At 39.3% G+C, this 131,093-nt stretch overlaps 1 protein-coding gene across 1 annotated transcript; it reads left to right on the forward strand.

Moving 5' to 3' along the window:
• Positions 1-1,044: 1,044 nt before the first annotated feature.
• Positions 1,045-92,956, forward strand: ipo11 (importin 11). The gene is made up of 30 exons (XM_029510332.1): positions 1,045-1,159; positions 3,859-4,008; positions 5,728-5,828; positions 7,473-7,545; positions 10,561-10,764; positions 16,119-16,251; positions 16,576-16,634; positions 19,626-19,674; positions 22,000-22,070; positions 22,226-22,418; positions 23,477-23,629; positions 24,061-24,104; positions 25,439-25,529; positions 26,591-26,638; positions 28,327-28,432; positions 34,843-34,969; positions 42,236-42,269; positions 42,584-42,624; positions 42,761-42,877; positions 46,583-46,696; positions 50,295-50,410; positions 52,217-52,293; positions 60,953-61,032; positions 61,318-61,398; positions 63,419-63,514; positions 63,961-64,074; positions 64,512-64,633; positions 69,520-69,615; positions 70,826-70,910; positions 90,783-92,956. Exons 2-30 carry the CDS (start codon positions 3,871-3,873, stop codon positions 90,945-90,947), a joined length of 2,928 nt encoding a protein of 975 aa, XP_029366192.1. The 5' UTR covers positions 1,045-1,159; positions 3,859-3,870; the 3' UTR covers positions 90,948-92,956.
• The last annotated feature ends 38,137 nt before the right edge of the window (positions 92,957-131,093 follow it).

Consider the following 131,093-nt stretch of genomic DNA (forward strand, 5'->3'; position numbering starts at 1 on the left):
TTGGACACAGTCCAGTTCATGGGCCTGCCATCACCTTTCTCTCCACTCATTCTGGGGTACCCTGGGCTGTGTTAGCACAATCCCCATATTGACTGAATCACTGGCACCATCCTTGGCTGGAGCTGCATCTCATCAGGTCTGCCTCTTCCGGCCTCCTGTCTGGCCTGTTCTTGCTCCTGCCCGTGTAACACCTGACATGAAAGAAGTTCCTGAAAGAATACAGTGACTTCAAGGAAGTTTTCAGCATGGCTAATATCATCTCTCTGCCTTCCATTGCCCTTATCTCCACCTATACAGGGCCCGCACATTCTCTTGGCTCTCTCGCTCTGAGAGAAAGGAGATGGAGGACAAATCAGAGACTCCAACTGTTTTCCAAGCATGAGTGAACAATTTGTAATGGAGCATGCTGTGTTTTGTTACTAGCACAACAGCTTCCCTTATCACAAGTCTGATTATAGGCTGTGATAGGTAAAGTTGAAAAGCAATGAACAAAAATTAATTGTCTCAATATCTGAGCGTTATGACAAGTGTCTTGACTTGTCAGGTATTTCATTTGCCAAATTCACCAAAAACGATAACTCCAGTGTGGTAATTTTAATACTTGTATTTATTTTATTATTATTTATTTTATTTATTTATTAAACAATTCACCCCTCATGTTCAGACAATTAATCTGAAACTTGACAAAGGATTATTGATTTATTTCTTCTTCCGAAAAATCCTTTCTTTCCAGGATCTTAACAACAGATCAACAATGAAACTATGTACAGTTCAATCAATATTTATTGAAACTGTAGGTGATGGCTCTGGTCTCTAATGCAGTTTTAAGAAATGAGGAGTTTTAAGAGGCATAGAATTTATAACAACAAGAAAATAGTTGAGGTCCTATTAATCGTAAAAGCCAAACATACTTTCTTTGTGGTGTAAAAACATGTTGTTTCATTAAATGAATGAGGATGGAGGAGGATCCGCTCACGGTGACCTGCAGCCTCCTCATGGCCCCAACACGCAGCGCATACGTCATCAGCACGCGCCTGCCGTGTTGCTCGCGCCATTCCTACAAGCGTGTATTTCCATCTCTCATTACATTGACACTGGCAGAGCTTTAGTAGCCACCGTTTCAGGCATAGATTCCGCTTTTCTGCCCTCATTCCTGCCGGTGAGTCCAGCATGTTGTTGACCTTTTTGCCCGGTTTCGGGAGAAACGCCGCTGCGGACCTTGTCGAGTCCCGGTGTCGCGTTGAATAAGTTTAGCTTTGCTAGCTATACCCGAAGTTAGCTTTCGATGTTTTGGATGTGCAAGATTGTGTTTTTTTGTTTGGGGACGGGGAGGACTCGATGTCGCCCGTTTACACGAGTGAACCGACCGTCTTTATGTTTTTAATAACAGATGACATTACTTGAAACGAGCTGCCGGCCGGATGGAGCATCTCGGAGCTAATGAAACCCAACTTGATCCAAAATGACTTGGAAGTAATGGAGCTGAGGTTGTTCACCCTGACCCCCTTTATCCCTCAGTCAGTTTCCAAAACAAACCAAACCCCTATACGAATAGATGATTTGAATGATTTGAAACCACCATGTGAAGGTTTCTGTCCTGTGCTGGATGCACCCGGATTGGTGTGTTATCTCGGGGCCAAGCAGAGCAACCTGCCTTTAAACACGTGTGACTCAGCCGCATCGTCGATGTGCTGTTCTGAAGCTGTCATCTGATCGGCCAGTTTCCCGGAGAATATAAAGTTATGCTGCCGCTAGCTTACTTCTTCACAACTAGCTAGTGTTAACAGCAGAGGCCACAAACCACTGGAGCAGCTGAGATAGGACATCAGCACTGATATTGCCCGTTATCCACCAGCGAGCTGCTTGTTGCACATTTTCTCTGCCATAACACACCATGGACAGTCATGTGGTGGGTTTTTTGTGCTCAGTTTTCAGCTAGGTGGAGAATAACACGTGCGTTTTGCTTGTATTGCAAACAGGTCATTTAAAGCCATTTTCTTTTCTGTGTGTAAGCAGAAAAATCATGGGTGGAAGTGGAATTATTGATAGCTTGTATCAGGCTTGCTGCCTCATTGTTACGGTGACACTTATGAAGAGCAAATATTGTCAATCTCAGTCAAAACAAGTCAGTTGTATTTATACAGCACCAATTCAGCACACAAAGCTTCTATCAAGGCTCTTTATAAATAGAGCAGGTGATGTGGCGAGCCAAAAAAGTTCGTCTCTGACCATGACAAGTCAAAACACACAGAATGTTACAGTTTTTGTCTCCAGTTGGAGAAGTGACATGTTTCTACTTAGTATCGAGGGTTTTTACCTCGATGGTCTGCCACAGTTTTAGCAGTTACTTCCCGTCTCTGTTGAGATTTGCTCCTTTTGAGCGTAGAAGCTGAAAAGCCAAAGTCATCCTCTCCACCATTTCAGTTCATGTGAGAGTTACATATGAATTTGAAGCTTATGGCTCATTAAATGAGAAAGGCCCCTTTATTCAGATTTTTTTGCATTGTATGTGGCATAAGAAGCATCCTTTGTCTTTTTGGCATTTCTGTACCAACTGAAGGAAATGATGGGGGGTTATAGTGCTTCTGAAACTGAGACTTAAAGCATGTTAACAATCTCCCAGTACAGGAACCGGCTTAAAAAAAAATGACCACAAGAGACAAACATTTCCTTCATGGAAATTTCTCATTAAGAATCCAGAAAAGAACATTCAGCAATCTTAATATTATTAATAGCTGAGTAATTCAGGTGGTCATTTATCAAAGGAGACTGTCTCATTTATTTGACAACGTGTGTCCATGGCACCACTGTTATGTTCTTGGTTGGACGTGGCTATAATGCAAACACAATTACAGAAGGACTTGATGGATAATGGTGCTGAATATTTGTTTCTGGGCTGTAGATGGCAGTGTTGCTCAATATTTCTACCCCCCGAAGAAGTAATGGCACTTTTTCATCAGACTACCTCTTTTGGTCTCATAGCTGACTGTTTATCCAGTCTGCCAATAAATTGTTGACTAAAATAATCAGCCGGGTTTGGGGAAAAATTTGTTTTTGTATTTGGAATTTATTGCTTTCTTGACTGCAGCGTCTGAACATAATCAGATCACACAAGTGTTTTTTTTATTTTATTTTTTTTATTTTAGCAGTTCTTTTAAGTTTTAAGTTTTTCATTTCATGCTTGTCATCTAATTCTTTGAGACTGTTGGGAATGTACTTGGAGCTCAAGAATAGGAGCCTTTAACTGGGGATAAAGATTCACTTGATTTTATTTGAATACATCTCTGGAAATGTTGAGATACAACTTCATAAAAAAGATATGTGGTCCCATAGTAGGATTGACAAGGTAGATTTTTTTTTTTTTTTTTTTTGGTCGCTCTTCCAGATATTGCATTTCTATGAAGGTACTGACTTAGGAACTACCTGAAACTGAAAAACACTTTTGTACCTTTGAGACTGGGGTGCTTATGGTATCTGGGGCAAAACATTTTACAACTGTTTTGCATGGTAGAGATGACTTGCAGTGTTTCTTTCAGGTGTGCTTTTTCTTTTTTCAGAAGGATTTGTTTCTTTTTCAAGCTGGATAACAGTGATATCAGTGCTGGGTGATCTATAATAAAATATGGAGCAAGTTGACAGAACCTACCAAAAAGAAGATTTAATTCTTTGGGTCGGGGGATGAGGGGTTCAGTTTGTGCTTTTGCTATGATGTGTTTCCCTTTTGTGAAAGTATTTTAAAGTTTTTTGTTTTTTTTTTTTCAATTTTTTTCCTCACAGCTGAACATGTCACAAGAGCAAATAAATTCAGATTTTGTCAGTGTTTTCTCATACTCATTCCTGTCTCATGTTCACCTGCAGATATATCCAGCTATGGATATGGACAGTGCCAGTTCGGTGGTGCTGCAAGCCTTAACCCAAGCCACCAGTCAGGACACAGCTGTTCTGAAGCCTGCAGAGGAGCAGCTACGACAGTGGGAGACGCAGCCAGGCTTCTACTCGGTCCTGCTGGTGAGGGATGAGCACAAGATCTTTGATGTATTCTCACCGCAAAGCCACTTTTGATTGATTTAAAAACTCAAACATTTCAGGAATCATTTGCGTTTGCTTTCTCACTGAAGCGTAAGCGATGAGATTGAATGATAAGATTTTAGCACCATCTCTATGCATTCAGTAGCAGAATTGGCTCAGGATGTGTTTTGCCCAGCTCAACACAAAGACCTGGTGTATTGAGAGGAAATTGTAATGTTTTCAAATACCCAGCCCACTGACATGAGATTGAGTCAAACTAATTATGGCCTGTGGAGCCTTTCAGTTGTCCTGAAATCCTGCTAATTGTATAATTTTATAAGCAATTTAAAATATAGAATAAAAAGCAAAGTGTGTAAATCAGCTGTTTCATAAGTTATTTATTACTGAAAAATGCTTGAACCTAGAGTAACACAGCAGGTGACTATGTCTAACTCTTCTTAAGGTAGATAGCAGTTAAATGCATGAGGTGAAAAGAATGTTCATGAAAAGAAACGTAGGAAGTTACAGCTGAGTCAAATCAGCATGCATACACATAACACATGTATTTTTGAATCCCGACAGATTCATGCTTACTTGAGGATTGCATCACTGTCAATTTCCATAAAGCCACACAGAAATAATAGAAAAACACCGTATAAATTTAGAACCTAATGCATCATGGTCATCGCATCTGAAGTTTCCTTCAGTACGTTAGTGCTGTAGGTACACTGCAAACGGGAACTGTGAGTAAAATTGTCATTAAATGGTTTTGCAGAAAAGTAAACAAATGCATACTAAAATTACGCTCAACTTGTAACCTATCCAGCTCATTGACTTCATGGTAATACAGAGAATGATGAAAGCAAATAAGTTAAAGCAAGCCCAGAACGTAATAACAGAGTTAAAAAAAATAACTAATTCATGTTCATCATTGTGTAACAACTGTCTTCGACCGTCTTCACCTCCTGGTCTTGTCTGTGGAGTCACATATGTGTTTAAATTTCAGAAAATGTTCTTGATAAATTTGGGTTTATTCCCTATTTTGTGGAACTGCCAGTGAGGCTCTTGTCCAAAGCAATTACAGCAAGGTGCCCCTTGTCATTTAGTGCAGAAAATAATTTCCCTGCACATCACCACAGAGGATGGCACAGGAGGGACAGCATCAGTAAATCAAATTCTAGCCAGCCTAAGATAGATTCCGGTCGCTCTTCTGCATCTAATACACGTTTAGCAAGCTTTTTTTTTGCTCTTTTGTGAATAGTGACATTGCAGCTCTGCTAATGTTCCTCTATCCCTTCATATGACAGAGCGATCTTATCTTTTAATAAAGCAAAAATAAAACATGAGGCCCTTTTTCATTTCACTCACACTCTTTAGGAACACAGTGAGAATGGTCAGCTTAATTTTCCAGGGTATGTTAGTGTTTTGCTGAAAATTTTAGCATCAATAAACTATATTAGTATCTACAAATTCAATCTCAGCATGGCCTCTAATTTAATGGAGCACCCCAGTAAAGTGTGAGTTAATGCCATCTGGTCTGCGTCATCATTCTCCAGTTTTGTACTTATTACTCATTCTTTGTTTTCTGCACTGTCAAACATTATGAAACTCAGTTAGTCCTTCACTTCCGCTGTATTAGCCATTGAAAGTATCAAAACAATTTTAGCAAAGAGTATAGTCATCTGTTTTGTTGTTGTTGTTTTTTTTTTAATCCCGCAGAATATCTTCAATAACCACATGCTGGATGTGAATGTCAGATGGCTGGCAGTGCTGTACTTCAAAAATGGGATTGACAGATACTGGAGGAGAGTAGCGCCTCAGTAAGTAATTTCTTTCTTTTCTCTCAGATTTCCACCCTTTCTCTTTGTCTCAGGTGTTCCAGCTCATCTCTCCTTTCATTGCTTTTCTCATTCACTCGTACTCAGTTCCTTTTCATCAGCCTTAATCTCTCTGCTTGTTTTTCAGGCTTTGTCACTCTCTTTGGATCTCTTTTTCTTGGCAGAGATTAGTAATTTTATTTTTCTGTTTTGTCTCTACTCACTGTGTCCGTTTGTCTCTTTAATTTTCCAGCAACAGCTTACGTCTGCAGTTCTGTCTCCACTTTTCACAGATTTCTTGTCTCTCTCTCTCTCTCTCTCTCTCTCTGACACCCATCTTCATATTATTGTCCTATGGTTCCATAATAAGTTTCTGATTTTGTTTCTCTTTTGTAGTGTAGCAGATGGACTTTGAATATTGAAATTGACTATCACATTATTATTTTCTTCTTTCTCTCCAAAAGCTTTCTCCTTTTCACCAAAGTTGTTTTACTCTTGTCAGTAGTTTAGTAAACTGAATTTCATTTGCCAGTGTGCTGTGCAAGGGGTTTATGTCCTTTTACTTATTGATGTGATTACCTTTGGATTGCTGCTATTAATCGAGCAGTTGTATAGCACAGCGAATGCTGTGCCATTTTATCACTGTACCAAGCAAAGGCCACACAAATGAATAAGCACAAGGGCAGAAGATATTGAAAAACAACCCACATTAGCATCACTGCTTAAGTTTCCTTCTCATCTATATGCATTCTTGAGCATTTTAGCTCATTGAATGGGCAACTAAACAAAATTTTGCCAGGATCAGTGGACTGCTAATATCAGTTTGCATGGTGGAATGGTAATTTGCTGCTCTGCAGGAGCCCATTCAACAGCATGTAGAAGTATCTACTAGTGTCACCTTACTTTGTTGAGATGATTGTGTATTCCTTACTTTTATAAATCACTGAGACACTGTCATGAGGGCTCAAGTGGATGTTCCAACGCATGCCAAACTGGCAGTCTGCCAGATGCTGTCAGTCAAAAATCAAAACAGCTGAGCTTGTGGTTGCGATGAATTAAATTTCTGATATTTCCCCCAAAGATGTTTTATGTGCCTCAACACATCACTCGCCAATGTATAACTTCAGTAGGTGCTAGTTGAAATGCATAGTAAAACATACATTTTGCAAAGCATTTTATTTACTGTCACTCTTTTGCACCCTGTTCTGTTTGTGACAAACCTATTTTGCAGGATGTGAGTTGGAGAGAAGTGGGTTGTTAATCTGAAGCTTACTGATTAAATCAGGCAGCTGGCGCGTCTTACACCATAGTGTTAACACAAGGATTTAATTGATCCTGTAACAACTCGGCAAATTGATGTCATATTCATACCATCATTATATTCAAGTTTGTGCCATGACTGTCTAGAATTTGAAATGAAACTTTAAGGAGTCATTTCTGGCACCTGGTGTCGTATTATGACGCATACTTTGCCCTCAGAAGTTGAAAAGGTGCCCTTTTTCCCAGTTTGTGTAAATGCAGTTACATTTCTTGATACAGTTATGGTCTTAACATATTTGTCTCGTGTTTCTATGTGGAATGTATAAAGTTGGCCTTTCACCTTTCCTCATGTCATTTAAAAATTTTTTTTGGTTGGTTTATTCACAGTGCTTTATCAGAAGAAGAGAAGACGTCATTGCGTGCTGGTCTCATTACAAACTTCAATGAGCCTGTCAATCAGGTTAGTGCAGATATGATATAAAAAATGTAAAAGAAATTGGTTGAAAGCATCATCACTTTGATTGTTTTGAGCCATTCAACATGTGATGAACTGTTTCCTGCCAAAGTTTACTGTAATACAGTACAGGATGCTCACAGAGGGTATGATTATGTACTTGAAAAAGGTATGTAATCATTTATTTATAAATTCATTCATCTTCTACTGCTTATCCGTTTCTTGGTTGCGGGGGTGCTGGAACCAATCCCAGCTCACATTGAGAGAGGGCGAGGTACACCCTGGAGAGGCACTGCCACTGTCCATCACAAGGTCAACACACAGAGACAGACAGAGACCAACAACCACTCACACTCAAACTCAGCGCTATGGACAATTAAGAGTCACTAATCAACCTAAACATACAGTACATGCCTTTGGACGGTGGGAGGAAACCCACACAGGCACTGAGAGAACAGGCAGACTCCACACAGAAAGGCTGGCCTGGGAACTTTAGCTGGGACAGTGTTGGCACTATGCCGCTGTGCTGCCCAAGTATATAATTATAGTGTATAAATCAAAATGAGAAGTCAGCACTGTATTGCCATGTAATGTAAGATTTGGCTTTGGGAAGTTTAAAGCCTCTGCTGTTGCTTGGCATCCTTAAGTTTACTTGAAAAGGAGAGGGGATGCACAAAATCCAATTTTTTTTTTTTTTTTTTTTTTTTGCTGCACTGGAAGAATGATGAGAGAGGAGGGGACCAAACCACTTGTTTTCATTAAGGTAGTGGGTTTTAGGCAGGCGCTGTGATGTACATTGGCAGTTTTTTTTGTTTTTCATCCATCTGTCGATATATTGGAAACAGTTTGGAGGTTTCTCATTTCAAAGGAAAAAAGTTAGATGAGCCCAGCATTTCAGACAAACTAATCTGATCACAGTGGGTGAAGTGAAAATATAAGATTTTTTTTTTTGTGTGTAGGAGATTAAAAAGCAATAATGTAGACAAAATCACTGTACTCCAGTCAGTCCCAGAGGAAGAAATTCATGGATGGATGCACTACTGAGAACCTCAGACAAAATATTTGCATAGGAAAGGAGATTTTCTCCTATTTCTTGTGATCAAGGTTTGGCACCCAACCATGTTGTTAAGGAGACCACATTGTATATCACATTAGAATCCCAGTTACGGGCATACGAGTGGGATGATGTGATGTGATGTGGTGTGTGTGTGTTTGTGTGTATATATAGTTGCATCACATATCATCTGCATTTAGACACCCAGCTGTCTTGTGGGGTTTTGTCCTCTGCAGGTATTTCAGTAATAGAAGTGGTATTCATACGATGTGGTACCTTTTACATTTTCACTCAACTGAAATTTAAGAATTAAATGTATTGTCATTATTTTGTAATTTTTTTTTTATGAATGGCAGGTCCCCTAATGATCTTTATAACATTAAGGACTAGAATGTAATATAACATTATATAATGCAAATATGAATTTCAAATCATCAGCAATAAACGAAGGCAGGTAGAAAATATAAAATCTGACATTGATAAAAGATAATTAAGAATAGTGATGACTTATCAAGTATTTTTTTTTATAGCTTCAACAAATAAATAATTCCAGTATCAAGTGGAGTATATTTCATCCATCTCAGCATACATGGAAAGTGGCCCTGGAAATTGGCAAGCGATCCTGGTTTCTACAGTCTGTTTGTCCCAGAGGGGCAGCCATCCAACATTAGGAATGATAGCAGCCATATGGCAAACAGTGTATGGCATTGAAACTCCATTGTCTGTGATCTGTGATGCCAGAAGCACTCCTTGTTGAATGGAAGCTCAAGAAGGGCTTTTGCATGTTTGAGCATTTGTGTGTGGGTTTACCTGTGTGGACCTTTTTTTTTTTTTTTTTTTTTTTTTTTTAAAGTTTACCTGATTCTTTTAAAAAATCATGGTGATCTATTGATATTTGCAAATTAAATTTCAATCCTAATAGATTTTTATTGCTGAAATGAAATTGTTCTTTAATGTTGTAGTGTCTGCTCAGCGTTCAATCTGTGGACAGTGAAATAAATTTTCGTTATTTTGTTTCTAAGTGATCGTGACTACAGGTGAAATGAAAACCTCATTGGGGAGGTAAACATGAGCACATTGCTATTGCTTTTCTAATCTTTGCTATATCCTAATAAAAATTGGCCAATAAATGGATTTAGTGTCAGATAAAACACCATATATACACCATTGTTTACAATGTCATTTTCTGTGTTCATTTGTTGACTATGATCATCACTTTACATTTAATGTCCAGTTTTACTGACAGATATTGGGTTGACAAAACATCAGAAATGCTTCCCAGTCTTGCACAATACAAGTCGTAAGCAACACAAACTAAAGCAAAATTACCATAATTTTAAATCCATATCTTAATTTAATTTCAGTAAATGAACATATATGTACAAATGTATTATGTATCTATGAGGATATAAATCATATAACTCTGAATAAGGAGGACTTTTGTAATAGTGTTTTCTGTCTGTAGTGATTTGTGTATCTGCATATAGTGGAAAAAAATTGCTAATTGAAAGGGGTGTTCAAATAAAAAAAAAAAACAGAGGTTTCATTGTACAATCTTCACTATCTGCTTGTTCAGTTTCTCATTCAGTCTAAAATCTTAATCCACTTATCTTAAGCAATGAGGTGTTTCTGCCCCGTCACTGTCAGAGAAATAGGCACTCTTGAATCTTAATGGCTCATCAAGGACACTTAATGTTGTGTCAAGAAATATTGTGACAAGTGAAGCAAAAGGTCACAGGAGTAATATTTCACAAAGCAGATTACTGATGGTGAAATCGATGAACTTGCAATAAATCTGTTTTGCTAAGTACCTTAATTAGGTGAATGACTCAGTCTGTAACATCAGATAAAGTATGCACACTGTATTCATATTTTGTGACAACTTTTTTTTCCACTTCAATTGATCTACAAAGTTTCCTTTGGTATAATCACGTTGTACCATGTTTATGCTTTGGTTTTTCCAACAGATAGCAACCCAGATCGCAGTACTCATAGCCAAGGTGGCCCGTCTGGACTGCCCCAGGCAATGGCCTGAGCTCATCCCCATTCTGCTCGAGTCGGTGAAGGGTCAAGATGGCCTGCAGCAGCACAGAGCGCTGCTCACTTTTTATCACGTCACCAAAACTCTTGCGTCCAAACGCTTGGCGCAAGACAGGCGGCTATTCCAGGATGTAAGTTGAAAGCTTTAACTGTTTGTTGTCGCTCTCATCTTGCTATAACCTTATTTTGTTTTAATCTCACAGTTTGTTGTTCAGGGTCCCTCTCCCCCTGTGTTTCCTGTGCTTTTAATGCAGTAGCCATATTCTCCTGAATACAAGGTGACTTGCTTAACAAGTAAAGAATAATGAAACTGTAACTTCACTGCCTTTGAAGTTTGCCTTCTTTTTTTTTTTTTTATTCTTGTGTTCCAGCCCCATGACTTTGGCATTTTCTCTTTTTGTGTCACCCCCCCACAGAACACTTTGAATATGAATAGATGAATAGTAATATTATCTTGAGAGGATTTTTAGTTTTGGATGTGTCCTGTAGGTGATGCTGTTGAGCTACTGTAAGAGCCAAACTCAAACACGACCTCACTCTCAGCCAGATTCTCTGTGCATGCATGCATCTGTTTTCATGCGTGACTCAAGCATGATTGATGTGTTTGCGGATAGCTTTGACTGTGTTTTGGCTTGTGTAAGTAAAAGAGATTATGTTAGAGGGAAGCTTGTTTTGTGCGAGTTAATATTTCTTTCAAAGAGACAGTGAATCAGAGCAAGGGCCTTTTTGTTTAGCCATCTGCGCTTTTAAAGAACGTAAGACTTGAGCAGAAAGACAGATGTGAAGAGAAAGGGGTTTAGTCCAAAAGATGATCAAACAAACCAACAGAGGGAGAGACTTGCAGAGATGGCCAGTGGACATCATAGACGGTGACTGAGACCAAGCAGTTTGGTGTCGTGCAGAGGCTTCTGTGCCAAAATATGTGCCCTTAGGCAATATGAGGAACAAGGGCAGACTGAGTCCCATTAAACAGTGCAGTTTTTAAATGATGGGCTGATGACTTTTATGATAAGTGGCGCATACAGTGTTTTCTGTCCCTCCCCCACTGCACACATGTGCAGAGAAGAGGTGACACCACAAAGGACAATGCAACACTGACACATCCTTACACATTCTTTGACAGAACTGACTGAACTCCACTCATAACTCTGCATTGGTTTTTAAGGTGAATTCTATAGCTAAACTGATATTGAGCCTTAAATGAACATTTTATCTCTGTGTCAGGTTATTATTTTTTTTATGTTGGTGGCACCTGTGAATGCCGTCTCATGTAGTTGGATCTGCTCATTATACCAAATAACACACCAAATTGTTCAATTTTGAGCTGCAGAGCAGCAGGTAATATTCATTGTAACCTGATTCATTAGACTTTGTGTCTCTTTCGATAAGTCAATGTCACATTTGCTATTTACTCACTGAAATGTGTTTAGAAACAAAGAAAACAACTGAGCCTGCATTTGACAACTAAGTATGTCTTAATATCTGAGATTGCTCTTTTACCCTTTATAGTCACACTATGGTTTTGTTTTGTTTCTGAACCAATGTGCACATAAGCACTGTTGTGTGTGGGTGTTTGAGCGTTTTGCACTTCTCTCAGTCCTTTACAACAACAGTCGCTGGAGCATGTTGACTGCATGACAGCAGCACATTAACTAGCTCTTTGTTTCCCTTGACTGCTTGCTGAGGCTTGGGCTGTGAGCTCTTCGGTTCACCAGTGGCAGTGCTAAACAGATAGTGGAGTAAAAAGGGAAAGAGTGGAATGATGACCCAGCGATTGAAGTAACTGAGGGCTGGTGGGGAAAGGAGGAGACATCACATCAAAGGAAATTATGTAGTAATGAAGAAAAGCTGGGGGTGTATTCAAGGACAGGGAAGATGGGATTGAGACACCTTTTAGAAGTGATTTTTGCCTCCTAGTTTTTAGAAATGGGAATTAGTGAAAGCACCTTTAGAAAGAAATAGAGAACTCAGTGCCTGCTATCTTTCATTATTTGTAGAAATTAAAATATAGTAAAGATAAATCAGACACCACAAATTTGCTAAATTAATTATAGTATGTTCATCCTCTGATGTGTTAAATGGAGACTTAATGTAAGCAAGGAGCAACTAATAATGGGAAGAAACACAGTTGTACAACTTACTGCCACTGAAAAAGGATCATTGTGTAGGCTCAGTCTTATAGTTAAGCTGTGAATCATACTGCCCTGAGCAGTGGCATAGAAGATTACATCAAAATTGATGTAACTCAAGGACATACGTTCAAAATAGATCTAATCACAGGTGTGTCAGCCGCTGCTGTTCATTCAATTCACTACCCGGTGAGTTTACCAGCATCAGAAGACTTTAAATTAGATTTAAAACCACTCAGATGGAGATACAACACAAAAATAGAGTTCATTTTTGAAGACAGTATAGTATAAATATTTGCACAAACTGAGACAAACTCATAAAATCAGCCAAAAAAAATGTGTTTTTGTGGTTGTGGATAGTGATTTAATTTTTGCCACCCAGACCAGTATGCTACTGTCATAATACAGCAGTCGCATTCCTGAATCATTGACCGCAACTTCAGAGTTTTTTCTCTTTCTGCCTTTATTCCCCCATTTAAAATATTATGTTGCACAATGTTTACTCTAAAAAGGGTGATACTTCTTTAATGGACATTACTCATTCTGAAAATATAAAAGTTTTATAGGTCTTAAATTGACTTTTGAGAATAAACACTTTTTCAATAAGTTTTCCAGGAACATTTCAGCTTGAATTCAAAACTTTGAGTCATTGGCATGAAAAGCATAAAATTGGGATGAATGGGAAAGCTCTCAAGACTCTACATTGTTTTGTTTGCTTTTTGCGACTTGCAAAACGCGCAGTAGGTTAATAGACGAATGTGGCAGGTGATAACAGGTGATAATACCTGGCTTTGTATTTCTGAAAAGCAATAGAGGGGTAATATCAGACAGGATGGGCATTCATAAATAGACTCAAATAAAATGAACTTCACTTGGATGGCTTTGGTTGGTGCGTCTGCCTCTCCCTTTGGAACAGGGAATCAGTATCAAGATGGAGGAAATTGTTTGCTTTAATTGAAATGTGCTTTTATTGAAAATCTGTTGTCTCTGTCTACAGCTGTAAAGAGGAGCACATACACAGATACACACAAGTCGTGGAAGTGTGTAGCCTTTCAAACACATCACATGGGTTGGAAATAATAATTGATTCTTAGATGCATCAGGATTCACTCCTGAATGATTCAGTGATAATTTACCAAACTCATTAATTGGAATTTAGATGGATCCCCAGTCAATGGCTTCCAACTGAATAACAAACTGCTTCTCTTTGTCAGGCTGCCACCTTTAATACACTGTACCACAAAAATGACATTGGAGACTTAATTGACACTGGCTTCGTTATCAGGAGTGTGCATTGAAGCTGTCAGACCAATGCTTTGAAGCTCTGATGCTATGGTGATGGGATGTATTACCAGGGGACTCTAATGGTTTGTGGTGAGGACCAGTTTTTCAGTTTTCTTCTGTTTCTTGATCATTTTCATTAGCCAGTGCCTTTTTCAGTGGTATTGTCATTTGCACTAAATTGCATCAAGCCTTGAAAAGCCCCACTGTCAGCCACACCATTCAGGTTGTTTTCATTAATCTGAAAAGAACACTCTATTGTGTAACTGTTCTGTTTGATAACAATAAGGGTATGGTTGGTTCTTTCACCAGAAGTTTGGGTCTTGTCAAAGCTCTGATTGTGGCTTGTTAGTTCATAGCTCCTATCAGTTCTCTAAAGGATGTAAATTATTTGATTGATGCGTTCCAGGAGAAAAGATTACAGTTCAGATCACAGGCTGCAATCATATCAAAATGTTCTACATGGACTAGTTTAAACATTTTTTTTTTAACAATAGAACAAAGTAATTATACAGACTATTTAAAGAGACTTCTGTTAAGCTATTATTCCAGTCTCTGTTTGGATGATGATTGTCATTGTTCATGACACCTTTATTTAATCACTACCATTTATCACTGTGGCTTGACAATTATGTAATGTGTTTATTCTATTATGCGTGTGTGTGCGTGCATGCGTGCATGTTTTTAAGAGTGAAAAACAATATCTGCATTGTGTAAAAGAAGCATTAGGTTGGGTATCAGTTGAGTTAGACATTAGTTTGATGACAGACAAGATCATACATGCTTAGTTCTTTTTCCAAAGTGATGAACACTTGGTTCATCATGTGCATAGCTAGCATTATACTTTTTTTTTTTTTTATTAGTGTGGATGAGTGCTAATGCTGCTTTACCAAAATTATCATGTGTTTGTTACAGCAGCGTAGACTGCTCTGTGTTTTTTGGCTGGCAGTCTCTGGTTTTGATATATTTGCCGCCTGGTCAATGTGGACAGAAGGAGGTCTGTTTAACAGAAGAGAACAGTAAGTCTGTTAACTACGCTATTATTTAAGATGACTCTGCATTAGTCATCGTAGTTGTCATTTTTGCAATTACAAAATGTACAAATTTTTCTCACAGTACAGTCACCAGAATACTTATGATCATGATTTGGCGCTATATAAATAAATCTGATTTTGATTTGATTTTGATTTGAGAATACAGGAAATGAAATTTTTAAATGAAATTTTAAATATTCCCCGCCCCTCAAGATATTTCCATCCACATTTTGAATGTTTCCTCTGCACCTCGGGCCTATGCAGTGGATTATTCCGAGGAAAGCAAAGTGGCAAGCGCCAGAGAAATCTCTCCAAAGAGGGGACTCGGCACAGACATAGCGACTGGTTCTTTCTCCACACATCTGTGTTATCCACAGCACAGAGCAGAGTCATTGGGTCCCTGACTTTGAAAAGTAATTTTCATGTGTTTTCCACAATATGAGTGTATTTGCCGTCATGGATCACCACACTGAAAAGCTTGAATATTGAACCATCATGTTTCAGTAGCTACTGGGGTGAAATGTTTACTTCTCTTCTGTTTATTCTTTCTATGAAAATGAAGCTCGCTGCTCTGCCCCGGCAGATTTATTGTATTTTCTGAACCAGACTCTGTATGACACAATTGATGGGGCTGAGAGGTTTTTTTTTTGGTCTACCTTTGATTGCCATGTTTTGTCTCGACAAGGGAATGTCCTCATAAAAAAAAAAATGGGCCCAGATAATGTTGTTGTAGTGAGTGTAACTTGAGTTCATTCAGAGCTAAATTAAACCTGTGCCTAACAGATCCTTCTTTGTTTCCAAATGTGTTTATTGTGTGCGAATGTGTTTAGTGTAAGTCATTTTGTATTTGGATTGCTGTAGCTGGCTACAAGTTTTTGTTGTTATAGGTGCAGTTTGTATTTGCATCTCGTCTTAAAATATATTTGTGATCAGTGTCATGTTCACCGGAGCAACCGCAGACGTCTGTTTCTGAATATGAACACTGATAGAGAATAATAGCATCTGTGTGACTGACTGCGCCGTTCATTTGTGTGCTGGCAGCTGGCGTCAGGCATCTACAGCTTCGCCTGCTCCCTGTGGAGCCATCATACCGACTGCTTCCTCCAACAGATCTATGCCAGAGATGAGGCCACGGCGCTCAGCTCTCTGGAGAGGACACTGCTCTCGCTTAAAGGTAGCCGTGACTTCACACTCACACATGGAGACATCACACACAGCACAACTACATGATGACAAGAGGTGCAATGATCTCTTTGTACAAAATTGTGAGTAAATTGCAGACTTTTTCAACTGGCAGCATATTGCATTGTGTTATTTTTTTAGCATGATTGCACCCTTTAACAAAAACTTTAGACGATTTGTGTACTTTAACAGATACCTGAGTTTGCTAATGCTTTGAGAAACACTTAAATCGATTTTGCTTTGTAGTCAATTTGCAATTAGTCACAATGCTGTAAACAGTGTTTTTATTTTTTTTTCTTAATTGTCCCTGTTTTAGTTCTTCGCAAGTTGACTGTCCATGGATTTCAGGAACCACAACAGAATATGGAAGTGATGGTGAGTTATTCCAGATGTGGCTGCTATGGTAGTACTCATATTTTTCAAAAAGCTGATATTTTACTTTTGGTGCTTTTTGACTCCAGTCACAGTGTGCTGGATGGCTGTGATAATAATAATAATAATAAAAAGCTTTAAGCTTCGTTCTCAGTCCAAAGAGTTTGTATGAGCTCTTCTTTCAGTGTGAAGAAAGTCCAAATTTCTAAAACTGTTAATGCAATTTAGTAAGTCTTTCAGGTAAAAAAACAACAAGATTAAATATGTGTTTGGTTTGGGTATTGGTGCGCAGACTGCCCAGTTCCTTTGAGCTCCAGGGGCAGTTTGATTCCTTCCTGGTGTCAGATGAGGTTTGGTGGAAGAATAGCTGGAGATGACATTAATAGTAGAAATTACATGTCAGTTTCATAACTTGCTTTAGTTCAAGCAATGGAAACATGCACATTGATTGTGTGTTAGAGCCAATTTAAAAAATCCACAGTGCGGATATTGAGAATAGGTAGCACTGTTGTACCTGCGGTGATAAAGTTAGTGTCTAACTTTCAGCAGACATTGTAGCCTCAGGATGCTGCTTACTCTTTCGCTGGTGTTTTAAGTCAGATGTTTGAAGCATGGGCAGTTAAGGCAACCTATGCCACTATTTTGTTATACAAATAGACAAGCACTGCAAGCACTGGCTGCAAAAATCAGTGTTTGTGTAGTATTGTGGCCCACAAAGCAAATTCAATTTCCTGAAGGTTCCCATGCTTAACTAAGATGTTGAGAAATCTTTTTGTCTCTATTTTAGGGTTTTTTCTTTTCATTTATTGGTTTATTTATGCATTTCGTGCTCGATCATTCTGCTAACACGACAGCGTTTTGCTTGCAGACTGAAGGTTGTACGTTTAATGGTTAAAATTCAAATTAAAATGTCATTTGCCCTGAGCTGTGGCTGGTTATTCCAGCTCAGTGAGCAGACGTAATGGTTTGGAGTAAGTATTTCATGCTCACGTGTATATGCTGTCAATTTGTCATACTCACTAGTTCTGTCATTTGCGTGTCGATACCATTTTTCATTCTTTTTATTATTCAGCTGTTCTTAATTTCTTGTGAACCTACTTCATTTCTCAAGTTCAGGTCATGGCAATTTTTCATACAATTTAATAATAATGATGATAATAATTTAAGTTTTTCCTTTGTCTATTTGGCTGGTTTATAGAAATAAATGCTTGAACTTAGTTCATCATATGTGCATCATGTGATTTTTATGACTTACTCTTTTTTCCTTTTTTGTTACTTTTATTTATTTTTGTTTCTGTTCTCTATATAATTCTGACTTCCTCAGGATAAGCAAGTTGTTTTTGTTTGTCCTGAAATATCAGTCTACTTTCTGACTATTGACTGACTTGACAAAAGCTTGTATATAATAAAAACCAGTGTGCGGATCTGTGACCTTGAATAAACAAGATTAAGAATGGTAATTGCTGAGAACAGAGGCAGGTGGGGGGCATCAAACAGGGACGTCAGTGAAATGTATGAATGCAATTATTACTTTTTTTTTTCTTTTTTTTTTTTTCATGAAATTAGTTTTTCTTAAACAGGAAATATTGGTTATTCCAGTTATTCATTACATTCATGGGTAAAGGCTTTTCAATTCTACTGATTGGAATCCCCTTTTGGATTATTTTGGCTCTTATTGACTGCTTTCATGGCTTTCTTCTGAGTTTAAATCTTTTTAACAGATAGAATACCAACTCCCAGAATCCAAAGGCATGGCTGGTTTGCTTAGTTTAATTCTCTTTAATGTTTACTTGAGAACAAGGAGTGCTTATTAAATGTTTCCTCACGCACAGGCTGATAGTTTATTTTTTGTTATTCACATTCTGGACAGAAGAGCTTTATTCTCTAATTACTACAGCAGAAATTGTGATTTGGAACGACAACATTCACTTGGAAAGTGAAGGACATTTCACCCAGGCTGCCAGTGATGAATATTAAGACACTTGTGTTTGAATGACTGCTTATCTTCCTTTGCTGACTGCAAAACAGACAGCACATTGACAGGCAGTAGATTGAAACAAAGCTCACTTGATTCATTTTGTTCTCCAAATGCATGCGTGTGTATTCAGTATTTGGTATTTTTACATTTCAGGAGATGAGAAGCAATATTGTATAGCTCTAAAATAAATCTCTAGAAAATTAAAGGTGCACGCAGTGGGATTGTTTTCCAGTGGTTGCCATGTTGCCATGGCTGATCTGTATATGTGACCAAAATATAGCTTAAACATTCACCAAGTGACGATGCTGCTTAACACAACAACTCAACAACAAACAAATTTTCACTCCCTCAGACATACCTTCAATTCCCATCAGCCTATTTGCATTTTTGTCTTGTTATTTACATCTTAATCATTAAGTTTTCACCTTGCAACTTCACCCCAGCTGCAATATGCGTCCGTTTTTTTTTTCTCTGACTGATTCCGCAGAAGACATTTGCATGAGGCCTTTCTAATTTCCTGTGTGCTCTCTTTAGACATTTTATATTTGTTAAGCTGCCTCCCTTTTCCCCCCAAACTTCTCACCATTAGATTAATATAAGTGAATTCTTTACATCGTTCAACCACCTACTCCTCTGACCATCTCTTTCTCCACTAACTGTGTCACGAGCTATTCTTTCTGGCTTGGACCTGCTGGCTGGATGTTTGATGAATGAGGCCACTTTTGACCTCATGGCTGAAGATTAATGCAGCACGAAACAGATTGCATTTCCATCCATCATCTCATTTCCAATACGAAGCAACAGCAACATCAGGCTACAGGAATATTCTGTAGCTTACGTAGCTAGCATATTTCTTTACATTACTGGAACAAACATACAAAACACACAGAGCCTAAAGTTACTGTCTTTTTCACATATCTGCTTCTGGGCAACACTGATGAAGCAATATGAGTGATTCAACTGCAGAAATGTCATGGAGATAAGTTTCTCACCCTCTCTTCGTCTCTTCCTTTTAGGGTTTCCTGAATGCAGTGTTTGAAAGGTTAAAACAGTTCTTGGAGTGCTGTGAGTACTTGTCTCTTTCTCTGTCCTGATTCTCCCTTTAACAACAAACGTCACCACAGGCTGATGTAATGCTGACACCACCAAAAAAAAAAAAAATAAATAATCCTTTGATACTCATTAGTTCTAATGACAATGCAGGCATCAAACTAAAAGTTCAGCCAATGTTAATGTAAAGGGGCCTTTTTTTGATTAAGGATTTTGTTCAGGAAACAGAAGACCTTATGCTAATCGCACTATTATTAAGGAATGAGAATTGTTATAATTTTAGAGAGCAGGTTAAAGACATGGTAATGATGACCTCATCCTACATTGGCAGGTATGAAAATGAAATGGAAGCAATAAAGGTAAAAAATAATTTTGCCTTCCTGACCCTGAATTAAACAGTCTTTGTCTCCCTTGCTAATATTGCATTGGTTTATGCTGGAGGTGAAAATGAACCCAGCCCAGTATATTGCTTTAGCAGGAATTGCCCATGTAAATAACCACCACGACTTTTTCCAGTGTTATTCTCTGGCCCCAAAGGAACAATTTCAACTGTTCCTGTTTTTTTTATTTTTTTAGTTAAAATAACAAACTCAAAACTTGAAAGCTAAAGAGGCAATTTCTTGGTGTTTTTAATAAGCTCTTTACAGGACTGTTTGTTTTTCGAATATGGATCCCATGTGCCTCTATACTTGTAATGAGAACGAAATGTTTTCTTAATATAAAGAAATGGCAGAAACTTGAATGTAATAGCTACATCATGTTGAGTGGAAACTGAGTGGCGTTTATAGCCCCCCTTAGTGCTTGTAATTCATGATACTAAATAGCTACAGGAGGTAGACTCAGGAGCTAAACTGAGCACTATTTTTTCTTTTTTTATATTTCAACCCATCCAAGGAACTGTGAAGATAAGGTGCATTATTTAAAACAATGAAAAATCCAATGAGCCTGTGCATTTAATAATTTTTATCATTCGGATGTTTGAGTGGATGTAATTATCAAAGATAGGACAATGGGGGGAAAAAAACTACTGAAAACTCTGGAGGCTCTTTATCAAAAGTAGGGTTGTATTGTTATTTAAATCTGGTATTCAACTACAATTTTAAATTTATAAGGCATTGTTTCACCAGTCTGTTCTTCTTTGCTCATCCATTGCCCCTCCCCGTCACTCCAAAAACTAACACTCATGATCATTTTTTAATAATTTTATTACAACACTCCATCATATACACCTAGGCCTATAACGAGCCTATTAGACTCTTGCAAGGTAGCAAGCCAGGATGGGCATTTGACCTTCAAAGAATAAATAGTTTGTTATTGGGGAAAACACCATTAAGCTTGTTAAATTAAATAAATCAGTTTTTACTTGTTAATTTTTGAGAATGGTCTTCTTCTCTCTCTGCTTCTTCCCATAATTTTCCTACTATTTCCATTGACTTCTGCATCTTCAAGAGCTGAACATGACTCTCATTTAAGAAAGTAGACCAGGCATGAGTTTCAGTGTATAGTGTGAGCTTTCCTGGGAATTAATTTTGGACTTGTATAAAGTCATTACAGCCGCTGTCATTGTGAACTTTATATTTTTATGAATATATATATACAACACATGCAGCTGATTTGTCACTCTGTCAGCATTCACCTTTAAATGTAGTTGGCACATTAATCTTCAGACAAATCAGGCTTGATAAATTATGATTTTTTTTATTTATTTATTTTTTTTTAATAAATGGTAAGACAAACACTGTTCCGTTAATGTGTAATGTCTTTATAAAACTACTGAGATTTTTTTTTTATTACTTGTAAAAGCATAGTTTTAAATTTTGGAATTTAAATGATCTCTTTATTGTCCAGATGGGTCGCCCAGACATAGCTCTCTGTTATTTATGAAGCCTGGGCCAGGAGATAAGTTGGTGCTAGCTTGTAGGGCTTTTTGGGAATAACTGTCTGACTCTTTCTAAAGGTACATGGAAAAATCAGCCTTGTCAAGAAAGCAAAAAACCAAATTATGACTTCTGTGAAAATACGTTGCTCATTTTGATGGTGTTGGTCATAAAAAAACACACAACTATGCTTAATCAGGACCCACTTTTAGAAACATTTTTTTTATTTTCTTCCATTAAAGATACAAATTAAGTGTTAAAGATTTTTGTTTATGAAGGTTAGAGCAATTTATCACCTCATTACATTCACAGCCTGTTATATCGCATAAATGCCCAACTCAATTACTTTGATTTAAATGAAATAAATATGAATCTTCTTTGCAAGTGTATGATAAATGTCTCAGCATGTTGTTAAATCTATTGCTGCTCACTAATGATGCTGTGTGGTTGATTTGTGTCTCAGGTCGGCAGGTTGGCCCAGATAGTACATGCAGAGAAAAGCTGGAGAAGACAATCATACTATACACTAAAGTTGTGAGTTGATAGTGATATAAAATATTAAATGTCAAACATCACTCTGATAATAATGAATTTGTTGTACACTTTGGATCAAGGACAGAGCCACTTGTTTCTTTTTCCTTCATTATGTTTGCCCTTCTGTGTAATTTTCCATCCTCTCTTTCATGTAGCTGTTAGACTTCCTGGAGTACCACCCCTGTGCGTTCATACCCCTAATCCAGCGCTCCTTGGAGTTTGCCGTCAGCTATGTGTTCACACCTGCAGGGGAGGGAGTGACCTTTGAGCGCTTCATTGTTCAGTGCATGAACCTCATCAAGATGATTGTAAAGAACGATGCCTACAAACCTGCCAAGAACATTGATGGTAAGGTGCAAGCACATTGGGAAAGAGGGGGTCAGGATGGGAGGAGAATAAAGAGCATGAATGAAGCGATCACAGTAGACAAAAAAGACATTAGAATGCAATTATCGTAGCGGTGGATGAGGAGAAAGTTGTAGTTAAAGCCTGATGAATAAATCAGAATTTTAGTTGTATAATTCAGAGACTAAAAAAACGGCACTAGCTCTTCAAAGCCAATCACTAACATGGTTTTGAAAAGCAGAGCACTGTAATATCATCAGTGTCGCTTTACCTCGCCATGGTTCATGTTTATTTCAAGCTGTCAGAGGCCTCTAGTGCTTCATTAAGTGTGGAGTACAGCACTGGGGCTTTGTTCTGCCGGCTCATACGACCTTTGGTGTGTCTCACTGAAGATCTTTCTCCTCAGCAATGTCTGTTGACAACAAATGGCGGTTCTTCTGTTAATAGTTAATTTCATTTGAATATCTGAATGTTCTCAGCCCAACATAGATTTTATTTTTTTCCTATTTCCTGAAAAACAACATATTTTCAGTAACAAGGTTATTTAGACCTGAGTGACTCAGCTTAGCTCAGGCCAGTTGTCTGATTTATTTATTAAGCTCGTGCTGCCAGTCATACATACAGACAGGAAGACCTATGTGTCCCTGGGAATACTAGAAAAACATCCTTGCGGTTGTTTTAGTAACATGGATATCAAGGGGCAACAGGCCAAGTCGAAAAGCCTAGCAATCTGTTGGGATGGATATTGGTTTGGTTTAGGAAGTATAGTGCATTTTCTTGTTTGCGTTTTGCCAATTCAATATTAACCTCAAACCCCTAACTTAAAGCGTCTTTAAATGTCTACACTGAGGATGATGACAAGTGGGAGAACTCAGATGTTTGCCCACTGCCAACTCCAGTGAGATATACCATTTTAAAATTAGTGTTAGACCATAAACCATTGAGGATTGCTTAAATTTTTCTTGATTTTTCATTCTTAAAGTAAGCTGTATGAGCATGCAAGCTACTCTTAGTTTTTTTTTTACCCTCTTTTCTTACACTGTTACTCCTCCATCCCTTAGACAGTAAACCAGAGAGTCTGGAGGCTCACAAGATCAAGACAGCATTCTTCACACACCCCACACTGACAGAGATTGGACGCCGGCTCGTCTCACACTACTTCCTGCTCACAGAGGAAGAGCTGACAATGTGGGAGGAGGACCCTGAGAGCTTTGGTAATAGCACATCCCCAGATAAACAGGCTGAATCCACATATTTGGGCTTATCTAGACTTGCAGACTGGCCGAGTTAATGGGCATCTCCTCTGGCACTGTCCACAACAGTTGAGAGTTAATCAGTTTTACAACTCTGGAAATCAGCATGAAGTTAAAAATAACTTCTTTTTAATTATATGGTTGTGTTCATATAGTGGGGTTAAGTGTTGAGCTTTCCTAAATCGTGATTTTTACACATCTGAAGAGAAACATGTTCCAACAACAGAAGAGAAGTGTTGAGAGCAGCCAGTGCTGCTCACAAAACTTGATAAAGCAGTGAGCTCAATGGCTGAGTGTGGTAGTTCAGTGTTAAACTGACACAGAATGACAGACAGGTTTGTAAAAATATACTTGTGTTACCTATCAGAAAACAATTTTTCATCTTTTTCCAGCTGTTGAAGAAACGGGTGGTGACTCTTGGAAATACAGTCTGCGGGTAGGTAAAGGCACAATGGTTAACACACACACGCAACCACACACACGCAACCACACACAACCATCTGATTTCGGAAGGAAGTCCCCCATGTCCATGTTCATAATTCATTGTTGCCCAGTGATGATGGTTGTACACACGTTAATAATACATCCAAGAAACACAGACACCAGGCGCTTGAAGACAGCCACTCAAAAGAAACTAAACTTGCCTTGAGACTTTCCTGGCAACACCAAAGAACTAAATTCTACACTTTTTAAGGAAGAAAAAAAAGGAAATGGCAATCCTGAAATCATAAAAATTTAGATCAGACAACAATATCGGAAGATGATTTAATTTCAGTCTAATTACTGTAATATTAATTGTCACAAATATGCTTTTAGTGTGTTCTGCATTTTCAAAATTTCAAAGCTGCTTTTCATGTGGTGGCTCTGAACAGATTGTATCACTACAGCATCATAAAACAGTAAGCGGTCCCTGGGGCTTTACAGCTCGCCTCTGTGCCTGTGTCTAGTTAGAGGCTTATCTTCAGTTGTGTTTTCTGAGTCATGACATCATTTCTTATCTACTGTCTTATGTTTCTTCAGTCTAAGCCTCATTTCTCGTTCCTCCGTGCTCTGCATAGAGCCCTTTCTACTTACTTTCATCACCTCAGATGACGAACTTCCCCCCCGCTTTTGCTTTGAAGTACACTGAAGCACTCTTTCTTTGGACCTCAAGGTCCTGTTGTAAAAGTTCTTTTATTTATTTATTTTTTTAACAGCACAACGCAGCAGGGGGAAAGTGGTATTAAAACCTATAAGAGAAAATGTATAATTTTCAGTCAAAACCACAGAGTTTTTCCTGTTATTTTAGATGCAATTTTTGCTTTTTGATTCGTTCAGACTATAGTCTTTTTCTTTGTCTTTTTCTTTCTTTTTTTGATACATAACTTAGCAACATAAAACACAAACACAATGTCATGGTTGTGATGGTTCAGTGGTCATATGTCACTGTCTGTGTCTTCCTTGGTCACCACTTCTAATGGCTGATTGTAGATGGTGTTGTCATATCACTATTACCATCTGCCCATATCTTCCCATCTGAATAAAGGTTCTTTGTATCCTGAACTTATTAAGCGGGATTGGCTTCCAATCATTTCTTAGCAAGGCAGAATGGTCATATGTGTTGTGATATGTCACAGATAAGACATGTCACTTCTATGAAAGCACACAGCATGTACATTTAGGCCATGTTGGAGATTATATACACTTATACACTGGCAGCATGTATGCACCATATATCCTGCCAACTAAATGCTTTTCTTTTTGTTTCCTCTGCTCTATTCCTCTATTCAGCCTTGCACAGAAGTATTGTTCCTGGATATCTTCCACAACTACAGCCAGACCCTGACACCGGTGTTACTGGATATGGTTCAGAATCTCCAGGGTCAGTAAAATGTTAATTCAAATATTGTTTGCCAAAAGTGCAGTCTGTGTCCTTTTTAGCAAAACGTCTATGATTGTTTTATTGTAAGGAAAAGTCAGTTGCTCCAGGTTTGTTTAAGTTATGGGTCTATAGCGATAATGTTTTTCATAAACAATAGTTTTTTTCTTGAGCTATTTCAACTAAATGTTATGGTCTTTGCAAATTTTATGCAGTTGGATTATACTGACAAATAGAAACACATTTTTAATGTAGCGTTTAATATTTTTGAGTACATTTATACACCTTATGCAAAGGACTTGTGGAAATGAATGTTCTGGATGAAACACACTATACCGATGAATCTCCCTGCCTTGCACACATTGAACTATATATATTGCTTGTAACACAAAGGGTGCCTCAGTTCTCAGACCTACTTCTATCATGAAATGTGATTCAGAGTAGCTAATGCATATTTAATATTCTATAAAACAGCAAAGCATACGGGTTAGTTCGTGTGGCCTTCAGTTGTCGTAGTATCTGTAACATGCAATCTGTATGCTCGACAGCACCTATAAGTTCCCTGGTGACACCCGCCACTATCACGACAGCCCTGTCTTGGCAGTCATTCGTATATGCGCACAAACACAAACACACACACACACTGGCCTCTAGGTGATAGTGGTGTGTAGCTCTCGTTCTGCTGCTGAATTAGCAGCGTCTTTGCTCAAATGGACAGAATATGGAGTCTTCTTCCAGCCTGTCTCCCAGGCTAGATTGATAATGGGTTCTGCTGGAGTAAAGAAAATGTCAGATTGGTTGATTCTATGGTTGAAGGGAGACTTGTGTGAGATATCAGCACAGAAAAAGGACTAGTGGGGGGGGTGGGGGGGGGGACTGTTAAATGTCAACAGTAAAATGACTGATATAGTAGATCTGAGGCTTCTTGATCTGTGTGAGAATTCACTCACATTAAATCCTGCTGTGATCATTGGAAATTGAACATTTTGTCTGATCTTAGCTTTAAACTTAAGTCCACTTTGTCACTGAAATGTCACCCTGTCTAAGTGCATGCCTCTTTGCAGGGCCGACAAATGTGGAAGACCCTGTTCAGCTGCTCATGAAGGATGCAGGTGAGTCAGAGGCTTCACCTACTCTCTCTGTTTAAATGTCACATCTGGACTCAACTGAGCCTGATTTTTGCTGAAGGTACCTTTTTATATTGCCATCAGTGAAGTTGGCAGGTTGTCTTTGCTACTGAAACTATTGCTCCATTCAGAAACAATGCAAAGCGATGGAGAAGGTGAACAGTGTAAATTAAGACATACAATCAAACAAAGGGAGCTACAGTGTGTACAATCATCCTTTCAAAAAATGAAATCTGGATCATTGTATGAGAATTGTTAGTCACTCCTATAAACTCATTTTCTGATGTGATCCATTATATACTGCTCTGTGGCCTAATCTGCTCTTAGATACTTCATTTCACCCGCTGTTTTCTTTTCTTTCTGTCTACCTCCCTGACATGTCCAGCCCACACTCTGGTTTTATGACCCACACAACTAAATCACTAACTGTAGGGATATCCTGCTAAGAGGGCTTCTGTTAAAGCTGGGTGCCTGTAGAGATCCCAGCAGTGTGCTGACAGTGTGAATAAAATGGCACACGTCAGTGAATGATCAAGCTGTGCTGTGGAAGCAGCAGAAATGGCAGATAATTTGTAGCGCAGCTGAATCTGGTTGAAGAGGTTAAAGGGGGGCTTATTAACTGCATGGGCTTCTTTTCTCTTTTTTCCTTCCAAGTTATAAATAATTCCTAAATGAATAACAAAGGCCTTCATTATACTGCTATTGAAGGACGGACAGATGCTTATGAGTCCCTACCCCAAAGCCATCCATGTAACCAATGAGCTAAAGACTTTAACAGGTATATAGGCTTATCCTGTGTACTTGAAAGGCTTTAGGCATATGTAAGAGACAGTGCTACAGAACCACAAACCCAACTTAGGGTCGTCAACACTTTCTGTAGCCCATGTCTCTGTGCCACATTTGTAATTTTATTGTTGCACTGGCAACGGCATTAATGTCTCTTTGTCAGTAAAGAGAGTTTATTTATTCAGCACCTTTCACAAACTCATATCTCAAAGCGCTTTACAAAGCCAAAGACAGTTCAGTCAAAATGCAGAAATATAGGAAACACATAATACAAGAGTACAATAATATACAGAAGAAAGCTCGAAAGTGAGACACATAAATGCTTTTCAGAGACATGGATAATTTAGATCACAGGGCCCTTTTTGCGTGGGGCTTTTTCTGGCTTTATTTCAGTTGGAAGTTGAAGGAGAGATTGACCAGAAACAGGACGTGAGAGAGGGGACTGACCTGCAGTGTAGAAATCGAACCTGGGAAACTGTGATTATATGGCATGTGCTTTAGCCACTCAACCACCAGCACTGCCCAAAATGCTAATTTTAGATGCAATGAAGGGAAACAGTAATATATGCACACTTCATCTGTAATCTGTAAACCTCACAGGTGCAGGCGGAGCAGTCCCCACCTTTATGGACTAATGTAAATATGACAAAAAAACCCAAACTGGTTTCAGTTTTTGGTTCAGAACTCAGATAAAAAACTATACATTTTTAAACATTGATATAAAACCATTGATTCAGTGTAGTTTGATTGATAAGATAAAATTCTAGAAGAGCATACTGGTGTGATGCAAATTCTATCATAACTTGAGCATTTTTTGAAATGCACTTTTTAGGGATATAATATTCTGTATTCTAATATTTTCTTGATTCTACTTCTTTCATCTGCAGTATATAATGCAGTGGGACTGGCGGCCTATGAACTGTTTGACAATGTGGACTTTGACCAGTGGTTCAAGAATCAGCTTCTTGGAGAGCTGCAAGTCAGCCATCACAGGTATTTTTGTCAACAGTGATGCACTTCTGAAATCTTTTTCTGAGCATTTCCTTTTGCCATGATATTTTACTGCTAATGGGCAACGGGAATTACAGAGTAGGTCAAAACAAAAAACACCAGTAGGAGAACATGAAAACTTGACACTCAAATTCGGGTTTGTGTAACCTTATTTTACAATTGTTGCTTTCTTAACAATTTGCAAATTACTGCTCTGTATGACTCATTGAGTGGACAGCATTACAGAAAACATGTTTTCTTTACAGTGTAAGAAATGACCATAGAGTTGATTCGCAGTGGTTATGTAATAGCTGTTAATGCAGGTTTTAATGGCAGGGACATTAATTTGAATTTATGCATACATAAATGTATACATTTATATATATTTATACACCTTATTCAAAGTACCTATGGAAATTAATGTTCTGGATGAAACATGTTATTGTGATAAATCTCCCAGCCTTGCACACATTGCACTATATTTTATGCTTTGTAAAACCAAGGGCAACATTAACTTTTCAACTCCCGTAAAGTTCTCTGATCTGAGCTGCTAAATCAGATTTCAGACGTTACCCCTGTCTTTTGTCGAGGCCGTAGATTCAGCATGGAAAGTAAATCAGGGGCATGTTTTCTGATCTCCTTCAGTGAGAGGAATGTCTTTTTCTAGTTCTCTTGGCAAATGTCCATACTGGCCATTATTCAACCCCCAACATCAGCACTTGGCAGAGCATCCTTTTGCCTTGATAACCCACCAGTAAGAGCTGACAAACTCTCAACATCTCTCTTCTGGAATCTGTCTGTTTTTCTTGTACACAATCTTGTAGCTCATTGAGATTTGTTGGTTTCTTTGACACAATACTTTTTAAAAATCCTACCAAAGACTTTCTGTGATTTTTAAATCAGGATGTTGGGAAGGCAACTCCAGGACATCTCAAGAGCAACAAAGTGCTTCTTTTTGGATAAATTTTTTGATAAATTTAATGAGGCCCTTTATGAAGTTTTGAACTTTATAGTGCTTCCAGTATTTTTTGAAAAGTTTTTTGCCCATTACCCCAATGTCTCCAACATGATTGCAAGACACCTTTAATGCAGAGAGAAGAAAATCTATAGTGGGTATGTGGGTCAGCCACATTTGATCCTTCAGATCATGCAGACTAGCAGTAGGTTTTAAAATAAACAATATTGTATAAACATATGCATAGATCGATATTCGCTCTGCTGCTCTGTGTTAAAAAAATACTGTATTTTCATTTTCGTTTTGTTTTGGGGTTTTTTCCCCAATGGAAGTGTGTGAGAAAGCCCGTGTTGGGAGGATTGAGTTGAATTTAACCCAAGGATTATTTGACCAGTCTGTTTACTTCGTATGAGCAACATTTTCTTGTTCCTGGGGAAATGCGGATTGCTTTGCTGGTATTATTTGTATTATAGTTGCAGTATTGCTGTTCTCCATTGCCAAAGCTTTAGCATACTGACACATCTTTACTATAAGTAAGGAAACAAATGGATATTCAGTAGCAGTGTTTTTATAGCAGCATTTGTTTTACAGTGTAAACATGATGGAAATTAACTTAAATCTTGTTACCCTGTGGGTAAAAATGTGGTGGTGGTTTTTTTTTTTTTGTTTGTTTGTTTTTTTTTAAGGCAGATTTTTTTCCATGAGTAAACCAAGTCTAGGCTTTTTCAAATTTGTTTTCAAACTTTTAGACTCCACTGCATGTTTTCATTCTAGCCCTGTCAGCACTGCTTTAAAGGTGTGTATTTCTCCTTGGTAAAAATAATGCTCTGGTCTCGTTTATTTTTTGCAATGCTGTGAAATAAGTAATGCTGAAATATTTCCCAAGCTTGGCAGCGTCTCTGGAGAAGCAGACTGACAATACATGTATTGGCATCCGCCAGAAGCCACATCCAAAGCAGATTTTCTGGTTGACACACTTGTCGCACTTGGCGCACATTTGTTGTAGTTACCAGAGCATTCCCAGTTTATGCCGTGCTGCCTCTGTTCCTCGGCCCTCTGGGCATTACCCGTTTCATTTAGCTTACTTACTGTAGACCACCATCCGCATTGCAGAGAACAATGAAATGCTAGATATTGGCAATAATATGCCAGCCAAGTGGGGCGGGGGAAAAAAAAAAGGTAAACGTGAAGCTTTTGATGAAGAAATCTGTGTCATTTGAGCGGCTGCATAAAGCTTGTCCTTGACAAAGTCAGATAAAGTCTGCAACCACCTGCTCACACTGGGAGGATTTTCAGCTACCTGGTTGCCTCACAGCATAAGATTTATCTGTGTCAGTTGTGGTGATGTTTTGTTATGGATGGGTATAATTTAGATTTAGATTTGATTTCTTTTGATATTCTTAGATATTATATAGATATATAATATAGATATATTATAGATATAGATATGGTATTATATAGAACCAATACATCTAATGGATCATTATCATCATTATCATCATGGATCCATACCTCCCTGCTGATTGGGGGGAAATAAAGGAAAGCTATCATCTGCTGTGCCTGCTGGCCATCCGTCCCCATACAGAACTCTTTTTCAGAAAACCTGTGAGACGCCAGAGATAGACCAAGGTACTTTATTAAGCAGGTGATGAGTCAAGTGCACTTGAAAAATAGTGCCATATGTAAGTACTTCTTGAAAGGACAGTTTCAGTATCATGTAGCAGATTGCACAGATTTTGTGTCAAATCAAAGGTCAGTCGAAGTTTTCTTGCATCTCAGATGTCAGAACTTCAAAGATTTAAAAATATTCCTGTAAAGCTTGAAGTTTCTTGCTAACACAAATATCAGCACGATGAATGGAAATCTGCTTTGATTTTTAGAACAAATGGCTTTCTGTGAGTAAGTGGGCATTATACATTTGGTAATATCTTCAGTTTCTACAGTTTTTGAATTGTGATAGATGTCGCAAAGAGAAATCCCAAAATTGAATTTTAACCCTGTGAATGTTTGTCCGTTTGTCGTAGAAAACATCTAAAAAGGAGCAATCTGACAATAAGCTGTCAGCAAAACTAATGTGCATGTGACAGACTTGTGGCTGAACTTCTGAAGCTAAAATGCCATTAGGGGAAACAAACAAAACAAAAACAGAGCTGGTTGTTGCGTTTTTATGAGTACATAAACATGTATATGCACTTAAATGTGTACTTAGTGGGAAATGCTAATATTTTGACTTTGACTCAGTCTTTTCCTCTCATGTCTGCGTGCGATGGCAATATGCCATCTTCAAACACACATGCTGTTACAGACACAGAATGAACATGTGACCTACGCTTGGAGACACACCAGTAGTGTCACACACAGTGAAGTCTGGGTTTTAATAGAAGCAACTGTTTCCATCACCTTTCAGATGGAGACACAGCATGTGCTCCATCGTTCCACTGTGAGACTCTGGAAACACTCAACACTCATTTTGGCATTGCCTTTTATTTGGAATGTTCAGTCTCTCTCTTGGGTTACCAGTGGATGCTATAAAACGATCCTGTCCTCTGTTTACTCTGTCTCGTGTTGCTTAAAATGACCACTATGGCTAGATGTTGTCCTAGAGATGGGAATACAGTAATCCCTCGACTATCGCAGATGTCACATTCCAGAATCCACCGTGGGAGGTGAAAATCTGCGAATTAGAAACAGGATTGGCCAAAGTGATTCATCAGGGTATTGTAAGGTATATTTTTTAAATATTATTATATATTAAAGCTTTTATAAAGCCTCCACATACTCTTAGAAACATTTTCTACATACCTAAGCACAAATAAAGATGCTGGGCGATGTAGCGGACATGTGCGTAGGAAACAAACTGAGCGGTGTGGGATGATGAAAGCGAGGCTGTGGTCACTAAGCCAATCAGCGCCCAGGATACTGGACAGCATGCTCTCATTGGTCGTGTCTCCAGTGGGCCAATCGTGTGGCATGTACAACATTATTTGGGAAGACTAAGCCAAATTTCGTTCGGCCGCAGAAACCCGTGATGTACCGATGGAACCGCAATATTAATTTACATTGAATATTTAAAAAAAAATCCGCGATGCACTGAGACCACCAAAGGTGAACTGCGATATAGTGAGGGATTACTGTGTGGCACAAAAGAAACACCATAGTGGGCTTTTCACCCATCTTTGGTTAATGGCCTATTCATGTGTTTCCTGATCGTAAACATTACCCATTTTAGGTCTGCAAAACCTTTCACACCAGGTTTAGTGAAACTTCTCACTTCTCTTATACTTCTCTTGGCTCCCGTTGTCTCACACCGTCTTTCAGCTGGTTTTGCCAATAATCAGGAAACAGATTCCAAGCGTGAATACATTTCATCTGATTTTTGAACCAAAGCAAAATCCACAATGATTAAACATTGCAGTGCTTTATATAAATAGCTTGTTGCCCAGGCATAACGTTAAGTCATAATATCCTACCCCACCCCTGCAGTGTTCAGAGTACCAACTGAAAAATAACCAGTATATGGATTCTATTGTCAGAAATAATGGTTACAATTGTTAGGATGTATTTTGTTAGACTTACGTTTGAAAAGTATTTGCCAATAGTTATGTCTTTAACTTAAAAAAAAAAAAAGTCTCACTATGTTGTCATAGGCAGAAAAACAGCAGTATCCCAGATTTGCCTTGTCTTGAGTGTTAATGTCCCATCAAATAATAACCAGTAATTGAATTATTTACTCTTCTGTGTGAAAGTTAAGTTGACAAGCTGTTGTCTGGAGCTTGATTATTGAACAGTCCAGGGTTAGCGTTAGCACGCCTGTTGCCCGTTGGGATTGCTGTACCTGCTCTTTCACTGCAGAATGTCTCTGCTTCCATAGGAATGTGCAAAAACTTTGATTGGTTTGGTTGTGTGTGTATGTGTGTGTGTGTTTTTTTTTTTTTTTTTTTTTATCGTATTGTATTCCTGTTTATTGTCCTTTGGTGCTCTGCTGGTCAAGTCCAGTTTTGTGCCTTTTTTTTTTTTCCCCCAAGATAAGAAATCAAGTTCAAGTGACATTTAGCTAGTAATGAAGAAGAAGCTTATAATTCTTACAAGTAACTCCCTATTTACACACACCAACATACACACCCATGTACTTGCACTATTGTTTGAGTTTTAGTCCTGAGTCATAGTGTTGTTTAGTGTCTTCTGGCTAGTGGCCCAGACTCTGTTCTGTGGCTCCCTGAGGATATTTGACATGAAGCCAACAGGAGTGTTATACCCATATCCTTTTCCCTCTCGTTTCTCCATCCCTTCATTATTTCCTCTACACCATTATATCAAGGCTGTCAACTTCTGTTGTGGGTAAAAAAAACAAACAAACAAACAAACAAAAAACTGCTCAATACACTTTTTGAGAAAACCAGCAGCTCCAAACATTCAGTGCGTCACATTTGGGGCATGAAATGCAACCCATTATAATTCAAATCACCAACTTCAAGGCACCAGATTTTTTTTTCATCATCCTAGTTTTCCCTTATCTGGTTTTTAAACACTGGCATCAGTGTCCCTGAAGGTTTTTGTCTTTAGCTCGCAGGGATTCGGTCAACCAAACACATAATGATTTTTAATGAATCCTTTCTCTACCAAGTGGTCTTTTATCTCATTTTGTCTATCCAGTTGTGTTTTTCAACCAGTGTTGTGTGTAAAGAATCACTCTGCCATGGTTTCCAGCAGAGGCAGAGATAGCACGCCCCCTTTTCTGGATACATACACATGCACACTGAAATGTGCAGAACCAGAGTATAGGCTAAATTAGACACCGTCCATGGGCATGCATGGCAGAGGGACAGGAATATGGGCTTCTCCTCAGCACAAATTCTATTGGTCTTTGGTCCACGTAAGTCACAGATAAAAGACATTTCAAAATGAGTCATAAATAATGACAGCAAAGATTTCATCATTTGAATAGCTGGCACAGTTATTCCTACTGGATCCAAAAGCACTGTGGGTACACTGTGGAGATAAGATTAGAGAGCCTGCTGGTTCATTTTCCAATTATTGATTTGATGGAAGAAAGCAGTGAAGTATTTTTGTAGAACCACAAACTGACGCTTTTCCTTCCCTCTCCTCTCCATTCCCTCTCCGCTCCTTTCCTTTCCTCTCCTCCCTTCTCCTCCTCTTTCCTCCCCCTCTCCTCCCCTCCCCTCCTCCCCTCCCCTAACCTCTCATCTCCTCTCCGCTCCTCATTTTTTTCCTTCCCTCTCCTTTCCTTTCTTCTCCTCCCTTCTCCTCCTCTCTCCTCCTCTTTCCTCCCCCTCCCCTCCCCTTCTCCCCTCCCCTAACCTCTCCTCTCCTCTCCTCCCTTCTCCTCCTCTCTACTCTTCTTTCCTCCCCCTCCCCCCCTCTCCGCTCCTCCCCTCTCCGTTCCTCACCTTTTCTTTTTCTTTCCTCTCCTCTCCTTTCCTCTCCTTCTCTCCCCCAGGTACAAATTGATTCGCAGAAGAGTCATCTGGCTAATAGGACAGTGGATCTCCGTCAAGTTCAAATCTGACCTTCGACCTTTACTCTATGAGGTCATTCTGAGCCTCATGCAAGATCCTGATTTGGTGGTAAGGCAGTTGTTTTTTGTTTTGTTTTGTTTTTTTCATTGTTATGACAGTTTCCTTTTGAAAACATTGAATTTGTAATGGCTGAATTGGGCTGTTAGTCGAAGTGTGCAGCCAGCTACACTGCATCAACCATCAGCCCCCGGTTTAACAGAATGGAACTACAGCTATTATGCTGCCACCCACAAACAACTATCTAGAAATAAAACCAAACAGATTTCACAAAGCATTGTGACATTTTGTCATCTGAATTCTCAACATACTATTTTGGATTTTCTTTTTTTTTGTTTCTTAAAAAAGCAAATTTGTAAGAGCAACCATCTCAAGCTTTTTTATCCTTTATGTTTTATCCCAGTAATCTGCAAGCATCTCTGTCACATCACCTTTTCCCTGTTGACAAAGGAATCGACCCACCCTACTCGGATTGGCTTATCCTAATATTCTTGAGATTTTCCAAAAACCTTAACTTCTGCAGTGAAACTCTTAGATGCTTCAGGCAGCTGTCCATATACCTGTTGGTGGTTAGATCAACCTGATTGCTATCAGCAGCCAGTGAGGCCCAACTGTGGAGCTGCCTTGGCAGGATTTTGTTGAATGTGCATTTTTGATGTACTGTAGAACAACAGAAAAGCAGAGTTCTGCAACAGCCCAGGACCTCTGTGGGTTACCTCCAAAAACAGCATCTGACAGGCAACACCATCTATATGGTATAAATTCACAGATATGTGTACAGGCAGACCTGCATGAACATGCCAGAGGGGTTGGTTGGTTCTCACCTTTTTCGCTCTTGATGAGTTTGCTCCCCTGAAGTGGCTGTTATTATTCTGCAGTCATTTTCAATTCAATTTACCTTTAGCTATCGTTGGGTTTCTTGCCTTCTGGTCCGTGTCCTTCATTGAGCTTTTGTTTGAACAGAATTGATATGAAGGAATGTGAAAAATACTTTTGCATTATTTATAAATCAATTCAAAATAATCTCACCATTAGCAAAGCACCCTTATTAATAACTGGATTCAGTCTTTTTCCATGTGATTGCCTCTTCGTGTGAGGAATGTATAGCTGTGTGGTTATTTTCATTCCTCTTCCTTATGATACACACTGTGTGATCATAAATTACTTAAGTCTATGACATAATTCAGATGATGATGTAGCAAAGGTAATGCCCATGCCAACCTGCCCTGAAAAGACTTATGTGATGTAATGTGTGCAGCTCTCCAAAATGACCTGTGTGCCAATAGCTGTGACTTACGATGTATCATCCATTTTGAGTACTTTAATTTCACGAGGGGTACAGAAGCAGCCTGTAATATAACATAGGCAGGTCTGCAGCACTATGCTTTATGGTCACAACAGGCAGTATATTGCTAAGCCATCTAATTCCACCTGTTGCTATGATACAGATTAACTGAGGCAGGTCACATCCACATTTCATTATGGCTGCTGTAAAAGTGATTAGGAGGCAGCTACAAGCTGTAATTAAACTTTATTATATACATGCTGCCACTTATCTGCCCATGACTGCACATTTAATAGTTCACCATCAAATTCTGCCCTGAACACACAAGTCATTAAAGTTCCCAGAGTATCATTTTTATTTTGTTTTTGCTTTACCTTATGATTATAGAGCACATTTAAATGTTGTCAATTACCTTCATTTCTGGGTTCTTCCATTTTCCTTTTTTTTTTTTTTTTTTTTTTTTAATAGACGCACAATGTTATTGGCACGTTGTTAGTATCAGCATAGAGTACAGTTTAATTTAATTTATGTTGAATTTCTTTATATTGGTACAATGCATTTTTCACTTGTTGCCTTTCAACAGAAGTTATGTTTCTTTTATAACTTGTGAAAATTGCCAAACTTTCGCTGTTTGTTATGGTTACCCTTGACAAAGAGCTTCATCAAACTCAGTTTTAAGTAGGATTGCATGGATTGGATCTTACCTATTTAGTTTCAAAACAACTATCATTTACCATCATTTAAGTGGAAGTTCTTGTTTTCTTCTGCATAAGCAATGCTTCTGAAACCATTTTAAACTTTGTTTTAATATCTGCATTAGCCAGTCGGCCGCCAAAGGGGAAATATCGGTGTTGGGAATAATTATCGACCAAACTGATGGCCAAAAAACCCAATATCATTAAGAGATGTCAAATTGATATGGCTATTTCTCAGATAAATAGATAAACATTTTGCTCAGGTTTGCAAATTAAAATTGAAAACATTTGATTCAAAAGAAACAAGGTTTTTCTTATAATCTAATGGTTAGTTAGGAGGTTTAGGAGGGGAATAGAGTAGTTTCTGACATCGACCAGTTTTGCTGTTGCTATACTGCCCATTTCGCAAATCATACTGTGGTTTCAGATCAATATTGTGTGAGATAATTAGAGCCTTCTGGGCTGAATAATATACTGATCATAAAGTTTTAATGCACTAATGGCGTAAACCGCCCTCTATCCATCAGTGTAATTGGTTATCAATGTTTTTACTGCTAGTCCTTGCTGTTAAAATGGAATGTAAATCACTAACAATCATAGTTATATTTATAGCTAATATTTTATTTTCTGTTCTTAAATGCAAAGAGATAATGACAAGAGAGGCTTATTCATTTCTTCCTATTAACATTGTTCAGTTGGGCCAAAGACTGGCTTTGTATTTTGTCTTATGAGGTGAGATTTGTGTGTGTGTGTGTGTGTGTTCTTCAATATGTGATGAACAAGGCAGCGTGGTGGTATAGTGGTTAGCAATGTTGACTCGCAACAAAAAGGTTGTGGGTTTGGTCCCCGGGCCTGGGGCCTTTCTGCGCTTGCTTGGGTTTCCTCCCACCGCTCAAGGACATGCAAGTTTAAGTTAATTGGTAATTGGTAATTATCAGCAGGGTCCAGGGTGTACCCCACCCTCATTCTATGTCACCTAGGATTTGCTCCAGCATCCCCTCTGACCCGGAAACAGATAAGGATTAAGGTTAGAAGATGAATGAATGAATGGCTGTGGTAACCAGGAGAGTTCTGCACCTCTTTATTAAGAGGTATCCTTATAGTGTTTTGTTCATTTTGTGCAGACACGTTTTTGACCCAAACGAATGTTTCTGTCATTTCAGAGCTCAGAATCTTAATAACAAAGGCAAAGTTACTTTGCATTGTTAGACTAGATTTAGATCTCTTGCCCACTTGTCTTAAGTCACAAATATGCTTGTAGGGATAGAGAGGGTTCGCAAGTATAATTGCATTTTCTTGGTGCTCTATTTTCAAAGAATTTTTTTTCTTTCTAGTGTAACATGGATTTCTTGTTATGTGGCAAAAATGACATAGTGGTTAGCACTGTCACCCCACAATAAAAAGGCTGCAGGTCCGGTTCCCGGGCCTGAGGCCTTTCTGTGCTGTGTTTGGATGTTCTCCCTGTGTCTGCGTGGGTTTCCTGTGGGTACTCCAGTATCCTCCCACCGTCCAAAGACATCATGTTTGGTTGTTGGCCCTGTGATGAACTGGTGACCCCAACCTCACCCATTATGAGCTGGGATTGGCTCCAGCACCCCCCGTGACCTGGAAATGGATATTCAGTTGAAGATGAATGAATGGTTCACAAATTGTTTTACTGTTTATTTCATTTCAGCTCATTGTTAGCAATGCCAATATATTCTTTATATATCTACAGTGAATATAGATATTTCTTGTTACAAGCTGGAAGCTTGCTGTATGAAATAGACATGCACTGACAACCACACTCAGTCAACAACAACAGTTCACTGGCAGCTCTCTATTAACTGAATGGCAGATCACAGTTGTCTGTTGCTTGCAGCCTACTACAGTGCCAGTTTTTTCTCCTCATTACCTCTGATACTCCAGCTCCGGTCTTCAATGGTGTTTACTCAACGATTCTGAGCTAAGCCTAAAAATAATCTCAGTGGCAAGTTTGAACTCTTTCTGTTTTCAGGCCATTTGCCTTCCCAGAGGAGGGTAATAAAGTTTTCAAGAATCTGCTGTTAAGCCAAGGCCTTTTAAATATGGATATGCGCCTCATAATTATAATTCCATCATGTTTTTGGCTACGGCACCATCCTGACTCACATCAGTTTTGAACCAGAAATTATTACTGAAAAGAGGATTTCAACCTGACAGCAAGGACATAAGAGGACATTTTGTAATGGACATTTCTTGATCACAATTTGTCTCAAACTGTTATTTGTCTTGATTGTAAAACAATCAATCTTTTTTTTTGTCACAGAAGAGCTTATGAGATTGTTCTCGCTTTCAAGGGATTTTAGTGACAAGACAACTTCAGCTACAATTTGTGCAATTATTGTTTATCTGCTCCGATTTTCATTTCCAGATAAAAATTTATTACTTTCTCCTCTACCTCTGTGGTTGGCGTCTGTGAAACCACAAAGAAACATTGACCTATTCCCAGGCTGTTTCAGCTGATGCCATCTATATTAAATGTATCTAAAGTCATTTGGTTCTACCAGGGCGCAGGAAATGAATTATTTTCCTGAGGGAAGAGTCTGTCCTTATAATGGACATGTGGTTGAATTCAGCATAGCTTTATACATTCTGATTTCGTCTTCTCAGTTTTTGGGTTCTCTCATATACTGGAGGTTTTCACTAGGTGGTTGCCAAGCTAATGATAATGTTGAAATATCCATGATAATCAAAACTTGCTTTAGGCTTTCTGGACTATGTAAAATACAAGCTTGTAATCTGCAAACAACACATACAATAATAGAGCATTTGCACCACATGAACAGGAGAAACAATAGTCAACAAATTGGCATTGCAGACAAGATTAAAGGTGTCGCTACAAACACCACATACACAAAGACCAAAAACCAGCAAAACAAACCATTGGTCTGGTTGAACTGCATTGATGTCAAGTTTAATTCTTTCTTTGGGCCATTTACATTCAGTAATTTTCACTGAATCAACCTCCAATTAGCTTTTACTTGTTTTCTTTCTTTTCTTCAAAGATGCTTTGAGGCTGAATAATAATGTGAAGTGAATGTTTTGATTGAATCATTATCTGTGTGTGTGTGTGTGTTTAGCCGACATTACCAAATCCTTAGTGTGTCAAAGGCTGTAAAGATTTAATATTGTAATGAAATGAGGAAAATACAACAAATGTGCATTTAATTATTCAACATGCTTTGTCTCTTAGAAAATTAGCTCTATTTTCCACATGCTACAATTAACTACAAGGCAAGTAGATGTTGTTCATGTAAATGTTATATGTTGATGTCCTCCTTTAACAAAAGTATTTTGAAATGAAGGTTATTGCCGTTTTATAGCTTGTAAGTGTTTTAATTGAAGTACAAATGTCTGTAAGTTTCGGTGGCTTAAAAAGGTTACTGTGTATTCTAACTGGTCTGTTTAATCAGCTAGTTAAGAGTGATCCTACGGTTGTTTGGATGGCTCTTTTGGTGTAGTCAGTGCAATGAAAAGCAAAGAAGGCGGCGGCTCCCATCCTTTTGACTTTTCTTGAGACTTGCAGCAAGCTTAAACAAAACTTTGACACACTCCTTGGAAACACCAGGGAATAGATCATGGGACCTACTGTAGGGACTAGAGGAATAATAAGCCTGCTTTTTTGAAATAAAGAAAAGATTAGACACCAGAGATTACTCACACTAAAGCTTGTAAAGAGCTCCAGCAGAGTGGCTTGGTAATGCCTTTTGTCTTCAGCACTGCTCATACAAATGAATCACCTTTCTCTTTATGCATTTTCTCTCCTTTTTTTTTTTCTTCTTTTTTTGGGGGGTGGGGGGGTGGGTCTACATTTTTCCTCATAGTTTAGCACCACAGGGTATCAACATTATATAAGATTGATGCAGTTACGGTCTAGCAGCTAAATATTTTATTATGTCAGTGCGTGTATATGACCATCACCAGCCCTCCCTGAAAGCTAGTTTGTGGATCTTTATTGAATGGAATGACCTTTGTGAGTCAGAAAGGGCAAGGCCACATCTCAGTGAGTATAGGGGGGAATAATGGACAGAGGAGGAAGCAGGTGGTGCTAGTAGGAACTAGTGGAGTGAAGGATCCTGTGCTTTTCCTGTTACCTCACTCAAAATTAAGAGAGTCCAGAGGGTTTTCAGATAGGTGAAGGTGTCCCAAAAGAGGAGCCGAGTCAAAGATAGGGTACGTAGGGATGGAATAAAAGAGCAGCCCAGCCCATCTTAGGCAGGATTCATCAATTCTTCATGATGTGATCCAACATGAACTGGTGACATCACACATGCATGTGGGAATTCCCTAAGTATGAGTGAGACCATCACCAGGGCCCAGAGTCGGGTCAGAGGCCCCGGCTCCCCATTCTCACTACCCTGTGTATGGACATGAGGCACCAAGCCCAGAGAGCCACCACACGTGGTGGGCCGTAGTCACCAGGGTTAAGTTGGGTTAGGTGACGGCGAGCAAGTGTGTGGGAGCCCCATGCCCCCCAACACCCCCATTCACCGCCCAGCCACCCACATCCGCCACCGATTGGGGGACCGGAGAGGAGGGTGGGGAGACATCAGAGGGTTGCAGCACACCTCTGTCCTGCAGCCTGCCATCACGGAGTGCTCCCTGAACCCACCCTGGTCCGTCCCCCAAGGTGTGGTGCATAAAATCTTGTGTAGGGTGCATGTGGTGCACCTAACTGTGGCTGTGAGAAATAACATAGTGGAAAGTGTGTGTGGTGGGTGAAGCGTGATGTAAGTGCAATTTAGGGGGCAGGCAAGGGAGGACCCGATCCCCTGCTGGGGGGCTCATACAAATGAATGCCCATGGGCACACACAATCTTACAGACGGACTCCTTTATGGCTGCCTTTCGTGCAGGATCAACTGTAATTGAGTTCTCAGTTCTTCACTTTTCTTCTTACTCATTTTCATCCCTGACCTCCTTCCCTTCATCTGATCACTCACTTTCCTGTGAGATTTCCACCTCCATCAGTCTGACACTGCCAGATTGCACTTTTGAGTGTGTAAGAGAGAGGGGGATGGAGGACCGCTTCCTTTTGTAATGAGAGATGACAGTCCGTATTTATCGAACCTGCTTCATTCACACACTGTCACAGGGATCAATGATGAACTTTTGTTACAGTCAAAGCTGCTTGTTGTTGTCTTTCAGAGGCTCCCAAAAAAGGGAAATTATATTTTTTGTGTTTGAGTGTATTAATGGCCATTCAGCTTCACTCACTCTTTTCTTAGCTTAGTTCAGTAAAAACTCAAAAGCATGATGCTTAATTTATGAAATTGTATTTGAAATAAACTATGTTCACGTGTTTCTTTCGTTGTAGGTGCGGATTGAGACAGCTACAACTCTGAAGCTCAATATCCTTCCCACACTGACTATTATTCTCCGGTGGGATCCTTCTTTTATCTTCCTTGCATTGTTACAGCAGCAGAGTGAAGAGTTCAGAAAGGAAATATGAAATGTCAAAATCTAATGCTGAACAGTTTAGATAAATAGATTTAGACCTTTCGGAATAATACTAATAACCATTATATATTAAGTGCAAACAGATATTGAAATATGTTAAAAAGTATAAAATGAAATTTATGGGAAACCAGAAAGTGGATGAATGTGTGCCACTGAACTGCATGCATATCTCTCCAAAGCCACTTCATCCTTAACTCATGATCACCTGTTGATGACTTTGAGTTCCGAACAGAGCAGTTCCTCCCAGTAAGTATAAGCCTCCCTGCTGTTGAAATTATGCTTTCAATGAAGCTTTGAAGATTAAATCTAAGTTCTAGAATTAATGATGGGACAGCTTTGCAGCTCCCAGTTTTCCCCTAACCTCTGCTGTCTTTCCATTTAGTACCTCGAGTCTATCTTTGGGCTGCTCTTCCAGTTGTTGCAACAGGTGACAGAGTGCGACACCAAAATGCAAGTACTACACGTCATCTCTTGTGTCATCGAGAGAGTGAACATCCAGGTGAGATCAGAGATGGCAAACACAGCTGGAATATGGATGAAATGTTATATAAATGTTTGTATCATTACGTTGGCATTACAACCTACAGTATGCAGTGTAAATTTGAGGCAAACTTGGAGTCTATGGAAGGAGCCCCTTGGCTTTGACAGCTGTAGATAAATACAGCACAGCACAAATTGTAGTCATTGACCTGAACTCTGAGGGGGACATGTAGCTGTTAGGAAACATTATAGCTGAGGTGCAGAACATGTCACCCTGTACTAGCCCCAGACCACCAGTTTAAAACAACCATCTGTTGTCAAAGATGGCTAAATATTACTGATTTTTCAGATCCTCAGACACTGGCTTTTGTGAAGTCCAACTCTTTATTCTTTAGAAATCACAAAGCCTCAAGCTGCCCTTATTCTGATGTCTCCTTCCATTAACCATTGTGATACAGCTCCCCTTCTGCCACTGCAGTTCTTTTGTGACCATATAGATTTAATTTCCCCTAATCCACTTAACTGCCAACCCTGAAAAAGAAAACGCTAACCTTCCTCTTGACCTCGTAGGCTTTTTTTTTTTTTTATATATCTGTTTGAAGCACATTCCCCTAAACAATCCCTTTACTTAAATTGGTCACAGCTTTCATCCTTGTGAGCTTTTGGTTAAGTTTTCCCAAGTCAAGTCTCAACTCATAGGGTCAGTGGAAGTCCCATTAATATTCTAACCCATCTCACAAGGGATTTGGAACGCCCGAAGACTGGCAGCTGCTGAGACAACCATTAAAACCATGAGTACAGTGTGAGTTGAAGTGAATATGATGACATATATGATCAGGTTTAGCCCCTTTCTCCTCTGTCAGTCTCACAAATGTCATTATAAAGTGGTTTATGGTCCTGGTTTTCACCCCCCCCCCCCCTTTTTTTTTTTTTTATTGTCTTCCTGAGAGGATGTGTCGTATTTCACGACTGTTCCCGCTACTCCTAGTCAGCTCCTTGTGAAGGTGTAATAGAGCAAAAAAATCCCACTGTGGGTTCTGTAGCTCAGTTAGATAGCTGCTACAGGGAATGTGAACTGTTAACACAAGGGAATGAAAGCTGAACCTTTTGAAGTCCATAATTCAGTAGCAGACTCAGATGTCTGGCAATCGGCTGGCTGCACAGCAACCCCACCTTAATTGCTCAGTGTGCCATCATATCCTCCAATTTCACAGACAAAGGCAAGTGACAGCACCACCACCTCCCTTTTTCTAGTCTTTAGAACAATTGAACTAAGGATTTTTCTGAGGACTGTTTAAGTATGGTGCTCAGGTTCAAATTACAAAAAAAAAACAAAAAAAAACAAACATGAACTGTGATGGGTGTATCAGGTTTTAATAATGTATGTATGTATGTATGTATTTACCCACTGTTTGCATTTTTCACCCCGTCAGAGATTTTTTTTTTTTTTTTTAATTGGTGATTACCAATGGAATTTCCTTCCAATGTGTCTCATCTTACCCTTTTTATATGCCATGTAAAATGGTGTGTGAAATTTGCATGAGATGTGGCCAAAGGTATGGCACATTTTTTAAAAACTACATACATATGACAGTGAAGGAGCAGCAATACAAATGCAGTTCCTATATTTACAGCTTAAGGTGCCCCCTTTCCGATTTCTTCCTTTTGTTGCACCTTTTTCCACTCTTAGCTATTTCAGATCAAGCAAACTTAAGTATTTATAAGTTTATAAGATAACGCACAAGTAAACACAAAATGCCGTTTTAAGTGCCAATTTTAATTTATTAAGGGGAAAAAAAGCAATCTGAACCTACGTGGCCCATGTGAAAAAGTTATTGCCCCCTAAACCTAATAACTGGTTGAACCACCCTTCAGCAACAACTTCAGTCAAGCGTTTGCGATAACTGGCAATGAGTATTTCACATTGTTGTGGAGGAATTTTGGCCCACTTTTCTTTGCAGAATTGTTTTAAAAATCAGCCACATTGGAGGGTTTTTGAGCATGAACCGCATTTTAAAGGTCATGCCACAGCAACTCAATTAGGTTCAGGTCTGGACTTTGACTAGGCCACTCCAAAACCCTAATTTTATATTTTTTTAAGCCATTCAAAAGTGGACTTGCTGGTGAGCTTTGGATCATTGTCCTGCTGCTGAACCCAAGTGCGTTTCATCTTGAGGTCACAAACTGATGGCCGGACATTCTCCTTCAGGATTTGTTGTTTAGAGAGCAGAGTTCATGGTTCCTTCAATCACACCAAAGCAGCCCCAAACCATGACAGTACCACCACCATGTTTCACTGTTGGCATGATGTTCTTTTTATCAAATTCTGTGTTCATTTTACGCCAGATGTAACGGGATGCACTCCTTCCTTCAACTTTTGTTTCATCAGTCCACAGAATATTTTCCCAAAAGCTTTGGGGATCATCAAGATGTTTTTTGGCAAAAGTGAGACGAGCCTTTATGTTCTTTTTTTGTCAGCAGTGGCTTTCGCCTGGGAACTCTGCTATGCATGCCACTTTTGCCTAGTCTCTTTCTTATGGTTTAGTCATGAACACTGACCTTTACTGAGGCAAGTGAGGCCTGCCGTTGTTTAGATGTTCTGGATTCCTTTGTGACCTCTTGGATAAGTCGTCGCTGTGCTCTTGGGGTAATTTTTGTAGGCCAGCCACTCCTGGGAAGGTTCACCACTGTACCATGCTTTCTCCACTTGTGGATAATGGCTCTCACTGTGGTTCGCTGGAGTCCCAAAGATTTAGAAATGGCTTTGTAACCTTTTCTAGACTGAGACATGTCAATTACTTTTCTTCTTATCTGCTCCTGAATTTCTTTGGATCGTGGCATAATGTCTTGGGTTCAGTATGGCCTACTTCACCGTCAGACAGGTTCTATTTAAGTGATCTCGATTTGCATATCTCGAGGTCTGGTAGCAATCAGGCCTGGGTGTGGCTATGAAATTGAACTCAGCTTTCCACAATAATATGATTAATCACAGTTACCGCAACATTTAACAAGAGCAGCAGTTACTTTTTCACACAGGATCATGTAGGTTTGGATAGTATTTTTCTCTTGACAACTAAAATCATCACAGAAAAACTGCATTTTATGTTTACTTGGGTTAGAAATCAGGAAGGGAGAAAATACTTTTTCACAGCACTGTACCTATAAATGGCCTTGTTTAGTATTACTCGCTAAAATTCACTAATGCTTTCTCCCAGAGGAGCCTATGTAGAGGTGGCCTCATTATGTCGGTGCCAACTTACTCGTTTACCAAATAATTGCCAGACTTTCCAGGAGATATTTGGTACCATGTGCAGACCATTTGGTGTCTGCATGCATCATTGACTGCTGCTGGCTTGTATATAGGAGTGATGTGGACAGAAAGTTCTGATTTTGACTCTTGCACGAGAAAGAAAATGTTTTTGTGCTACATTTGCAACTACCACTCTATTGTCTTTACAAGCAGAAGTAGGTTTACAAGCAGATGATCTGCTTTGAGAATAAGATACAAAGCTTTGAAGGCGTTAGACTAATTCCATCAGAGTTTGGCCTTTTTTTTTATCCTAAATAAATAAATTACACAAACAAGTAAGCAGTTGCTTCAGTGATTTTTATGTGTGTTTACGTATGAGAAAAATCTGAGATCACCATTTTTCCTTGTTTGAGGCTTCTGTATTGAACAGTATTTTGTCCTATTTGTCTTACGTTGAATGTCCTTCTGTTTTAGATCCGGCCATATGTAGGCTGCCTGGTTCAGTATCTGCCTCTGCTCTGGAAGCAATCTGAAGAACACAACATGCTCCGATGTGCCATACTCACCACACTCATCCACCTAGTACAGGTATGATGCATCCTCCGCTTCTGGTGTTTTCTAAGTTTGGCCTTTGAAGGCTAGTTTGGTTTCACACTGTTGCCTTTGTTTGATAGCATTATTAGAGATTGGAGATGTGGGGGAAGAAATACCCCTAGCTGTTATTTAGACTTTGGCCATTACAGTGACATGGTGTGCTATCTGAAGCGGCCACTGAACTCCTGCTTTTATGTTAAAGACGGTGCAACACTGCATCTCCATAGACAGCAATAAATATTAGCTAATGAAAAACGGCAACACAGGAAAGGATAGTGAAGCCACAAAGCATTTAGCACAAGCACCCTGTTGAGCAGCTCAATATTAGATGCTTGTCAGTCATCTCTTCATATGTCACTGTCAATAGAAATGAAATGAAATACATGTGTCACTGCAGTGTGACAGTTGGAACCGTTCAGTGGATCTGGCCATAAGTGTGGTTTTATTTGTTTGGCCACATGTTTGTGTGGGGGAGGTGAATGTCTGTTTGGGAGACCTGTGTTCCCTAAAAAGCTTGGGTTTCTGTGTGCTCTGGAATTTTTCTTTTTTGTTTTCTTTTACCTGCCTGAAATTTGCTGGTGAGACGTCTCAGAAAAAATTACAAACCTAAATATAAATGGCTGGAACATTAAATTAAATCAAACTTCACTTTTTTTTTTTTATCTGTGTAAGGAGTCAGAGGCAGTGTCAAATGTTTGTTGTGTTTGAGTGGTAGTTGAAAAAATATTTTATTTACAGTTGTTTGCCTTTATCAATCAGGTTTATCAGTGGGTTTAAGAAAGAAATAGTCAAACACTACCGCTCCCTGGGGCACTGAAACAGCCTGCGGTAGTATTTAGACTTCTGTGTGACTGCCGCTAAATTACTTCACAGTAGGAGATGAAACGCTCAGTAATAGACACAGTCCCTTTGAGAGAGTCATGTAAGTACACATATGAAAAACTGCATGAGGTACCAAGGGTATACAGCTGAAGGGTGTGAATCAGGAAAGTGTGCGTCTGCATACTAAATAAAGCTTGAATATACACTGATAAATGTTTAAAAAAAGAAGGCTAGTTTTTGGTTCAGATGTCTTCAATTGTGCCCTTTGACAGAGGTTGCAAAAACAGATAAAGGACAAACCTAAACTCATCGGAAATCTGTATTTTTGTTGTGCTTTTACTGCAAGCTTGGCTTCACTTAATGTACTGCTGAATGCCTGTTGTCTCAGGTGACAGAATCCAGGACATGTGACAGCTATCAGCCATGCTTGTTAAAAAAGGAGGGCACTGACCTTCTCACTACAGGCTGGAGATGAAAGAGTGCCAAATGTGTGTTTTAACTGGTTTAAGTCTATCTGGAACTGACATACTGTAAACTAGTCACTTGTGACTTGTGACTGATCAGGCAGCATTTTGGTCAGCCTTTTTTCCCCCCTCACTTTTCAATTTAGGAAATAAATGGTATCTACATGACACCAGTTGGCAAATGGGAATGGAGCTGGACTTCCTTTTTTCGTGCCAACATACGGAGCAGGGAGCATATTGAGACCAAAAGAATGCTATGCCGTCATTGAAACAGCATAAACAGTCCTGAAAGACTACTTTGGATTCTCAAGACCTTCAAACAGATAAATTCTCTCAGAACTGCCACACACACAACTAATATCTTATATTTTCTTTGAATGCACAAAAAGGCTGAGGAGAAAACTTGAACTGATTGGGTGCTTTGAAAGGCTCATGATGTCAGACAGCAGTTAAAGTTTCACTGACAGACAGGAGTTTAAGGGAATGTGCAAAGAAAATGGAAATGATGATCCAAGCTGAAAGGATATTTCAGAGCGCATAATTCATAAACCAGTGTTACAAGCCAGTTCAAGCTAGCAACAAAAGAGGGTGTGGGCGTGGGTGTGTGGGTGTGGGTGGACAATGGTGGTGTTCTCTAAGTTTAGCAAACAAAAGGCTAAGTTGAGGAGAGCTACAGGGGCCCCGGCAGCGTCATGGTGGTAGAGAGAGAGTTGGGGTCAGCGGCCATCTTTAAGTGCAGGTGAGCCAGGCTTCACAGGTGTGCCCCCTCCACCTACAGGCACTCAGAAGAAAATACAAACCAAAACACAGAGCAACTTCCCAGGGTCATCACACCAGGCATGACATAATTGTGGTTGATGTGGTTTGGAAATTTAAATGACTCCTTGTGTATGTGTGTCACAAAATTTATGGAATTAAAATATTAGTGACTTAGTGAATTTTATTCAGCTGTGTAAACCACCTGCACCTTTGGTTTCTCTAAAGGGTAGGTTATACTTTTTACACACAACCTGAATCATGGTGGTTGATCCAAAGCACAAGAGTGAAAGATGGATAATAGGCAAGGCTCACTTTAGTTTAAGCTTTTTTGCAGTTTAGTATTGTGTTTTTTTTACTGCGCTAAATTCCATATCTGGCTGACAGCAGATGTAAACACATCCACATGAAATGATTACTGATAGAATAATAATGCTTCATGATAAAACATTTCAACAGGGATCAAAGATCACAGTTATACATACACTGTACATCTCTGTACATAGAAGTCAAACAAGTACTAGGTGATAACAGATTACCGCCCCAGCAACAATACAGCAACACTAATCTGCCTTTGACCTTTAAATGGACTGATTAAATTATTATTATTATTATTATTATTATTATCCTGCTGTGTAACGGTAGACTTTTCTCAGCCAGTCAAAGTAAATAGGACTCATGAACAATATAATGAAGATAAAAAATCCTTTAACAGCTTTTGCACTTTAAGGCAAATATTATTTGCAGTAAAATTAGAGTTATTAAAGTTATCCAATCAAGAAATTCTGGGAACATTTAGACACAGCCTGCATGTATCGTGCTGCCGCTCCTACATGCATCATATTCACTGTATGAACCAAGACATTCTTCAGTCCTTCAGCTGTGGAGCAAAGGTACAGTGTTAAACAACATGAAGTGCGTATTGCTGGGAAGGGGTCAGGGATGGTTTAGCATTTCTTCACCAATACACACTCTGCTCAGGTGTTCACTAAGTTTTCGGATTTGGTCTATTTAGAAATTTGTTTTAAAGTATTTTTACTCTGGAAAAAAATGCAAAGAGCACAAAACAAAGAAACATTACATCTAATGCATAAGTATTTGTTCAACCCACCCAGCAGACCTATGCTACCGAGCAAAAGTTGGTCCTTCTCTATGACAAATGAAGGAGCACAATGTAAATATTGAAGGAATACTTTATTACTCTACCAATATTTTTCTGCGAGAATAAGCAGGAAGTGAGAGTCTTTTTGTCTACACAATCTGAGCGGCCTGGCTAAGAAATGATTGAGGGCTGATGTTGGCAGCTGGAGTATGAATGAATAGATAGAATAGATTTCATCTGGAATTTAATCATTTGTCCTCCTCCCTTTTATTTTATTTACGATACTGAATTGTATAGATGCATATATACACCAATAATCTGATTTAAAAAAAAAAAAAATAAAAAAAAAAAGTTGCAATAGAGTCTAAGTTGATCATTAATTAAAAGCTGTTTGTCTGCATTCTTTGACAGGTTTTCCTAACCTTTCTGCATGTTTGTATTGTCACAGGGCCTGGGGGCAGAAAGTAAGAACCTGTACCCTTTCCTTCTTCCTGTCATCCAACTGAGCACTGATGTTTCCCAGCCACCACATGTGTATTTACTGGAAGATGGACTGGAGCTTTGGTATGGGCAAACTTTGTACCGCATGAGCATTTATGAGCTACAAAAAAAAAAAAAAGATCATAAAACAAACATTGCAGTTAGAGCTCTAATTTCCCCCCTTGCACTTCAGAGCACACTCTCATCACATCAGCACCCCTCCACATGCATACTTTGACTATAGCTGTCTATCTCTTTTCTCTGTCGCTCGCTAGTGTCTGTTTTTGTGATATTAGTCATCAGCGTCATTTACTGAGTCACATTGAGTACATTTATGGGAAACAAATGCAAGCACTTTGTGGATAAGTACTAATGAGTAGGCTGGCCATGCCATCCTGTTTGAATTTGATTTTTCACAAGCAGTCACTCTGAGTGGGTGATCAACCCGCTGATAGTTCATGAGGCTTACAATCTTGTTTTGTGGGGGGTGGGGGACTTGGTGTGTGCATATCAAAGCTATTTCAAGAATCTTCTGCCAAGCAGTCTGCGCATTTTTGTGTAAGCACAGTGCTCATAAAAAGGTTTCCTTCAGTTAAATAGAATTTACTGGGGTTACCTTTTTGTTCCGCTCCAGTCGTCTATTTGCTTTTTAACTCCCCTCCTAGTTTCCCTGTGGAGGCCTGTACAGTTCAGTATGCTGTGTCTGCTTGTAGCAAAAAGCCCCATAGTCTTATGTCTCTGTCCTGCTGCTTATCCTGTCTCATAATCAGGTATGGCCTAAATATTTGTTTGGTTTGTTCACAAAGTCAATGTCATTTCCTTTCCTTTTATCAGTTGGTGTACCGCTCTGTCTCTGTCAGTATCTCTATAGCTTGTCCTTTTTATCCCTGTGACTTTTTGGTATTGCATCAACCTTCTCTTATGAATATTGAATAAAACTTTACAGAAATGTGTTTGTAATACTTGGGAAGAATAGTCCAATAGCATTTCAGATTTAGAACATTTAGATACAAAACATTACTATGGTTGGATTAGGGACACAAACTTCTTGTGCAGTTTTGTTGTATTCAAGGGGAAATTTTTAAAATGGGAGGCAAGCCAAGAAATATAATCAACCACATTCTTTGTTTCAATAGATATATTATCCATTTTGTCTATCTTGTTATATCTGCATCTTTTCTTCATTTCACTGTGAAACTCACAAATCAATGTGATGCTAAGCAAATTATACTGTATATTGTTTGTTGGAGTATTGGTCTAAAACCATTTAGTAAGTGATTGCTCCTTTTGCTGCTTGGGTCAGTAGTTTAATCTTAAAGCATGTCCATAGATTTCAGTGAATACATTACTTGGTCAACTCATTGCCTTATGGCTGGCCTGGTGAAGGCATGTCATGACTATATTTTTTTTACAAATCCAGAGTAAAATATTTTGGACTGATTATTTTGAATGCAAGATGTTCTACAAAATATTAATATTTGCTACTTTTCCATATTTTGGAATGAAATGTGTAAAACTGTTAAGACTTAGTCACCGTCTAATCAAGAAATTTATATAACAGGTTTCTTTTCATCAGATTCCTCTTTACACTGAGCAAATCCCTGACGTTTATTTCCTCTGCCGCCTCCATTTTCTTTTTTCTTTTACACCCACTTCACCATGCGTTATTTTTCCCACCTTCATGATGACCATGTTCTTTTTCTTTGTGTGTCTGTGTGTAATTTTTTCCTGCTGTATTTCTCCCCCACTTTTTTCTTTTGCCAACTCTCATATATGTCTTTAACTTTCACCATTGTCTGTCTTGTTTTGTGCTTTGTGCTCTCTCTCCACTCCTTTCTTTTTACTTCCCCCTCTGCCTGCTGTCCTCCTTCCCTCCCTCACATCATGCAGGTTGGTGACTTTGGAGAACAGCCCAGCCGTCACGCCGGAGCTGCTCAGAATTTTCCAGAACATGTCAGCTTTGTTGGGTGAGCTTGATGAAATTTCTTTGTTTCCTTGTCATCCTGTGCGTGTGTGTGTACTTGTTACATGAAAGTTAGTTGGGAGTTAATATCATATTGTGAAATATAAAAATAAACACAGTGGTAGGAAAGAGATGTAACACCTAAAGAATGATGAAAATATGATGTATTTTGAATAATAATAAGGCTGAAGTAAAATTTTGGTTGCCTCTGTAATAGGAAAATGTGTTTGTTAACGGATACAAATCATTTCACATCAATACAGTAACAAACAGGAAAAAAATCTGAATGAACAAACTGTCGGTATATAAACGAATACACACATAGAAATACCCAAAAACCTGAGGATGAGGAAGGAAAGTTGATGAAAGTTGAATTTCATACCTTATCACACTGGGCTATTGTAGCTCATAAAGATCACTAGCCCCAAGTTATTACAACCACTTGTTTGGTTTCTGCAAGCAGCTGTGCGTGGTGGCAGATTAAATAGAACTAGCTGGATGATTTATCACAGGCCTGGAGCATTGGGACACCTCACTTGCTGCAGTGTGTGGAGACAAATGTGTGTGTGGTCTTCACTGTGATGAGAAACAGTATTGATTTGGTGTTTCTGCAAGTAGTGAGTGTGTCAGACTAGCATGAACCCTAGTGTAGCCTTATGGCTTGCTGAAGTGTCTCATCATTTACAGCATAGATGGGGATCCATGAGACACAGAAATGCTATCGACTCAGTAAGACGGTCACAGATGGAAGAAATGGAGGAAGGAATTAGAAAGATCGGGAAAAGGGAGCAATTATAGCAAAATATAAGAGGTTGTTGATTGACAAAAATGAATGAAAAAGTAGTTGTGACAGAAAAGTTAAGTTAGAAGGAATGAAAAAAAAAAGGTTAGAAATTGTAGATGTGTGCTGAAGAGCTTGGACGTGGATGAATGAAAAGATGAGTCAGGCCCTATTCACCACTTATCTACAGCTGAACAAAAAGGGTGAATTAAGGTGTTGAAGCAAAGGAGCAAAGCGGATGGGTTTTCTACACATTTTCAATTTATGAATTTTATACATATTCACAGACAATGACACAGAATTGCTGTAGCAGTCAAGAAACTGTATGACAAAGGTGTGTAAAATCCAAGAATCTACATACAGAAAAGAAATACTGTGCTTTTTAAATTCGGTTTAAGGGTTAGGGTTAGGGGTATTTGCTGTGGTTTATTTGTGAATAAGAATTTTAAAAAATGCCAGTTAACCAAAAGGAGAAATGATCTCCTCACCTCAGAATGATTGATGAAGATCTGTCAAGTAATTGGTGTCCAACGAGGAGCTGCTGTGTCACTAGTGAGTGCGGCTTCAGTGATGAATTGCAGCAGGGAAGTGAAATTGTCAACATGGTTTAATACTGAAGAAGAGAGAAACAGTGGGCCAGATGGTGGGTTAGAAGGAAACATGGCAATACATGGATAGAAAAAATGATGCAGGGTTAGAGGTTGGCAGATGGAGGTGGAGGCAGAGAATCTAGGAGGAGAGGATATATGGATAAGCTGAGTTCAGCTGAAGGTTGTATGGGTTTATAGAATAATGATAGAAGTTTACACACACTCATTTGTCTGCACCATTCACTCTAGCTCTTACAGATATGGACTCAAATTAGAGCTGTGTTGTTGTACTATGTTGGACCTTATATTCTCCTCATTTCTCTCAGGGAGCCAACAATACATTTCAAATGTCGGACTGGTAGATATCATGTTGTGCCTATCTGGATCAACATCACTGAAATATGCTCATTTTCATGACTTGCATATGCTATTTTTTCTGTATTTATTACAGAGACATTTCACTTTTTTTATTTTTATTTTATTACATTTTTTTCACTCTTTCAATATTTGATTTAGTTGCCGTGAGTGCTGCTTTTCTCTGGTCATGACAGGCTCATTAAAGCAAAGAAAAGGAAAATGCTTTCACACCTCACCAGATACAAACTATTAGTGAAGGACAAAAGGCAAAATGACAGGCAAATGATTGTGGAGGGATTTTGTCCCTTTTCCCAGCCTTAATATGACAGTCACATTTGTACATTCATAAGAAAAATGTGAACTCAGTTTCAAGCTATTTTCAGTGCGGTCCCTTGAATATGTACACAACCTTTGTGCACGCACCGCTACCCTGTTCTTCAAAGTCTGCTTCTACTTCTGCAACTTCTTATTTATTTAAACATTGAGTTTCAAGATTGACAAAATTATCTTTATACATGATCCATGTAATAAATGCTTTGGAACTTCTGTCACCTTTGTTGACCCAAATCCTCATTTTGCTCTTTGTTGTGGCAGAGCTTTACTTTTCAACATCATAGCCTTATTTTCCATTATTTTGCCCCAATTTAACATAATTCATATCCATCAGTAATCTGTGGCATTTAAGTTCCAACATTTGCATGTATGCGGCTGTTTTTATAATGGGCAGTGCTTGAGCTGCTGTACTGATGACTGGAATAATCCAGTCCATAATACTTGAAATTTGCAACCACTTGTCATCACGGGGTACTGTCGCCTCCCTTCTTTCTATTTCTCTTACACCTATTGTGGAAAAAAAATCTCAAGGTTATATTAGTACATTTAGTGCTTAAATCACATTTTATGTAATTAGGTTGTCTGCAAAGGTCACGAAAATAAAATTCAAAGTTGTTATAATGAAAGATGATCGCCTGTGGTCACAGGTCAGAACAAATTAGGACAGTTTTAAGTGCAGTTGTCCTTTTTAACACCAAGAATATGAAAATAAGATGAAAATTTCCATCTGTCTTTTTGTCAAACTTTGGTCATCTTTGGAAGAACATGGAGTGGCTCGTTTATTTGGTCCATGGAGAGCAGTGGAGGATGTGGGCCATTGAGAGAGTTTGGCTCAGCATGGTGTTGTAACTTGCCAGGTATGTGGCCTGGCCTGTCCGATAAAGAGCCTCACTCCATCATTGCTAAACTGGAGCAGCAAATTCCCTAATTAAATTGTCAAGAGCCTTACATTGGCTAAATTGCTAGACTACGTTCTGAATAGCTGTTGCCACTCTGAACTAGGACATGTTTCAGCCATGCAAGGTGCTGTGACTGGTGATGATGGAGAATGAGCAGGGAAGTTTTTGGAGGCATTATACCAACTGGTGTCAGCAAGTGATAGAACTGAAGTATTCCTTGATTTCCATTTTATTTTATTTGATTTTGCTTTTTTTTTTTTTTTTTTTTTTTTTTTTTTTTTTTAAGGATTTCTAGAAACTCAGCACTTACTACTGTTTTATTACCATCAAAGGCATTAAGGGTGCTGAACTGCTAAAAGGCCTGAATCAGAAACAGAATGATGAAGCAATGAGTTTCAAAGAAAATGCCAGCAACAAATGGAGAATATCAGAAAATATGAAGGCCTCTTGGTAAAATGTGCCATTATTGAAGTATTCTTTACATTAACATAATAGCATTCCTCAGAGTGTAGTCTCACTTATTACCAGCTTCTCAGGCTGAAGTCATAAGTAATGGCATGGATTACAGCTCTCACAGACATTTGGCATGTTTGACCTATTTTAATACACCAATTGAAGAAGTTTGTTTTGAGTTGACAGAATATATTTCGCAGTTTTATTTATTGTTTTTTGGTCTTTTGTGTGTATTCTTTTTTTCCTTTAAAATGACATTATAATGATCCATTGCCATTATCTTTTTTATGCAGTTGAAATGCCTTCTGCTTAATTTGCCCTTTTCAACTTTAAGTTAGATGCCTCAGATTTACCCTGCCACACCTCTTGGCGTTTTCTGCTGAGATCATTGCTGCTGTCATCTTATATATGGAGGGGGGGATCTCATAGTAATTAGATTTTTGCTGCTTCATTGAATCCCATGCTGAGCTCCTCTTTCTCTTCTAAAGTGTGATTAAGCATCCAACAGTTACTCATTTGACCACTAAAGGGAGTTAACCAATCATCTTCCAACAATGACTTCTTTTGGCTGTGCTGTTTTTCATGGTTTTCCTGTGTGCTAACTTTGCTCTTGGCAAAGGGAGCCGTCCCTGTAGGGTTGTGGTAGTAACTTTGTTCGAAAGAGAGATGCAGCAAGCACTCGTCAGCATCCAAATTATAAAACGTAGCTCTTAGTTTTCTATGCTTTTAACATCTTCATCAAATTATTATAAAAACATGTCCGTTTTTAATTTCTTTTCATTAGTCAAACATTGTCTGGCTGTCTGGTCTAAATTATGTTAACCCCATCACGTACTGCAAAAAACTGATTTTGGGAATGACCAAAATTTTAGTAGTGTCTCCAGCACCCATTATCGGCACTTTGGGGGCATTATCACCGTCAGATGTGTGGCTCATTTTCCTGTAAATGTTGATAACTAAAGCGGATTTTGCAGTATATGCCTAGAGCCACGAAGGATGTACAGACTAAAGCTTAATCAGTGCTTTAGCAGCTGCTTTTGTGACTATTTGATTATAACAAACTGTGTGTGTGTGTGTGTGTGTGTATGTGTGTGTGTCGAGGAGGTGATTGTGTCCTTTTTTGGTTACAGCTCTGGTTAAAATTTCATTGCTTTCATAGTATTGATTTGGCAAAACAACTTATTTTGTTTTCAACAAATATTCATAAGCACATTCTAATATTTTGTCCGTAATTATTTACATGCATAAAAGAACAAAATATTAGAATATATTTCAGTGTAGTTAAGTTCCAATCAAAAATTTTTGACACAGATTTTAGATCCCAGGGCTGCATTTCTAGAAACGACTGCTTTCTAATTTATTGGAATCAACAGAGTAATAGGATTTACTTTCAATAATCAGCAACAGTGGGTGGTTGCATATTGGTATATGGACACTTTGGTGCATCGAGTTCGTTTATCACAGCACACAATGTGGTGGCTGCAAGAGGGAATGTCTTATCGGGTCCAGAGCTCAGTGCTCTGAGCTGCCTGTCCTCCAGTCCAGAATTCAATCCCCCCCCCCCCCCCCCCCCCCCATTTTATGAATAGTTGCACCGTACTCTCTGCTTGCTCTGCTTGTATTGATATTCATACAAAACTCTCCCCCAGAGGATATTGCTACTGTATGTGCGCAGCTTATCAGCAAAGTAAGCAGCGGCAGAGGTTGTGCTGGTAACACTACGGAGGGCCAGATCAGAAAGCAGTCATAAATAAGTAATTTAGCTAGTTTTTGCCTCTTTAATAACAGCATTATAGCGTTTAAATTTACTTACAGATAGAAGATTAAGTAGCTTTGAGTACAATCACATTTCCTCTGCAGACAACAAGTCAGAGAACAGTGTGCTCATACCACACATACGGCTGGGTGGTAATTCAAAAAGAATCGCTATAGAGAATGTTTTAAACACATTGCCCATATTTGGATTGTTAACAGCGTATATCACTGACTGAGGGTCATTACAGGATGCTGATGTCACATCATTACATTCAAAGCGGGCAAAAAGAGCGGAACCCAACAGGCATCATATATATGTGTCATGTCACCACAGCCTGTAGCAGGCTGGGATCAGAGGTGGCGAGATTTAGCTGCTAAATGTGACCCTCCGATCGCAATACTAATGTGACTAGACAAGCATCCATATCTCACAAATAAAGCAGAGGAAATGGTTGTTAAGATGAATTCAGTGGTGTGGAAGAGGTGCAGCTATCACAGATCAGATAAATGTCATATTTCAATGAGCTACTAAATGTGCCGGAGAGGAGAGGACCAGCAGCGGGAACTGGTCAAATCTGTCCACTGTCTGAAGCAGTTCATCTCCATGAGGCACCATACATGTTTAATCCAGTTTGTCCCTAAACCCCCCACCTCCCCACCCCACATGTGATTTTATTGTAGTTCAACATTTTTTTCTGTATTCTGTAGCAATTTAGAGCACTTTTCATTTTTATGATTGTGGCTGACGCTCTTTGGTTTCTATTCCATTTATGCAGGAATAAGACAGTCAGTCTTTTTTGAGGTTGTCATTTAAAGTCAGCATAAAGATATTAATATTGACAAAGGTGAGGTTTTTTTCTTGTTAGACAGTGATATTTATTCTTTGGATATGAAGACTGAATATGGATAAAAGATGAACATTGGTTTGCTTGAACTGATTTTATATCTATATGTGAAGGTTTTAGAAACATGGCTAACAAATTTTTCTAACTAATTTTTAAACCTTTAACTTGTGGGTGCTTCGGAATATGCACTCTATTTCGTGGCATTTTAGGATTATTTTTATTTTTAATTTTTTTTCATCTTGGTGTATGTATGGAAATTGGAATGTCTTTTTGTATGAGGGTGAGTTCCTTTCTTTTCTTCATGGTCAGCCAAAACAAAATAACTTAACAGTCCCTTTAAATTCAATTATATACATGGCTTGTGGTTGGGCTTTAATTTTTTTGTTGTTCAGCATTGGAGATGCATGTAATAATTATTTTGATCTGGTTCTCATTGTGTTTGAAGTAAAAAGCAATAATAATCATAATTGTCTATCTTCATGAAACACAGTCTACATATCGACCCCTTAGTGTTCATTACTGTAGGAGCCATCTCAGTGCAGACACAGTGCTGCACATGTCCTTATTCACCCACTGTTAAGCAATCTGTTGCCTTCGCTTTTTTCCATTAGAAAAATTTACATCCTCTCCCGACCACAGGAGTGTTTGTTGTAGTGGAGCATTTCCTAATGATGCTCAACATCTCAGTAACCATACTACAGTCAGTGTACAGTAGTGAACCACATGAGCGTTAAAAACACCAGAACACATGCTATGTACACATCTGATAGTTTGTTATTTATTTATTTATGTTTATTTATTTTTTGGCTAGCAGTCTTCATTGTTTCTGCCTATGTTTAGTGAAATGTTGCTGCATACTGTTTGTAGTGTTGAATATAGGTCCCTAGAATACATTATGTACCTGCATTGCTAACAGATGGCAGCGTACATTATCTTCATTGCCCCACTGTCACCGACAGATGGCTAGAGAAAACATCTTGCGTACTGCAACTTGAATTTCACCTGTATCGTGGTGTTAGACTGGAGCTCTTTCATACAATCACTGTGTCCTCATAGCTCCTAATAAAATATTGTAGTGTTTTACATGTGCTTTTATATATACGCACACACTTTCACACTAAAGATTTATTTTATCTCTATCCTTTTGTGCATACACTGACATCAGGACATCATCTTTCTGGTTCACTTTCCTATGTCCTCACCTCTCACCCATTTCTGTTTTTTTTATTAAGAGCTTCTGTCTGTACTTGTTTCCGCAAGTAAATGCTATTCACGTCATTAAGGCCTGTTCAGTCAATGAGTCAGGAAGCTATAGATGCTACAACATTGGCTTCAGATTCCAGTGCACATCTAAGCCAAGAGTCAATCCTTTTTCTGTAAATGGTCCAAAATGTGTTGCTATTGTTATCTTGCAGGCATTTGATATTTCCATATCAACTTTTCCAAAGAGAGTTGTTTCTGGGGTTATACTCACTAAGCTTGTTTGAACAGAGCTCCTCTTTAATGTTGAAATGATCTGGCTTCTTTTGTTGCACTTTTACAGCAACCATTGTCCTTACTGTTATTCATGGGTTGCACTTGTGGAGCTTTTTAAATCCGCTTTTGATTGTAGCCTCGACAGTTTAACATCTTTGCTGCAGTGGGTGTTGAATAGAAATTAATATGCGATTTGAGTGCAGTTTGTAACACACAAAAACATGAAAGAACACAGCACATACAGCAAATCCATGTATTTATCCACACTGATCTGTGAATGTTCACTGGGACTGTGTTAATATGAACTCAGATAGCAAAGGTCGGACAAACACCAAACACAAAGGTTTAATGCTGAGATAATGTTTCACAGACAACAGGATGTGAAATAGTTCAGATTCAGTTCTTGTTCAAGATCCTCACAACCGCTCTCATTAATTGAAAGATAAGTCAGCACTTGATCTTTCTTGTTCTCATACAAGGCTATTGCTACAACGTGCATTTGTTGCATAATGGATATTTTGAACTGAGGTTCAAGAAAATAAAAAAAAAAAAAAAAAAGATTCTGAAGCTCATCTTGCAAATTACCATGTTAAGTCAATTTCTTTGTTTTTTCTGGTTGACTTTCCCACCAACATTTGAGAGCACAAGCAGATGCAATTCAAATGTATATTTTGATAAAACATCAGAAAAAGCTGTTACTGAAAGTTTTTGTTGAATGAGAGTTTATTTCCCTCTATATTATATTACTAGTTGTGACACCAACAAAGTACCTATACTCATTCAATAAGCTGAGTCCAATCTTATCCTTTTTTTTTGTTGACCAAATAGGATCCTGTGCCTTTTTCTGTCATTGAATTCCTTCACTTTTAGGTGCCTCTCTGTCAAGTTTAGTTTCAGCAGCACTAATGGTAAAGCTTAATGGAAATAATGCCCTCTAAAAAATACTCCTTTTCTCTATCCAACTATTACTGTTAGTCTGAGTGAAACGGTTCAGCGACATTCATTGTTATCTGATGCAGCCCTGATGTGTTAAACTCCTCAATTTGTCCAGCTGGATTACCAATCAAGAAGAGCGGTCATTCTCCTCCTTCACCTGTTCCTCGTGTTTGTTCTTGCTTCAATTAAAGCCTTCAGTCCTCCTAAGTAAAATGTAACATTTGATGTTCTGTTTCAGAGTTGAGCTCCGAAAACGTGCGGACCTGCTTTCAGATCGTTAATGCCTACATATACTTGTCTGCCACAGAATTCCTCCAGGTGAGACAGTCAAAGTCAAGTGAAACGCTAAAATGATGATGATCATAAGAAATGGACAGCACCTGAGTTAAACATATGAATGTCACAGCAAAGGGTCTGAATAAGACTTTTGTCAAAATTGAGTTCTGTGTGTACATTAATGAAGACAAAACATCTGCTTAAATGATTTTAGCAAATGGCAATTTAACAAAGAGTGAAAAATTTAAGGGTGTCTGAATACCTTCCGTAAAACACTATAAATCATGTAAAGTTTAAGCTCTCTCTTATTGGATTTGTCTGTTCCAGAGCTACGCTGAATCACTGTGTCGAACTTTCTGTGATTTGCTGAAAGACATCACGAATGAGGGACAGGTCCAAGTGCTCAAGGTACTGTTACTTCTTCCCCACACACACACACACACAAACACACCCACATCCCCTGACACTGACTTGTTTAGTTTCTTCTTTCTCTCTTCTGAGAGTTCAGTTTTCATTCCTCTTTCTTAAATTCCACCACACTGTTTGTTTTGCTGTGTGGCCCAGTCAACAGTAGAAACAATTCTGTAAACCAAATCGCACAGACAAGGGTTCTTGTAAATCAAAACCAAAATCTAATACTTGCGGAGCATTGACATTTTTAAAGCAAAAAATAAAGTGTTTGAGTCATGTGTTGCCTCAAAGAGCCAACTTTTCTACTGCCCATTTTCGCACAAGTTTAATACAACAATAAAAAAAAAATGAAAGCTAGCTTTTGGAGGTTAGCCTGTTATCCCCTAAAAGATGATTGATGGTGATTAGGATTTTGTGCTTGAACAGCCAGGATCCAGTGCTACGTCCCCAAACGCCGTCAGTCATTCAGTTATTTTCACTTTTAGAATAATTGTGCAGTTTTTGTTGCTTAATCTGTTAATGAGCAGGTATTTACATACAGTGCTGCCAGCTTTGCGTCTTCCATTTTTATAAACCTTTGCTGCTTTTCAGACAGTTACCCTTCTGTGCCTCTCCTTCAATTGACTGCACAGCAGCTGATTTGTTTTGGTGTCTGACCTTTTGTCCGAGTGACCATATAGCTGAAATCACATATTTATACTTTGTCAGTCATTTGAGGTGATTTTGTTATAAAGTTGTGATTTTAGCCAAAAGTTAGCATGATGTTTCGAAACGTTTGAGTCACTATACTGTGCTTGTTCAGTTTGCTGCTGTCCGTTTTACATGCACAGAGAGGAGGGCAGAAGAAAACTGCTAAATGCTAAACTGGTTGACACTAGCTGGAAAGAAAATGCAATGATGTCATGATGGTTGTTTACAGTGGTAATTACATCCCAAAGGTTCACACATTGGCCATTCATGATCCCACAGGAACACTGTCTATTAATACAATGTATAAGATCTATATATTATATATTATATATTATATATAGGTGTAATGTAGGATGGAAATGAACAGGATTACACTAAAATGGTGTTTGGATTTGTGTGGTTTTGTGCATGTGTGTGTACACACTGTGTACGCCGAATGGCAGGACCATGAAGCTGAAGCTTAATAAAGCATTAAGGAGCTACTGCACATCTGGCTCCTCCTAATCCTTTGTTGGGAGCATGGAAGAGCCAGAGGACAATAAACCTGTCAGCCTACACAATATGGATACCCAACAGCTCACTGCACATTGGCACATTCAGAACACAGAGATGAGAGCAATCAGGGCATTCTTCTTTGGAAAGTTCATATCCATTCATTCTTATGGAAACAGCACTTTGCTGTCCCTGTGCTTCAGGTTTTGTCAGTAACCTTTCAGTTAAATATTGTCATTGTCATTTATGTTGTTTTCTTAGGGAAAGCTGAAAAATCATTTCACCCTGTCCTTTGAGATAAGTTAATGTGGGGCTAAAAGTATGTATATGTGTTGATGTGACATGGTACAATATTTTTCTTAACATCCGCACTGCTGTGATCTTCAGGAAGGTGGGATTTATTCAGGGGTGTTGTGTTAAAACTGATTAGTTTTAGTCAAGTATAACATATGTAAGACCAGCTGAGTGCGTGTACAGTCTTTTAATTGAAATCTAATCTTAAGTGACAATGTGGTTGTGTTAATGGATTTTGTTAAGCCATTTTAGGTGTTTGTTTTTTCAGTTTTCATTTTTCCTAAGGGGCTTACCTTGTATGCCACATACTGTACTGCAGGTCAGATCCCCAATTAAAAGGAGGATTTTCTGCACTCTTTTGCTGTCTCTCAAAAAGAGGCTCTTACCAAATCCTTTTTGTTTCTGAGTGCCTTCCACACACTGTCTTAATATCACCCTGTGACCCTTTAGTGCACTCTTTCTCTCTTTCTTCCTTTCTACTTGTCCTTACCCCCATCCCTTGAGTTGTGTCCCTCATCCTTCCCCCTCTGTCACCCTGCAGGTGGTAGAGATAGCATTAAAGGTTAGTCCCATACTGGGAGCCCACATGTTCCAGCCCCTGCTGCCAGCTGTCTTCCGAGGTATTGTGGATGGCGAGGTGAGTCGTGCCTTTTACATTTTAGGGAGATCTAATATGGGGTAATATACAAGAAAAGGACAGACTTAGATATATTACCTTTGATGCATTTTTACTCATTGCCCCTCCACATTTACTAAATGTTTTAATATTTACTTGTATTAAACATTAATATACTTCCCTAAAATGAGACTGCATATGTATATTCCAGTTGGTACCTTTTCTGTTCCATAGAATAAATTCATATGGAGGCCTGAGTAGGCCACATCATAGCACTTATTGATTGACTCAGATAAAGGTCCTAATTTGCCTCTTCAGGATGGTGCTCTGTCAGTGACCCTGTCTTTTTTTTGGTCTCTTGTCATGCTTAATGGCCTGTACTTAATGTAAAAGCATTTGTGCGATGGTATGTTCCTGCATCTGTGTCATTGTGTACTCATGATGTATTTGTGTGTGTTTATGTTCAGCGGTATCCCGTGGTGATGTCCACATACCTAGGAATCATGGGCCGTGTCCTCCTCCAGAACTCCAGTTTTTTCTTCTCATTGCTCACTCAAATGGCCTCTGAGAGCAGCCAGGAGGTGAGGCTCCATGTGTCACCTTCACTTCTGTCTCCTCAGCACTGTCTCTTTGAATGTCTATGAGAAACATAAATGCAAAGTGCCTGTTATAAGGGGAATCATTTTGAAGGAGGCTGAAAGCAATGAGCCGAAGAATTGCAAATGGTTACGTTCTCAGGCACTAAATTCTGGAGTCTCCCCTCGACGCTGAAACTCTGGCACTGTTTATGATGTGTGTTTGTTTCCCAGAGAAAAATTAATTTTGCACATTTCGACACTGCTGCCTTGAACTAAATTAATGAAAAGCCCATCATAACAATGTCTTATTACTTATTACAAGGCATGGAGGTCAATGGCCACTTTTGTGACCACATAAAAAGAAAATCTGTAACTATTTATGTTGAATTGTAAAAGTCTGTTTATGCGACAGTCTTCCTTCTCATCTTCCCTCTCATCAGATGGACCAGTTGTTGGGCAGTGTGATAGAGATGTGGGTGGACCGCATGGACAACATCACTCAGCCTGAGAGGAGGAAACTGTCATCGCTCGCTCTCCTTTCCCTTCTACCATCTGACAACAGGTGAGAAAGAATTTATAAGTAATTTATATACAGATGGAGCTTTTAGCTGGTTAAAGGTGGACAGCATCCACTCTTATCTGTCAAGTTATATAATAGCCAATAAGAGGAATGTGAAGAGACATACCTGTGATGATGGACTGGTTGTACAGATGAGAGGCTTTGGCCCTACAGCCAAACTGCGCTCCACAAAATCAGCGTCTTAACCAGTGTTGAGTTAAAACTGTTTGCATCAAATACATCACAGTTGCACAGCATGAACAGCTGCTATATGCAGACTACAATCTTTCATTTGCAGGTTTTTTCATTTTAGACGGCACTTACAGAATGTAAAGTGTGTCGAAAGAGAGTCTAACTGAATCTGGGGGGGAGCTTCTGAATGGGTCTCACAGTCTACAATGAGAAACATACAGTGTGACTTAGAACATGAAGATGGAAATGATGAGGTGGTACCAAGAGCAGCACCTCTCTGTCATCATGTGTCCCTAACTGTGAGTACGCGTTCAATGATGGCGTGCGTATGTGTGTTTATCAGAAAGCAGGAGACCACAATTACGGAGGATTAAGGTGCAGAGGCAAAACCACCTCGGCAAACATCTTTTTTTAAGTTCAATATTAGAAATGTTCAACCCAAAAAGTGCCTATTCTGACTGTATAATGATAATATAGCAGTCAGCAGTACTGTAGGTTAGAAGCTAAGTGAGTTTAACAATCGTTTTATAGTTGAGTGAGTTTGAAAAATTTCATTTACAGGAAATTGCATAAGTCATTTTACATCTCGGGTTTGACTAGCCCTAAATGTGACAGTTGCAAAGGAAGGCAAAGCACCTAATTGTAAAACTAAATTAACAAACTTTGTTTGTCTCAAAGCATTTTCTATGGTGGGTTTCTCTTGGCGTGGTTGAAAGGTGCCACTGTGGGTTTTAACCCTGATAAATTTTCTGACTGATTCTGGGACACCAGTATATTTTATCCTTCAGATATGGTAATCATACTGGAGACACAGACAGGAATGAAATCCTTTGTTACACCCCCATACTTTCTCTGGAATGACAATTGATTATGACAGCCCCAGCTTTGTAAATAATGCATGACAAAGTCAACTTTCTCATATTCAATCATAACTAAAATAAGAGGATGTCCACAACTTGTCCTTCATTGCCTCAGTATTACTTTATTGATTTGGCAAAGCAGTTCAGATCACGAAAGGCAAAATATTGTGCTTAACTGGTATAACGCATTGAACCTTATAACACATCATTTCAAAATAAATGCATAATTGAAAAGTTTAAAAAAAGTGAATTCATTTAGCAACACAAATTAACTTTTGTTTGTATCAAACAGAAGATAAGAGCAGAGCAATGTAGTGTTTATAATCGAGGTGCCTGATGAGTGTGACCTTAATGTTTTATCATCACTGACCAAGTCTACAATACTATTTTAACACATTCGTTGGAGGGTTGTACCAGTTTGTGAGTTATTTCTTGTCTGAGTAGTTTTTTTTGGGTTTTGTTTGTTTGTTTGTTTTTTCTCCATGCATCTTTACAAAACATGTTGTTGTTGAACAAATATTTTGCCATTCAGGAGTTTTTGATGCTGACTTGATGAGCCATTGTTAAATCAAAACTGTTTTTCAATGGATGACAACACTAGCACTGAAAGTGGTTGATTTTGATCTTGTTTAGCAACTGCATCAGCGTCAGAGACTGCCCTCTCTGAGATGACTCATTAATGGGCTTCACTGAGAATTCATGTCATATTCTGAGGTAGTTTTTTATTTTTTTTTTTTTTAAACACCGTTCCAAAATTGTTCCCAGACCCTACACATGAATTTTGATACTATATTAAGAAATGAAACATGTTAATACTTCACTTGATGCTCCAACACCTAAACTGAAAAGGCACCACCAGTGTACTGCGAAACAGCTGCAGGCATGAAATTATACATCAGGAAGTATTCAGTTTAGTATTCCTTATTAGTTTGTTAGGCTGTGTTCTGATCTGGTGGTTCAGTCAAAAACATCACATTGGGGGAACCAAGTTCCTTTAATAAACTATGTGGTATGTGTTTGTTTCACTTGATGGATTGATTGTCTAAGAACTGTTGAAATTAGATGAAATATTATTTGATGAAAACACAATACTATATCATACCATACTACACAATATAGTACTATACTTGTAAAGAAAATGGAAATGAACCGCATTCCATGTCAACCCAAGGGGGTGAAAAAAAATTAAACTTTAGGCTTTTTTTTTTTTTTTTGTAACCTTTCAGCTACAGACTCCATTGAAAGTTTCAATGGTTGACAGAAGTCTCGTCAATTAATCTCTATATGAACCCTTTTTTTTTTTTATCTTATGCTCTTTTTGACTATTTTAAGTGTCATGTTATTTTTTATTTTTTTTTAGAATTTAAAAAGTGTACTGCACAGTCTGATGTAATCAGCTAGAGCTGGGAGCTGAGGTGAAAATTGTTAGAGTAGGGGTGGGGGAGTTTCTAAGTCAACCTCACAGGCATATAACTTGAGCTACATGCACATTTTTTCCACAGTGGTAGACATTTTTGTTTTGTTTCAGATAATGTGTCTGCTTTAACACAGAGACTAAAAGGATTTGATCTGTGAAGCTTAAAAGGAGAACTGCACCATCCCTTTCGCTCCAATACAGTTTGTCAGGAGAAAAGTCAAACCTTCTCTGTTTTTTACATCGCTGTTTTCCAAATTGTAAGACCAAGAAACAAAAGCAGGCAAATACTACTTGAGGAACTTCAGGTAGCGATGAACCAGTGGCTCCTTTTTCTTTTGAAACTAAACTTGAGAAAAACACCAAGTGGCATTAACTTTTGTGCAGTCGAAGGAGATTGAAATGTTTAATTTTGTGCTTAACATGCACAGCCATGATGCCATTTTCACAGAAGACTGCTTAAAATATCAAAAGCCCATCTTCTGCCTCTTTTGATGTTCTAGTTCATCACTACTGACAGTTTGCCTTTCGAAGGCAAAGACTCTGTTAGGAAATGTCAGTGCTCAGCAAGAATAAGGAGTTCAATAACTTGACCTTCACTTTTGTCTCTTATGTGATATTTAACATTCTGTGTTGTATTTTTTATGTTGAAGTGTGTCACTTGAGTGTCACTTGATTTCAGTTCATTTTCATCTCATTCAAACGTGCCACCTAAATCACAGATTCATTTTCACTATTTAGGATCTACTCTAAAGATCTAAAATTAGAGATGTGTGCAGCGTGAAGTCTATTTAGTGATGCTTATTTGAAATTCAGCTGGCACTTATATTCCCTTTTCTTTTCTTTTTTTTTTTTTTTTCGTTTTTTTGAGACTGAACTAATTGTAAGTATTATCGCACTTTGACACAGCTTGAAGAAGATTTTCTAAAGATAGACAATAGTCTGTAATTACTGCTGAAAATAGAAAGAAAATCTAACTGTGACATAAAAAAAAGGATTTGCCAGTTTTAAATAAATAAATTAATAAAATAATCCCTATGTTTTGAATTACACACTAAAAAAACACTAGAAATGCCCTTTTTTCTGCAACTTCAATAGTTACTTTCCCATGCTGCCCCTCCAGTTACCTGCTGTTCAAACACTTAATGCTGATGAAGTCTTTGTTACGCCAACAAGTTTTGGGGTTTTTTTTTTTTTTTTCCCCCCTCTCTCTTTTTTCTTGTATCCCATTGGCTCTCAGGTCCACTTTGACTGATTCTCTTGGCAATCATGAAGCAGCAGCAGTCAGCCATTAGAAAATAATTACTGGTGAGGCTTTGTGCTGGACAGAGTTAGTATTCACAGATGTTTAGAAATGTGATGGTGGCTCTTTAACAGGATGGCTGCATCTGGTTGTTGCCATGGTTAGTTATTAGATTTGGGGCCGAGGTGTTGTATTTCTAACAGTATTTTCCAGTCAAAGTACATCAGAAGTGACTGATTGAAATGAACAGCTCTTTAAAATTCACTTTTTCAGTCTTGCTTAAGTCAATCAAAAATTTCCTTTGCTATTTAGTAGCTCTAGATAATTAATAGACTTTTTTTTCATTAATGGGAAAAACACATTTTCCCAAAAGTGTTGAAAGTAGCATTTTAAGGCTTCCTGTAGCTCAACTTTCCCTTTGTTTCTGAATGTCTTTTTATATACACATACACACACACACACAAAGTATACCTGAGTATTCATGGGAACTATCCACACACCAGACATGTTTATGTCTACTGGCTGGCCATGTGTCTATCTTGTACTTATTTTTTGCTTCTTTCTTTCTTTCTTTTTTTGCCAGACTTCATTCTTGGTGAAATTTTATGCAGCATTCCTTGGGGTTTACCAAGCCAAGCACTTGAACTGACATAACATTTGATGCATCGCTGCCGATACCCACACATAGTCAGTCTTTTATGTCTTTGTATTCTTTTCCCTCCGTGCTTTTCATTCCTATTGACATGGGAAAACCCCCTTTTCTTTCCAATGCTTAAAGAAAGACTGAAATAATTTGTCAATGACTGAAGCTTGTCTGAAAGCTTGGAATAAAACTAAGAGACAATAAGCCTCACAGATTTTTGTTTTTTACACTTGTATATTTGCTCTAGACAAGAGACAAGAGGAAGACTATAGCAGGAGAATCACCCATATGTATTTGATGGATCAGTCAACTGGCAGCACGTTTTTGTATGACCAGAAAAGGAGAGAAATGTTTTCAACATTATTGTTTAGCTTCTTTTCACTGGATGACCATATGCTTACCCCACCCCATCCCCCCCATCTCCCCATTGGTCAGCTGCTGTTGCCAGGATTTAACCCACATATCTTTGTATCGTTTTCTCATCCAATGATGAATGATCAAAAGAGTAACAAGTCTTTGCCATCTGTGTGTTATCAGTGTGATCCAGGACAAGTTCTGTGGCATTATCAACATCTGCCTCGAGGCGCTGCATGATGTAATGACAGAGGATCCCGAAACAGGAACCTTCAAAGAGTAAGTCTGCATGAAGAAAGAGGAAAGAAAACAAATGCACTGTTCCAAATCATTTCGTTGAAACTTTCTCGTCATTGTTTTCATGAGCGAATGGATTTTGCCAAAGAGTGAAATCAAATGAAATCTTGACAGTGATGATGGGCGATGACTGAAAGCAGTTGAAATATTTATTCTCTAAGTACATGACGCGACGTAGTGCCAGATGTTGCTTCCTAAATTGTTCCAATTTATCAAAAACAAATTCATAGGAAGGAAGGAAGGAGACACTAATGTGGCCCCCTTCAGCTCTGAGTCTGCTCTTTGTCACACTTTGGCTTTCTCTTCCACTAGTATGGTGTTAGTTGATTACCTGCCTGCTGACACTTCCTTTCCCTGCCGTCAAAAAAACTCCTCAACACAGCACCCTAAGATATGCCAGCATGAAGCAAAGCACAAAGTTGTGTCAAAAGTTTCTTTATTCACAGTGATGTGATGAACTATTTTGGTTGCATGCAGTTTTATCAGAATTATATGCGCTGCTTGGAAATGCAATGAGCAGACACAGGTAACCGTCTGTCTCTATGAATGAAGTTGAACAGAAGCTATAGACTGAGAAATGAAAATTGTAATCACTCTCTGTAAGATGTGGTCACAGGTTCCTAAGGGAAATATCTGGCTCTTCAACTGACTCCACTCTGTTCACCATGTAGTCACTTGAGTGGGCTGTGTGCTTTTTCAACTCAAACATTAATGGACATCTAAATACAGATTTACTCTATTCTCATTGCTATGAAATTAGTACTTCCAGCTATAAATGTGTTCTTATCCCTACACTTTGTCCCTGCACTTGATTTGACTTTTGCTAGTTTTATTTCATCACAGTGGAAGTAGAATGTAGTTAGAACGTCAGATTTTGAGTTATCAAGTAACGTGACATTCAGACTCCCTACCTCATCTCTGCTTGTGATGAGGAGTGAGTAACAAGGACAAAGGAAATACACAGACTTTGGACTGAACAGGGGGTTTCTTCTGTAATTCTCTCTGCATGTAGATGAACCAATATGAAAAGCAGCCAGAGCTGTGTACTGAAGTGCCAGAGGGCTCAGCCTTTTTTTGTGCACCTTTTTTTGTGTGTGTGTGCGCACACATGCAGCCTGTTATGAAATTGTCTCCTGCTGTCCAAGTTTGTGAGAGCTTATTAATATTAAGATGAATATTTTTATATTTGCAGCTGCATGCTGATGAGCCATTTTGAGGAGCCCAAGCTAAGTGATGATGAGGAGCCTCCAACAGAGCAGGATAAGAGGAAGAAACTGGTGAGTCAGTCAAACCCAATTATATTAGCAATTTTAACGATCACTCCACAAGATTTTTTGTTTTTGTTATCTTGTGGTGTCCTCTGCTTTTTAGATTAATAGCTTTAATAATCCCTTGTACTCCCCTTGTGATATCCTTTCTGTGACACTAGTTCTTTTAATGCAAGATTAAAACACTCAACAAAAATAAACCCCAGGATTTAGAGCCGAGAGAAAATATTTGACTGAGCACAGAAAATGTGGTCATCTCATACAGTCATTAGTGAGGTACCAATTCAGAGCTACCACTCAGCTTCAATAGCCTCTGCAGCTTTTCAGGTACAGCACCGTGTAATCGCTTAAGCACAGCCACCAGATGCACGGATGTGTCATTGTAGCCTGCAGTGAGTCACTAAAGGTAGGCATGGCTGTTGCTGAGTACCCATAAATGGCCTCTAGGTGGAGGATTTATACCAATTAAACAGTACAGTGATGCCTGTGTGTAAGTGCAGGCATTCCTCTGCTACTTGGATACTGTGAAAGCTCACAAATTGTAACACTCCTTCACATTGTAACAAAATAATGTTTCATTATGATGTTGACATTTCTCTGCATATGTGACCTTCTCCAAATGAGTACCTGAGCAATACTGAAAGTATAAACAAATGAGATTTCGCTGGAGTTTGTGTGAACAATTGCAGCTTTAGTTCTTTCCTAGTGCGACTTTGCGCGACTTTCTGTGTGTATGTGTGCTTTATCCTGGTCATTATTCCAGTATACTTATCACCTCAGCCCAGACCCTGACTTTTTGCTCCAGGGAATAAAGACTGTAAGGCGCACCTCTCTCAGCTTCCAAATGTTGGGGTGTGTGCTCCGGGATGCTCGTGCTTGTATATGTGCAAGTTTTGCATGTGCCCACATCAGACGGTTTTGAGCTTGAGCAGAAAGTCAGTGAGGAAGAACTGTGACATTTATTGACTTGTTTTATGGCATCTGTCCTTGGCAGGTAAACTCGTATTTGTGTTCAAGCATTTAGGGCTAGAAAAACCTGTATGTTTGTGCCAGGCTGAGAGCTAGAGGTAGTTAGAGACTTTTCATCACAAATGGTAACCTTTTATATGTATCAATGCCTCACTTTGATGAATTTATTCTGCCTGTCAATGCATTGTGCGTGATGAATACATTTAAAACAGTTGTATCTGCATTTCTTGTTTTTATTCAGTTGTGCTCAACTTTATTTAGCTACAAGGGAAGGTGTATGGATCTGGTGCAATGCCAGTCAGGCAGCGGGCTCAGATATGAAAACTAGCACTTGAAATGCCAAATCCTTTGGGGCGGTCGATCTTGAGGTGCTGAAAGAAGTGAAGCAATACCCTACAGATATAGTTGGACTCACCTCTATACACAGTATTGGTCTAAGAACTGAATTCCCTCCTCCTTCTCCAGGCAGGTTTGTGTATTGTTCCCTTTGAGAAAACTGGTCAGGTTTTCTCTCTGCATTTGGATACAATGTGGAGTGCTAACTTAGATATTGGCTGTAGATCAGTTAATTAACAATTGTTAATAAAAACAACAATTCACAATCTCCTTCACCTCTGTGAAGGAGAGAAGGGACACAGGGCTCAATATTTAACGGTCCAACGTGTATGCTAAATACATTTTGGACGTGTGCACATCACATGCATAAAGGCTGTACTTAGTGTTTTAGTTTTTCATGGAAAAGTTCTCAGCGTAAGATGCAATAAACCAGTCACTTCTTCCATTTCCTTTAAACACAAAATTGCTATTATAATGGCACAATTATTGGCATTGAATTAGACTGTATTGGTGCTGAGGTGATCAAATATTGTGGCTGGCCGATATGCCCAGTCCTGGCACACATGTGCAGCGACTCTGCGCCCAGAAGAGCAAGAGAGAGCTGAGCGAATCAATGCGATATGCAAAGCTCTGCCAAGAAGCAACACTACAAATCACAATGTTAGACCTGTGTTATGTTATATTATGACACGTTAAATTTTAATTTTTAATTCTTTATGGAATAACTGTGGAAGAAATTTAGTCAAGGCAATGAATAGGAAACACTGTGGCACACTTATCCTAAAGCCTACCAAGCACAGTGTATGCATGCCGTTAGTCTGTCTATGTAGGTGAATTTTACTCTTTACAAAGTTGTGCTATATTGGTATCTACCAACCAAAAGGATGATCACACTCCACTGCCTCAAGACAACAATGTACCACACCTCATTGAAAGCAACATGGAGATGGCTATAGCGACCAAACCAGTGTTTTTTACGTTTAAACAACTTCTAGGATAGGGCTAATCCTTAGTCATTAGACTGACCATAATGACAGATCCAAAACCGACTTTTTTATGTAAACCTATTACTAAGAAATAACTGGAATAATGCTGACATAGAAGCATCAGACCCTTTGCTCAATATGCTTTTGTCAATGAGTACATCTTTTTTGTGTTCTTGGGTGTGACACTTGACAAATCTTCTGAAGCTGTTTCCGGTTGGCTGCGGGCCGTCCGGGAGCAGATATTTTCAGGTCTTTCCAGAGATGCTCCAGAGATGCTCATTGGAGTTCATGTCAGGGCTGTGGCTGGGCCCCTGTTGTTTTAGCTGGGCGCCTCGTGTCATTATGCTGTTGAACAGTGAACCTGCAGCCCAGCATGAGATGAAGAATTTCCACGAGCTTAAGTAATTTCAGTTTTGCCTTAATCCTGATCAGTGTCCCTGTCCCTGCTGCAAGAAAACACCTCCACAGCATGATCCCACCATCACCGTGCTTCGCTGTTGGTTCCTTTTCTGTTTCCACTTAAAAACTTTAGAGGTCACCCTGCTCTTAGGAACCTTCAATGCAGCAGGTTTGTTTTTGCTTAGTTTTTTTTTTTTTTGCCTGTGGGTCCGCACAATCCTGCCTCAAAGCTTTCAATGAAGTTATGTACCTAATAGTTTAGCTTGGCCTGATATGGATTGTCAGCGGTGAGATTCATTATAGATGTGCAGAAAAAAGAGAAACTCTACCTCTATAGCACTCTATAGCACGACAATGATAACAATAACTGATGTCCTTAAGGTTTCTCCTTCTCTCCTTGTGCAGCCTTTGTTCATTAAGCAGTCTTATCACATTCTCTTGTAGGTAATATTTATGTGATTGTTCTGTTAAGTCATGTATATTCAGAATTGCCTCCTTCAGGGACCTTAAATGAAAAAAAGCCATATATAATGCATATAACGAGAGGAATAGTGACCTTGACTGCCAGTATTTTCCTCGCCAGTCTGCCTCCAGTCTGCCTTGTCTGAGTGCTGACAAATTAGTGTGTATGTCTGTGAGTAAGCGCCACTGTTTGTCCATGGTGTTTGGAATGAGTGAGATTTGAAAGAGAGAAGAATAAATCAAATGTTCAGCATTTAGATGTTTGAGTATGATTCTTCAGAGGCTGTCCACAGCTCGGTGTTCCCCTCTACCCATCAGTTCATTCGGAGCCTTACCACTACTGCCATCTTCTGATTTCACACTAAATATTACTTGTTTTTCTGTGCACTTGGATGGATTGTTGGTCATGTTAGTGTTTTGGAATCTCTTGACTTTTCCTCTGTTGTCTGATATTTATAAGGGTCCCTCAGTTTGATCTGAGCATTTCAGGAAACTGGAATAAGCTAACTGATGCTGTGCCTTGGCCTTTGTACTTAATGTATCATTTGATTCTTGTGCTTCATGTACAAGGTTAGCGCCATCTAACAAGAGGAAGGATAGGTAACATCAAAGACTTTCCACACTTGCCACTAATGACATGGTGTCTGTCTGTTCTTCTGTGGTGGCACACACTCACTTAAATGTGTGTGTGGGCCTCCCCTCGCCTTTTAATACACACTCCTGTACAGACACAACACACATGGGTTATTTTCTCTCATTTGCTGCCAATGACTGCTTTGGTAAATACTAAGAAATGAACCCAGATGCCCTATTAAACTCACTAGTGGAAGAAGAACTCTGATATAATGAGGGGTCTTGTTGGTAAACTTTCCTCTATCACCATTCTTTATACGATAGAGGCAGGATATGATATTGAGTCTCAATTATGTGCTAAATTACCATTTCCCTGGGTAATGGTCAATGCTACTTCCATCAAAGCTCGAAGTAGTAGCGCCATATCTGAAAGAAACATCCAGTGGCCCTCACAGCTTTAGTGGTATCTTCTGCAGCCTTCCAGATAGATTCAGTTTGTGTGATTTTGTATACACATATATTTTATCTAAATATATTTTGAATCATCACTGACAGGCAGCAGGATAACAGAGGCAAATAAATGATTGAATACAAACATACACGCACATTAGTTGAATGAACAGTTATGAATTATCCATTTAGTCTAATTGTGGTGTTGATCATATGCCTTGCAGTGCCCATTTCAAAACTATTTTAACTGGACGACAGCTTAATTTTTATTAGTAGAATAAACAAAGAGGTCCTCAACAGAAATACAATACCATTCATAAATCCACTAGACCGGGGTGTGAAGGCTATGTTTACGTAATGTTTCAATGAAGTCCAATCCAATAATGAGACTACTGAGACCAATTGCAATCTGCTCAACCTTGTAAAATCCTAAAAGCCATAGAGTGCCTGAGAAGTTACACCTGCTCTTTAGTGGCATGACTTGACGATCAGGTGCATTAGTTTCTATGGTCATATATTTTGCAGCTACTTGGCAGTAATTAAGGTGCAATCACACCTTGATATTAAAAGTCCCATTTTGTGAACTTGTTGATTGTTTAATTTTGATTGAAAAGTTGATTTTCTTTATAGATGGTGCACTGGGTTTAGTCATTTATGGCATTTGCTTTTTTGAAATGTTACTGATGAGTTTTTGTGCTTTTTGGCTCAGGAATTGGTTTCAGTCCATCTTTCTGCAATTTGCATTGGTAATGGGGCATGCATACAATAGAATAATAAATCTTTGGCTAACATTTAATTCTAAAGGTCACAATACATTATTTTGATTTTTAATAAATGTCTAAGCATGTGAATATTCTTAGCACAGTGGTCAGTGGTAGGTTGCAGCTCACACTAAAATCTCCGTAGATATGGTCATATAAAGGACTGTGGGTTTGTCGGTGATACAGAAATAGTCAAATGACTGTTTACACAACACATTAACGAATGTGCTAAAATTCAGGTTAAGGTACTGTAGACCCTTTTTTGTCCTCTCTTATTAGCGGGCTTACAGTGGTTTACATTTTGTTGTTGCGGTGAAATTCAAAGCATGACAGCTACTAGTGAAGCTAGATTTTTCTCCTTCTTGTCTTCTTAACAAAAAGAGCAGAAGAATGCACAATGAGTCGTCATAAATTCCTCTAAATCTACAGAGAACATTACAAAATATGTTTTCCCACAAAACCAACAGGAACTTTAAATAGGTTTTAACAAGAAATAAAGATCAGAATAACCAGAATCTCCAGTATTTACTGAAAATGTAAGACATCACTTGTTTTGTACATCATCTGCCCCTATGATGAATGTGATGAATTACAGATTAATCAAGACATTGTTTTTGTCGTTAAACAGCATGAACTTAATTTCAGTACAATTTCCAATAAAACTGATTCTAGAGGTCCTCTGAGTTATACATTTATAGGAAATGAGTTGCAGTGTGTTATCAATTCACTCTGGGCCACACAGTGCTTTCCAGTTTTATTATTGCTCCTAGTCTCAAGCAGAACATCAGTGTCAACTTAATTCTGTTTTGGTGAATAACAGACCTCTGACAATGTTACTTGGCAGCACAAGATATAAAGATTCTTCTTCATCCTGCCTAAGGCATACAGTGATATCAAAATTAGTTTCCATGTTGCAACTGTAGTTTACCATTACAGTTTACCACTCAGCTTGCTTCCAGGGTTACTCACAAATATTTTAGTTCATTATATGGGCAGCCTTTGAGGGTATTGTGGCTTGTATATCAGTAATTGAGCTTATACCAGGGAGGGCTTTGTGTGCCTTCATTAATTGCTGTGTTAATTAGAGATCGATATCAATCTGTAGTAAAGGAATAGGAGGTTTCTTGGCATTGAAGTAGTTTTGTGTGGATTTGAATATGTAATTGTAGTTTTAAATTGAACTGATTTGTATTATACATACTCTGTATATAAAATAAGTCCACAATTTAGTTTAGATGAAAGTGGTTTCAACTTTTGATTTGGGAAAGCAAATGTCTAATTAATCACATCATTAATGGATCAGCTAATTAAGTGTTATTGTTAATGTAATAGTAATATGTTTTTTCCACTATGATGTGTCAAAATGTCTGCTCTGATAAGGCTTTGTTGAAGTCTGTGTTCAGTTGTTGTAAACCCACACAGATGATTTTAATTATTTTGGATTATCACACCTCTCAGTATCAGACTCACTAATCGTCAGTACATGCTGAACGGTCTAATAGTTTAATCTTGGAAGTTGAATTAGAATACATGTTTTCATCAGTCTTTCTACACACGGAGAGCCTAATGCTCACATTTTAATTAAGCAATCAACCAGTGGATGCTTGAGGTAATTATAAGCAGTGAACCCATGGCCAGTATTGTCAAATCCAATAAAATTCACTATGACATTCTGAATGCATTTTCACTGTCGACAAAGAGACAGAATTATTAAAAGAGAAAAACCCCAGATTAAAATAAAATTTGTTGCAGTTTGAAATGGGTATTTTGACAGCAGTACAACTGGTCTAATCCTAACCAAAATTTCTGAAGAAGAAACCCAACTCATAACATTGATCGCTTGATCAGTTGACTCTCAATCTGCATTTCTAGCAACAATCACATCTGGTAGAAAATCAGCTTGATTCTAAAATCATTTTGGATATAAAATAGTTTTTAATCTGTGCAGTGTCTGCTAAGAGCGGGGAAAATGACACATTATTATTCTTATCTGTTATAGTGAGCTCATGTTATTCCAGCATAGTTTGGCCCGTACTCATCCTTGGCAAAAGTTCCACCAGCCAGAGTAAATCAGAATATTTAGATAGGTGTTCAAGGCCTCCAACAACTGTGAGATGATTATTGGAGTATTCCTAATCATTCATCATTACTGTCCCCATACTGATTAAAATGTTCCATGGCAGAATATTAACAAGACTATTACCTGCTGTTCCAAAGAGCAGCCAAATAGCAGATGATGCAGCCAAAGGTGGATTTAATCATTTTCAGCTCTTTGGAATCATTGAGTGTTAATTGGTCTGATTCAAACACTGAGGATAATCAATCTTTGTTAAATTGATCCTAACACACCACAATTACAAGTGAAAAGCTTATTCCTTCTTCATGAAAGCCATTACCACCAATATGTGATTTAGATTATTTACTGCGAGAGCAGTAAATTTTTTTTTTTTTTTTTTTTTTTTTTTTTTTTGCCGTATCCAATTTCACTCTGCCACCTATTTATCCTCACTCTAAGTCCTGTTCATGCTAATTCAAGTGACAAAAATGCCTGACTCATCAGTCTTTTTTCGGGACAGGTGGGTTAACTAAAGCAATGAATAAAACACCAAAGCATAAATACAATAATAAAGTATTAACCTGTATTGGCTGGGAGCAAATCTAAATGGTAAAATGTTACAACAGTCAGTGATATTGCTGGACATTTAGCAGTATTGGCTGATGAGGGATAATGACCTGCAAGTGCAAGGCTGGCAGCTGCACAGCAGACGCTGTTTCACCAGAGACCACACAGAGAATGAGGTGTCTGGGTACAATATAGCAAATTTTCTCCGGGTAGCTTTCCAAACCTTTTGTCAGAAAAGAAAGCAAAGTCAGATAAAAGCAACAACATCTTCGGTGTGATCTTTTTTAATAATATTTCCTCTTCAAAATCTCATGCATAAGAGAATATTTATTTGTCCCTGGTGTCTCTCAGTCTGTGTTGCTATTCGGCCAGGTTCAGGCAAGCCTTTGAGACTAAGCCATGTTCTCTGTCTAAGATGAAGGGATTGTTGATTGATGCCACATATCTCAAAAAACTCTCAACTTCTGCACATGTTCACATTTTATCACAACTGGCTTGTGGATTTTTATTTGCTCTGAGAGAATAATTAAAACTGATAGTTAATAAAGATTTAATTGAAGAGAGATTTTCAGCTTGTACCATTAATTAAGCAATTTGGTTTATATTTATACGAACAATGCAGTAAAATTCTCTCCTGAAATGAACTGGCAGGAAAAAAAATTGGTGACACTTCAGAAGAAAGACAGAGAATGAGAACTGGTCTGAGGGCCCCGCTCTTGTTGGGAATAATTCATCTGGCTCTGTGTTAAAAGTGACAAAAGTATTTATATATAGATGACATGCATTGAGTATATGCATTTATAAAATGACTGTGCTTATAAAAGTAAGGTTTTACATGCAATTCCTATATGCAAATAAAGTTGGGGGGCCCAAATTCAGCAAGTCAGTATCCTTCAATAAGTAGATTCACAGAAGGTCATGAGGCTTCATGAAGAACATTTCCACAGAGACCTTTGTCTGATTGTGGATTTGGGTCGTCTAGTAGTCGCCCTGTCTCACCTTTTCCTTTAAACAATGTCTATCTGCCACTACACTGGACATTTCAGCAGCAAAATCAACCACATCACCAGAGCAGCATACATGAGTTATGTCAATAAGGCAAACAAATCATTTGAAGCTGTAAATTTCAAGCCAGTTGAGGCATTTATAGAGCCATAAAAAATGCATATTGTGCACAGAAACAGTTCCTGTAAATCAGTCTCTATCGATCAGTAGATGAGTACAACGGATTCGTACTGTGTCTGTTATCCACAGCTGCTTGAAATAATACGATTGTCTTTTCTTCTGAGCCAAATCGCTGAAGATAGGAGGAGACACATCTTGATAAATCGGCACCCTTTGATTTAAGAAGTTAAATATGTGCAGTCCACTCCCCCATATCCATCTTTATGAAATTACGTTCCTTAAATCAGAGACTTCAACAAAGTATGTCCATATAATGCTATGCTACATATGTCAGAGCGGTCCATCATCATCAACGCTGCATTGTGGGAGATTGCAACTACTAATTTATGCAGTTCATTCATTTTCACAGTTCAGTTCATTTTCCGCTCTGTTTCTGATTTTGGCTAAAGCAGAAGTAGATGCTACTTCATGATACTGAAATCGCACTTGATGTGATCATAAAAACAGCTTCATCAAGATATAATGATTTAGATGCTGCGTGTTCAGATTGTGTAGTTCAGCGCTATTGAGACACAATATTATTTTCTGGAGAAGCCTCTTGCCATTCGTTGAGCTGTTGTTGTCATGCGTCAGTGGGATTGGCACAGCTGTTTCACAGCTATGAGACCAGTGTTGTGATTGTGAATTCATTAATCCACACACCTGCCAAATTATCTCTGGGCTCAGACAGCCGTTTTTCTTTCACCTCGTGCTGCTGCACCTCCATGAACTGAAATAGCAGGCGGCCTCAGAAATGCAAAAGATGCTGAAAAGAGTCTGAGACCTACTTCTCTTGGTCTTTGGTCTTCAAATAAACATGCATTAAACTAACCTCGACTTGAAAAGCAACTCAAGTTAGAAATTAAAATTAAAATCATTTTTGCAGCAAAGCGTGTCAGAGATGTGCAGTTCTGTTGCAGTCTGTCGATATCAAAACAATATTTCTTCTGGTTAAAGTTGATATCACAATGACAGACGAAGGACTGAACATCTTCCATCAGGACGGAGTTATCATGAAGGTGTAAAAAGTTCCAAACTTCTAAAATTGGCAACAGCATTCTTCCATACCTGAGTCCCGTCTTACAAAAGCAGAAATTTTACCTTCAGTTCCTGCCAGATGGCACAGCAGATTTCAGACAGGATGTCACATTTTACATGTTCAACCCAGCTTTTTGCTCAAAGGCTCAATTTGCAAAAGTCACATGCAATTTCCAATACCAATTCAGGTATTCTGTGTTGTTGGGAATCAGAACGGAGAGGCAAAGGGAAGGAGTCTGAGCATGCCCTCCTTGTTAATACAACTGATCTCAGATGCTTGCTTTTGATCAGCCGGTGCACTGAAAAGCTACTTCCAACTGTCAAAGGATAATAAACATTTACTTGACCTTGGATCAAAACTTTTTGCCTTTGTGAAATTCTAGCCTCACAATTACTGCCAACCCCCCTTTCACCACTGGTACTCAGGATCTGCACCTACTCCTACACTTAAACAGATGTGTTTGGCAACAGGCACCTTTATTACACACTTCCAGAGGGTTTTAACATTTACGCCCTCCAGCATAATACTAATTAGGGTATTATAATTCGTCCAGCCACATTGGTGAGGAAATTAGTGCAATCAAGCTCTAATCCTCCTTCAAAATCAAGAGACCATGACCTAATGAAAACTTAGATAAAGAGAGAGAGGCATGTCGGGGGTTTTTGGGTTTTGTTTTTTTTTTTAATCCCTGTGTCTCTCTATTTAACATCACTGTCTGCTTTCTGTATGGTTGATAAATGTCAGTCCCTGAAGTCCCTGAGACTAATGCTGATGAACGTACATGACCTTAGCTCTTAACTCTCTTTGATCTCAGTGCACCTTGTGTTTAGAGCATACCGAAAGTAATCTGAACAAGTTTGAAGATTACGATTACACATTGAATTACTCAACATCCACTGAAGCATTTTCTGAGTCTTTGAAAGGTGTTCTTTGCTCTGTTGTACTGGTATCAACTGGTAAAGGGCATGGATGGGATGATTGGATGTTTTGACAAATATGGATAGTTATCCGGCTTTTTCTTTTCAGGGGAAAGTTTTCCTCCTTTGCGTCCAACTGTGCAATTTACTTTTTATTTGTTTCATTATATGCGGATAGCAATATACATTTTTATACATTTTTGTCAGTGGCATAGCCTTTCACCAAGTCTTTTAAGGATTCTAGTATTTATTTTAATTATATATTTAAGTATAAAAAGCATTTTATTGCTGTGAAGGAAGCAGTGTGCTTTTCGTGCCACGCTGCTTAGAGCCCTCTGAGACTGAAGTGTCCTACAACCACCTATTAATATTGAGGGATTTTTTTTTTCCCTCGTATGCGTAATTTATGCTGACTTGAGACTCCAAAAACTACTCACTACCAAAACCTCTCCCACTGTAAGTTCTTCCTTATGTCCTGATGAGCTGACTTACTGAGCCATGGACCTATACACGGTCATTAAACATGCTGACTGAAGGTGTTTACATCAACACGTCTGTGTAGAGCAGAAACACATTTATCACTTTCTCTGCCTTTGCGTAAAAGCCCAATGCACACTATCTGCTAAAATGCGTTGGAGCAGCCAAATTACTTTACATTGCAATATTTCCAATGATTTGTAATGCCATTCCTACCTAAAGATTCACCAAACACAGGCCATTATCCTGCCAAACCGTCTCCTGAAGGTTTCACATAAACGTAACATATATAAATGGGCCGCATGTTCTTGGATATACAGTCGGTGAAATGATTAATCAACTCAGTCTGTGATGGTGAAGTTATGTTTTAACATCTACATGTGGTTAGAACATCTATTTCCAGGAGACTTTTGTGCCACTTTTTATCCAAAAAGATTATGAGAATAAATGAGCACGGTGTCTGTATGTCCAGGTCGGCATCCCTTGGTCAGGGGCATGTATGTGGGCACGGCAGTAGTTAGCTTGGTGATATCTGGATGAGTTGGCGCACGAGGAGCCTGAGGTAATGGGATTAATGTCAGACTTGGATTCTCACCAGATTCCCACAAGGCCAGTGCCGATCTACGCACGCACACACACACACACACACACACACGGAGACTCACTCTTATGCATAGTACCCTTTGGCTTACATAAATTCTGGCATGATTACACAGTCGCACCCTTTTTCTGTGACATTCATGTGACTGTCATGCCTCTAAAGTTTTCCTCAATGTCAAATGTTCCCTCTGCACTATTCAAGTAGCAAGGAGTATATTGCCAATCCATTGAGGATGAATTTAATCTGATCTATAGCGGAATGAATAGTTAGTGCAACAGTGAGGCTCAATTATTTGTTTTCAATCATTGTTGGATGATGGAGGCCTGTAATCCAGCATAAACAGCGTTAGGTTTGGGCAGCAACTAATCATTAGTTATGGTCGTCATGTAGCATTACTTGGAAATTTGAAAAACTGTTTATCTTTGAGGTTGTTCTTTAAACTATTTTTATTACAAACCTTTACCCACATGTTTTCAGACTATTCTTCTACAGCCAGTTGGTCACCAAAGCATAACTTGTCAGAGCCAGTGAGACATGTTTCTGAGTACATTTTTAGGAGAGACTGAACTGCACGCTGCTGCCCTGGATATGTGAACCTCTCCTGCCCAAACACTGGACACAAACAAATTCAACTATCAAAAATTTTACATTTTTTAACTATGACGATAACAATAAATGTGTAATATTTACTTTATGTAAAAGCACACAAAGCTTTTACTGCCATTAGTTTAGTTGTAACCTCGTCGTTTTTTCTTCAAGCTTATCTTGCGTTCTTCTGTGTTCTGTCTTTGCTGACTTTTTAGCCTCTTCATCTGCTCACAAGGCAACTTCCACTTTTTCCCCATCTCATCAGTCTCTCTGTTTCCATTCTGCCTCTCATTTATCTTTTATTTTCTCTGAGGCATGAAGACCATTGCTTCTTTATCAGTGAGCCACAGCAGGGGGCTTGTCATTCTTCTGGAGCCTTTCCTCTCATCCTCACTCCATTTCTCTTTTTTCTCAATACCACTCTGGTCTCGCTTTTCCTATCTCTGCATTTTTTTGCCTTGCACCCAGCTCATCCCTGAGTTATTTTTCCTGTCTCTCGTTTTTGCTCCACTTTCATACACAAAATGCCCCTGGCCGCTCTTTCCTTTCCTTTCTGCTGCCTTCGTATTTTACTTACACATCATCATGCTCCAATCATCCGGTCGGACAGTACCGAAGTAAATTTACTTGAGTACTGTACTTACGTACAGTTTTTGAGTATCTGTACTTTACTTGAGTATTATTTTTTGGGGCTATTTTTACTTTCACTCCACTACATTTCTACTGATGCTCTCGTTACTCGCTACATTTGTGCTTGCGTCAGCTGATGATATGATATTTTTCACACCAAAACGGCTTTGTTTCAGTTCAAATGTTTGTTGTGCTCACCGCAAACAAGTTATATCACGGCCCACAAAAACTCGTCCTGAAAAAGCACGTCGCTGGATGTAAAGCAGAGCTAGCTCATTCATGAAAGATTTGTTCATTTTGAACTAACTTTTTGTATGACTCTGGGTTCAGGTCTCAGGTTTCAGGGGTTTTGCACAATGCAGGTCTTTTTTTCCTGGTCCTCACATGCGTGCCACAGGCTCAGATTTGTTCACGAAGGGTCTTTCCGTCGCATATTCTCTGTAGGAATGGCTGAAACTGCTCATTTTGTAGATATTAGATGAAAGGTTTACAAACAAAAAATAGGCTCATAAAAGGGAAACTATATTGAAATATGTGTCGATACTTGTGGCACATGAGATATTGTGCTAAAACAGCTGGTTAATGAAACAGACTTAGCTTTGTAGCTAGCTACACTAGCATAAGCTGAGCTAACTAAAGTGCGGAGCTGCGACTCTAACTCACTAATTCTCGCCTCCATTTTTGCCGTCATCCTACATCTATGACAAGAAGTACGATCATAAAAGGAGGCAGAGGAGGAACTAGACATGGAGCACACAGGACAGTCTATTAATCAAGGTGAATAGAGACAGCAACAAAAGGTAACACACAGCACAGCCAGACCGGACCCCCACAGACCTCCATGGTGTTTGAGACTGTGTTTATTGTGTCCATATATGTTTTGTTGCCGAGCCTATGATATGTTTGTAAACCTTTCACCATCCAATCTCTACAAACACGAGTTGGTTGTCTGTGATGTTGACACTTAAAGAGCAGTAAAGCCTTGAGCAGCATGGTGGCGTAGTGGTTAGCCTCACAACAAGAAGGTCGCGGGTTTGGTTCCTGAACATGTCTAGGTTCATTGGTTAATTATTGACTCTAAAGAGTGAGTGATGGACTGGCCTACAGCAGAAAAGCACAACCCCCAGGTCTAGAGACTGGACCGGACCCTCCACAGACCGGTTCTTTAGGGCCTCTTTGACTGAAGCTTCTTTCGAGCTATAAACATGTCTGTAGCAGAATCACATCCGTGTATTGTATAATGACAATTAAGCTACCTTCTTTTCCTGTATTTCCTGAGGGTTTTTATACTTAAGCAAGCAAATACTTTTACTAAAGTAATATTTTGACGAAGATACTTTTACTTGTATTGGAGTAATATTTGACAAGGAGTATCTGTACTTTTACTGAAGTAGTGAAGTTGTGTAGTCTGTTCACTAGTCGGTTCACTTCCCTGAAAAGTCCAGACTTTTACATTTCAGTCAAAACTGCTATTTCTCATGTTGATAACGTGCCTCACCAGAGTTAGACTGGTTGAAGTAATCCTATTTGCGTGGGATTTTTAGGAAAATAAAATTTCTGGCCAAATATTGCTATCCTGGATTATTCTTTTAAACCTTCTTCTGCAAATGTCCAGAATTATGTTGGCATCTAGAATGCAAGTTAGTTTATTGGCAGCAGTATTTTGAAGTGTTGTGAATCACATCATATAGTCCCGGTTGGATGACTCAGACTGAAGTGGGAGAAACTCTGAACAAAAGTGAGTTACATTATTCCAAAGTGTTTTAAGATGTCAAATTATGGGCAAGCATGTTTAGTTCAGCTGCTGAAGTTGGCATATTTGTCAGCTTGTTCTGCTTATAGCAAAATAATTTAAAGTTTGTGATTCAGTACTAGCAGAGCAAATGTTTCAAATTACAGAGTTGAATTACTATAGATGGCAAACAATCACTGGATAAGTAGATGTTCATATCGCAGCAACTTCAATGCTGCTTAGCGCAGGTAAAACAGACCATTATGACTTTAGATGTTTCATTTATGTACCAGTATCTTAACAATAATTAATAACCCCCTCCAGAAAAGAAACTCAGGTTATAAAATATTAATGATTGACTTGGATAGAACTTGCCCTGACCATATGTGGAAAAAGTCAAATGAATGAATTTTAATCAGAAGCCCACAGAAAGGAAGATCATGCAGTCATTTTGGCATTGTTTCTGTCGGTCATATGAACTCAGTCATCGCTGAATGTAATAGAAAATTATTTCTAGAAAAGGGTGGGAAGTCATGGGGGACACAAGTGACTGAAAGAGGAAAGAGATTTCTCAGACTATGATTGATTTACAGCTCCCAAACGCTCACGTTATCTCTTCTGCACCGCAAAGAATGTGATAAATTACACCGCCATTGTTACTGGTGCTATGCCATAAGTCTAACCACACTTTCAGATGGACAAGGCCAAAAGGCAAAAAAAAGTGCCGATGGCAATGCCAAGAAAATGTATGTTCAGGTAAATCAAATGCAGCCCTCCAACTAATGCGTTTGCGTCTTTACTTTTCATGACACTATACAAAACGTGCAAAAGCACCAAATGAAATAATTTTTACTTATACCTGTTCGTAAAACTAGGAAACCTTTCAAAACAAAGATATGTCCAGTATGAAGTGAAGTTGGTGCAGTTGGAGGTGTGAACATCATGCTGTGCACTGCATTAACCTTTCAATTGCTTCCTGATGAAAGTGAAATAATAGGATCTGTCCGGCGCTCCTGGAGAAGAGCAGTGAAAAACCCAGCCCGAGATGTTTCCAGATATCAGCCCCAACTGTGACACATGTCAAAGTCCAAATTCTTCACTAATCCATATGTTCTGGACATGTCCCGGCCTTGAAAAGTTCTGCAGAAGTATATTTCAGACCCTCTCACTGGCCCTAGACACTATCATAGAACCTGATCCACTCTTGGCCCTCTTCGGTGTCACAAAAGATCGAGGGCTTCCAAAAACCAAATGCGCTGCCCTATCAATTACTCTTCTTCTGGCACGCAGGTCTTATTGCTCAGGTGGAAAGGACCTCACCCTCCCACACATTTCCAATGGCTACAGGACCTCATGTCTTGCTTTAAGTTAGAAAAAATACGCTGCTCCATTCATAAGTCAGAACAAACGTTTTATACGATATGGGGACTGCTTCTTACCTATTTTCAAGACCTGATGTTATAATTGACCCCTAATGATCTCAACACTTCCCTTGATATTCCAGCACTAAACACACACACCCAAAGACCAGGCTCCCAAAATTGAACTACTGTACGCTATAGCAGTTGTCCTGCTGTGACTTCTTAGTGTATGTGCTTATCCGCTACTTAATTTCACTTACATTTCTTTTTTTCTCCTTTGAGTGGGGGGATTGGTGGGATATGCAATACTGTGACTACCTCTAAAGACTATTCTGTACACCTGTGAATACCTGCGTAAAAACCAATGAAAAACAATTTGAAAGAAAAACCCAGCCTGGCCCAGCACGTTCTATGTGAAGTGAAACTAAGTCACCATGGTAACCATTGTATCCGTGTGTGACAAACTGGCTTTACAGGTCATGGTGTCAATCAATTAGGCTGTTGATTAACTTATTTCTGTCAATTACAAGACACATGACACACTGAATCACGACTGACCCCGTTTGACTGCTGCTTTATACGTCTTTCCAATTTCTTCAGTAAGTAATAATGTGTGTCCTAAATTAGCAGCTGCCCACAGTGTGATCGACTTAACCCCACACTGTCAGCATCCTCTGACACAATGGGGCTCTTGGTTTACACCTCAATACATCATACACTCCCACGGCCAATTACATCATGCTGAGGTGAGCACATGTGCTTGCACACGCAAATGCGCACACTCTATTTGTATGTTTAGCATTAGACATGAGGCACCATGGGATTTGGGATAACACGTGGAAAAGTGAAGTTTTTTTGCATCATCGAGTCTAGTTACCAATTGCCTGCCTGACTGGGTTTCCTCTAATGTCCAGTGCTCCAGTGCAAACACGGGTTACCTGCAGTGTAGAGCAGTCAGTTGTGGTGGAAGAATCGGTGTGAAAGGAACGAAATGAGAATTTGAATAATCTGCTGTTGTGTTTGTGTCTGTCACTTGAATAGTTTAGAGTTTGAAACGTATGCTGTGGCCTGTGTATGTGTGTGTTTTTGCTAAATGTGTGTACTGAAATGGGAGATGCTTAAAAACTCTGACAGCAGCCAATTTTGAACAGCTCTGATGCTGCCATGGGACTCTTTTCTTTGTTCGCTTTGGAAAAGGGCAGCGGCAGTCTTGGAGATGAGGGCCTCCACAGACCATGTCGGCACATTTATCTTCCTTGGTTTCTCTCCATCTCCTCTCTTGGTGCCCACTCTCTCTCCATCCCACATCATCTTCTTTGTGTTCCTCACTTTCTTTACTGTCTTCCCTCTGCTACGACATCATCCTGCCAGTTCTTGGTAACATCAACGCTCCTTCCTTCTGCTACATTTGTGTTTTCCATTATATCTCCTCGTCATTTCTTCTCTGCCTGTTAATTGCGTTCTCCACCTTTCTGCTTGCTTTGTTTTTCCTCCTCTTCCTCTGATCTGTCTGTTTTTCCCCCAGGATTAGCTTGCATCATGTGTATCGATCTCACTGATAGCTTCACTCTCCGATCAATTTCTGATTCTCGACGCAGCAGGTGTCTTGGTCATATTGTTCTTTATCTCAACAATCTGTCGTCGGATATAAGCATTTTGCTTTGAAGCTGATGTCTGCTCATACCCACCTGTGTACATCCTGCTTTTTCTGATAAATGTGTCCGCGTAGTCATCTGTTGCATCCTCCTTTTTAAGGTTTTATTACTTCTCTTCCTCTGGTATTATGTAGAAGGTCATCTAATCTGTATGATACGCATGGTATCCTTTAATTGGATGTATTGTTGCAGGCATTGCACTCGTTACCTACGGACCTTTAATTGGCTGTAATCCTACTAAAGCAGAACTAATATCTAATATTCACTGGGATTTATGCATCTTAAGTTTCTGTGTTTAAGAGAATCACAATCGTTCAAAATGCATAAAAAGGCCTTGATATTTAGCTTCAAATGAGCATGCACACACACACACACACAAGTTGCTTATGCTGGTGTAATGTAAAGCAATAGAAACTACAATCATATACAATATACACACACAGACATTCAAACAACTCCAGCAGGTCCTCATGCTGAAGGTAATTATGCAGGTTGGATCACTGCTTTTCTATTAAGCCACTCTTCAGCAGCCACTCTTCACTAGTTTGATTGCACTGTAATGACAAAGAACTAATTAGCATTACAAGTATTCTTTCCAGTGATTGGCTGGAGACCAAGAGTTATCATTACAATATTATGTGTCCCAAAGCACCCAAAAGTTCTAAGTATTCTATCTTTCTAGCGGGTGACGAGGCTCTTATGGGGCAAGTATGAGTCAGCGTGCGTACTCCTGTCCAAATGTCAAGTTTTTGTCTGTTTTATGATAAAGGAGAGTTGGTCACAGAGCGACTTTGTGTTTGTGTAGTTCATTGTGTTGCCCTGCACCAAAACCATTTAGAGGAGAAGAGTCAAGCAACATCACATAATAACTGTAATTAATCTTTGGCCAAATCAACACAGATCTAAGTGAAAGCGAGAATGACTGACACAAATTCAGAGGAAAAGTTACATCAGACCGTAACAAACTGCATATAATTACCTCTTCTAATTATTCTGTAACAAAATCATTTCTTTTAAATGTGGCCATACCTAAACAAGGAGAGTTTCGATTGTGCACTGTTTATAGCCGTTTGACTTATCTCCTAACAAAACGCAGGCTTTCAAACTTCTCTGTGTTCTTGGGTTGTCGCTGTTATTGCTTCACTCCACAGAACAACAACAAAAAAGAAGACAGTGTTCTTGCCCGGAGAAATGTTGGTTAAAGTCAGGGTTGCAACTTTATCTCGCTTTTTCACTCTGTCAAGGATTATTTTTCCAGCCATGTGTTCACTGGAAGATGAATGGCGGTGGTTGAATGTATTGAATCATTGTCTCTAGCACCAGTTTTCTGGGAGGTATATCCCAAATATGGGAACATATTTAAGCTGTTTTTTTTCCCTCTTCCATCCCTTTTTGAGTAATCACCGCATTTACCTTTTCATCAGGCCGTCTGTTAATTAAGAAACTTCATTTTGCATTCACACGTGCAGCCATTACTTTCACAACCAACCTAGACTGCTGCTCAGATGATCATAAAATGTCTCCAGACGTTCTCCAAAGTGTTTTTTTTTTTTTTTTGGTGGGGGGGTTACAATTTTTATTATTTTATCAGTAAGGACAATATATTACAAAGCAATTTCCTCAGAATTATGGAGTATAAAATAAAGACAACAAAGCGTGTGGTGTGTGTCAGCTTCAGTCTTCAGCCGGTTCTTACAGTAGTAACGGCTCTCTCCTACATGTTCTTCACCATGATGTTTACAATAATCCAATAATCCTTCAGTTGTAACACAAAGATTTAGAAAATGTTGCAGATGTTGTGTGCAGACTGAAGGATTGCTCTCACACATGTAAGCAGGAACAGAGCAAAGTTGTGATTTTAGCCTTTGACTTTGACCTGACCTGAGCAGCAGTGGATTACAATAGAAGAACGGAACATATCCAAGAAAAGTCGAACTCTCATTTGCTGCCAAAATATTCAGCCATTTGCAGAGTTTGTTCAAGGAATTATGTAAAGTGCTTTTTTCATCTTCAAAAAAAGGCTTGACTTGTTTCATTTTGTGTGCAAAACCACCAATAACAAAACAATTCAGTGTGGAAGCTGTTTATGTTTTGTTATGTCTTTTACAGGTGACATTCTGTCGTTTTTGACCACTTTGGTATCTCTGTCACTCTGCAGCTGGCCTTGGAGGACCCGGTGCACAGCGTGTCCCTCCAGCAGTTTGTGTATGAGAAGCTGAAGGCGCAGCAGGCCCTGATGGGCGACCAGGGCTTCGGGGTCCTGATGGAGACGGTGGACACGGAGCTCGTCAGCCAGCTCCAGGAGTTCCTGCAAGGCCTCTGAAAGGCTTCTACAATCCTTCATTACCTTACACAAGCATCTTTGCCCTAATGCTCCCCTCTCCCCCTATTTTTGAAATAAGAAATATCCTGGCAAGGCTAACAATCTGCCCGATGTGTGGATCCAGACCTTCTCAGCCTCTACCCGTGCTATGCCTTATCTATATTCAGACCTAGCCTTGTCAACTGCCCTCAGCTAACACCCCTTGTCCTTTTTTTCCGTTATCTGGATTCCTTTACATCCCTTTCTATTAAGATGGGGTTCATGTGAGTGCTTAAAAATGTCAAAAGTACCTTCACATTTTTAAAACACACACAGAGAACATCACCACACTAGAGCTTCCACTCATTTCCTCATTTCTTCCGGTTTTCTCTGTCTGTGGTTTTAAGGCGGAATGGGTAGAGAATTGGATTGACAGAATAAAAGTTGGGGTGGGGGGTATCTGCTGGTGCCAGAGCAGGAGCCTCGGACTATTTTGTATGGAAAAACATACAGATTGTAGCAGACCACACTTCATTGGCTTTGTACCTGTACTCAGCACAATGACACAGTTGAATCTAAACTAATGGATAAAACACACCTGAAGGACCTAAAGCAGTGTTTACACAATCTATTCTTAAAAGAGAAAAAAAAATGTAATTTTGTATGTATGTAAAGTATGGATGATATTCTGCATGACTATTTTACATTTTATTTTTTGTTTTCACTTTATGTTCGTTTTCTTTCATTTTAAAAAACAAACTGAAAAAAAAAAAAGTTGTCATAAACGGGGTCAAGTTGAAGTAACTACTGAGAGAGCTCAAGTGTTTTTCTTTCTTTTTGTTTCTGTTTGGTTACAGGGAATGTTTCTTGACCATAAAATGAGCGATTTTTAAACAGTGATTTGTAAGAGTGCTGAACCACATTTATATGTATATACATACTGCTGCTAACTGATGGTGTGTTGGAGCACTTTAATAACCAAAAACTGTTTCACTTTTTTTTTTTTTTTTTTTTTTTCTCCCCCCCTCCCACCTCCACCTTTTCTTCGACGGTACGTCTTCACGCGTCGCCATACTTAAACACAGTAGAAGGCCTTGGAGCGATGCAGCACCACTGCTGCAGTGAGATCATCATGCATCATGCTTTTAGATTTGTGTCTTCACACATTTGATGAATTTTGACTGGTGGCTGTTAAAGTCATGGCATTGTGAGCCACTGTGACTTTCTTCTGTGTCAAAATCCATCAGTCGTAGAGAAGGTTATGTCCAGCTGTCCCGCTGCCCTGCCTTTTTTATTTATTTTTTTTTCCCCCTTCTTTCTCAATTTTTGCTGACTTACTATAGTGATAGAAATGTTGTTACAGTTAATTTGACAGAAGAGCCACCGGGCTTTGTAGGTTTTCTCTGAACGACTGATTATGTGGAAGTTTTGCAAAGAAAATGGAAAAGTGTATCAAATCAAATTGGCACTTAAGTTCTTTAAAAGAAGAATACAATTATATAGGTGGCAGGTTTGTCTGTTTCATGCAGAATCTGGTCTAAACAAATATATAACTTGTAAATTGAAAGTCCTTTAAAGAAAATTGATTTACTTTGCATGCAAAATGAGGGCTTTAAAAGTTGTGTGTGTGGGGGGGCAACTCTCTGCATTTATAATCAGTTTTTCTGGAATTTATGGATTAATGTGATTAATATGGTTCATTAGGTAGGTCACCTCCCTGGGAAAGAGATAATCCTGATCCTTTGACACTGTGATAGAGTTGAGTAGCAGTGAGAATTACAGCCTTATGCTTTCAGCCTTACCTATCATTCAAACTCAAGATTCTTTCTTAAGTTGATTTCTTAACTAGTCTGAAAGTAGAACATTTCTCTACTTGTGTTCCATTAATGATGGCATTTGCGAAGTTTTGAACACAACAGGCAGTAGAGGGTTTTCGTTTTGTTTTGTTTTTTTCTGGTCATAGGTTTGGTTATGTTTTGATGGGAAATGATCCTTTTTGCTTTTTCCAAAGCCTTCAATAAAATGCAGTAATAAGGCAAAGTGTTAGTCTGCGTATTTTCATCCATCCAGGATTTGTTTTTAAGATGCATGTAACTGAAAACACCAATCCTACTGAGTGTTTATTTCAAGTAGAGGTGCATTTAGGCTGAAGACTGTTACCTGGTACACTGAATGGCCAATGATCCAAGTGTTAATACCCATTCAAATGAAAGTGTGTCCAATATGTATTTCCACGGCTCATACTCTGGACTGCCATTAACAGCTTGGCAGTGATGAAGTTGGAATTTTAACCACAGAGAAGTTTTTACAAATGGTGAAAATTGAAATCAGCTAATGTTGGCGTCATAAATAGGAGAGTTTTGTAACGCTTGCGTACAGTATGTACCTTTCGCGTCAGCTGTGCTGTTCAGTAAATACACACAGTGCAATGCAAATAAAGACAGTCCACTTTTCTAAAGGAGGACAATTTTTCCCCAACGTTTTCAAAGAAACCACTTTTTCTTCTTCAACCGCCAGGAAAACAAAGGGAACAATGAGCAGCATCGCCCCGTTAGTCCAAAGTGCTCAAGCTGAAATATACTTCAGGAAGCTGGCCACTGGAGTGGCACATACGGTGCAAAGACACAATTTAACATTCTCCACCCATTTTTACTCCCCAGACAGCACTATTAATCTGAGGAGCTCGGTTGGTCGTTTCTCTTTACTGTCCCACTCTACTTCTACCTGTGTAGTCCTTGGCAGAATGATAAGAGATGCAGGAAGACTAATGTTGAGGCTTCGTGTTAATTATCCTGAGGAATGGATAACTGGGGAGAGCAGCAGGATTAGTTCCAATCTATAACTTTTATTGGATTAATTTCCTGTTTCAAAGATTATCATTACAAAGCTGCATGTCCCCATTGAAAACTTTGGATATTAGTTTTTTGTTTGTTTGTTTGTTTTTTAAGATACAAAAAGGTTACATAGGACAGATACAGAGTTTTGCATGTGTACAGCTTGTAGTAATGTTGGCAGCGGACTGACTTTTTCTTTATGAAGAAACTTAACTGACTGACAAAATGTAGCAGCGATTAAATACCATTTTATTCTAAAATGTTCATCAATTAAAATGGCAAATCCATTTGTTTTGTAAATAATAACAGTCCAGTCCTCCTTAGCATTACTAATGGTGCTTCTTTTCCTTCCAAATGCACTTGCGGTTAATAAATGGAGGTTTGGACCTGATTATTTGCTGACGTGGTTTTGAAGGCAAATCAACTGCACTGACTCAACTATCATGTTGAGTCAGAGCAGTTGATTTTTTTTAATACTGTGATTCCATTACAGCGTGAACTTTAATCCATAGTGTGTTTGTTGTCTCTGTGTTGGTTGTTTGGATCCTGTTTGTTCTTCCGTGTTGAAGAAGGACAGATGTGCAGTTCTGTTCACAGAAGCCTGTTGTGCGTTTCCTTTTTGAACATCGGCAGCTCTGTTTCCTTTCCTCACCCACACGTTGGTAAAAACACCAAGTGTCTGTCTCCGCCACTGAAATCTTTTCTTGGTGTCCAAAACGGGTCAGTTGGATGTTTGAAGGATACTTTTCCACTTTGAGTCTGTCTTCCTTTTTTTTCTGTGCTTTGGCAGTTACCTGTCATTCTCATTGCATTCAGGCTTCTGTGCCAGAATAGTATCAGTAACTGTGTGTGTGCGTGTGCGAGAGTGCGTGCATATTTGTCCCTTTGTGTTGCTCGTGATTTGAGGTGGCAGTTCTTATCAGCCCGTGGAAGTCTGTAAATAAAACCTGAGGCTCCAAGCATGTGGGATCATTGCATGGCCTTACCAGATACTCTTCAAGTGGGCATTAAGGATATCCAGGTTAAATGTCTCTGCGTGCATGTGCATGTGAAAGTGTTCGCACATCTGGCACTAAACGAGTTTTCCAGAAATGGGAAAAGAGTCACACTTTGACCTACTGATTAATCAGCTTCAGAAGCTAAATGAGACACTTATATGGAGGCAACCAAACAACTCCATCCTTCCATCCATCCTGCTCCTTTAATGTGTTGTTGATGTGTCGTACAGTAAAAAGCCATAATGGACTACAGAACTCAACAAGTCAATGCAGAAAAATGCAAGAACTTGGAACATAGATGAGAAAACCGTAACTGGTTCTCATGAGGACCGTCCCAGGAAAGACAGACAGAGCGAGACTCTTCTCTGCTGCAGAGAAGTTCATTAGTCCCGAGCCGCAAAAAAAAAGATCTCCATTAAACAGCAGCTCAGATTAGAGCCTAATTCAAAGCAGCAGACATCCTCAAAATCAGCTGTCACGGGGACACTGCCTCAAACTTTCAGATTGTGGCAAAGAAAACAGGACAGAAGGGAGCCAAAAAAGAAGATGAGAATAGCTTGAGCCAAGAAACGAGGGGTGGGCAAGAGTACAGCAAAAATGATTGCTTTCAATTCAAACTTCAGATTTTTGTTTGCAGCTGCTGTGCCTTTGTGAGGTCCAGAAGAGTGAAGGGCTTCACTGAGGAGGTGACGTGATGCTGTGCTGGCGTTCAGACTCAGCAACGCCTCAGCCACCTCATCCGCTGTGTGCTTCATGGAGCCACAGGGCAGCCATCGAAACAGACCTCCAGGCTATCTAAGGCTTCTTTAACCAGGTGAGGGTGCGGGGCCTGGTTCAGACAGATGAGTGAAATTATAGCAACCAAAAAGTTTTCTCCTTCAAAACCATCCCAGATGACTAAAGAGGGAGTCAGCAAAGCAAAAAGTGGCGATGAATCTAAAATCTCATGTAATATTACACAATTTTGATGCCATCAGCAGAATTTTGCAATACAGAGTACTAAAAAAAAGAAAAGTGAAAAGAGTGTTTCATCAACGTGCTGAAATAGCACAACAAAAATAAAATGTCATATGAAGAGACAGAGGGAGAGTAAAACAAGAGATTGTGAAAAGCTGCTTCTCATTTCAGGCTATGAGAGTATTTTTTAGTTTGCCGGCTGTGGGTGCAGCACGCACCAATCAGACGGGCGTTCCTCTGGTGATGACGTGGTCTGTAGAGCGCAGACTGGTAGCAGATTGCTGCCCTGCTTCTGTCCCTGCCGTGCAGTGCAGATAGCGCAGGATATGACAAAAACACTTCAGGTGACGCCTCAAAGGTGCCCGGTGAGAGTGTGTCTGCAGCATGAACAGCAACAAAAACATTTAGTTTTCCTATTTACTGGTAAAATTTGTCTTGATCTCAAAGGGGAAATTGCAAATATTATTACATTTTCCTTGTATTGCTGCTTGGTACTGTGACATGTTTGGTTATTTCTACTTAATGAAGTGGTTAAAAAAAAAAAAAAAACTAAACAAAAGGGCGCGCAGTCTTACACAAAGGTATGATTTCCTCTTTGACTATTATTGACTTCACAGCCTCGCAGATTAAAATACATTTCTGAAGAGTGCAACATGTAAAGGTTTTCTGGCACTGGACGTTGGTGATCTATGAAATTGACCCTCATATTGATCACCTGTAAGAGCGGCGGTTTCACACTGACCTCTGGGACTTGCTCATTTTCACCTGGCAGCTGATGCGTGTTTTCCTTTGTTCATGCTTGACAGTACATGCTGAGTTTCAGGAGCTCTCCTTCTTTTGTCCTGATGTCAAACTCTGATGCTCTTTTCCAGAGTAAATTAGATATTGACTGTGTAGTTAGTCTTCATCAGCCCTGATGTGTCTTCATCTAATCAGGATGAAGGTGTTGCATTTTTTCATCTGTCACTGCTTTCTGCGTTTCCCAGCAGCCCCCCGCACCCCCACCCCCAAACCACATGCCCTCACAGACTTCATTTTCTTCTTAATTGACGTCATCTCGTAAACCGTTCAGTGTGAAAGGCTGCAGGGGCTCAAACTGATCTAAAAAAAGATGGGATAGCACATTTGGGAGACATTAAATGACCTTGTTAACCAAAAAACAGTTTTTCGGCAGGACTGTGCCGAGCCCTTGTAGATTTGAACTTTCAGATCGGGGCAGCTGGAGCCCCTTCGGCCTGTAGTCAGCACTTTGTCCTGAACACATTATGACCACCATTACCTGTTCAATGAGTTTATTGTAAGAACTTCAGATCCTCCTTTATGGCTCTCGTTCCGAAAGTGGATTCAATTTATTTGATTTCTTTCTTGGGGCGGACAATGTCTATACATATAGATAGCAACACCATCGTTTTCATTTCCAACAATGCTTAGTTGAGGAGTTTCTTATGAGGGGAGTAATATCCTTACAGGTCTTTTATTTTTTTTTTTTTTTTTTTTTTAATCTTTAGACTTCTTTTGTTTTCACCTCCTGGCCCTTGCTCCTTATTCTCAAGTCAATGGCTCTCAATGGCAGAAAGAAAAAATATCACGCCACTATAAGAGTCGAACCTTCAAGTTTTTATAAATCATCAAAAGATTTTATTTTATTTTAAAAGTCTAATGTGAACTTGCAATGTAAACTATTCGCTCAATGTGACACACTGGAAATAGACAAAGCCGAAATTCATTCGGAAAAACAACTTGACCAATTTGACGAGACACGTGATCCAAATAGTCACAACACAACCAGCTGCAAATGCTCAACAGTGGATTATTGAATATGTTAACATTTTTTAACAAGCCTTATGTGAACTATAGTTATGAGGATTGTTGTTTTTTTTTTTTATCCTGAAGTCTAATAGTATTTAAATAAATTGAGATGTACACAAAAGCAGAGAAGCCTTTAAAATAATAATAATTATCGAAGAATAGTAGTACTGAGACAGCGTCCTGGTGTTTTGATACAGTCTATCAGGTGGAGAGTGAGAGCGCCATTTGCATGACAGTATTTTGTTCAGGTGATGATATTGTTGGGACAGTTTTGAAAGAGAGGAGACCCATATTTATAGATTTGGAACGCAGGCGTTTTGGATCGTGTCACAAACAGCTGAAACTGTGACCTTGTGTCACTTTTTCAGACCAGAAATCCCGTGATGTAATTTTCTCCTGTCCTTAAGGGAAGATTGTGTGTTTCCTATGACATGACAAGAAACACTTCAAATTTTTTCCTCCTCTCCATGTAGAGATTTCATCCTGCTCTTAAATGTGATGGCTATTTCTTTACTTTAAAGAGAACATTATTTCAGCCTGAATGGGCCTGACTTTCTGTGGAAGTGGACGACACGGTGAGTGCCAGATGAAAAGGTGCCACATTTGTGGTTAAGTTAACAGAACGTGTTTTTCCTTGTGTTGTGTTGTCTTTCATGTGTGCACATTTGACGGTGCTGTTTTTGCTCCTCTGTGAGGTTTTGCTGTCCACTTTGGCCTACTTTGTTAGAAATTTACTGCATGTTTTCTTTGGTTTAGTGTTGATTCTGCTGCACTGTGAAGGGCCAGTTCGAGGTATAAATCTTTGTGTAGCTACATTTTAACTGCCAATGTGTTAACTGCTTGCTTTTGCTGAAGAAAATATATTGCCCCTGAGCCTCCTGGAGCCAGGTCTACTGAAGATCTGTTGGAATAAACTGCATAAGCGGTGAAATGCTTCTGGAACGACACTGCTTGTTTAAAAAAAAAAAAAAAAAAAAAAGGATACGCTGTCCCACCAGAGATGAAGCAATCTGATAGTGCAGTATAGTTTTTTATTCAAACACTAGTAAACCTCTTTTACACAGGAGTCCTTGACTGCCCATCAGTGTCCTCGTTTCTATATGATACTTAGCCATTAAAAGCAAACTGAGGGTTTTATTTGTTATTTTGTACAAATCGCACTAACCGGAGCAATAAAATATTTTATGTATGTGTTGAAAACTGTCCGACGTACACCTGTCAGCTAAGTTGTTTTCATCTTCTTGGAGAACTTGCCACAGTCCTTTTGGGGATTTACTCTGTCTCTACAGACGAACTGCCGCTGAAACAGGGCTCCGTAGGGTCCCAGCCATCTGTTGCAGGCCCTTTCCTCATTGTTAATGAAATAGCTTGTCTGGGGTTGTTGTGATGCTGCAGGGTAAACCACAGTATTGAAGATTCAAGATTTCTCTGTTGTCATTCCCCAATAAATACCGTGCAGGTACAAAGAGGGACGAAATTTGAAAAGTTCAAAAGTCTTGGTGGCGTTGGGAAGAAGCTGCTCCGATACCGTCTGCCTGAGTCGGCCTGAGGGCGGAAGGGAGAACAGTCTGATTTTGGTGGCTATTGACAGTGAACAGCTGTGGGTAATGAACTTGATTTGTGCGAGGGGAGCTCCGGAGACCGTCTCAGTGGCCATCACCCTTCTCTGCAGCTTGCAGATGCAGTTGGACAGTACGCTCTCCACCGTGCCTGTAGAAAGTGGTCTCCTCAGCCATCCTACAGTTTTTAAACTGTCAGAAGCAGATTTAGTAAATAGTGTTTGTGTGATGTTTTTTGGTGTTGTGCTGTTAAAATAAGTGCATTCAAAGATATTACACACACACACAAAAAAAAACAGATGTGCACCATGCTTGTAAATACAAACATGTCAGGAGAGCTTCAGGCACCGAGCCTGGTGCTCAGTGACAACATGCTGAGTTAACGCTGTCTTTCCATGTGAGGAAAATTGAATAGATGAGGGCTTCCCTGCTGTAAAATGTATTAAATGTTTAAATGTTTCAGGCTGTCAGTGTTATCTCTATTGTCCCTGACTTGATAATGTAAATATTCAAAAGAGAACTAATCCAAAAGTAAATCTGGACTAATCCACTGAAATGCCTGGAAAGGAATCATTGATAAGTGGCAGCCATAAAGGAGTGTAGATAAGGCCTCTATATCTAAAAACTCTGACACAGCAACTTAAAACTAAAATGTCCTCCTATCAGTCATTCACTGTTTAATGGCACTCACTGCAAGGTGAAAAAAGGAGGAGGTGGTTTGCAAGGCGGGAGCAGGTGGGGGGCGGGGCCGTCCAGTTCCTGCAGGTCAAGGAAGGACACACAAAGACTGACTGGGTTGAGCGATGTTGTGAATTCAGTTCTGCTCAGATCCAGCTCCTCACGCACAGCTGGAGTCAAACGCACGGACTCGGTGTGAGTTTGTATGACGGCAAACTCCTTTTCAGAGTGACTGAAGCATTCCTCGGGAAAAACACACTATCTACTTGCAGATGAGTCATTTTCTGATCACATACTCGCACTACAGACACAGTTCAGCATCTGAAAAACATGTGGCCATGCTTTATCTGTAATTGTATACACACTGACACAACATGAGAACATTCTGTCCATTTTTATGCCAACAGGGTAAAGCACCACATGATGCTGATCTCCCCCAAAACTGAACAGCGCAAGCTTTGCAAAGGAACATTAAGACGATCTGCAGGACTCCTGTGCTGGATGGAATCACACAGCGGAGGCGTCCTGGCTTCAGTGTCCACCCTGAACATTAAACAGCAGGTCAGCAGCGGGATAATCTGCTTTCTAGTGCTCACTCGGCTGCTGCAGCTGTTTGCTGGCACCATTCCACATCAGAGCCAAAAAAGTGTTTGTAGTCAAAATTTGTTCTAACTCTCTCCTCCATCATATGTGCGCTGTGTGCGTTGATGGGACTTAACCAAGAGTCGTCAATTAAAGCCTGAGTAAAACTGCCTTGATGATTTCATCATACCTAATAGGCTGCGAGACTAACTGTGGCTTAGCAGCATGACTGTGGGTATTTGTTTGATAATCATGCTGTCAGCCTCTTGACACATGTTTGACAGCGCGCTCCCAGGTTCATTGTAGTACCTATAACTGTGTGTGTGATCAGAGTGCAGATGAGGTGGATTTTAAAATCTCCATCTCCCACACACACACACTCGCTCTCACTGCCGCCCTCCCAGCTTTGCCTTTGACCTTCCTATCGTTCTCCATCTTTCTGTCCATGCTTGCGGCTGATTAATTTTAGATGGCAAAGTGATCACTGTTTTCTCCCAGAGAAAGAGATTATAAAGTAGCATGTATGAATTTTATGCATGAATTTCTCTTGAATCGTGTGTGTGTATGTGTGTGTGTGTGTGTGTTTGTGTACAAAGACACATCTCCGTCCACAATGGAGCTAATGACATGGCAGGACTGCTTTGTAATTTCTGTCTAATCGCTGCAGCTATAAAAAAACAAAAAAAAACAAAAAAAAAAAAGGCACCTTTTTTTGTTTCCAGCTTCTTTTTTTCCCCCTTATACCAAGAAGAGAGTTATAACCTTCCCGTGTCTCTTCACTAAGGTGAACAGCACTCTAAAAGTTGTCAGCTGCCTCCAGCTCCCACATGCCAGCTGTCAGGCTCTCCCAACAGGGAGGAATCCAACAGTAAGAGATTTATGGGTGCCCTGGAGTCAGGCGCCTCGTTGAATTACCTTATGGCCCGCGGTTTCAATTTCAAGCTATATGGGATTTATAAGTTGAGAAAAGGATTTGATCGGAGACGGCATAATGACGCTGCGTGCTGCCTCTTTAATATGCATGTAGTCGGCACGTAGACGTACACTGTCATCTGTCACCACACTTTCTTTGGAAGTTATTTCAGTATAAGCGCTTTATCACTGTATTCCACACATGGCAGTGGTTTATCTTTAAAATACTGACATGCAGGTCTCAGCACAGTTGTCTTTTGTGCATCTTGCTCCTTTCAGAAGTCCTTCAAACTGTTAATTCTTGTGTTTATATTAAGGTTGTGCATTAGAAATGCTCTGTCAGTGCTTCCTGACCTGGGGCCATTTTTAAGGGTCTGCAAGCCAGAGCTTTCTTTAAATCTATCCTTCATGTTTCTTCCATACAAATGTAATAGTGGATAACTATGTTTAAAATCCGATTTTTCTTCTCAAGCTCATGGGGAGGTTACACTTTTATTTATCACTCAGCCCACAGCTGCCACAGCTGTCTGTTGGTAGTTAAAGTGTTTTAGGGGCTGTAGTTCAAAGGTACCTGTTCAATTCAAAGGACTGCTACAATATTGTGTTGCAGTGCTTTGGAGTGGTGTCATTTGTAATGCTGTAGAGAACCAGAATATGCGAGTGTGGAAGTGTGACAGATGGCTGTTATGAGATGTAAAAGAGAAGATTAGCCAATTTTAAAAATGAAACATTGTTCATCAGTAACTCAGGGAAAGTTGAACTGTGATTGTAATTTTTGTTCTCCTATTAAGCAAATTCAAAAATCCAGAATTACTCATAGCTATCTGCTCATGGAAGAAGGATGGCAGATATAGTAAGCAGTCTACAAAATATAACAGCTGTGCCTTTCACTGGCATCTTGGAGAGGCTTTCTTGCTGGAAATGCAGCTCAGATTTACAATGTAGAGCGTCATGAACTCATCTTCTTAACCCTGTTCTTCTTGAGTCTGTCTAAAAGCCTGATGGCATTGTGAAAATATAGCTGCTGCTATCATGATTAAAATAGTTCAGGCCAGATCAAAGTTGCAGCTAAAACTAATGGTGCTCTTTGGCATCCAATATATTGTTACAGAGCCTCCAGAAAATCTGTTGTTAATCTAATAAAACTTCTTCTGCTGATAATTACCTCTGCTTCATCCTGTTTAGATATATCTACTGTATGCACGCTTCCCCACATATTGAATGCTGATACAGTATTTTTTTTTTTTCCCTGAGCTTCACATATCGCTTCGCTTCGCTCCCATTTTCCCTCCTTTGCATTGTCTTTCTTCCCTCTGTCTGTGTAACTGTCTTACTTTGACGCCTTTTGAAAGCAGAAATGCTCACGGGGCATAAAGGTCTTGGCCACCTACCTGCTAAAAGAGTTTGAGCGCTGCGGTTGGAGAGTTGCTGCAGCAGAGTTTCTTGCGGAGAGGTGTGCTGAAAAACCAAAGTAACTAAACACGCCAAGTGACCGTTCAGTGACTCAATTAGAAACTGTAACTCCTTCCTCTGATTACATTGTCTGTGGAAGAATTCATCAACACGACATTACCTCATTTCACTTTCCCACTTTCTTTGAACAGACAGGTGGAGGAAAAAAAAAAGAAAAGCGCACGAACAAAGAATGTGCTGTGCGAAGTAAGGACAACAAGGCAAAAACAACTGCAAGCGCGAGGTTCATTGATTCTGATGCAGGTGGAGGAAGAAGGAGGAGCGCTGAGATGAGGGCAGACACAACCTTGGAAACGACTGCATTCAAGGCTGAGGCACTTTTGGTGACAGCTGCGTGAAACTATGAAATGCAGAACAATGAATCGCAAGCACAGACACACATTTACATATATATGTGTGTGTCTGTGTGTGTGTTTAAAACTAAGCTTTTGAGGAAATGAAGCTCTCTGCAGAACTGCTTTAATTCTTTTTTTCTTATTTTGAGCATCCACCTCAATTTAAACCATCTTAAAGGAAGCGTGCATGTTTGGTTAACTGGCTTTCAGCTTTTCTGGTAAAAAGACCAACCTTTTCAGGACCATTAGCCTTCCCGTTGACCAAAGCTCGGTCCTGATGACGTGGTGACAGTACAGCGTGAAGGTTAGATTCATCTTACGGTCACGTAGACTACACTGAAGGCGTGCGCCAGAGAGAGGCATCCAAACTTGTCGTGAGATTTGATACTGATATTGAACTGAGCTTTTTCTGAGGCTGTAAGCATCAAGGAAGTGAAAGCCAACAGCAGGATAGTGCTTGCTATTAATCTCCCAATAATCCTCCCTCTGAGAAAGCATTAAAGGTTTGGCATATAACGTGTTGTGTGTACACTTTAGCGTTGAGTGTACCAAAAGCAGCAGAATAAGCTCAGGGTAGTAAATGATGCAGACATCATCGAGGGGCTTGAGGTGAATCATCAGCTAATATTAGTTGGCTTGGTATTTGCTGCTGGCTTCTGGATGCGTTATATCTCCCTCCAGAGTTTCCTGTGACAATAATCCCTTGTTCAAACAGAGGACGAATCCCAGGCCATATTAACACTCCGACAAATAGGTGCTACTGTCTGCTCATTAAAATTTACTGTTTGGCACAAATGTCTAATGATGCGCTTTTTTAATATGGCTTTCAAGGCTTTCTGTGTTAACACTAATTCTGGTTACTGTGAATGTCAACGTGATGAATGCAGCTCATGTCGAGCTCCTCAAATATATTGAGCTTTTCCTGTTTAATGCCGTCCCATTCTGTTAGCACTGAACAATGTGACGTTAGCTCATCTGTTTTTAAGTTTGTGTTTGATGAGCTTTAGATGAGAAATAATGCATACACATCACAACATATTTTTTCACTTTAAAAAGTGCAGAATAATGAATGAATGACTGAATGAACTCTATTTGTCATTTTAACAACAGCACAGTCAAATTTGGTGCGGCTTCTCTCAATAAAATAAAAAGGACAGAATATGAAAAGCGATAAACTAGAAAATAAAGGATAAAAAAATTAGGAGGAAAGATGGAAAACCATAAATATAAAGGTTTAAATTGATAAAAGAGAGAGAGCAGGGCCACTGTTCTGTTGACTAATGCAGCCATCTTGCATCTTGCCAAGATGCAAGACACAAATTGACCCTCAATCAATTTGAGGGTCAATTTGCACTTCAGTTCTTCAACACACACATTCAAACTTCTGTCAAAGTGCAGAAGTGACTACATTAAGGTTATTTTAAGATTTTCCAAAAGTATTTATCACCACAGGCGAATGTTCTCTCTAAATCATATTCCTCCTGTGTCTATTAAATTTAATCTACAAACCTCAGGCTTATCAGTGCTTATCAGTGCAATAAGACTGTCTGTGTTTCAAACAGCTGCATCTTGAATTCAGGCTATAAAATGATACCTGCATCAGCATGGCTACTGTCTCAGGAGGAGACAGAGCTGAAATGTCAGGTTTCTTTTTTTTTTTTTTTTTTCCCTCCACTAAAAATTCACTTTACCCACTAAGAGTCCAGAAAAGCTTCATGGCTTGTTGCACACATACTGTTGATTCTTTGGTATTCTGGGTGGATGAAACAAGACTTACAGGCCTCACTCACAAATGATCAGTTCTCCAGTTGTTGTAAATCTGATGTCAGAAGATCTTTGCCCTTGTGCAATCGGTCGCCCATGTACAGTGAATTACTTACCTCTGAGACACAAGCACAGCTTGTACTCTCTCCACGGGGCTGAATCATGTCCTGTCCTGAAGATGTGAAGGGTCAGATGACCTTGTCCTGTAATAGTGAGTTTTCACATCAAATATAGTGCTCTATATTGATTTTTGCTTTTCGTAATCTCATTCCCTTGTTGGCTGAAGCTTCCATGAGCGGTACTTCAGTGAGGTGCTGAGTAGCAGCAGGTGCATTCTGCATCATGATAGCAGCCTGTGGTTACACCGTCTCTTTCTTGTTCAGTCTAAACGGGCCACCGGGCGCGCCTGTGGACATCTAATCATCCTTCCAGCGGTTGTGACTCATGGTAATGGTGGAGCTGGTCCCCATCATTATCATTACCAGCATATAACTGAGGTATGAGTCCATCTGGTGCCCCCACACACCGCCCTCCGTCGCCACCTCCTCTGGGTACCCGTGAGGATGAAGTCATTATCAAAGGAAAACAGCCAAGAGTGTTTGAGATAGAAAAGGCGCCATACCTGGAGGTTGACTCGCAGCGATGTTGGCAGCCAGCAGCATTAATCATCTTCTCCTCTGTGAGGTGATTGAAGAGTTTGTACTCAATCTGTCTGGTCAGATGCAATCCACCGTGTTGTGTCACACTGTAAGTACCATCTGATAGATGGGCGCAAACAGCTGTACATCACAAGCTCACAGGAAATGGGTTCTTTATGTTTCACATTTGTACTGGTGTCGCTGCCGGAATGATGAAGTGTTGTGTTGCCAATGATGCGAATGTAAATGTGGGCAGCACTGATGGTGAATGTAGCCGTACTGAGGACATTTCCCTCAGTTTCCCTACAATATTCTTGAACTTTGCAGAGCTCATAGTAAAGGACACTGTTTGCAAGGAAGTTTGCAGCATAAACATGCAGACAGTGCTCATCTATCTTTCTTGCAGCCATTTATTTTCTGTGATGGCTAGCACTGCTCGCTCCAAGTTTGTTTGTGTGTGTGAAACTGGCTTCAGATACCAGTTGCCCATTCATCTGAGTCACTCAGCCAAACACACGCGTATCATATATTCGGGGAGCGTCTGACACTCAAATCACTGGTGATGAATCGAGTTTCAGCTTTTCTATACTGTGCGTGTTCTCCTGGAGCCACACAGCAAAAAAAGACTTAACAGGAGAAATAGGAACCCCAGGTCACACTGACACAGACGCAGCATTAAATGTTTCCCCTCATGTGATTGCTTTTAACCCGAGCAGTGCTGCAAGGTCTGCATGTGTCGATACGTTTGTTACAGGGACCGAACAACTAATTGAAATGTCACTGAAATTGCTAAAGTGCAATATGCAAATTGTAGGTGCTGCAAAGTTCTGATAAAGGGGAAATCTGCACCACAGTAAATATAACCCCAGCTGAACTTCCAGAAAAAGTATTTTCCCTGTGAATGAACGCAAAAACTGCAATTTGCCCCATAATTGTGATGCATTGCAGTCAAAAGTATCCGTAAAAATAATCCCAATGTGATTTTTCTTCTCATGTCATTCATTAACGGCGCCCTTTCATTTTAAGACACAGATTCGAAATCCACCACTATCATTAATGTGGCCAACGTGCTCCTGTTGGATCATTTCCGCTAAGGATGTTTTATGTAGATCATGCTGCACAGACCAGTCTGGTTCCTCTTTTGTTATAAAAAAAAAAATAGCATTTGATAAAGCTATCTATCTTTCTTTCTTTTGCTTTTATTAATTTATTTTTTCACTAGAAATGTCGGTTCCAACTATCTGTCTGCCTCTTTCTCTCAAATGATGAAATGCCCGGAGCAATCACAGAGCCACTGACCCTTTCTGCCCCTTTGCAGCAGGACCTGTTGCATGTACCCCGCCAGATCTCTGCTGAGACAAAGGGTTTCCATAAAAATGGTTAGGAACAGGAACAAAGCCTCAGTTAAAGTGAGTGTGAAAAAAAGAACCAGACCAACAAACCATTTGACAAAACCATATACACAATACACTAAAAGCAAGGTGTTCCATATCACCTGTATTGGGAACAAAACAAGGGTGTTCAGCACAAATTGAGCTTTTCTTTTGATTTTTTTAGCCCAGGTATGAGGAATACTTTCACAACTAACGTTGTTAGTTTCATTTAAAATGTCTTGCCGTATTAGTTTTTTTTTTTTGTTCTGACTGTGGTACATACTGACTAAACTAGCCAACGATACTTGGAGGTGGTTTGTTCGCAGAGTGGAAGGCTAACTGTCCAGTCACCATCTTTTTTAATGGTAGATGTGAACGAGACACATCGTCTTCTTGCTCAACTAGACTCTGAGTAGACTGGAGGAGAAAATACAATATTTCCAGCTAAATGTAGCCAATAGATAACATTTCCACTTAGCCAAGAATACTTGATGCAATCGACCAACTAAATGAAGGTAATACAATAAAGTACATTAAACTAGATCGCAATCTATTGCTTCTTACTGTCCAATTACCTCCAGTGTCTCAGTCTGGTTGTGTGATGCACAGACGCAGCGACTTGAGGTTGTCGCCCGCTGGTGGGAGTGAGGCAGGCAGACATTCAGAGACATTAACATCAAGGTTAAGAAACGGTATGTTCCGGTTTACAGAGCGCTATTAAATCCATCTGCTGATTGCTTTCTGCTTTAGGAGTGGAGTACATTTTTTCCATCTCAAACACAACTGCAGCTACTCTTTAATATTCTACATTGTGTGATGCGCTAATAAGCCCTCTAACATAGCTTGAACTGCAGACCAATTAAAGTCAATTGCAATTATGCACACTCAGTTACTTGTTTTGTGAGGTCTTTGTGGGACCAGGGAAAACAGAACAGATTAAAGTGCTGGACAAACTGCTGTCAGGCACTGAGATTTGATTTACTCAAGAAGGTGCTGATGATGTAGGATGACAATTGCCAAAACGATCCGTCATAAGCTGATGTCAGTGTGTCAGTCGTAATGCTTACTCGAGCCGTTGTACCTGTGGTTGTTTGAAGGAGTCTTTGAAATGAGGCAGTCTTCTCATGCTGCTGTGACACCATCGTTCCAATTATTCCTGCAATGTGACTCGTTGGCTGTGGTGCAGAACTTAAAGGTACTAATTTTACTGTAGTTTCCCTTGGTTTGGATTTTAAGTGTGAAAATGCTCTGGCGAAAACACTGAGCCTGAATGTAGCTTCAATCATTAGGCGAGGCTTCGATGTAAAGTCCAATTACTGAGGCTGACCAGACTGTTGCTGTTCAGACTATGCTTCTGAGGAGCCTTTTATTATCAATTCATACCCCATGAATATCTCTCTCATCGTGAGGACATTTTGAGTCAGTAAAAGGAACTCCATTTGATTTTTTTTTTTTAACTGTTTCACCTTTGCTCACCTAAACTATAATTGAGGCTTTAAGGTACTGAGTTATCTAATGATAGTGGCTCTTGTGTCATGCAGAGTGCTAAAGGGACACATTAAATTTAGTTGTAGGCATCTCATTTGTATTCAGGAAAGAGAGCATCTTCTTCCCAAAGTTGGCCCCAGGTGCAGTGGAATCACACAGCGTCTCCATGCTGGACTGCAATCGATCCCTGCTGATTTTTTTTTTTTTTTTAACAAGGTCTCTTGTAATTTATGATCCTTTCTTCCAGACATATTTATGGTCAAAGTTGTTATTATGAGTGTGAGGTCGCGTGGATGAGGCTTCGATAGGGGCCCCCTGTGGAGCTTTGTGAACTGTGCGTGAAATGATCTGCCATGTGGGTCAGTCAGCAACCCAAACCTGTCAGTCACTGCACAGCTCCTGCTCCTGTTTCTCTTCCCTATTATTATTTTTGCTCTCACACGCTGAGGTCTATGGAGTGTTTGTGCATGTGTGTGCGTGTATTTCCGTACGTACACCCGGTATAACTGTCTTTAATGTTCATGTATACTGTTGCTTGCCAGAAGCAGTCCCATTCAGTTGATATGATGAACCTGGAGGCCTTGTGTGACAGACTGAAGGACAGAATTGATGTGATGAAGATTACCTTTCCCAACTCCATCAACAGATGATGGATGATCTTCTGTCAGTGAGTCCACGATGTTGGTGACGTCTGAAGGTCCACTCTATTAGGAGCAAATTACCTTCAAATACCAGAAGGAATAAATTATTTAAGGCAATTAGTGCTATTTAACTGCTGTGTTTCTAGCTTTGGCCAATTTCTTGTGCACTTCGTCATTAACTGCAAGAACGCTCAAAACCAGAATTTTTATTGTCATGAAAAGTAGCCATCTTTACATGAACTAAAAGTAAAACATCATCATCATATTGCTGTACAGGTGAGCCTAAAATGCAAATGACATTCAACCCAAAGTGGTACTTAATGCTACTCTCCAGATTCTGACGCATCTGCCAGCCAAGTGAAAAGGTTTTCCAACCTGCATTTCAAGCATATGTGCTTAAGCACTCACGTATTGCCATCACTAATGCGGTCAGCGGTTTGGATGCCTGTAAATAATGCATTGGAAAAACTCTGAAAAAAAAAACTCCTGCAGCATGATGCGATTTTTACGCCTTATTTTCTACTTTCAGATTTACACCGTGACTCTTGAAAGTAATTCGGCATCAGTCACGATCTGCGGTAGTCGGAGGCCTTTGAGTGTCTTCTAACAATCAATCAGATACTTTATGAGTCTAGTGCACACAAGGAAGATTAAACTTCTGATTCCTCATAATTCGCATTTTAATATCTCTCATACATCATACTTGGATAGGAAAAGCCAGCTGTTGTAGACCTTGTAAAAATATATAACCACTCAACACTATATGATAAAATACAAATTATGTTTGTTTTGTGGAATCTGTGTTTGGTTTAATGTCTCTTATTAATGGCCAAATGTATTTTATTCCTAACACTGTCAATAAAACTGTAACAGGTGAAGGCATATCTAACTAATGATAAAGAAAATAATGTGTAAATACTTTTATCCTTAGTAATGACAATTTAAATCACACAGATTCTGTTACATTTTAGAAAAAGTGTTCCCTTTCTCTCGTGATATTTACACAGAGACAACATTTATATAAAAAGAAAATCGTATAGTTAGTTTCATCTGGTGGCAGTTCGTTATTAGCATCCTATTTCACTCTCACAGTTGGGGAGGTTCCCAGATGATGAGCTTCTTCTTCCTTTCTAACCACTGTGAGGTTAATTAGTGTTTGCAGCACTGCTTTTCTTTAACATTAGCAACAACAGAGACCAATTTCACGAATGGTACACTGCAGTTTGCAGCTTTTATGAGACTATAAAGCAGGAAGTTTTATTCTGGCCACAGCCATTCCTTTGAGTCCACACTTGCTGATTCCTGATTTGCAAATGACTCATCCTGTCCTCTGAACCTTTTGGGTTAAACACTTTTAGGTACCCCCCCCCCCCTTATTTTTATTTTCTTCTCTTTTTTTTTTGTGCCTCAGGCAACCATGCAAATGAGTTTCTAATTGCACGACATAAAATGTATTTGTGTGCTCCTTTAAAACGCTGATTCTGTCGCATTTTTTTTTCTTTTAGTCTATTCATTTGAATTCTCTTAATAAGGGATAAAGCAGATTGGAAACTCTTAAGGCAGATAGAGAAGTATTTTCATGAAAAGAGCAGGTCCTGCACTTGAAGCTTGATGCAGTCACTCTTCCTGTTTTAGAAAATTATAGCACACTCTCACTAAAAGCATTGGCTGTGGGAAGCAGCAGCAGTGCCCCCTCCTCATCACCTCCCCTCTCTGCAACTCTGTCTAAATGTCTGTGTATCTCTTAACAACAAAGACGCTGCTTTCCTAAATCAGACTTCCGTACGGAGGTGTGAGAGAAGTAAAGTGGCTGTTGTATATTGCATAGTTTGAAGTCACTACTCCCCAAATTAACAGAACTTTTAATTTCTTAGATTGTCTTATTATTTTTTTCCTGTTTTGGTTTGAATCGCTTGATCACGTAGAGTGCCGTCACTCTCCGTCTACCCAGGAATAAAGTGAAGAAGATGGAGGCACAGGGTGGAGTGGAGCTTGAGTCACAGGAAAGACTTTTCGTACGAGGCTTCCAGCGCCAACACTAAATTGCACAACAAAGAGCAGACCCCGTCGTTTGGAGCTGGGCACAGTCCCTCTTCTGTTTGTTTGTTTGTTTGTTTGTTTTTTTCTTCTTCCCATTGCTCCTTTCTCTCTGTCTCAACTCTGACTTTCTCCACAAATATGAGTCCATTGTAAAAAATGTAACCCATCGTCAGTGTTATTTTGTAGGCAGGAGCTTTAGGCCTAAAGCCGTGCAGGGGCAGTGGCGTGTGCACAGGCTTGATGTGTGAAATGTTTCAGTATTTCAGGCCACATCTGAAACATATTTTTGAGGCGCTACAGCAGCTTGGTAGATTAAAGTGAGTGAACCTAATGGCCAACTTTAAAACAGCATTCTCATTTGAATTATTTTGATGTAAAGAGGTTGTCACATGCTGCCTTTTAAAATCAGATAAAACATTACCCCCAGACTCTATAAATATTCTTCCATGCACATTTTAAAACCCAAAGTCAGCTGGTACTTCATAGCAAATAATAGATTAATGCATCCAATTTTTAATACCCAATTCAGTATCATATTTATAAACATGATGTGTGTTTTAGTTTGAGTGATGGCGATGAAGTCTAAACAGTTAGCTTCCTTGTCTACTGAATCATGTATGCTGTAAATATGGAAGAAGAGAGGTGGTAAAATGTGCCGGAACAACATTTGTTTAGATCTTGATATTGACTGCTATGTAGATGCTTTATACTGTAGCCAGTAACAGTTGGTGCTTATCATGTGTATTCAGTCATCATCAGATGTTTTTTTTTTTATATTGTGCATGAAGAATCAATTATAGAAACTAAAATTAGCTACCATAGATTAAAAACACATAGGGTGTTTTTAATAAATAATAAAAAAATAAAAAAATTAAAAAAAAAGCGATTGAGATTGGGTGAGAAGTTCGGCCATCCAGGAGGGACTCGGAGTAGAGCCGCTGCTCCTTCGCGTAGAAAGGAGCCAGTTGAGGTGGTTCGGGCATCTGATAAGGATGCCCCCGGGACGCTTCCCAAAGGAGGTGTTCCTGGCATGTCCAGCTGGGAGGAGGCCACGGGGCAGGCCGAGGACCAGGTGGGGAGATTATATCTCCACACTGGCCTGGGAGCGCCTTGGGATCCACCAGTCAGAGCTGGCCAATGTGGCCGGGGAAGAGGAAGTTTGGGGTCGTCTGCTGGAGCTGATGATGATGAGATTAAAAACAATTGCAAATGACATGCTGTGTGCTGCCATAATGACTTTTGTGAGATAAATGTGCAGTGTGATACCTAAAGTTTGAGTTCAGCGACTCTTTGGCGAATATGCTGAGACTGCAGTTTTCTGCACACTGTATGTAATGAGCAAAGGTTTTGACTGTATAGTTAAAGTATTCAGTTATTATGATTAACCTCCTAAGCCCCTGTATTCTCATGTGAGGACATTGCATTTTGGGGTCTCTTCGCCCTTCTGCATACTTTTGCTCATCTTAGATCTGTGAGCCTCATTCGTGGACGCTTGTGTCTGTCATCTTGTGCTTGCCAATGAGCAGTTCATTCATTCATTCATTCATTCTTCTTACCCGTTTCTGGGTCACAGGGGGTGCTGGAGCCAATCCCAGCTGACGGGGAGTGAGGGTGGGGTCACTCTGGACAGGTCACCAGTCCATCACAGGGCCAACACACAGAGACAGACAGAGACCAACAACCACTCGCACTAAGACATACGGATAATTTGAGTTTGGGTCTCGGCAGGTTAAAGCACCTGAGAGTGTGTACAATAGAGAGTTTTTAAGTTGAGAAAATCTGATTCAGACACTACTTTAAGATCAGCAGATATGCCTTTGATCTGTGTATTTAACCTCAAATTTCTCAAGTGGCCAGCAAGAAACGCTTGTGCTTGTACTGAAAAGCTCCGAACTCACCACCTTAATCAAAGAGGACCTGGAAATACCCAATTACACGTAAGTGGCTTATTTTCAAGCATTCATTTCAGTGCCATTGGTACTGTTTGCATCAATATAAAAAAATACTTTAAAACTTGGCCACATTCCAAGTGTGACATTGCTGATGAGTGAATGTGCAAGCAGGATTTTTACGTGACGTGTTGGGAATTATTACTTTTGTACACTAGTTGGCAGCTGTGTTATATATGCATTATTATTTTCTTTTGAAATTCTGAGTTTAAAATGTGTAATAGACGACTTAGTGTCTTTCTTTGACAGTGAAGCCTTTAAGTGTCAAAAAGGCTTAATGTTTTCTCTGAGCAGCACTTTCCCACCTTTAAGGCCCCTTTAAGTAGGATTTTGGATGATTAAAATCAAGACACACACACAACTGCTCTGTGGCTCTTAAATCACTATTTTCTCTTCCTGTCCATGTCATTCTCTTGTTGTGTTTATCCCATCATCTCTCCAGCCACTAATAGCTTTTCTCATTTGCCCTTGTCTGACCTCCTCTGACCCTTCCTTCCTTCATGCTGTCCAAAACCATATTTTCTTCCCCTCTTCCTCACACCTCCCTGCCCGTAGATTTCCCCCATTTTCCATTGGCCATCAAGTGTGAAATGAGAGTGCAATGAGTTGACTTTGAGAGCAAAGAGGATGAGAGCAAGTGGTCTGTCACAGGAGAATGATCTTAACAGGCTCCTCCACCCCCCGAATCTCCCTCCACAAGCCACTCCATCCAAACACACACACTCACACAACTCCGGTTATCACTGAAAATTTTGCAGTAACATACTGACCACAGACTGGTTGCTTATTGATCACAATCAAACCAACCATCCAGGTGGGTGGACAAGTTGCTGATACAGGAGACAAACGCATCTGACTGAAAACCCCTGATAAAGACTGTCACAAGCTCTGCGTGAGCGCACACAAGCACACACACACCAACTCAGCAGGGAATTTTCCACGCATGCACACACACATCAACAATTCCATCAATGCCTCTCTCCATTTTCAAATTGGTTTACCCTCCTGACTAAAATGATAACTAGAAGAAGTAATTGGATTTTAAGGGGAAACACTTTCCTCTGAAGCTGTGGCTGCACACTAATATATGATTCTACAGCGGTACTAAATACTGATATAAAGTACTGACATAATTTGGAAAGTCATAAGATGTGAATAATGCGGTGAAGTAGTAGTAGTGAGTAAAAAAATCACCAAGATCAGAGTCTATTTTCATGCTCACCACCTGTTCTGTCTGAGACTGTAATGATTACACCTGCTGGAGGCCTGATGACCACATTAATGAATTCCATGTGACATTTACATCATTTGGCAATCTTTGCGCCTCAATGGAAACAACTTAGGTATTTGTTTCTGCCACAGACACACACACGTGTGCCAATGTTATGTATTAGAGAAGACAGTTTAATTTCTCACTCTTGACAGATACACGACACTGGTGTCAAACAACTAAGTCAAACAACCAGTCACACAAGCTGGTGAGTCTTAGTTAGATGAGAGGTCGTGTAAGTGCAATGCACTTGTGCTCACACACTGAGTGACCATTATCCCCCAGCAACACCTCCTCCTCCTCAAGTAAGAAAAAAAAAAAAAAACGGACCATACTAGCATTCATTTTCACTGGGAAAAAAAGGTCAGGTAGATGAGTCTTGAAAGTTTGTAGTGATTGACAAGTGAGCAGTGAGAGCAGTTTTGAAAATGTGTTCTCCTGGCACAACCTGAATGACAGCGACACAGAGAGGGCCAGTCAAAAGAGAGACTGGCAGAGCTGCTGAAAGAATGCTGACAGCTGGCTGGACAGCATGCTGAGGGGTCTTTGGGGGTTTGTCCCGTTGGTTCTCATGGCCAGTCTGACTTTACTTTAATTTCTTCTGCTGGTGGTTTTTGTACTGTCTTCTTGCTGCTTTAGGCTGTGAAACTTAATAATCCATCATCACTGGCAAAAAAAAAAAAAAAAAAAAAAAACAGAAGAAAGAAAGACAGGCAGTATTGAAAAATAATTGTAGCCATTATTATTCCATAAAATGGCAGTTTAAAATCTTCATTTTTAGGAGATCTTTTTTTCGTCAGCTTTCTGATTCATTTTTCAAGGGAGTCAATATAAAAATACTTTCTTTGGCGTCTTTCCAGACCGTCGCCACTTACTTTTCTCTGCTCAGTCATTTCTAATTTTGGGAGGACTTTAATAATCTGAATAATCTGATTAGGTGGGCCTTTGAACCAGACTTGAAATGAAGCTATATCATTTGATCCAGTAAATGAGGATAGAGTGGGAGAAGTTGAGTCACATTTGTTTCTATTTCGAAACAGAAAGGTATGTGATATGAAGAACATGCAGCTCAAGAATTTAAGAATGGGATTGAATTATCTTGGGAATTTGAAATAATATAATTTATGTCATTAAATTTAAGTTAAACTTCTTTCTAACTTTTATAAGAAAGATACATAACGAGACTTTGACTCCATCCTTCAATGCCATACTAGTCCTCTCCTTCAAATATGTAATATGTAATCTGTTTTGACAAACCTTAAAAAGCCTGCAGCGCTCTCCTTGTAGAGAGAAATTTATCTTAGGAATCTATTCTAAACCCTAGGAATGTTATCTTAGCTCCAAGGTCTGTTAAGGTTGTGCTAAAGCTATCAACCAGGAGCTCCTGTTTTTTCTTGAATGTATTCATCTTAATGTTTTATCTGCTGGCATTCACCTGAATTGCAGTTTGTCCCAAAATCTGACAGGAAGTGACAGTGATGGATATATGCAGCGCTCTGTCTCTGGGAACTTCAGCCATCATTGTGTTTATAAAACAAGGAATGATACAGACAGGTCAGTCTGGATGTCTGGCAAGTGAGGAAACGAACCAACCAGACCAGAATTCCTTGGAGCTGGTACAAACAGAAGCTGAACAAGGTGGCTGCTTTCCCCAACAAGAGCCAACTAACCTGTGATATCATAATTTCATGCTCCAATCATGGTGCGATGGAATGACATCCAAGAAACATTAACAATGTAATGAAATGAAGATAGAAACCTTATCCATTCAACTTTGCTGGGAATTCAGTGGCAGAATGTGTTAAAAGACAACTATGACATCACTTGCGTTAGTATGAGCTGATGTTGGTGAATGTATTTAGATAACTGTTGATGAACAGTGAACACACAACACATCACAGTAAATGTAAGCTTTCTGCCTGACTCTGTTCAGCCTTCAGTGTGTTTGTATAATATATCCACCCATTACTTTTGGGAGATCTGCAGTTTGAGCCATGACCTTTGGTTACTCTTCTCACATTCCCTTCTGGTGAAGAAGAGATGGGATGAATTCAATGTGACATACGAATGGACAGAGAATAAAAGTAATCCAACATTACATATGACAGAGAAAGGAGATGATCGCTCATGGCTGAGATGAAAGAATTGAAAGAAGTCCCAAAGTCGTTAGGGATTTGTAGGAAGAGATCCACTGTAGGAAGAGCGATCGTTGTGAGAAACAAAAGATGGAGAAACTAATATGTCCCCTGCCAGAAGAGCTCATGTGTGGTGGTGGTGTCTGGGCATTATAAACTCAACATGTCCTCTATATGTCAGCTTACATTTTGTGTATGTGTGGGTGTGAGGCTTTATACTGAACATAAAGTATATGTACTGTGTATGTGGGTTTATAAGACCTAAATATATCTGAATGTTGTTCCCACAATTTTAAGTGTGCATGTGTGTGCGAGTGAGCTTGAGCATACTTTTCTTCATTCCCAGCGGCATTGTCATTTCCCCTGTTATTTCCCATGTATACAGATTACACTCGATTGCACCTTCCCTTATGAAAACGGAGTCATGCGTGTAAAGGGAATCATCAATTAAGAAGCTGTATGCACAGACTGAAGGATCAAGGGGGAAAACATCTGATGAATGATAAGTGTGCGTGTGTGTGGTATGTCGCTGGAAAAAAAAAAAGAGCAAAGTGACTTGTTTTTATTTGCTTTCATTATTCATTTATTTTCTTTTTTCACATGTACAGTCCATGAATTATGAATGTATTTACATATATGAAAGTGGGGAGATGCTATCTGAAGAACAACTGCATGTGCTTACAGAAGATGGAAGGAAAAATCCCTGAGGGATCTCTGAAGGTCTTAGTTACCATCTTTCTGCTGTGCAGTCTCCTATCAAAGGATGATTGAAGTTTATATAAGCCTTCAACATAGATCATTTTCCTTCATTTATTTATGAATCTGTGTCTTAACACGCAGTGATCTGCAGGTATGTTCTTCTTTAACTGTGAAGCATGCAGAAATCTCATGTGTTTGAAATGTGTGTGTGCAGTTCCTTGGTTCTTGATGATATTTGAGCTGTGAGATGATTTCCTTTCATATGTGTTTCAGCGTAAGCAGACTTTACATTAATGCTGATGTTTAGGGTAAAGTGCAAAAACATACATAGCCAGACCAGAAACATGCGCCCACATATGTCCTCACATTTATAATTAAAGCGTAATCAGAGCATAGATGTATAAGCATGAAAAGGATTTCAGATCAAGTTGCAACTAATGGTTAGTTGTAAAGTGTAAAGTAAAGTACCTGTATAATGCATTAGTATGTATTGTAAGTACAAGTAGCCAAGGATTAAACAGCAAAGAGTGAACATCAGTCCACTTGCAGGGCAGTCTGTGCAGCCCGCACTCCGTGGTATAGAATTATAATATCATTCATAGGTGTAATGTTTGTTGCCCATGATGGCAAGTGGGTGGAACATACAGTGTGCATTAATCATTAAGGAGACGGAGCTTCCAACCAGGAAGGAATTAGAGCAAATAAAGCTTTCTGGAGGGGAAAAAAAGAAAGAAAAATAATGCAACGCTGATGTGTTTGCTATAACGTCTCAACAGATTCAGAAAAAAAGCGAGAGATGTTATTTTCCTTCATGCTAGCACTTGCAAGAGGTTGTTTAAGAGAAACAGACTTGAACCTGGCATATAAATGATGTGATTTGGAAAGCACGTCACCAGCAGTGCACAGTTGGGTCATACCATGTTTCGACCTTTCAGCTAAGCAGCCAGCTAACAGTGTCATCCCAGAATACTATGAGCTTAGTGGAACCAGAGCACTCAGTCAGCTCTTAAGGTTGTGGGAGCAATCTCTGCAGGAAGCCCAAGTTGTTGACCAATGTCCACCAGCATTTTCCAGTCCTGGGCTGGGTTGGGTTAGGGTTAGCGCCACTGGCCTCACTCTGATAATATGGAGACTCTCTTGATTGGTTGTTGGTTGTTAGTTGCTTGTACAAAGGTTGTCCATGAGTGGTGTGATGCCGGGGGTGGTAGGGCTAGGGTTATTGTCAGCTTGCCTGTCCTCCAGGGTGGATGCAAGGCTCTTTGGGACATGGCTACGACATCAAGCATAACGCCCTTGGGTGAGACTGCTTTTACACCCTCATGTGCATGAGGGAAGCTGGCATGGAACAGAGGGGACACCAAACCATTGGTGAAGATTAGCTGGTGTTGGAAGGAGGTCGTATGTAGCTCTCATGCTAAAACTCAGTGGCCTGGCTTCCAAAGTCAGCTGATCTTCAGCCTCTTGACACTGTTCTGCCAAGTTCACCCTCCCTGTTCACCAAGGGAGACTGCCTCGGCCCACCTCGCAGTTCCTGATGGTGGCATAATAATGGGATTTATTTCTTTGAATTTATTCAACTACTTTGGCTTTATGTTGTCAGTATGTATTAAACGTCCCATATTGCGGAAATTTGAAGCAGGCATGGGTGCTAAATCAATGTAAACACCATAAAAGTGATGAAGCACAGAAATGTGGACTGTGCATATTATGAATTTGTCCATTAAACAAACTGTCAGGACTTCCATAATTTGCAATGTCACAACTACACAGTCACTGCCCTCAGAATTGACACAGCACGGCGTGACACACTCACTGCTGGTTTATTACACCACGTGGTCAAACTCCCAAGGGCAGTTATAAAAAGTCTGTATCAACGTCTACAGGATGTGATGCTGAGTTTTTTGTGTGATGTACAGTGCTCTCTAACACAGTACACAATAGGAGCTCTGTCAGTCTTTGAATCGCCACTGGCAGGTTATATGTGTTGTATCAGATCTCAAGCTCAAAGAGAAACTGGACCTCAGGCCTGCACTTCAGGCCATGTGAACAGAAAGTATATCCTCAAATGTGATGCATTTCACCATCATGTGCATACTGTTACTATAAAGTTGTTCTCTGGCTACGTTCTTTTACATGTGATATTCATTTAATAACATTTTGAAATGTTTGCCAGGAGGCCAACAACTAAATAACATCAGAAAAATCCTCAAACCAGTAACAATTTTTGAGCAGTGCAAGATAAACTGGTTTGCTTGACTGTAAAACACAGCGGCCCTTAGAGAACAGATTCACCGTTGTGTACTGAAGCAAAATGCTTCATTGTAAAATCTTTTGAACTGTGAACGTCATAATTGAACATGATTTATTGTTGAATTCTGTTGTAATATTTTGTTTCTGCCGAAATAACAGTGACCACTTTATGCTCAATGATTTAATTGTCCCAAGAGATGCAATCACACTCACTGGATTATGAGAACAAAACAGGCTTATATATATATATATATATATATATATATATATTTTTTTTTTTTTTTTTCCATGCATTTACGATGCTGTTTTCAAAATAAGTTTGCACATTCTGAAAGCAACTTCAACTTTTGTTTTAACTTAACTGGAGTTTCTGTGTATGGGTACTGAAATTTCTCTGCATTTCTTTTTCATGGGGTGACAGAAGATGGTGATAAAGGTGGTGAAATGATGTCTAAACTGGATTTCTGAGCCAACATTCCACCAGTTCCTGACCAGTACAGCTCTTCCTGGATAAACACCCCAAAAAACTGTGAACTCCTCCTTGTTCCAACTGGGTCATTTAACAATATAATACACTCACTCACCCATTTACAGCTGGCAAGGTAATATATGCCCCGCGAGTAAAACATCCATTTAAAAATTTGAATGTAAATACTCAACATCTGCTAACACATCGCTGTTAACGACCCATAAACTAAATTTAAATCTAAATAAATGTGAAATATGCATCCCTTAGCATCTGTTCAATCAGGCTCTCATTCAGACTTTAATGATTTTATCTTTTACATGCTAGATGTTTTTATCAGTTAAAGGTGGGCCATCTGTAACTATTTTATTGCTGGCATCTGCAAAGGGAGCCCACATATTTTTTGGGTAAACTTGGCACTACATGAACATTTGTTGGAACACAAACCATGTAATCGCTTGAGCTCTTGTGCTACAAACTAAGTGTTGCATTGGCATTATATTTTACACGTTGCTCCCAGACTCTGAGCACCTGCTTGTGTTCATATCGCAACACTCTGTTTGCTTACAAAGTGACCAAGTCCACAGTGTTTGCATCTGTAGGCTGTGATTCAACCAACATTTGGGAATGGAAAAAGCAGGAGTTAAACCTAAAAATTTATGTAACCTGTTGTCTGTTTGCATTCATCATTTAAGTCATTTCCCATTTTGTAGTGGCAGCAGTGGTCCCTTGAAATCAGTTTTACCTCCAGCTGCTTTATCATTTGCCATTTTTATGGGCATGACAGTGACCTGTTCCCAGAGACTGGGTCTTGTCAAGCTGAAAGGAAAACAGCATTGTTAGGAGGTCTGTGCATCTTAGAGTGGCCAACTATAGCTGTAGTGGGCTTGTCCAGCTGACTGCGATTCACCTTCCAGGATCCTGAGATCAGTTAAGATATTGCAGCATTAGCTATGTTGACTAGTTAGTGAGTAATTCCCCATGTAGATGAATGCTTTGTTTGGCTGTTTGTCTGTAAATATAGCTCTGTAATACTCTCTGTAAAAGTCCCTGCTTGCTCCTGCCTCATAAATTTATGGGTTGTCATAAAAAGTCAAAAATGGAAATGGAAACTTTGAGTTCAAACCACGTCCTCATTCATAACTCTGCACACTTGGCCAACTGTGGTGTCATAAGAGAGGTGGACAGAGTACACAACTTCTCTACTTCAGTAAAAGTACAGATACTCCTTGTCAAATATTACTCCAATACAAGTAAAAGAAGCTTTGTCAAAACATTACTTAAGTACAAAAGTATTTGCTTAAAAAATACTTAAAATTACAAAAAAACAAACAAACAAACATACAAGAAATACAGGAAAGGAAAGCTTTATTCTCATTATACAATACACGGATGTGATTCTTCTACAGACATGTTTATAGCTCAAAAGGACCTTCAGTCAAAGAGGCCCTAAAGAACCGGTCTGTGGAGGGTCCAGTGCAGTCTCTGGTCTCTGGAGGGGTTTGGTCCAGTCCAGAGGTCTCCAGCTCCGGTCCTCCGGTCCTGGGCCACTGTCCAGCATGTTTTACGTCTTAGATGTTTCCATAAAAAAGACCAGACCAGAGAGACGCGGCTCGATTTTACGGTGCGGGCAGTGTTTGGTTAATTGGTTACAAGTAATGGACTGTGCTAATGCAAGTAACCCCCCCCCCAGGACAAATGGTTTGGCCACCGAGCCTTCGCTAAGCCCCGCCCTCCTTGGTTACTGTTACTGTTGCTATGCTAGGCAGGTTCTCTGTTGTCTGAAGTTCGGTAGGAAAATGTCCAGTCAGAATCAGTGCGGTAATCAGAAAGGACAAAAACGGAGAATAGGAAAATAAAGGATGAAGAAAATTTCTGAGCAAATATTTTTAAAAAAGGTGGTGATGGAGAAGCTGGCACGAGAAACGTAGAGCAAGGTAAGAAACAGCGCAGTTAGCTTGTAACTAAGCTAACTGGCCAGCTCTAATGCTAACGTCCATTAGCCTAGCTTGTATTAAAGCCCGACACAAAACGTTATCTGAGTTGGTAGCTCCATCAGAAAGGAAGAGACAGAGAGGAGAGGGCTCCAGCTGCAGTCAGGTAACGGGGGGGCATTTTAGTTGTTGGCGTTATTTCCCCACTTTCCGACAAAGCTATTGACCGCAAATTTATCTCCACCGCGTCAGACACAACAACACACACAAGGACCGGGACATTACTCATTGTTAATGTTTTTTTTGGTGCAGAAAGATAGACCTGTATTCAGCTGTGAGTGATGAGGAGATGGACCGTGTTGTCAGTGATGTCCACAGAAGACATCCAAACTCTGGATACAAGCTAATGCGTGTTCCAGGTAATAATACGGCCACGATGTATGATGAAGAATGAGCCGATATTTATGGAGAAATAATCCAGGTAGGATGAAGATTATACATCGTGGACATATTCTTACCTGGAACACGCACAGAGGTTTGTGTGTTACAAAAACAGTTACAATTTAAGAACAACGAACTAGTAATGTTAGACTAGCGCAAATCTAACGAGTAACGAGAGCATCAATAAAAATGTAGTCGAGTAAAAAGGACAATATTTGTCCTTCAAATGTAGTGAAGCGAAAGTAAAAGTATCCCCCAAAAATAATACTCAAGTAAAGTACAGATAATCAAAAATTGTACTTAAGTACTGTACTCAAGTAAATTTACTTCCTGACTGTCCACCCCTGGTCATAAGTGGGTTTTTAGATGTTGTAAGCACCTTTGTTGAGGTGTGCTGGAGCCATTATTACAATCTGAGCTATTCTCTAATGTCAATGTCGGAGAATTTTTTCAACCTCCAGCCTGACCCCTCTAAAAGCATTTTACAGTACTGCAACACCACATCATGCCTCCATTGGTTTGCTGCGTGATTTCCCAAAATCAATTTACTTAGGCCAGTTCTAACTCATCTCCCCTCAAATATATATTTCCCTTATAGGAGCTCACTCCATCAGCAAAAACAGATCCGCGCTCAGGTGAAGTATTTACTTTCCATAGTATCATGCATCACTCCTTCATACCGCATGACAGATTTTCTTTGACTGTTTGTAGTTAGACTGCAAATCGATTTGGTTATCAATAATGCTGTGTCGTGTCGCTGCGTCATTTTTCCATGCATTGTCATACATTCTAAAATGATTCCTACTTTATAGAACTCCTAAGGGAGCTGAATCGCAATTTATTTTTCATGCTGAACTTTGCTGTAGATCCACATCTTGTGGTAATAACAAGATGGTGTCTTCAGAGTTTTCAGCTCCTATTATATGTAAATCCCACACTGGCTCTGAAGGGAGCAGCAATGCAATCAATTTCCTGATGCTAAAATGAATATCAGGAAATATTCAGTGTTGATTTTACCCATAAACCCTTGTGGTTTAATTCAAGCTCATTATAATGTGTTTATATTGTAAACCTATGCTCTATGTATTACTGTTCTGACTAGATTTTTCTTCTATTCAAAAAATAAAACCACAGATCTTCAACATGCTCTGTCTTTGTGTGACAGCATATTAGAGTGAGGTGACAACCCAGCGGGCTTCCTCCTGATTTATGTGCCACTCTGTACTCTCAAACTCTCATTTAACATTTGGAGTAAGAGGGTTGTCAGTTAAGTTTATCATACAAATATGACGTATGACTGCATTAAGAATTGATTGCTGTGTTGTGATATTTAAGTCAATGTGGGATGGGCACTTGTACATGTGAGACAGATTAAATACAGTGAGGTCAAGCGTTGACACAGTGCTCTGTATTCAGTGATATGGTTTAATTTAAAAAAACAGGGAAGAGAATGTTTTTCCAAATATTCCAAAATAATAATTTGGTGGTTTTTGTGTGTAATAATTTCTTATATATTTGGTAATAAAACATCTGACTACAGTACAACATAATTATGTCTCCTCCCAAATTTTTTGCATAATGAACAGAATATACTGTACGTCATTTATCTAAATAAAAAAATGCTTGAAATATCTTTAGTGTTGAAATTAATTTATAATGAGATCAATTGTCCTCTTGGATTAGCTGACTGTATCTGAACATAAGAACCATGCATTTTGTGATCATGTAATGGCTTTATAACAATCCTCAGATTCTCCCAGCCTTCAGACAGTGCACTCAATTGTACCTGCCATAAGCTAAAACCATTGCTACTCTTTTTTTATTTTTGAAAAGAGGAAAACTTAAATATCACTTTAATATAAGTATTCAAATCCTTCACTCAGTATTTAGCTGAAGCAGCATTTGCAGCAAATATAGCCCCAAGATTTCTTGGGTACTTGTGCCAGTCTTTGCAGACCTGGATTTGGGGATTTTCTGCCATAATGATCCAAATCCTCCCTATCTCTGTTTCAATGAGGACTGTCAGTGGACAGGCAAATTTTCAGGTCTCTAAAGTTGTTTGATCTAATCCATGCAAGGTCTATGGCTGGGCCACTCACAGACTCTCACTCAAGTTTCCACAGGATTCAATGTCACAGCATGATGCAGCCACCATCACCCCCAGGGTTTCGCAACTGGGATGGTATTGAACATGTTATAAAAGGTGGCTGGGTCCTGTAGACATAATGCTGAGAATTGAGGCCACACAGTTCAATACAAGCATTGGCTTCATCAGACCAAAGAAACTTGCTTCTCACAGTTCTTCAGGTGTTCGTTTGTTTGTTTTTTTTTTGTTGGTGGCTGTCACAGGTTTCAAGCCCTCCACATGTGGTTGTCCTTCTGAGAGCTTCTTCCATCTCCACACGAGATCTCAGGGCCTCAGCCAGAGAGTGACTGTTGGATTTCTTTTTCACCTCAGCTGTTCAACAACACAGGTGGGTGCCGTCCCAAATCTCATCCAGTTAGTTCAATTTACCACAGGTGGACTCCAAACATGGTGCAGAAACAGCTTAAAACTGATCAAGAAAAATGTGAGCGGTCTGAGTTTCATCACAGATGTCATAGCAAAGAGCCTCAATACTTCTGCCAAAGACTGAAGTTTTATTAAAAATGAAAGTCAGCCAAAATATCTTAAATTGTCCCCGAGCTTTGCCATAAAGGGCTATCTAATGAAGATTTGGGGGGGGGGGTTAAATAAATCGATTTTAGCATAGGGCTGTAAGATAACAAAATTTCTATTTATTTTTTTCCAAAGCTTTTGCTGTCAATACACTGATTGCACAATAAACTTTAAATGCAACTCCTTATGATTACTCCTTGCCAGTTATTCTTTTTTCAGAGAGTTAAAAGGACAGGAACAAATCACATATTACTGACAACATTAAGTTGCTTCTCTGTCTGGAGTGGTTTGTCCTGATAGACCTGCAGCGGCTCCCTGCAGGCTGGAGCTCAACTCGACACAGGTCAGCGGCACAGTAATGCAGCGTTTTTGTCAAACACGTTAAACTTCAATAACTGTTAAAAACAAACAAACAAACAACAACGAAGTAGTATTTTTTCTCTTCTAAACATAACAGACTGACTCTTGTTTGAGTTTGCCCACAATTTATCGAAGCAATATCTAAGCATCAGTGTAGATTATAAAAAACAGTCTTCAATAAATATACCAACATTTTTTCATTTCATTCAGTTAAAATGAAGAATAACCTGAAGTGGAAGAATTGGGCAGGACGATGGAGCGGACGGTGCCACCTGCTGTTTTCCTCCATACTTAAAAACAACAACACCTGTACGTGTGGATAACTTCACAAGGTAAACTGCAGTCTTATCCTGTCACTTATTATTTTTGCCTAAATGACGGAAAGCCCAACAAAATTTCTTGGTGTTAACCGGATGTTACAGCATTTCATTCTAATGTTTTTGGCTAACGTCAGCTAGCTTAGTGTAGCTTCTTAATAGATAATTTTCTATAAATGGCAGTAAAATAACAGTACGAAGGCATTCAAACAGCTGTCAGAATTATACTGTAAAGGTTATATTTTATAGTACGAACAATTTTTCACCTGAGTCAACAGTTCAATGCTGCTGCATACAGTTATAGTGTGTGTAAGTCATTCAGACAGAGGAGCTGTATCTGTAATATGTCCTGAGCTGATTTTATCTCACCCCCATCACATATGCATTTATTTATTGTCTGTTCCACTAAACTGCCTTGAATCATAATCAAGTTGTGTAGCACTCTGCCTGCGCCCTCACTGTCTGAACAGTCTGTTTCAAAAGCAGTCAAAGACCTATATTGTTTCCTGCATATGCTATTTTACTTTCTGGTGTATGGGTGCTTATCTGTTATGTTTTGATGTGTTTTGCTCTGCTTAAGGACATATTTTATTGCCTTTATGTTTTAACTTGTATTTCACAATGCCTCATTGCGTATTTTACAGTACATTTACATGTTGTTTCTTTCATAGAGCACTTTGTGACATGCAGCACCAGTCAAATGTTTGGAGACACTTTCCCATTCAAATGAAGAGGAAAGCGTCTCTAGGCTTTTGACCTACACTGTATCTCTATAAACTTTACTTTCTAACACTCTCAGAAACTTCCTGTCAGCTGCAGTGCAGCCTATGAACCACAGCAGGGTGTCATGGGTGAGGATACTTTTCACAGAGCATCTGTGAAGGGCAGCAAGTTTCTGGGACAAATTAAATCTTCTCAGTGACTTTAGGAAGTACAACCACTACTGCACCTTTTTCAGAACAGAGGTGGTCTTTGTGAGGTTTTGAGAGCGATGTGTCCCCTGAAATATAAAGTATCTGAGCCTCTGCACTATGTCTCTGATGATGTAAAGAGGAGCATCCCATCAGACTTATTATTATGTATCAGTCCTGATAAAGGAGTGTCAACTGCAAACTTAATTATTGTGTTGGTGTGATAGATTGAGGGCAGCACGGTGGATTTCTTCCGGGTCCTCCGGTTTCCAGTCCAAAGACATCCTTGTCTAGGTTTGGTTGTGACTCTAAATTGGCCGTAGGGCTGAGTATGCAAGTGAGTTGTTTGCCTCTCTCTGTCTGTATGAGTTAGTGAGTGGATGGATGTGTGACAGTGTAAAGAGTGCTCTGGTATTGAGCGGCAGGACTGAGGAGTGATGGGACTCAGTCAGCCTCTCTGACTGTGGACAGTCTATTAAAAAGTCCTGGTTGACACCCAGACTGTGATGTTTGGACAGCACCCTGCTGGGGATGGAAGTGTTAAATGCAGAGCTAAAATCTACAAACAGCAGTTTAGCATATGAGCCAGGATGCTCCAGGTGAGTCAGTATGGTGTGGAGAGCTGAATTGATGGCGTCTTCTGTCAGGCGGTTGGGTCTGTATGCAAATTGGTGTGGGTCCATAGTGACAGGGAGGGCAATTTTATGTGCTTTAGAACCGTTTCTCAAAGCAATTCATTACACTGGAGGGGGCTACAGTTGTATAGTTACTGAGGCTGCTGAAATGTGTTGTGAAAGTGCAAGGGTCTGGATACTTTCTGAAAGCTTTCGGCCTTTTGTGTTGTATTTTATAAAATGCACATAATTTCAAGCAGAATGACAGTTTATATAACTGACTCAGACTCCATGAGGTGAACGCTGGCCACCTGAAGCCATCATCCTGACTGAATAACGTGAACTAAACCCCTTCTCCAGCTGTCTGATAAATGGCTTGGGCCCAATTCCCTCGCTTTGCTTTTTTATGTTGTCGCCTCTCTTTGATGTCATCAGATAATTGCTCCTTTTAGAACTCGGAAGGGCCACTCAACGCTTGTGGGGTGGAAGAGTATCCATGGTGACAATCTTTGTTATTCCACACAGCAAACAACTGTTTATTGTGCCATGGCAGAGGAAAACGCTTTTGAGTAGAGATACTGCACATCTGTAGCGGAGGTGCGAGGGGGCCAGAGCGAAGGAGACAGAAATACAGGGAGAGAAATATAAGGGCAAACAGATGAAAACAAGGAATGGGAGCCATACTGGAAGCATCAGTTGTTTGAGAGAAAGGTAGTACGTTACTTACAATGGATTGAAACTTCTGAGGGAGAGAAAAGAAAGTTAAGTAGATTGTCAATGAAGCTGAAAGGGGAAAAAAATCCATAAATTTTGTCCCCTGTGTTCAAAAAGGATATTAAGTGAAGAGTATTGATTGTAACCAAGTCAGAGATGTAGTTATACCCATAGGAAGATGATTCCCATTGCTGGCATAGAAATTGTAATCAAATGTCTATTAAAATGGCCATACAATAATTCTGACATTTTCTTTCACTATTCTCCTTTACTGCTGCCATCTCTGTCTGGCGTCATTTGCCCTTTTCCTCATATATTATAAATACATATACACATCCACAACGTGAGCTATTTAAGTTCAGGCATTTGTAAGGCTGTCATTCTGTGGCATACCTCAGCTCTGTCAATCCCCCTCATCTTTTTCCTCTACTGGACTTGATGACTATGCTAAACTCTACTATACGCCAGAGCACCATGAATTACAATCCACTTCACACTCCAGTGTAATGATGAAATTGGCTATCTCCCATTTTGCAGTTACCACCACTGGATATTGCCAAATGCAATTATGGCAGAAAATGCATGACTTCCAGCAACGGTTTGAGTTGGCTGCCTCATCAACTATATTGTATCCTTGCAAGGTGATGAGGGTCAGGAATAGTAATGAACTTGATTGATATAGGAAACATGTAGCTCACAGTTTAACTTGTTAGTTCAGGGCTAGGAGGTTAGGATACTCTTCTTTTTTTAATACAAGATATACTGCGGTTACACGCATATTGCAAAGTCTACTTGAACAAGTGTTAGATGCAATTCACAGTGGAAGCACTTTAAGGACAAATATGCTGAAAAAAAATCATCACAGGAAAGCACATTTTCAGTCAATAAGTTGGAAGCCATATGAGTAGAAATTGCTCCCTGTCTAAAACCATCTGCAACAGATCAGCCCACGTCATATTGCTTGTTGTGCATGCTGAACCATTACCAGCAGCACTTATTTCAGTGGTTCCTCAAAGATATCTCTGGAGTCTGGAACAGCAATCACCTTGCTGCACTGCATCTTAATGAGAGAGGATGGGAGAGGAGAGAGGAGAGGGTAGGGTTTGTGGCTCACTAAGGACTCTTTAAGTGAGAGGAACAGAGGATTAGGGTAAAATAGAGTTCAGTGGAGAGAAGACGGAGTTAGGAGCGGGATGGATAGCAGAGGAAAAGAATGTCAAGATGAGCAAAAAAGGTGGAAAAGTGGAGATTATAAAAATAAAGGAAACAGGAAAGGAGTGGCCCATTTAAAGTGCCCATTTTCAAATGCAAATAGTGATTGCACAACTGTAATGGCCTCACATACACTTATATTAATCCCTCTCTATGGCATGAAAAATTAAGGCTTGATTAAAGCATTAAGGAAGCATACGTGCAGCAAGTCTATTCTCCCTGCGGAGTTTGATGATGAAATCTTGTAACTGCGGCCAGAGTTTGGAAGTCAGTACAGGTGCATCATTGATACAACTTTGATAACCCTGGTCTCGTCCTCCCAAAGTCACCTTATTGATACTTTATTGATATTTTATGATTACTTTAAGTTGTTTGGAGGAGAGAAAATCTTGATTTAGGTGGAGCCAGAATGTTTTTCTGATTTATTATTTCACTGTCTACTGCCCGTCGATCCATTTTGTATTAGAACTTTTCACTGCCAGTCATTCCAGTGACATATTCCAATTTTTACTAACACAATGTCACGATAAATGTTCAAGTCATGGTCTTTCTGACATCAGAGGAAATCAGTCCATCTATAGAAGTGTGGTGTGCACAGGCTTATCCATGACAGATTATCAGTCAGGAAGCTCATCCATATCGTTCATCTTTTGTCATTTTCTGTGGTTTCCCCTCTTCTTACAAAAATGATCATATTAAACTGTGTCAGGAATGAAAATGTATCTTTCCTCTGAGTGGAGCATATGACCTCATAATATAAGTGTCACTGTTATGTTATTTACTGACATATTGTATCTCCTGTAAGTGAGTCTGAGTGAAGTGGAGTATAGTCATCCATCTGATCCAGGCTTCTGTGGATATGATGGTCACAAGGTATTTATTTGTCACATTAAAATGAAAAAAGGTGCATAACTCATAACATGTTTATGTTTAAGATTTTTTGAAACTTATTTTTTACATCATGTGATTTGAAGCGTGTGGCTGAAATGCATTCATTGTCTGGCGATCCTTCTGTCACATGATAAACTATGAATGACCATCATTTCCACATTGTCTTAAATCCTGAGACCAACCACATGCATCAGATGCATCATTTTGTAACCACTGTAATCCACTGTTAAATTCATTTAAAACACATTTGTGCCACAGAGTGACAAACCACATAATAATACATATACATATATATATATTACATATTACATATTACATATTACATATACATTATATTGACCACTGTGCTCAACTTCCTAATATTAACATCACAAAATCTTTCCTTATTTTTAGGGTGCAGTGTAAATGTTGTATTGTGATTTTTTTTTTTTTAATGCTATTAGGAAGATGGAGTAAGTAACAGGTTTTTTTATGGACCAGATGAGACACTCCCACCAATGTGGTCTTTCTATTAAAGTGAATCTCAAAGTTTTGGATCTTACTGCACATTAGGAGTCAGCATTGTGATAAGCTGAAACACTGAAAGTCATTCTTCAGTTTTTGAAGTTAACCAAAGATTTAAAATTCAATCTCAGATATTCTGAGGAAGTTTGTCTCAAAAACAAAAACTGTTTCTGTCTAGGTCATTATTATATAAATTGTGTAATGTTATGGAATCCCAAGAGGACTGTATAAAAAAAAAATTGGAAAAATAATCAATACATTTTCTCTGGAATGTGGATCTTTGGTTGGTTGCAGAGACTGACGAAGAGAAGGTTTGCTAAAATTATCGGTACTGGTGGAGATAACGTTATAGTTGTTTTGAGTGAGAAAATGATGAGAGGAAGAGTCATTGCTAACTCATAGGTGTAGATTCCAGGATCATCTTGGAAATGGAGTTGCCTCTTGTTTTGGTCCTGGACCTTTGTCGAGACAGTTTTTCATTAGTGATTTTTGATTTGTTGTTGTTGCTGTTATGGGACAACCAGAAAAACAACTAAACACCTGCACTTTTCAGTTTGGTTTTGTAGTAAGAAGTCAAGTAGGACATTCAACCAAAAGTCCTACTTGAGTACAACCACCTGAGTAAGTAAGATATGTGAAAATCCCACAAGCCTCAGTTGTTACAGACATACTCAAGCCAGCCTGAATTTTGGATCTTCCAGCTCGTACTGATGCATGAGTCATGTTACTCACACCAATCCTTGTAATGGGAGGAACTGGT

This window comes from Echeneis naucrates, chromosome 9 (assembly GCF_900963305.1).
Source record: "Echeneis naucrates chromosome 9, fEcheNa1.1, whole genome shotgun sequence".
Classification (NCBI taxonomy): domain Eukaryota; kingdom Metazoa; phylum Chordata; class Actinopteri; order Carangiformes; family Echeneidae; genus Echeneis; species Echeneis naucrates.

What these genes read in the sequence shown, in the direction of transcription:
- ipo11 (XM_029510332.1), top strand. Translation starts at nt 3,871, where the DNA reads ATGGATATGGACAGTGCCAGTTCGGTGGTGCTGCAAGCCTTAACCCAA. An exon ending in TGGAGGAGAGTAGCGCCTCA is followed by an intron (nt 5,829 to 7,472) that starts GTAAGTAATTTC and finishes GTTTATTCACAG; the next exon opens with TGCTTTATCAGAAGAAGAGA. An exon ending in GAGGTATTGTGGATGGCGAG is followed by an intron (nt 63,515 to 63,960) that starts GTGAGTCGTGCC and finishes GTTTATGTTCAG; the next exon opens with CGGTATCCCGTGGTGATGTC.